The 138,513-nt window shown below is 43.1% G+C and overlaps 1 protein-coding gene and 1 pseudogene across 1 annotated transcript; both read left to right on the plus strand.

Moving 5' to 3' along the window:
- Positions 1-4,985: 4,985 nt before the first annotated feature.
- SUSD6 (sushi domain containing 6) lies at positions 4,986-121,311 on the plus strand. The gene is made up of 6 exons (XM_054025927.1): positions 4,986-5,238; positions 51,830-52,002; positions 108,517-108,714; positions 111,302-111,440; positions 113,254-113,678; positions 115,194-121,311. The coding sequence occupies exons 2-6, from the start codon at positions 51,882-51,884 to the stop codon at positions 115,217-115,219; spliced, it is 909 nt and encodes a 302-aa protein (XP_053881902.1). The 5' UTR covers positions 4,986-5,238; positions 51,830-51,881; the 3' UTR covers positions 115,220-121,311.
- On the plus strand, positions 39,509-39,576 carry LOC128837518 (U5 spliceosomal RNA; annotated as a pseudogene).
- Positions 121,312-138,513: the final 17,202 nt, after the last annotated feature.

Raw genomic sequence — 138,513 nt, forward strand, 5'->3', positions numbered from 1 at the left:
TAGACCTTGCTAGGTTGACAGAAGAATTCTTATAGTTAATTATCTCAATACATGGGTGTCAACACTCTGAAGGCAGAAAACACTGGTAGGTGTCTAAGTGGGGATGAAAAAACCATGAGGCAGCTGCTATTTTCTGCCTTGGTCTGCCATGGAAGTGATTTTTAAAAAATATTATTATTCTGTAATGAAGATCCCCTCAACTCTGGGAATGTACCTTTTGAGTTGGAGTTCTATAAGCTACTTCCTCCCCATGTAGGAAAAGGATGAAAGAGACCAAATGGATGAAAGAGATGGGTCCCTGAACCAAGGAGAGGGAGGATTTCTTGTGATATGTGATGTTTTCCTTAAAGCCTTAGGCCTGGGAATCAAGTGATTGTTTGGGGTTTTTTACATTTAAAAGTATGTTTCTAGCTCTCCTGGTTGCAGAGAAAAACTTAAGTACATGAACTGAGTGTACTGTAATGGTTCAACCCAAAAACATCCAAAATTATTTTTTTAAAAATCTCATGACTTTTAAGCCACTCAAGAGATTTTTTTTAAAGAAGCTTAACTTGTGATTTTTGAATGTGTGGGGGTGGCAATGCTGTGGGACATATACCCGTTTTCCCTAAGCCTAACCCTCTTTAGAATTGTCTAGATTTAAAGCATGGTTCAGGGAGATCTCATGGTTAAAGCACAGGTGTCGGAGTGAGGCAATTTGGGTTCTTTTACCAGTTCTTCCATTGACTTGCTGTGTGATCTTGAACCTGTGCTTCAATTTCTCTAAGATGGAGGTGCCTCAGAGGGTGTTGTGAGCTTTCATTCATTAGTATTTGTACAGTGTGTTGGCAGCTTAGGGTGCTGTACATGTGCAAAATGTGACTATTAAAAAATCTTCTGTGGGTTTACTCTGAAATGGAACCCTTTGCTTCAGTTAGGTGGAATCCAGTGAAACAGAAAGCTAGCACAGTGACGTTCACAAGTTACTGGCAACCTGGTCTTCCTCTGATGCCAGAAACGCCCCATAAATATTTGCCCCAATTCCCATGGGACTTTTTTTAAGTACTGCTGATCCTAGCATAAATGATTCTGGGTTCCAATGAAAGACTCATTGTGAATGGTTGAATGTGGGTTGTCATATCCAGAAAAATATTTTAACCCCTACTTAACACCACAGTCCCTTTAGCCAGTCCTTTCCTCATTACGTTGTGGCAAGGCTTAAATTAGGTGAGTGGATATAAGTTTTTATTTTGCACCCAAATATTATTGAGACATTTCATGCCCAGTAGATCCATCAGAGGTTAACAATGGCTTGTTTATGACCAACTTGGAGATCCTTTGTTTTTACTCTGCTTTACCCTAAAGTGTTAACTCAAACTCCTTTTTGAAGTGAGATTGATAATTGCCTCCAGACCCTAGTACAGAACTCAAATCCCATTCATGGTGGCTCTTGAGTGTAAATAAGCCATAACTGGTAAGTCCTCTGCAGTGTCATATCTGTCAACCCGGGCCCAGGGGCCCTGGAAAAATGAGCGCCCCCGCATCCCAACACTGCTCCCTGGCAGGAGCACTGGATATGTGGAGCGGGCATGCCCTGACCCCACTCCCCGGCAGGAGTGCCGGGAGGAGGGCAGGGGGGACTGCAGGTGGAAGGGGTGGGGAGGGACGCCCATTTGCTCTGGCCCAGGGCCACACAAAACTGTAATCCGCCTCTGGACCAAACACCTGAATTGACAGATGACTGTCTGAGATCTTTAACTGAATGATGTCTACAGGTGATACTTGAATTAGATATAAAAATCATAAGGCAACCTAAGTGTTGCTGAGTGGAATGTTGTAGAAATGAAACACATTGAGATTAATACTACAAATAGCATGAAGATGGAAAAACACTCTTCAGCTGCAGAGAAGAAGGCCAGTAAGGTCCTATACTTCATGAACAGGGGAATTGTAAACAAAACCAGGGGAAACTATTATACCACTAGCTGAGTGTCCATCATGTGATTGGATTTGAACAACTAACCATAGGCTACATAAGGATATTCAGCATATCATGTCATATTTCTACATTTCAGTGCCAAGTTTTTGTTTGTACTTTTCCATCTCTTTAGCACTTATGTAAGTGCTGTTAGAATAACTGAAGAAAAAATAAAATTCTACCTACTTCCACCAAATGAAGACTATAGACTAAGGGAATGAAGAGAGAACATAATTTGTTCCATCTACGACTTTACCTACAACAAAACAAAACAAAACAACCGCCCCAAATAAAATCATAACCCCAAAACTTAATTCAATTGATGGGAATGTCTCAAGTTCTATAGTAGAACCTCAGCGTTATGAACACCTCGGGAATGGAGGTTGTTGGTAACTGAGCAAAACATTATGATTGTTCTTTCAAAGTTTACAAATGAACATTGACTTAACAGGGCTTTGAAACTTTACTATGAAGAAAAATGCTGCTTTCCCTTTATATTTTTAGTAGTTTATGTTTAACAGAGTATTGTGCTGCATTTGCTTTATTTAATTAATTAATTTATTTATTTATTTTGGGTTTCTGCTGCTGCCTGATTACGTACTTCCAGTTCCAAATGAGGTGTGTGGTTTACTGGTCAGTTTGTAACTTTGAGGTTCTACTGTATTTTGAGGGCTTAAGTAGCATTGAAATAATATGTTGGCTTGTGCTGATCCTCAATATAGGAGTGAATTTCATCCCAGATGTATTGTATAAAGTAGACAAATTGCCTTCGCAGTTTAAAAACAAAGAAAAACTCTGAATGAATGGTTTATCACACAAATTGATCACAAATTGGCTGATCATGAACTTTCAATGGACACATGACATGTCCTGATTGATTCAGTAGGGAAAAGCTCCTTCATTGGACTGACGGATAAGTATTTCTTTATAAGGCACGTACAAGGCTATAGAGAAACCCCACCTGGAATAGTGTGTCCAGTTTTGGGTACCAGTCCTTTAAGGGGGTGTAAATTGTGAAGAAGTTTTGGAAAAGAGATACTAAATTGATCAGTTATGTAGGTCATATACCAAGTGAGGCTGAGGAAGTCTAGCTCTTACATTACAGAGAAGGTATAGTTTACAAGAGTGGTCTTCCTCTGATGCCAGAAATGCCCCATAAATATTTGCCCCAATTCCCATGGGACTTTTTTTAAGTACTGCTGATCCTAGCATAAATGATTCTGGGTTCCAATGAAAGACTCATTGTGAGTGGTTGAATGTGGGTTGTCATATCCAGAAAAATATTTTAACCCCTACTTAACACCACAGTCTCTTTAGTCAGTCCTTTCCTCATTACGTTGTGGCAAGGCACTCAGTGTGACCAAACCTATACAGGGATTACAAAGACGAGCGTCAGGATCTATTTGAACTAAGCAGCAACAGGGAAATAACCTAAATTTTGTAAGTACATAGACATGTTCTTATTCATGAATAAAAACAGATAGTTACTCTGACAAGACAAGAATCTTGGTTTAAATTCGCTTGGATTTTTGAAGGGGTAGTAAAAAGAACAGGAGTACTTGTGTCACCTTAGAGACTAACAAATTTATTTGAGCATAAGCTTTCGTGGGTTACAGCCCACTTCATCGGATGCATAGACTGGAACATACAGCAAGAAGATATTTATACATAGAGAACATGAAAAGGTGGAAGTAGCCATACCAACTGTAAGAGGCCAATCAATTGAGATGAAGTGGGCTGTAGTCCACGAAAGCTTATGCTCAAATAAATTTGTTAGTCTCTAAGGTGCCACAAGTACTCCTGTTCTTTTTGCGGATACAGACTAACACGGCTACTGCTCTGAAACCTGAAGGGGTAGTATTATTTCTTTTGATGTAGTGTAGGTCCAGATATAACCTTTTGATTAAAATATTTTTTACCAAATCTTATAAGTATAAATGTTTTTGTATAATTTAGGAAGTAAAAAGTCAAGAGAAAATATTTGTCTTGGTTAGCATTTTAAAATAATACTCTGAAGTGTTTTGAAACTGAAATCCTTCAAGGCTGGGTTACAGCAGGAAGAAGTGAAACTGACTAGAACCAGAAAGTAACTGACCAGTTGTAGTTAGGCTTAAACTAAATGCAAAAAACCCGCCAAACAGCATCCTCCATTTCCACCTGTTTAAAATAGGATTGATGCTGCTTTACAGTAGTGGTGTAAGGCTGAATACAGAGGGTATGTCTATTCTGCATGCTATGCCTGGGCTCTAACTCAGGTTTGAGCCTACACCCCACTTCCGTTCACGCACAAATTAGTCTGATTGGGCTCAGCAAGCACTCAGCCCCAGGGCCTTGGTGCTTGCTAGGGGGATGGGTAACCACCTAAGTCCCTCTGTGACTTGGGTCCAAGCTTTGCCATTTTGCAGCATGGATGCAGCTCAAGCCGTGGACCTGTCAAAGGGATTGTGTAGCGCAGTATGGATATGTTTTCACGGCTGTTAAAGTAAACCCAGGTGCAGCCATTGTAACCCTGGCTTTACGATGCAGTGTGGAGTCTCAAGTGCAGGCTTGGAAACATCCAGTCCACAAGCCCGAGTCCCACAGAGCTGGGTTTGCAATGCAGTGTGGCCATACCCGGCCACTGGGGACAGTAGTAGCCTGCTCCTACACGTGGGTAACCCCTGTGCCGCTCCTGTGTGAAGGCGCTGTGCTAAGTGGAGGTTGGGCAATGGCTGTTGAGCCGGTATCACCCCTCTGAAGCTGGGGTGCGGAACTGCTGCGCTGGGGGGGCGGGGCGGATTCCCACGTGTCCGCCCGCCCACAGGCGCTGCTGGCCCGGCCCGCGCAGTTCCCTGCTCACTCTTGGGCCTGCCTCTCCGCCGTGTGCTGCTGGGGGTGGGAGGACGGGCCAGGCTCTGCCCCTTTAAGGTTCAGCCCCGCCCCCTTTCTCTCTTCTCCCCGGCCGGCGCTCGCGGTGAGCTAGCGCGAGAGCGCAGGCGGAGACACGTGGGCGGCTGCTGCCGGTGGAGAGAGGGCGGGGGCAGTAGGAGCCTCACGCTCTCGGCGGCTCGCGAGACGCTGGTGCAGACGGGACGTTCCTCTGCTACTTTGTATCCGTTTGCGGCCGCGAATGTTCCATTTCCCGAGCCCTGCGACAGGCTCTGCTCCCCGCCTCCCTCCCAGAGCGAGACAGCCAAGGGCACGCGGGCCTTGCCGCAGCCCAGCCTGCCAGCGCCTCGGAGGCGGGGGGGAGCGAGGGGAGCCGGCTGCCTTCGCCCAGTGACCTGCCACGGAGCTGCTGGGTGAGTTGCCTCCGGGGGGGGGGGGGGTTCGGTGCCAACCCCGGACAGGCACGTGCGTGGAGCTGGGGTGAGCTCTGCAATCTCGGGGGCGGGCTAGCTGGCTCCCCGTTGCCCGCACGCCCCTCGGCCTTCTGAGCTCGCAGCACGAAAGCATTTTGTTAGGGATCGGGGTCCTTCCTGGGCGCCGGGACCTGTCACTAGCTACTCGGGACCGCCCTGCTTCCACCCAGTCCCTGCTCTGATGTGCCAGCCTCAGCTGTCATTGAAGAGGGAGTGCTGCTGGCTGGAAGGGCGCCCGGGGAACTGCGGCTTAAATGTGCCAGATCTGCTCCCATGGGTATCAAGGGGTGTAACTAGGAGTTGGGCCAGGTGTGGGGAGAACGTGATAGCGGGATCTCTTCCTGAGTTCATTGCGGTTGCATGACTATAACCGAGGAGCACATTTGCCCCGTTGGCTGTGGGGTAGGCTCTCAGGGAAAATGGGGAAATCCCATTGCCTGAGTCTTTTAAAACTAGCCCGCACAAAGCGTCTGACAGACCAATCCTGCAATGTCCCCTAGGAATGGACTAGATGACCTCATAAATCTTTTTTGTCTCTGACGTCTGTGAAAGAAAAGCTATTTCTTCTATTTTTTACAGCGGAAATTGGTAGAGAGAGACAGAAAAAGCTCTCTGGCAAAACAAACTTTGTAGGTCTCGGTAGGGTTTAGTTCCTTTGTGTCTCCAGCAGTAGACTGCTTGGGTGATATTTCAGAAATGGTGTATTTCCTGCAAAAAGTTGAAACTCTGTCTCATTGCTGTTTCCTTCTTGAAAATTGTCACTTTTAAAAATTGTTTGCCTTTTGACCTATTTGAATTGAATATTCTTGCTAATTAGCCACTTCCTCAAAACAAAACAAATGCTTGTTTGTATTGGTACTAAATATTAAGTTTAGTTCTTTTCTGCCAGTTTCTCTATGTGAGGCTAGATTTAAAATAATTTGTTAAATAGAAAAGGGTGGGAGCAACTAATGAAATGAACAAGTGAGATCAAAAGTTCATTGCTAGAATAAAAGTGCTTGAGTCTCTGCTGCAACAAAACCCCTCTTCCATGAAACTTGACATCAGAATTGTTTGTTAATCATGGAATGCAGACAGCATCTTGATCTTGATTCCTAACAAGTCAGCCTGCTAGTTGCTAGTTAATACAGTCTGTAATTAATTTACCACATACAACAGAAACAACTATGCACTTTCCTTCCCTGCTAAGGGAAACTTAACTGCTGCCTTTGGTTTATCTTCCCTAAAATTTTGGTAGACAGACTTTGGAATGGAGGACTGCAACTAGTGACAGGTTTGAGTAGCAGCCCTGTTAGTCTGTATCCGCAAAAAGAAGAACAGGAGTACTTGTGGCACCTTAGAGACTAACAAATTTATTAGAGCATAAGCTTTTGTGGGCTACAGCCCACTTAATAGAAGAAAATGATTAATGCATTTGTTGACTTTTGATTAGTTCCATTATGTAATGTTTTAAAAATTAGCACAGCTGTGTAAGTTAAGCAATGTAAATAATTAACAATTTTAAGTTTAATTTTCTTACAAGTCAACATCTCTAAAGTTATCCTGTTCAGCCTTTCAGAATCCTTTCTAGTGTGGGGGAGACCTCTTGAATATCTTATCTTGGGCAATAAGATATCGGTACATGTATATAGCAGTTTTAAGTCTCATTTCTGTAAATGGTATTCTGTTTTCTGTAGAGATTATTGATGTGCATTGAGATCTACTGATGGCAAGTGCTGTGGAGGAGCTGAATTATTGATTAATTTAAATGATTTATCTGGTTGAACAGATTTGACAACTTTTACCTCCTTATGTGAAATTTGAGTTCAGTTAGGATGGGCGCCCAATGACTTTCTCTAGTATTTATCTGTATTACAGTAGTGCCTAGAGGCCAGGGCATCATCGTACTAGGCACTATACAAACATAAAGCAGTGTCAGTTTAGGCTTAATGTTTTAGGTGGTGTTTATAACGAATAGGTAACAAGTTTTTAGTTGGTTATAAATATCCCCTAAAGAATTTGTAACAACTATTGCAAGATTGTGTTTGTATATAAGAACCAGTAGGTGGAAAGAAGCTGTGACAAAAGTGAAACTGACTCGTATTCAGTATCCAGAATAAGAGAAATGGAGAAAAGTAAATAACATAAGTAAACAAATGATTGTTATAATATCTCATTATTAGTGACTCCTGGGTTTAAATTTTTTTTTTTTTTGAATGATAGTGTTCCTTTGAATAGGACTCAACAGATATACATAGTTTTGAATGGGTTTATTCTTATGGGAGGCTTAATTATTGTGACTGGGTGGCTTTTATTTATAGTGTAGCTTTTATTTGGTGGTGGCATGGGGTGGGAGGTTTCAGAACATTTTCATTCTACATTTCTGACGTGTTTAGAATTGCAAAGAATGGAGAAACTGAGAGGACTTAGCACTTGTCTCATCGTACTTCCTAGTGGCTTTTTGTGTGTGTTCCCATAAGTGCTATTGTGTAATAGTGCATCTATTGGCAGGAGTCCCTTGTCACAGTAATTCCTTCGTGTGTTTTGTGTTGTTGTGTGTTTTTTTTTTTTTTTTTTTTTGGACAGATGCAGTTTGTTCAGGAGAGTTGCAGTAAGAACAATAGGGAAAAGCTCTCTATTACTAAAGATTTTTTTTTTAACTTTTTTGTTATTTTTCATGCAGTAAGAATAAGCTCAAAATTTCTGGTTCAGTTCTAAGGCATCTTTACTCTCAGTTGTTCAGCTCTTTTATCAGGCTGTGCTAAAGACATCAGACACCAGCTTACTGCTTGCATCCTGCGTCAGAACTGGGAGGATGATTACCTTGTCTCCTCTTTAGTAATAAAACCTTTAATACTTGCTTCCTTTCTCCATTGCTAAAGCAGATGTGAAATGGTTATTCTCAGCCAACTGAGGAATTGCCCAGGCAGTGTATGGAAAGGGGAGGGTTTCTCCCTTCAATCCACATCTGTAGCTGGGACTTGTAGTGTGTCTGTGTGCATCAAGAGGTGACAAAACCACTAAGCAGAAGATGATTTACATATTCAACTTCAATTCTCTAAGGTTAAGGGGCATGTAATACAAGCATAAATGTGGTTTTGTGTTAGCGGTTGATGGCTGATCCTTCAGATGACTAGTTTATAAACAGATTTACAAACAGATTTTTGCCTTTTTTTTTCCCCTTTCTTTCCCTTACCCGCTGTTTCTTCCACTCACATCTATGCAGAGGTAAAAATTCTTTGTGGCATCATAATTTATGGCTATACATGAGATTAAAGGGACACCGGTAACTTAAAAATCACACTTCTGTTATTTTTTTAAACCTGATATTGTTACAATTCACGTCAAAGATTACTGTAACTGAAAGTTTGAGTAAAAAATAACTCTGCACTTGACAGCCAGTTTTTTTCCTGTTGCATTAGCCTCTTACACATCAGTAAGGGAGAGAACAACACTTTTTTTAAAAATTGGAAAATGCAATTTCTAAATCTCCGGAAAATTGTCAGGGGGATTTTTGGGGAAGGAAGTATACCTGAACGCACTTTAAAAATGAGCTACAATTATATAATACTTCCAACTGAAGAAAACCTGGTTTATGACCAGGAAAATGAGACCTTTATTTAAAAGGCCACTGTCAAAATGAACCTACCCTAGAAATACTTTTTATACGAATTTTTTTTTAAGTTAATTCAGTGTTGTTGAAAGGTACTGAGCCAGAAGTTTTCTGACCACAGAACAGTTGCAGCACAAAGTTCCACTGTGACCCCTACCTCCCTTGCATGCTCATCAGTGTGACTCAGCCCTGGCCTGGGGGGTCACTTCTAGGGAGAGTCTCCATGAGCCATTCAGTTCTTTGTCTCTCTGCTGAGACTGACACAGATGTTGTTTAATGTCGGTTGTGGCATGCGATAGTGGCTCAGAACTGGACTAAGACTGATGCCTTATTTCATGTAGGCCATTGAACAGCCAGATAATAGGAACTATTTTGATCACTAGCAGCTTGTCTTGGTTTCAGCATGGTGATCTAGAAGCTCTGTCTCCCATGAGCAATCCAGTCCCAAAGTTTAACTGTTTCCCCTAACACTGAGAATCTTTTCAGCTCTCCAAAAAGTAAGATACTAAGCTATTAATAACCTGTTTCTCAGCTGTGTGATCCACCAACAAACCCAGGGTTCTGTGTGTGTTTGTAGTTGTTGATGTTGCACCATTCCTCCTTAAATCTCTGTCTAGTTATTTATACTATATCCATCACTGTGGCCTCTGTGGTTCTTGTGAGAAGGCAGGTATAGGCCTGTTCCCTAAACCCAGAAAGGACTGACGCCATTGCCACAGTTTGTTTCAGGTCTTTTTCTCAGGGCTTTAGCTTTGTTTCTTCCATATACAATTAGAACAGCACATCAGTGGTCCCTAACCCAGGGTCTGCTGCAGGGGCCTATCTATTCCCTGCAGGTATCTACTCTATGGGCCACTTTCCTGAGAGCAATGGCCTGCCACAGGAGCCAACTTGTTTCCTGTAGCTCTTTCCACTACCCAAGAGTCTACTGCAGGAACTGTCCTACTCCCTCCAGCTTTCTCTCAACTGGCCTACCTGCTGGCTTTTAAATATGTTTCTAGCTGATCAGGCTCAGCTGGGGAAGTAATTGACTGCTCACAGGTGAGGTTGGGTCCAACTCCCCTTAAATGACCAGCCAGCCTGTGACAGCAGGGCATTGACATTTTTAATTTTTTTTTTAAAGTCTATATTTAAAGAAAAGCACACATGTCTCAGTACAGAGAGAAGGGGGAAAAAACAATATGAGCATAATAAAGTGAGGGGGAAAAGCTCTATACGGATTCCCACATCTAGCCAAATAAATGCAGTCTGGGTGCTTCCGGTAAGTCATTTAGGAGATCTTTCACACACTGCAGATCCATTTAAAAACTTATGGGTATTGTCAAGGCTGGCCGAATAAATGTTTGTTGTAAATGTCAAGTTCCACTTTTTAAACATAAAGGGTTAAATTCTAGTCTCAATCGTATTCAAATCTTGAAGTAATTCTGGATATAGATTGAATTACTTTGGATTTATACTAATATAACTGGCAGCTGTACTAGAACTTGTGGTGGGTGAGTAACTCTTAAATATCCCATGTGTTTTTGTTCATTTTTCATTGTGTCTGTTTACGAGGCCTGTAGTATTTGTTCTGATTCTATAGCAACTTCGCAGGTAGAATTCCCTTTGACTTCAGTGGGAGACTTGTGCGCAGAGCAGCTGCGGAATCATTCTTAAGCAGGGAACAGCTTTGTGAAGTTCTCTTCTAGAGGAAGTGGACTCGCCTGTGCAGCAAGAAGTGGAACCTGCTAACTTGGTCGCTGTTGATTGCATAAAAGAGTGAGTAAAAACAGGAAGCCGTTAGTAGTGCTGTTCATCTGCCTTTGTGCTGCACTCCTCAAACAGGATATTTTCACAAACACAAATAGTGCTGTAGTTTCAGAATAAGCTAGCATTGCTAGCAACAAAAATTGGTTGGCAATAACCGTCTAAACATGCTTTGAGTTTTACCTCTTTGCTCCATACCAGACCATGTGTCTTGATGCCCCATGTTGTCTAAGAAGTGTGAGTTTCAAGGAGGGCCAGATGGTAGCGGAAGCCTAGCCTGCTTAGCTGTAATTAATGGGATTTGTTGTGGCAATACAGCAGTATTAATGAAGGGGCTCTCTCTGAAAACACACAGACTCAGAAGTTAGATGTGAAATGGCTCATGTCTCTTTGTCCTCCCCATTTCCTCCTTGCCTGCACCTTTCACTTCACAAGTGTGAAAGATGGGCAGGCTCTGGAAGCAGACAGAGCATGGCACTACACTAAGAACCGTATTCACTGCAGAAAGGATCAGTGTGTCTCATGCCACTTCAATCATTCCCCAAGGGGGATTTCTATCCTGGAAACCAGCCCATCCAGCAGTAAATCGTCTTCCCTAATGCAAGTGTGCATAAGTGGAATGTAGTGGTATTACTTGGTCATCACCTCTTTGACTGTAACCTTGTACGCAAGACAAAGCTGATGGGGCACAGTGAAGTGAAATTTGCTTCTGGAAGCACTTTTACATCAGAGGACATCCACTTCAGTCTCCTCTGTTCAGTCTTAGTTTGTAGTTTACATTATCCTTGGCTGCAAACTTGGTAGAAAAGGGCCACTATTTAAAGAGGCAGTTGGACTTGCAGTGCACCACTTTAATGTAATCCCTAATAAAGGAAGTAGAGACTAACTAGTTTTAGCTCCCCATCTTAAGTTTTATAAAGTCCTAATGTGTTTGAGCATCTATACACTTGCACTGAATCACTTGTTTCTTTCTTGCTTTTGTGTTTTTTAGTTTACAAAACCGCATTTAAACCACTGCAGGAGGACGAGGAAGTGAAATTGAATATAAATAGGAAGCGAGAGTGACCAGATTAGTTTTTGTTTTTGTGTCTCACATATTTTGGGGCTAAGGTAAATAGATGGTGAAAATTTGAACTAGAATATTCTTTCTTTTGCAATAAGTAACATAGATGTAGGGGATGGCTGCATTGCAGCTGGAAGGTGCAATGCCCATCATGGGTGGATGGACTTGCGCTAACTCAGCTGGAGCTAGCGTGCTAAAAATAGTCTTGTGGATGTTGCGACACTGATGGTGGCTTGGGTGGGTCACCCGAGATTGGACCCAGCGGGTCAGGCAGGCGTGGATTTGGGTGAGTAGCCTGAGCCAATGCTGTGACAGCCACAGTGTGATTTTTAGTGCACTAGCTTGAACTGAACCAATGTGAGTATATTTGTTGGGAACCCCACTTCCCAGCTACAGTGAGAAAAACACAGGACAACAACATAAAAAAAATTAAGGCTATCAGGGATGCACATTGAGGTTCCTACTCTAAGTAAGGGTTATGTCTCTTTCAACAAGATAATTTGTGCTTTGTGATGTGACTTTGAAGGGTTTTAAACTGTTTCACACTGGCTTGCCATGAAAGCTGTTACAGTTTGTATGCAGTATTTTAAATGTGCAGATAAATGAAGCGTCGGGGCTTTGATTTTTTTTTCCCCCAAAGTATAGTTTCTGAATTTTTTTCTTTGGTGACTTGCATCTTTGAAAGTCTTTGAAAAATAGGTATTAAATTAAAGCATGCACTAATGCAGTTATAGTGAGAGAGCTGTCAGAATTTCCATTACTGTGGAACCCACTTAAACAAAATACCTCTTTTTTAAAAAAAAGTGATTGTATGTCAGATTAGACAAGCACACCAGTACCCTGAAGCTTGCTTAAATGGAAAAACTGGATAAAGAAATGTGTTAGATGTGGCTGTCCAGTAACCCAAAAGGTAAAAAGCAAAAGAAAATTGACGTGCTATGAAAGATACTTAAACTGGCTAGTTAACAATCCATGCTGCTTCAGGGTATATTGTTTTTTTCAAAGAAGAGAATCTGCCTAAAAATTTAACAGTCTTTCCACACTGTTGCATCACTTCAGGGGAAACTCTTTTATAGACAAAAATACTATTCTTTCTGCAAAGTAGATTGGGATTTTTTTCTTTAAAAGCAGAGAACACAAAGAAATGCCCAAGCACTACTCTGACATTGGATAAATTCCACACTGTTCTATCTGCCAGTGTATAGACCCTCTATGATCAATCTGCCACATATAGGACCTTTTCACAAAAGATATACAACCAAATGAACCTCAAAGCAGCTGTTCTCTTGTGAGAGGTTGGAAAAAGGGCATAGCGCAAGAGATAAAGGAGAAGGCAAGAGCATTCGGGAAACTCTAGGACTGCTGCTTCACGATATTGCTGGAACAGCACTGTGGAAGATCTGCGTTGCCAAAAGTTAATGCCTGTGTAATGAGTACAAGGCTACAATGGAGATTACCTCATGGGCTGTGCGCTAGTTTCACTTCAGCAGAGCCTATTAAAAATTGCACAAGCCTCTTAAGTGACCCGCAAAGGCTTTTGAACAGATATGGGGAAGGGGCTACTTCCTTTGTGCTTGCTCTTGATGAATAAAGGAGACCCTGGTGGCCATAATCTCAGTCACATCAAGTCTGGTGTTCCCCAAATCAGTCCTCAAGCAAAACCAAGCGTCTTGTGTGCTTGAATGTTCCAAAGGCATTGGGGTTAAATATGTAGTATCAAAAAAGTTTTTAAACCGTCTGAGTAAAAATTCTTCTTCTCCATAGCTCATTTTTTCACTATTGTCTCTTATGATATATCTGTTTCAATAGTTTCCTGTTTGCCATCAGATCTTTCAAGGTAGAGAAGACTTATATTTTGAATGCAAGGTTGTTGATTTTTGGTTTTGTGTTGTGCTCTTTGGGCCTTCTTTATCCATCGTAAAGAAATGAAAAAGGCACAAGCCTATTTTTTTTTTTCCTTTTGCAAGTCACTGTTAAACAAATGTCTGTTCCTCTTACTCCTTGTTTTGAAAGAGGTATAGATGGTTTGGTGCTGCATGATTAGAAGTTTTCGAAGGTATTTGGATATTTTTTTCTTCTTTTCCCCTCTTCTTTTTAAAGCAATTGAAATTAATGGAAGTATAGTCCAGCAGTTTTGGGTCAAATTTTCAAGAGCACTTAAGTCCCATTGACTTTTTGGTGGGCCTTAAGTGCTCTTGAAAATTTTACCTTTCAGTGTCTGTTTTGGAGGGAGATTGCAACAGTGTTTGTATCTCAATGATATTTTACAAATCATTAGCCCATAATCTTCCATTTTAATATTTGCTATTTAAATATCTCCATGTACCTCTGGATTTACTCTTTACCCCTTCAGAAAACTTGCTGAGGGAATTTGAAATCGAGGGCTGAATTCTGTGGCACAGGCCTGCATCTAAAATGAACCTCCATAGTTCATGTCCCCCAGTTACTTTATGTAACAATTGCTGCTACTCATTCAGCAATAGGTTCCATTTTATGAAATGTACACTCTTAACCCTTATAAAAACAAGGAGTCCGGTGGCACCTTAAAGGCTAACAGATTTATTTGGGCATAAGCTTTCGTGGGTAAACCCCCCCCTGAATATTGTACTGAATATGAATATATAAATATAATATATTCATGCCTGCATCTGTAACTTTCACTCCATGCATCTGCAGATCCTTCTGCAGATGCATGGAGTGAAAGTTACAGATGCAGGCATAAATATATTGACACATGAAGAGAAGCATTGGCCTGCTAAACCCAGGGTTGTGAGTTCAATCCTTGAGGGGGCCACTTAGGGATCTGGGGCAAAATCAGTACTTGGCCCTGCTAGTGAAAGCAGGGGGCTGGACTCGATGACCTTTCAAGGTCCCTTCCAGTTCTAGGAGATAGGATATCTCCATTTATTTATTTATTTAAGTGAAGAACCAGTGTGACAGGGCCAATTCAATCAGAGTGGATGTGGTCTTTTGAGGGTTTGTTATTTTGCAGGATGTTTAACCCTTTCTGGCCATGAGTCACTGTGACAGCACATTTTCTGAAAAAATTGTTTGTTCTCATTTTTACAATATAATAAAATAACTGGAATATAAATATTGTACTTCAGTTTCAGTGTGTAGTATATTGAGCAGTATAAAAGTCATTGTCTGTTTGAAATTTTAGTTTGTACTGACTTCACTAGTGCTTTTTATGTAGCCCGTTGTAAAATGAGGAAAATACATCCAATCATCTAGATATCTCTAACTTGAGCTTTTAGATCTCTTGTTGGATTCTCCATTGTCTTCTGGTGAGATTTTCAAAAGCACCTATGTGATTTAGGAACACAGATCCCATGGACTGTCAGTGGGACTTGTGCTTCTAGGTCATGCTGATACTTCTGAATTTTTTTAACATAATTTTAAAAAATATTTTGGAGACAGCTATAACTAGAAATGGTTCTCAGGTAAAAGACATGTTAAGTTTAGAATTCAGTATAGTGGTATCTCCTGCTATGTGTTGGAACATGTAACTGAAAAATGCAGGTAGGTGAGTAGATGAAACAAAGTAACTCCCCTCCCTTGTCATCTCCCTCCACCTGCTGCAGCCAGAGTGAACAACAGAAGGTGAGAGTTCTGAACTTTTAATACCCTTTAAAAGACCACACCAACATAACCAGACCTATAGAAGTTTTATTGTAATTCTTGGCTTTACAGAATGGATGTGCACAAATGTGATCAGACACAGATATTTTAACTTGCTGCAATTATTGGGTTTTTTCCTCCCCGCCCCCAAGAGAAAACGCATAGCAGCATTTTGCAGTCAACAGTGGAACCTGAAGCCTAGACATACAATGAGGAACACTTTGAATGTAATTTAACATTTAAAATGAGTCAACTAAACCATCCCTTACCTGTAAGTAAGCCCCTTTGTTTTCAGTTTAAACCAATTTTTTTTATTGAAAAATTCCAGGGTTTTACAAAAAGTATTCTTCATTTTTTTTCTGATTTTTCACCCTAATTTTGTGTCATTCAGATATATAAAAAATAACTTGTTTTATTAGAAGAATACAATATATTTCATGAAATATATATATTACAATAATACATTAGTCTGTGTGTATATGCACAGCTGCCTGTTGAAGTAAGGCTATGTATTAGTCTAAAAGATGCACACAATAAACAGACAGGCATATACGCAAGCGCTGAAGTGCGTGCACATCTGAACGTGGTGATGAATCTCTCACCCACCGCATACATATTTCAAGCTATTAGCAGATAACGGTTTAAAGATTTAACCCACTAAAATGGGAAGAAAACGAAAATCTGTATCCGAGTACGTTTCAGAACGTAAGGAAGTAGTTACAAGTTTAAAAAAAAAAAAAAACAGAAGAAAAGAATGAAGTTGAGTGTATAAGCTGCAGATAGTGTGTTTCAGTTATTAAATATAAATATTTGTAGGCTAATATAGGGTTACCATACGTCCGGTTTTTCCCGGACATGTCCGGGTTTTTGGTAATCAAACCCCCGTCCGGGGGGGAATTTCCAAAAAGCCAAACATGTCCGGGAAAAATACTCCCTGGCTTACCTTAGAGCGGGTGTTGGGGGCTGCTGTGCTCCCTGACTCCTGGGCTCTGTAAGCGCCAAGCTGCCCAAGCGCTATGGGCTTCGGGTAACCCCCATGCCTCTGGACCCTGTGCCCCCGGCCGGGCACTTCCCCTCTGGGGGTGCAGGGTCCGGAGGCATGGCGGTGCCCGAAGCCCGAGCGCTACCGGCTTCACGGTTTGCTGGGCAGCCTCCAGACCCTGCACCCCCGGCTGGGCGCTTCCACTCTCGGGCTCCAGCTGCGCTGGGGAAGCGCCGGCCGGGGGCTCAGGGTCTGGGGGCTGCCTGGCAAACCGTGAAGCCAGTAGCGCTCGGGCAGCCCTTTTCACGTGGCTGGGAGGGAGGAGGGGGAATGCGGGGCGCTCAGGGGAGGGGGCAGAGTTAGGGTGGGGGCTTTGGGGAAGGGGCAGAGTTGGGGCAGAGCTTGGGGTGGGAAAGGGGTGGGGCCAGGGCCCCATGGAGTGTCCTCTTTTTTTATTTTTTAAATATGGTAACCCTACTTAATAGTTCTAAGTGTACAGCAGTAAACTGTTTCTTCAAATGAAAGTTTTATTTGGGGATTAGAGATGTATTGTTTTCTTAAACTCAGAGGTGGCATTGTGTTTTTAGTTCTGCAGCAAACCACATTGATGAATGGAATTCAAAGCATTAATCTACTGAATACTTTCCCCCCGTCTTTCCATCCACCTAAATAAGCCCTGATATTTACCCAGAAAAATTATTACAGTAAAAGCTTTTTTAACTGGCATGCTGTGGGTAGGGGGGTGCTAGTAAATTTTAAAATGCCAGTTAACTGAGAGGGAGGGGTTTGGAGTGTGGGGTGGTGGTGCGAGATAGGACCTGTGGGGCATGGGCTCTGGGAGGGAGTTTGGGTCTGGGAGGGGGCTTGGGGCAGGGGGTTAGGGTGTGGGAGGGGGCTTCGGGTGCCATATGGGGGAGGGCACTCGCCTCCAGCTGCTCCCCGCAAGTGGCTCCCTGTCCTTGCTGCTCCTGGCGGAGGCATGGCCAGGCAGCTCTGCAAGCGGGCACGCTGCCTTTGTCTGCAGGCATCGCCCCTGCAGCTCCCGTTGGCCACGGTCCCCGGCCATTGAGCTGGGAGCCATGTGGTCAGTGCTTGGGGAGGAGGTACAGAGGCAACGTGCCTGCAGAGAGCTGCCTGGCCGTGCTTCCGACTGCAGCGGAAGGGACTGGGAACTGCTGGAGGTGAGCGGCCCCCCATATCCGGCACCCCAAGCCCCCTCCCAGAGTGCACCCCGCAGCCCCTCCCACACCCCAGCCCCCTGCTGGCCCCGCACCAACCGCACTATAAACTGGACTTTCAGTGCAAATCAGAAATGCAGGTTTATAGAGCTTGCTGGTTGGTGAAGTGCCGGATAAAAGAGCTTTTACTGTAATTGTTTTTTGCACTGATTTTTCACCTGTTTTTGTTATAAAACTAGGCAAATATCTAGATGAGAAAAATCTAGTGAAAAATTAAAATAAAATTAAAACTGAGAACAAAGGGCCCTACCTGTAAGCTAAATTCCTGGCTGGGAAGGAAGGGAGAAGACTGAAGACATGCTTAATACAAGGCATTACAATATAGACTGAAATGATCTGATTATTTTCCTCTCCATCTTATCTTTTAATAGCTTTGCCTTGTTTTTATCTGTTTTTATCATTTCTGCAGATGAACTTGTTGAGGAAGGGGTGTAGGTTGTGCAATCAACCCCTTTCTGCCTCTTTTCCCCCCCCCCTTCATATTTTCCAAGGTCAGAAGGGACCATTGGGATCATCTAGTCTGACGTCCTGTGCGACACATGCCAGAGAACTTCCCCACAATAATGCCTAGAGCAGACCTTTTTTAGGAAAACATCTAGTCTTCATTTCATCACTACAACCCTTGGCAAATTGTTCCAATGGTTAATTACTTTGTGTTTAAAAATTAATGCCTTATTTCCAGTCTGAATATATCTAGCTTCACCTTCCAGCCATTGGATCATGTTATACCTTTCTCTGCTAGATTGAAGAGCCCATTATTAAATATTTGTCCCCCATATAGATACTTAAACTGTAATCAAGTCACCCTTTAACTTTCATTTTAAGCCAAATAGATTGCACTCTTTGAGTCTATCACTATAAGGTTGGTTTTCTAATTCTTTGATCAGTCTCATGGCTCTTCCCTGAACCTTCTCCAATTGTGGTCACTAGAACTGGACAGTGTTCAGCAGCAGTTGCACCAGTGCCATATATAAAGGTAAAATCTTTCTACTCCTACTCGAGATTCCCCTGTTTATGCATTCCAAGATAGCATTAGCTCTGTTGGCCACAGCGTCACACTGGCAACTCATGTTCAGCTATTATCCACCACTTCCTCCAAGTTTTTATCCTGGGAAGCAGTGACTCAGAAAGAGTCCCTCATCCCACAAGTATAACCTTTTGTTCCTAAAATATACATTTACTTTTAGCCTTATTAAAAAGTGAATTGTTTGCTTGTGCGCAGTTTACTAAATGACTCATATCTCTGAATCTGTCCTCTTCATTATTTACCATTCCCCCAATCTGTGTGTCATTTGCAATCTTTATTGTTGGTGATTGTATATTTTTTCCCAAGGTCATTAATAATTTTAAATAACATAAAGCTGAGAATCTGTGGTACCCGACTGGAAACACACCTACTGACATGCTCGATGGCAATTACATGTTTACAGTTACATTTGAGACCTATCAGTTAGCCTGCCTTTAATCCATTTAATATGTGCCATGTTAATTTTATATTCTAGTTTTTTAATCAAAACATTGTGTGGTACCGAGTCAAATGTCTTATGGAAATCCAAGTATATTATGTCAACTCTGTTACCTTTATCAACCAAACTTGTAATATCATAAAAAAAGATATGAAGTTAATTTGACAGGATCTATTCTCCTTAAACCCATGTTGGTTTGCATTACTTTCATTACCCTCATTTAATTCTTTATTAATCGAGTCCTGTATCAGTCGCTCCAGTATCTTGGCCGTGATCGATACCAGGCTGAAAGGCCTCTAATTATCCAGGTCATCCCATTTACCCTGTTTTTTTGTTTGTTTGTTTTTAAATTGGTACGACACTAGCTTTCTTCCAGTCTTTTGGAACTTCCCCAGAGTTCCAAGACTTATTGATGATCAATATTAACATCCGATGATGTGGCTGCCACTGCAGAGGTGGTAGGGGTGAGTGGGGAATTCAAGGGCAGTGCTAAACAGGATGGGTAGCTTCCCTCTCACCCCTTTGCCTCAGCTGACACTTAGAAACCTTTGAAAAACACTGGTAATAATGAATTGAGGAGTACTGCATTTAGTGTGGGTTAAATGATTGGCTAGCTTAATGGCCTAGGTGAAGGCAGTTATCCCAGCCTATCATTAAACCCCAGAAAATTCCGAGCCCAGGGTAACCTGAAAATAAAAACTAGTAGATGGATGTGCATGTGTGGATTCTTTTTTATTCTCAACTGGTATGTGCATGGCACTTGTAGAGAAGGCATATCTTGTACTTCAGCTATTTATATTGAGTAATTTTTAACATTCCATTTATCTTTTTTGTAAATTAGAAGCAATTATTCCAAAATGTTACTGCCTTATAGCTATTTCTCTTCCTCTGGGTGTGTTAATTATGAAGGACAATGGTGTTGAAAACTGGATTTTTCATGTGTGAAAGAGTACATCTCCAGCTCTCCCACCTAAAGTTTGAATCTTTGTTAGAAGAGATTCTGAACAATTCCACAACAACTAATTATCTTTCAAATGGAGGATCATGATTTCGAGTAATGGGGAGCAGTTGAACACTTCAGAAAGAAAAAATCCTGTGGGTAATAAGTAAAGAGAAGAGAATACAGGGAAATATGGTACATAAGCAGAAGCATCTCTCAGACTATTCTGTTTGAAGTTTCCTGTAAGGCTCTTTAACCTATGTCTTCAGTAAGTGTTTTATGTCCCAGTAATCTGCTGTAACTATCAGTTTAAAGCAGGAAAATTTACATTATTTTTAGGTCTCTCTCTGTTTTGTGATGTGAAGAAATTGGAGAACCCTATTCTAAATCTGTCTAGATGTTTATTTTCATGGCAACATTCTCTTTTCAAAATGAAGTACTGAGCCATGCAGCACATGAGAGGGAATACCAGTGACTATTTTGGGAAGACTTTTAAAACTAATATAAATTAGTCAAAAGAAATTGCCTGTTTGATGCCCAGGTGAGATTTTACCTGCCTGTTTCCATATGCAAAGACTGACTGGCTGGTTAGATTCTTGGTGTGAGCCCAAAAACCCATAAAAATTCACGTAAATCCCAAGCCAGTCCCTGGTTTGAGGGGGAGGATGTGTGCATATGTAAAGCTGTTTGTTTACTGTATCATGGCCATTGCAGATGTATATACCCAGTGTAATGGAACCAGTGTAATTTTTACTGATTTTAAGCTATTAGATACATTATTCAATGGTTCTGAACGACTTTTATTGTAAAAGGATGTTTTCCCATCGCAAGCAACTTTATGTGAATGAAAGTATTGTGTGCCAGGACTTCTCCTTTCATTAACTGAAACTGTGAGCCTGACACTTCTTTATGTGCTGCAACTTTCCCTTTTTTGCTGTAACAACCAACTAGATTTACCGATAACATGTGCGTGCACGCGCTCGCGCGCTCTCTCTCTCTCTCTCTCTCTCACAACATACACTTGCTGTTCTGGGGAGTGGATGGGTCTAGGCAACTGATAATGGGATATAGTGTTGTAGGTTAGAATCCAGCACACTTTGATAGTGGCAAAGGTATTGCTCTTCGTGACCTTTTACAAAATGTGTTTGTGAGAAGGTGGGAAGTTGGACTGTAGTGGCAACTAGACACTTGCCCACTTGACTGATCTGTCAAACTGGTATGTATTTGTCCATCTTGGAGTGAGTAAGAAGCCCAAGGGTTGAAGGAGTTATGCAGACTGACCTGTTCCTTCGGGTGAAGTTTGAGGCAAATGTGTGGGGAAGCCTGCATTGCCTGCTGTACCTGTTCTGTGATGCTTACATTAGCACTAAATTCACTGAACCTCCCATGTGCCTTTGGCCCCCTCCCCCAACCTGCATTCTGTAGGAAGACCCATTGATTTCAATGGGTTACTCTAGATTTACACCTGTGACTGAGATCAGAATTTGACCCTTAGTTTCCAGTTCATGGAGAGCTGGTGCTGTGATAGATATGTCCTAAATAGAAGATATGCTGATATCCAGTCTTTCAGATGTGTTTTGGAAATTTGCAACTGTCCCAACTTCCTGAGGAATCTGATACTGATAAAATTATTTTGAATGTTAATTGTATAGTGTTAGTGAAAGATGAGACTGACAGCTTTGGAGAGTGAGGTCATCTGTTGGTCTTCAAAAAATGTAGTGTGTGGGCACCACAAATGTAAGCATCATTCCGTGCTGCGCTTATTTCATAATTGCTTTCTATGGCATTCCTTGCACTTTCCTATGGCACATCTAGTGATGGTTGGAGAATACTGGACTAGATGGACTTCTGGTTTGATCCAGTATTGTAATTCATCTTCACTCACGCATGTATACACGCGCTCCACCGATGTGCTTCACCCTGATTTGGAAAGATAGTCTTCAGGGTTGAGAGGGTACTTCAGTTTCCATGGCGCTTTGTTGTTGATTTGTTACGGGAGCACCCACAGTGTGATAAATACTGTCCACAGGAAACGTAAAGTTTCCAATGATAGGCAGGTAATATGAAAGCTAATAGTGGGGAAAGAGAGAGAACATATATTTTTTTAAAATCTTTGTGTACTTACGAACTATCCACACTCCCGTCCTCCTGAGATCATTGTTAGTAAGTAGATGTCATGGCAGGAGTGGATTTTGAGGTGGTATTTGAGGGATGGGAGAGGTAGGGAGTTGCTTTACAGATCAGTTTAGGGAGGGCGCTCCATGTATGTGGGTGGCTGTGGAGGAAGGGGCAAAAATTGTTGAGGGAAGTAGTTAGAGGGCTGGCTAATGCCAGCATCCTTGGTAGAATGGGTAAGAGAAGCAGATATGTAAAGGGCTGTGAGGGTTGATAAACTTCAATTTGATGCGATGGCAAGGGGGTCACTGGTGTAGGGATTTGAAGAGGGGGTGACAGAACAGGCAAAAAGCTGATCTTAGAAGCTGCAGTTTGTTGGGCTGAGGCAGAACTTGCGGGGAAGGTCAGAGAAAAGGAGCTTGCAATAATTGAAGCAGGAGATGACAAAGGCCTGCGCAAGAACTTCAGCAGTGTGTGCAGAAAGTAAAGTTTATATTTTAGAAACATGTGAAGAAAGAAAATTACAAGTAGAGCTGGTCCGAAAATGGCAACTTTTCCTGCACTGGGGCAGCGGGGGTGTGAGATTCACTTGTGCAAAAGCTTTTAATGGAAACTTTTCAGGTTTTTGAAAACATCAGCCATTTCTATTCGCAAGATCTAGACATCTCCTGGATGTGTGGGGTTGGGCAGAGGGTGGGAACAAAAGTGATCCACAGTTTGTATAGACCTGCATGACACAGAATGGTGCAGCTGTCAGCAGTAATGGAAAGCTGTACTGAGATCACCTGATCTAGAAATCTTTTCCTTTGGACAGGTCTGCACTACAAACTTGCACCGATGCAGCTGTGCCACGGTAGCGTTTCTGGTGAAGATGCTCTAAACCGACAGAGATCTCTCCCATCAACTTAATACCTCCACCTCCAGGAGAGGCGGTAGCTATGTTGGTGGGAGAAGCTCTCCTGCCGACATAGTGCTGGATACTGGGGGGCGGGATTAACGTCGGTATAACTATGTCACTCGGGGTGTAGATTTTTCACACCCCAAGTGAAATAGTTATGCTGAAGTAAGTGCGTAGTGTAGGACCTAGCCCTTGAAGCTTAGATCAGGGCCTATGTCTTGCTGTGTTCAGAGTGTGTCAGGGTAGCTTATTTACTGTGGCATCTTTTGTAGAAGACATTTATCAGCAAGTTGAGGGGCTAGAGATTTTGGGAGGCTTAGTTAACTAGTGAGATTTGTTTAATTTGCCTAATGGTAATTTGTTTAAATTTTGTGAGGTGGTGGATGCCATACAAAATTAATTCTATAAAAGGCATGGCCTGTGTGAAACATACATCAGATGGTAACAATTTTCAGTCTACTAAAAATCTTGAGTAAGATTTGAACTGGTGAACTATAGATTAAAGGTAAATTGCAAGGAAATGGATATGTCCCTCCCCCCCCCCATTTTTATTTTGTGGCTGTGACTTTTCAAGAGTCTGAATAGTGATGAGATTTTTAATGTTTGAATTTTTAGCATAAAGAAACCTTATTGTAAATTCTGCAAGTTTTGTATTTGTTCATGGCCTTGTTAGGTGTAGACATAAACGAACAGCCGAACAACTGAGAAGCAAAAGAGTTTTTAGTTGTGGAATGTGGCCAGAATTTGGGCAGAGGTCTAGACTGGCTCTCCAGTGAAATGACATTGGAAATCTTGTGGATAATCCTATAATAAACCATTTTGTAGTAGAAAATTCATGCTTTGAAAGGTAGGGCTAATTGGGAACTTACTTTCAAGCACCCAAGAGTAATCAGCCAGTCAGGAATTAAGTTTACCAAGTGTTTTTATTTGCTTTCGATTCTGTTGGAAGGGAATGTAAGCCTCAAAGTGGTAATAAAAGTTTATGTAATATATGTGGGTGTGTTTTTGCATAGACTAGCTGAGCTGTAACTAGACACAGAACTTCTCAGTTGTTTAAACATCAATCCAAAACAAATGCCACAACAGGAATGCAGTGCTGCTTCTCGGCTTTAAAAATCGTAATTCAGTGCTGCTTGTGAAAGAGACTCTAGGAATACATTAGGAAGAGGAGAGAGACCACTCCCTACCTTTTCATTAATTACAAATTCTGTTCACCCAGTGAAGGCCTCTGGAATGAACCATTTAACTGTAAAGGGTGTTCCAGGCTGTACAGGTACAGAATTTGCTATACCAGATGAAATACAGTCTGTCTGCTTTACCTAAAATACAAGTGTGCAATGATGATTTCCCTGAAACAGAAATTATAGGATAAAAGGATATCTTGTTAGGTGTGGATTCTCTGGTATTCAAGTCAAAGAACAAAGATGTGAAATAACTTCAAATCCAAGGATGAATCTCTTGGCTTTCATAAAAGCCCAGTGTGGAAATTTATTGTCCAAAAATCAGAGAACCAGCCACATCCTCTCAAACGTTCGACTGTGCAGAACAGAATGGTTTCCTCTCATATGGAACATAATTGGACATTAGCAGGAGTGTGTAAATACTTGTATAGTACCTGCTATCCAAGGATTTCAGATCACTTTACAGGCACTCACTACTTAAAACAATAAGGCTCAGACCCGGAGTCCCAACTTGACTCAAGTTTGGATCCTCTGGCCCTGCAGGGTCCTGGGACCGATCCCTGACTTAGCGCAATTGCAATGTAGACAGAATGGGGGTTAGGCAGGTTCAAGCATGGGCTTTTGTGGCAGTGTAGACATACTGATAAAGGTCTCCCATCTAAGTACAGACCTGCTGTGACCTTATTTTGGGTTGAGGCCTGACAAGAATTCAATGCGTGACTGTCTGGATGTGAGGGGGGAAAATGTAAACTGTCGCCCAAAGGATGTGTGAAGGGTATTTGTGAATTCAGGCAAGTTTAAGTGGATTGGTTGCCCCAGATCCCAGACCGTGAAGTGCAGGCTTCCCATTCCTTAACAGCACTCTGCTCCCCAGATGGGAGTCGTGAGGCTCTGTGTCAGTGTGAGCCATGTGCAGGTTAAAATATGATTACAAGCGGAAAAGTGACTGTAGGAATTTGTTGTGGAGTTCCATGTTTAGGCTTACTCAGTGTCTTCCAGCTCAAATGTTCTCTGTTAAAGTTGAGCTGTGACCTTTCTAACTGTGTCAGTACCACAAACTCCTCTCCTTAGGATCTGAAAACACAGCTAAATTCTACCATTGATGCCTTCACCAGTAATAAAGAATCTGCTTGTATGTGAGAGATCTGAATTTGGTATAAGATTTACTTTCCAGAGCACTAGTGATTTTCCTTTCTGTCAGGGAAGCTCCTGTTTAAAGCTAACATGCAGCTGTGCATGTGAACCCAGAGTGGGAGAAGGCAAAAAGACTTCAAGTGGGGACCTCTGGACCAATTTTCAGTTTCCATTGGGCTACTGCCACCTCAATTGTATTTCTGTGAAGGGTGGCCAATTTCTCTCTTCCCCTCCCCTTCTGTCTGGGTCAGCATATGTCTTCTCTAACCGAGCTTGCATTGGTGTGAAACAGAGCTCCCCCCCCCCCAAAAAAAAATGGGGGGGGGGGAACCCTCAACTTGTTTTTCATAAATGTGGTTTGTCATCAAAAGCTTGTTTCTTTAAAGGGTAAAGATGAAGGCCCTGTAATTTCAAAATGAGAATATTGACACCCCCTTCCTCAATAAATACTTTTGTGATGAAGTTCTGATGTCAAATCTTTTTTGCACGTTTGTTTGGGCCCCCCACCCCAAACAGTGTTTGGCTGTGATGCCCCTAATCCTACACAATTGCTGTCTGTCTTCTGTGGGGCAACCCTTCTCACTTCTTGCTGTGCACACACAAGCAGGAACAACCTTGGCAGCATCACAAAACCAAACATCTGGGCAGCACAGAGGAAGGTGGTCCAGATTAAAGTTGCACTCAGTACCCAAGAGTCCTTGTTGATTGTACTCTTCTGTAAGCAAATGCCTGGCATTGCTAAAATAGTTCATTGGTTACTCTTGGTATGGGAACAGCAGGAGGGTTGATCCTTGGACTTTGAAGCATTTGGGCTTCTTGCCTGATCTCTCTTCTGCAAGTATGAAATTAATACAGGGCTAGAAGTTTGTCCTGTGTACAAATCTGTCTTGAACGAATACCAGATATGTTAACTAGTGTAAACTTTAATGGGAAGAGAGAATGTTTTGATTTTTAACTGCAGCTGCTTAAACAGGGGCTCTTATATTGGGGTATGTGAGAGGCATTGGGGAGGGGGTACAATGCTAACAGAGGTTCACTTGGCCAGTCCTCTTCTATTTTACTTACTCTGTCACTTCAGACACCATAGTTGTTCGGAATAGGAATTCCCTCTCTCAGCTTGTGCTGCTGTGAAATCCTACTAATCCTTTTCACCATCATCCTTCTGTCTTGGAAAACCAAATTCACGACTTGAGCACTTCGGTTTCACAGAGCAAGTAGGAATTTAAGCTGGGAAGAAATAAATTGACAAATATGGCAAGAAATGCAGGGGGGATTGTTATGAGAAGTGAATGGATTTGCATGTTAATCTTGATAGTTTTTAGAAGCCTTCATAAGTATGAGGAGACCATCACTAACTGTTGGAGACTCTTCCCTGAGCAAACTGGATTCACTGACATACACTCACATAAAAATAAATATTTAAGACCAGAAAGGATTGTCCAGGAACTTTTATGTCTGCTTCAAGTTCGTATCAAATTCAAGTTCTCTCTCAAGGATGTATCAGTGTTTTGGAATTGGATAGATTCTGCACTGTTGGCTTCCTTTTAATTTATATCAAGTTTGTATCTGAACTCTCATTTCTAGACTTGCTGCACTGGTTTGATTCTGTGCATTGCTGTTTTAGGAATTGGAACTGACTGGAGAGTGAATACGTTTAGGACTTAGCGTTGCAACCATCCAGCTTGTGCCAAACTTTTATTTATTTATTTTGGTGCTGAACAGTTCCACTGTAATTGGCTAGTAGCAAAACTAGTTGTTCAGTGCAGCAGCATTAAGAGCGCTGTGGGTAAAACAAACCTCATGTTAGAGCTAATAAAAATTTCTAAATAAGTATTCTGAGCCCCCGTACTCTGGCATCCTCTCATGAAAAGGGCTCTTAGCTTTACTGCCTTGGCTAGAGGGCTGGCAACATCGGTTCTTCATCAAGCCAGATACTAATTTTGAGGTGGTAGTGCTGGGGTCAGAGGAAAGGGGATTGACATTTCCTTTCATCTTTAGAGAAGTGACCTATTTTGCTTTTAAATTTGAATTAAGTCATCCTCAGAATGTACCATATGGCATTCCTGGTGAAACTAGCAGATGTTTCTCTAACTGTGTATTTTATTTATTTATTTTGCTTTGTTGAATGGCTCTTCTTTGTTTCTTTCCACATGTCCTGTCTGCAGAGGGCTGTCAGCAACAACAGCTCTGGTATTGTAGGTTATTGGCGTGAATTTCTAAATGTGTATATTAAAATTCATGTCAAACTGGATGAAGGAGCTGCTTGGGATGTGGATCTGAAGCATCCTTTTGAGAGAGTGCAGTAACTGGATCGTAGATGCTGCATCCAGGCTCCCAAGCAAAGATGTTCTCCTTTGTGTGACTGTCTCTGTTGGCCTCTGCACACTTGGTTTCTTAATATATATCTGAGTCTTCCACCCTCCCCCTGCTTTTTGTGTGTGGTGAATTTAATCTCTCTTCATAGCTCTGCATCACTTTATATTTTGGAGAAATGTTGTTCTGAGGGGGTGGGGATGTTTTTGCACATAAGCAATTGCTTCTTTTTGTATTCACCCTGCCAGTCTAATTGTTCATTCTGGTATGAACCCATGAGCTGCTGTTCCAGCTTAGTAAGGTAGAGCAGACATATGATGATGATAGACTGCTTTAGATAGGCATTCACATAAGAGCCCAAGTACATACTCCAGCATCATTTAGCAGTCTGCTGTGCAGGAAATAAATGACTGTGACCATAAATTGTTTTGTTTTGTGTGGTTTTTTAAAAGATGCAATATGTAGAGAAAGTGAGGGCAGTGCTCTCTATTAGGAAGGACTCAGCCCTTCATCTTTCTGAGGTACATAAACTGAATTTCATACAGGTTTGAGGAAACCCAGTGGTCCAGGATGTTTTGTTGTTTTCTTAAGCGTGTGTTAGAGCTGTACATGTAGAGCCCTAACGTGTGGTAAATCAGGGATTCTTTTTGAGCATGCACCACACTAATGACTTGTGCACAGTGCATATTGTATATGCAGCTTGGGTATGCACACCTATAATCAACATATGTCACTGTGCTTGGTGGCTATGTACAGACACTGGGGAACCCATGGCACTTCCTGCAAATGTAGGGCTTTGGATGGTATCCTTGGCCAAATCTTCCTCTCTCTGCTACAGCTGTGTTAGTTGATTGCTGCCTCCCCCTATCTCAAGGTGGCTGCATTTCAGTGGTAATGTTTGTACATGGAGGGCGGGGGGGAAGTGTTGCTATTGTACCACTTCATACCTATTAACGTCAGTGGAACCACTCTGCTTTAACAGGTGCTTTTTAAGGTAAAATATTCATGTGCAATAAAGACTGGTTTGATTATTGATTTTAATTATGTCAAAAACCACAGCTATTGCTCATTATACAAATATGTACTAGAGCAATGCAGGAGTTGCACTGAGACCCAGCAGGAACAGGACAAGCATAACATGTTTAAAAAAGAAGAAAAGGAATGTTTACTAATAACTTACCTGATACATACCATTGTGAGGAGGTGCTTCCAAACCAGATCGGTAACTAGACTGGTGGAAAACTTTTATTTCATTTTATTTGATTGACAGTTCATGGCAGAAGCTTCTTATTTTTAATCCAGCATTCACTGTTGGTGTATTTGGAAGCTGCAAGTTTCATTCTTTTTGCTACATTTAGATTGTTTGGAAGAAAAGTTATTTTCAAAATACCAGCTAGTGGGATCATAGAACAATGTGAGACTGGTGGCCTGCAGCCATAATGGAGAAGCACAGCCTGCAGAGTGAGTGTGTGAGTGTGTGCCTTGTGTTTTTTAAATCTAAATGATTTGAGTGCCAGTCCTGGTTAGAACCAACCAAAGTTTAATCCAAAAGTATTAATGTGATTTGGGTAGTATGTCCTCTTCCATAGCGTAACCTTCTCTAAGGAAAAAGTCTAGCCATGTTCAGTGGGAGGAGTGTGTAGAGGAGTTGAAAGAAACACTGGCAGTACTGAGATAATAAAATTTATACCATTTTAGATAATAGCACTGGAATGGGTTACCTAGGGAGGTGGTGGAATCTCCTTCCTTGGAAGTTTTTAAGGTCAGGCTTGACAAAGCCCGGGCTGGGATGATTTAGTTGGGGATTTGGTCCTGCTTTGAGTAGGGGGTTCGACTGGATGGCCCCTTCCAACCCTGATATTCTAGGATTCTATGAATAGGAATCCCATCCAAAACTGGTGTTCAGAGTTCAGTCCTGAAACGCTCCACTATGTTCTTAGCTGCCCCCAAACGCCTTATCCTTCTTTTATTGTGTTAATATTGGGTCTAGAAAAGGTAGCTACTGGGTCTGAATTTGTTTAATGTGATGTGCGTGAAATGGGGTGAATGTGTCTGAGGTTCTATCTGAGGCCATCTAGGTAGACAAGGCTTCAAGTAGTGTTGCAGCATTTGGGAACGTGTACACACAGGAGAGATGATGATGGAATGCTGAAAGAGGGTCTGTTTCCATCTTCCCTGCAGTGAAGAGATGTTGTGAGAGGTCACAGCTGATCACACAGGGCTCCGAGAGAGTAATAGTTTTTTTCTCAAATCATGTTACAGAAGAAAGTTGTAGTATGTTCTTGCCTTACCATCCTTAGTGACCACCCTCCGTCCACCCCCCCATCCCTATGCTAGTTCTGCATGTAAAATTATCTGCTGTCTGTCTTGTCTGTTTAGATTGTAAATTCATTGGGACAGAGACTCTTTCTTTCTAGGTGTTTGTACAGTGCCTAGCCCTTTGAGGCTTCTAGGTGCAATCATGGTACAAAGAAGAATAATCTTGTATGCAGTTTCTTGTACCTAATTCTTGATCAAGCTACTGTAGTTTGTAGCTGGTCCCTAACCCTTACACTAGGCACTTTCCTTGCCTGCCTAATATACTAATCTATGCCATTTTAAATGGAGATTGTGAGATACTGAAAACACACCGGACTCTGGAAGAGAGGTGGGCTTGGATGTCTGAATTAATATCCAAGACTTGACTCTGTTTCAGACAGAGCTAAAATTAAATGCTGTCTTCTGTAGAAGAGGGGAAAGCCACACAACTGAAACATTCAAATAACAGTGTTTAAGGAGCTGTCAGGGGTCCACAGGGGTATGCTACAAACACAGGAGGAAGTGACAGTCTAATCCTTGTGTTGCCCTTCACAACAAGGGAAAAGCTGTACTGGGAATGTTTTGGGTGCAGGGAGTGCCCGGACAACTTTTTATAGACCAAGAACTTGCATCATTTCCTGTTACAGTTACAGTACTTATATTGCGGAAGTTCCCATAGCGAGCTTGGTGCTTTCAAAAGAAATGAACAGAAAGCCCCTTCCCTAGAGAGCTTAAATCTAATTAGATAGGACACACAAGCAGAACTTTTGAGGTCATTCAGATACACAGTACATCTTTAAAATAAGACCAGACTTGCTTCTCATCCCTACATCCTCCACTTCCTCTGTCGAGATGCCCCAGCCAACCTGGTTAGCCGTTGGTGTGTTCAAATGTGCCTTTCTCCCACCCTGCTCACTGAAAGAGCATGTAAAGCTTGAAAATCATGTCCAGTAGAGTGTAAAGGCAGCTCCAGCCAAGATCCTGCCTGTGCAAGAGGTGGTTTGTGTTGATGATCCTATCTCTGGAATTCTGTGTGTATATGGTGGGATGGGCGGGGGGCGGCAAAACAGTGGTCAATCAAAACCCCCTCAGATAGGTAAGTCAATCAGTAATCTTTGAAGGTACTTTTAATGTTGGAGGTGCAGGCACATAGCCATCCTGCCCCAGCTGGATACTAATGTTGCCTACTGTTTCTTTCCCCTGCTGGGGCAGGGACTTCCCATGTGACCAAGTGTGTTTGCTTTGGAAAGCTCCAGAAGATACCATATAACAGAGATTGCAAGCTCCATGCAGAGGAACCAAATACACCCCCACCTCGATATAACGCTGTCCTCGGGAGCCAAAAAATCGTACCGTGTTATATTGAACTTGCTTTGATCCACCGAAGTATGCAGCCCCGCCACCTCAGAGCACTGCTTTACCGTGTTATATCGGGTCACGTTATATTGAGGTAGCGGTGTAAGTCCAAATTAAGTCTCCTTAAATTGTTAGCATAAAATAAGTGGATTGTGTGTGTTCTAAACTAGTAGATATAATTTTCTAGTGCTGGAATTCTGCACAGGATCTTGCAAATTGCAGAAAGCCCCATACCCTGCAAACCTTACCAAGTCCTGTATGATTCATGGGGCAGTTATTCAGTCCTGGGAAGGGTTGGAAACCTTGTGGATGAGCTCAGCTTAGGAAGTGTCATGAAAAATGGATTTTGCAGAAGGATTTGGGGGAGATGAAGGGCTCTTCCTCACATGCAAAGAGTGAAGCAGTATGTGCAGAGATGGGTATTTAAGATAAGGAGGTGAATGGGGTGGGGAAATGTAAGAGGAAGTGAAAGTAAAAATGTAGGCAGAGGTGGAACGTCTGCAAAATATTGAAGGTGAGGACAAAGTGCTGAAAATTGAAGGAGAAGAAAAGCAAGTGAAGGGATTTAGAGGAAAGCGGTTGGGGGCAAGGTCGGTCTCTTTCTCTATCTGTATAAAAAGAATTGAATTAAAATGGGGGGAGGGATAGCTCAGTGGCTAGAGCATTGGCCTGCTAAACCCAGGGTTGTGAGTTCAATCCTTGAGGGGGCCACTTAGGAATCTGGGGTAAAATCAGTACTTGGCCCTGCTAGTGAAGGCAGGGGACTGGACTTGATGACCTTTCAGGGTCCCTTCTAGTTCTATGAGATAGGTATAGCTCCATATATTTATTTATTTTATCAGTGATTCTCATTTCACCAATGAAAAGCTGAGTCAAATATTTACTGAACATTAACCTCAAACTCTGCTTTCTTTAACCTTTTCCTAAGCAGTCTCATGCTATAACTTTTGCCTTTGTTCCAAATACTTTACGTGCTTTGGGGCAGAAAGGGCATACATGTCCAGAGTTTCCTTTCATATTATTTTTTCAGTTCTCTGAATCCATATATTTAAAGTGAAATCTCAATAAGTACTTACACATTTTATTGCATGCTAGGAACTATTTGATGTTTTTGAAAACTAACCTTGTCTTGAACTGGAAGAACCTGCTGAAGTGGGATCAGAGGAAATGGTTACAAATCAGATTATACTTCTGAAATCAGGATCGTTTGCTTGGGTTTTATTTAACTAAGCGCACACTAGTCTTCAGCAAGAGTTCATCCTCTGGCACAAATCCAAGGCTTCCCATATGCATCTCTCCCGTTGTACAGACTTGCATAGCGAATCAGAAAAATTAGTCATAGAAGTATTGACAAGAATATTATGATACGTGTGCCATGGATGGAAAATGTGATAAGAAATGTCATTTCTCCTGAGATGCTTTCATTGGGATGGGGAGGAGGGGAATGGCAGCGGGGGAGACTTGTAGGGTTTTTCTTACACAGCCTGAAGAAAATTCTGTAGCTAAAATGGCATCTGACCTTTATTTCTCCATGTAATAGCCAGCTTGTTCAGTGTAATGCAGACAAAGAAATCTTGCTGAAAGGAGTGGCCTTGGTTCCTCCAAGTTAATATACCTCAGTGGCCACATGTAAGCTAATAGGGCTAATCAACCAGCGATGGTGTACACCTACCTTTTTTATTGCCAATATTATACTTCTGGTGAACCCTCTAAAACTCAACATGTGTGAAATTGCAGATTTGCATAAAAACCTATTCGCTGCTTGTGGGGGAGGATGGAAAATCTGGGCACTGCTGCACACAGAATTAGGATTTTTCCAAGCTGTGATGTTACCAGTTTAAAGACAAACATGAAACCACTTCAGAAATGACTTCCCTAGAAGTCTGCAGTGACCTCTGTGGCTAGATTACCGAAATAGGGACTATGGTAATTTATCAACATGTAGTTGCGATGCACTTTTGAAACCACATCTTAACTATATTAACAGCTCTTTTGTTGTACTAGGTGATACCATTCTTACATAGATATCTGTATCAGACTAAATAGTTAACATTAAGCTTATCAAACTTCAGAAAAGGGGCTCTTTCCAAAATATTCCTTTACATAGATCTAGTGTTAATCATCTGCCTCTTCTGAGACTTTGCTGTGGCTTGTCCAGCAGGTTTGGGATAGAATTGTCATTCCCTAATGGCTATATTTTACCATTTATACTTGAATATGTCTGAGTAGAAGATTACAGGCTCTTAATCTTTGAGAAGGCTTTCTTGATTCTTGTGCTGCCCTTTTCCCCAATTCTGGGTTGCTGGCGTGAGTCTGAAAGCAGGATTATTGTGTTTTCTTTTTAGAAGGTGGGGTTTTTTTTTGGTATTGCCACAGTCATCAGGCTATTCCTTTATAGAATCATAAAAATGTAGGACTTGGAAGGCTCTTTGAGAGGTCACCAAATCCAGCCCTCTGCACGGAAGCAGAACCAAGTAAACCTTGAGCATCCCTTCTGTATGTTTGTCCAATCTATTCTTAAAAACCTCCAATGGTGGGGTTCCACAACCTCCCTTGAAAGCCTGTTCCAGAGTTTAGCTACCCTTATAGTTAGAAAGCTTTCCTAATATCTAACCTAAATCTCCCTTGCTGCAGATTAAACCCATTATTACTTGCCCTTGTCTTCAGTAGACAGAGAACAAATTGATCACAGACCTCTTTATAACAACCCTTAACATATTTAAAGACTGTTATCTGATCCCCCTCAGTCGTCTTTTCTCAAGAGTAACATGGCCAGTTTTTTAAGCTCTCCTCAAACCTTTTATCATTTTTGTTGCTCTCCTCTGGCCTTTCTTCAATTTGTCCATATCTTTCCTAAAGTGTGGCGCTTAGAAATGGATGCAGTATTCCAGCTGAGGCCTCACCAGTGCTGAGCAGAGCAGGACAGTTACCTCTTGTCTTACACCCGACACTCCTGTTAATACACACCAGAATGTTAGTCTTTTTTGCAACTGCATCACATTGTTGACTCCTGTTCAGTTTGTGATCCACTGTAGCCCCCAGATCCCTTTCAGCAGTATTATCACCTAGTCAATTATTCCCTATTTTGTAGTTGTGCATTTGCCTTTTTCCTTCCAAAATGGTGGTGTACTTTACATTTGTCTGTATTGAATTTCATCTTATTGAATTCAGGCCAGTTCTCCAATTTGTCACGGTCACTTTGAATTCTAATCCTGTCTTCCGAAGTGCTTGCAACTCCTCGTGGCTTGGTGTCATCTGTAAATTTTATAGTCATTCTCTGTACTCCATTATCCAAGTCATTAATGAAAATATTGACTCGTACCAGACCCATGACTGACCCCTCCAGGATCCCACCAGATACACTTGCCCAGTTTGACAACAAACCATTAATAACTATTCTTTGAGTATGGTCTTTCAACTAGTTGTGCACCCACCTTATAGTAATTTCATCTAGACCACATTTCCCTAGTTTTCTTATGAGACTGTCAAAAGCCTTACAAACAATAAGTTCTATCACATCTACAGCTTCCTCCTATTCACTAGGGCAGTAACCTTGTCACTGTCATGAAAATTTTCTGGTTCAGCAGAAGCTTCCTGGGTCAAGTTTTGCCCCCTATTCCAGTATATAGTTAAATCAAATTAAAGGGCACAGCAGTGGCCCGACATACTGGTGTGGAACAGAGCAGCTCCGACCTACTGACACCTTCAGGGAACATCTGAAAGTCTTTTTGGATAGTAGCTGTCCTTGCGTATTTACTACGGTATTCCCCCTACTATGGTAATCCGCTAGCACCAGTGTTTAGTGACTAGTGAATTCTGTCTTTCCCCGCTACTGTGTATGTCTGCATAAAGGCAGGCTAGGCTCTGTGTTTTAAGAATTTGTTTGCTACCATAAGTCAAATCTTTCTGCTTCCAGACTAATTGTGAAGTTTGACATAAGATTGCAAGGGCAGGTGGGAATACACGCAAGAACAGACTAGCTCATCCCCAAGAACCTCAGCTCACTCTTACCAAGAGGGAAGAGAAACAGAAGCCATATTCTCCCATCCCCACTGTCATTATGAAGGCACTGTGGGTCTGTCTTTAGCGTTTCTTTAACCCCATTCTGTTAACACTGGCTCTTTGCAGGTTAGACTCTCCCCATCCCACTACCCCCAAAAAGGGGGAAAACCCTATCATGTTGTTGTGATAATGCTCTAAATTCCACCCTCCATTCCAGCTGCAAGCTCCAGCACTGGAACATTGTTAGCATGCCCTGATTCTTAGCCATCTTAGTCCTTTGCTGTGTCCACTAGTTTGTTGCATATTCTCTAGATACGTTCTCTTCCCCTCAGAAAATATCTCTTGTTTCAGTAGCCTCAAACCTTTTGTTCAACTCCATTCATTCTTTAATCCAATCTGTTAATTTTAGGTGGAGTCCTGAATTAATGTCTTCTGAGCTGAGACTACCCTGCATTTTGTCAGCTGTAGTATTTGGGCTGTTTGCGCTCCCATGTAAATTGACTGTAACCTGCTATGGTTAGGAGCGATGTGTTGGGGGTTTATTTACTGTATTTATTGTGCTCCAGAGTGACTGGTCCCACAAAGCTGAGAAGTCACTGATTCTTTCTTCTTCCCCTTCACTCTTTTTCCCACTCCCCCTGCCCCCCCATAATTGGGTTCTTATTATGGTATTCCCACATTTTGGTTTTTTGGGATGGTATCCTGGTATCCCATAGTGCACTTACAGAGCTCCATACATCTGGCAAGTTGATTATATGAGTGGTAAAGTGCATAGAAAGCTTCCAGATTTGGAGAATTTGTGCAGCTTGCAGCTGATAGTGCTGGCATTGGGGACATCCAGCCTCTCTTCTTTCCTCATTGCAGATTGGAATGTCTGCACATCAGCAAAGAGGTACAACTAAACACGCTCTTGTTGCTGAAATTAAAAAGGTACCTTTAATTTTAAAGGGTCCGCATCCCAAAGGCCTTTTAAACCAGAAATCTGATTCCTTTGGAATAATACATATTGCATTATTCATTTATTTTTAAGATTGACTGGCTGAATTTTGCTATTCATTAAGCAACAGTAGCCAAGCTTCTTCCAGCTCTGCTGGTGTATATTTCTTCTGACCTATAATGCCCTGTTTCGCTGCAGCAGGATGTGTGGGAGTGCTCTTTGTTGAGTTGCTGCTAAACTGTTGGGCCATCTGCAGCTATAATATTGACAGTGTTTAAACAGTTCTTTACTGAATATGTTAAAAAGACCATGGCTACAGCATGTCTAATTGTTCTCATCAACACAGGCATGACAAGACCATGGTATAACGGTTAGCTGGTTCTCAACACTGTTTAAACATTAATTTCTTGGCGCCTGTCTATGCTGAAATACAATTGCAAGAGTCCCAGTAAGAACACTGTTGTCCCTTGACAAAGTTAAGCATTGTCCTGTTTTGTAGTGTATACAGGACTGGGACTAGGCTAAATCCTTGGACAGCCCTAATTATGCTGCATGGCAAGATGGAACCATGCTTTTATTGGGTCAAACAATAACCATATTCTAACGGGCTTCCTTGACATACATAGTTGCTTGTGAGGTAGTTTTATGAAATGAGCAGCTACACCCTAGAGAGTAGGCTGAGGCCACCAAAGTAGTCTTAATTTCATATCCAAGTGTATGCACTGCAGTTTGTAAATGTGCAGAGCTAGCATGTTAGCTGACTGGCATGTAGAGAATTGTGAATAGACTGCATTAGGTTTTTTAAATACTCTCCATACTTACACCTAATTTTGAAGGGCAAGCTGGATGATTCAAAAGCAATAGAAAATACCAACTCTCCTTCAGTACCGTTTCTCTTGAATTTGTCTCAATGGAGGGGTAAGTGATTGGGGGAGGTATCAGGGCAGAGGTTGCAGAAGTGTATTATTAAAGGCCATGGTATTGCTATGAAAGAAATGGTTGTTAATCAGAGGTGGAGATCTTGTTAAGTGTGTGTGTGTGTGAGAACTATCTCTAGCACAGCTAAATATGCTTTTCTTCATCCCCTTTAGTTTACCTAGTGGGGCTGTTTGTTGTGCAATATTGTCCTAGCTGGGGGGGAACCCAAATCTCTAGTTGAAAGTAAAATACAGAATAAATGACTACTTTTTTCTCTTGAACAACGGGCCTTAAAGTGGGAGGGTCACAAGGGAGGTATGTTGCTATCTGGAGACCACTTCGGCTCAGGTATGAAAGTTAAACAGTAACATCTGTCTGCCAAGAATAAGCATTCTTATCAGTAAAAAGCAACAGAGGGTCCTGTGGCACCTTTGAGACTAACTTGTCTTTCATCTGAAGAAGTGAGGTTCTTACCCACGAAAGCTTATGCTCCCAGTACTTCTGTTAGTCTCAAAGGTGCCACAGGACCCTCTGTTGCTTTTTACAGATTCAGACTAACAAGGCTACTTGACACTCTTATCAGGTAGGCGGGGGAAGTGAATCAAGGTGGTTTGGCTGTATGGTAAACAAAACTTTCCAAAATCCTGCCCCCCTTGAAAGGAACTGTCATTTGAAGACTAGGTGATAACAAATGTTAAGCCCTTTGCCCTTGTTCAAAATGTTTGCCTTTACTGTTGGGTGGCGCATTTTGAATAAGAGCTTTCCAATTGCTGCCTAAACTGCTTTAGAGCTACAGATGGTAGCGGTTCTTCCATATTTGCATCTGTGTATGTTTTTAGTTGACTCTTAGGCGGATGAGGGTAACTTAAGCCAGTAATGCTTTGAATAAAGACTCATGTGGTGTGGCTTTCTGGAGGCTCTGTGTAAGGTTGCCTTCAAATGGTAGGGATAAGAGGCTGAACTTTCTTTTTGTGTGAAAGAAGCCTATGTGCAGCCATTCCTCTCTCCAACAAAAGATAGTTTTTGCTTTGCAATTGTTCCGTTTCTCTTGAGCACCTGACCAAATAGCACTTTAGTGTCACCGATCTGCAGTTACATAAGTCAGTCTGCTGCTGCTTTCTCTTCCTCCCCACCTCAAATATCCGTTATGCTGGGTATATTTTAGGACTTGAGACTGAGGGGCTAGCCATGCAAATGTGTTTGACTGATTAATTCCAGGCCAGTGGCTTTTTCAGAACATATATGAACTAGAAAACTGCCTGTCCATTATGATTCACTTTTAATTGCCTGAACTTGGAAGAAATGCCTATTGGGAACGTTGGAGGATTGAGGAGATTTTAGCAAATGAATTTAATCGTTGTCTTCCAGTAAATCACCTAGTCTAAAGATGCAATAAGTTAGCTGTTTTGGTAAAAGAGGAGGATTTTTGTCTTTAAAAATAAAGCCCTGAGTTGCATATCAAATTCACAAATTGAAGAAAGTAATAATGGAATTGGGTAAGTGCCTTTGAAGAATGGATTCTGTGTTTAAAAACTGGTTTTCATGATGATTGATAACTCCTTTAAGTCATGTAGCATTTCAGCAAACCTTAACTTCCCAAATGGAGTGGAACCTGTTTGTCTTAGTGAATTTTACAGTGCCTTATGACAAACAAAACCAACAAAGTCCACAATCCACTCGCAAGTTCCACAAGAAAATAAAGTGGGCCATTAGACTTATTATCCTGGTCAAAATTTGGTAAATGATGCTGGTTCATATTTTTCAGTATAACTTGTTTGGGTGGTCAGATATTCAGAGCTCATCAGTGTAACATAGGTGGGACAAAACCTACCTCTAGCCTGCCTTTAATATGCCACTCTTGCAATAGTGACCATTGTAATTTGTAACTCCATACTCAGTCTCTCCTAAACATGCTGCTGTTTGGAGTACAGCGTGACCAGCCGGAGATGGGAATGGAAGACCTATTAAAAACAAAATAAATTAGCCTGCTGTGTACAAGTAGTGATCCTATAATTTCAGTAGCCTTTATACAATTAATCATTGCACTGTGAGGAAGGAACCTAGTCTCTAAGGGCATGTTTACATTGCAGCTGGGAGCAAGCCTCCCAGTCCAGACTCTAACTAGCATGCTAATAATAGCTGTGTAGACACTGCAGCTCTGGCAAGCCAGCCAAGGCCAAGCCGCTCGATTCCCTACACTTGAACTTGGGTGTCCAGCCTGAGCCTCCACCAGAGCTGCAGCATCCACACTATGTTTTTTAGCACTCTAGTTCAAGCTCCACTAGCATGAGTCTGTCTGCCCAGCTGGGAAGCTTGCTTCAGCTGCGGTGTAGACATACCCTAGAAGGTAAGAGACTGCTTTAGGATACCTGCCTAAGAAGGGAGCAAGGCATGTGCAGATGCCTTGCTCTGGTTTCTCTTCAGATCATATAAATCTTTCGCCTTTTACTAAAGATTTCCATGGAGAGGAACATTTATACACTTCCCCCCTCCCCCCCCCCCCCCCCAGTTCTTTTTGCCTCTTTAACAGGGATTGCAGGCTTTGTTCACTTCCTATTGAGCTAAGACGGGTCAGCTCTACCTGGTGAAAGTTCTCTTGCTCTTCTGCTTCCTGGTTTCCTCTAAGGTGAGCAGGGGAGTGCTGAGGAGGGGGAGAAGAGATTCTTGATATATAATAGACACACACACACACATTCTGCTAACACTGAGTATGAGAGCTGTTGTGGTGCCATACAGTTTGCAATGGTTTTTGCAGGTCCTGGAAAGCACGCAAACAACTTTCCCCTTTTTGCCAGTATTTCAGGTACTGTATACCTGGAAAGTAACCTGGATGCTTGACAGCCAGCTTCCCAGGGAATTGGAGAGTTGGTGTTGCTGAAGAAATGTGTATTACCATACTACATTACAACTTACAGGAATGCTACCACATTCTGTTGCTGTAGAACATAGCACTATAGAAACGGGGGGAGTACCGGATGGACATGGGACAAGTTTTGCCCAAGTATGGTATGTTGGGCAGCTCTGAAACAGTTAAATGCCCTGCATACGTGAGCAGTACGTTCCACTGAAAAACGTGTCTTGCCATTGAACCAGCTTTTTAGTGTGTGGTGACAGGAAAGCCCCACCTTTAGCTAGCTGCTCTTAACAGTATTCAGGAAGTTTGGCCTATGCTATTCTCATATCTATTGTCTTTGTGTTTTTGCATTAAAAGGGAAATCTAATCTCGTGTAATATTTCTGTGGAGGATCAGGACAGTCTGAGTCAACCTGGCTGTGTGCTCTTAAGCAATCTTGTGAGAAAGCAAAACAGAAATAGGAGCTTCAATAGTCCCTGCTTTCTGAACTCTCATGTCTCTCCCTGAGCTTCTGAAAGATCTCTGGGCCTGAATAATTCAGAGTTCTTGAGCTGCATGCAGAGTAGCCTCTTGTGGCTACGAAAAGGTGAGAGACGTACTCCAGGAATAAGCGGTGCACACTTGATGAATGCACATTTGAAAGAGGGCAGTTGGAAATGTTGCTGTTTCCTGTAATGGTGTTACTACTTGTCTTCCTTTGATGTGACCTTCTTCTAAAATCCTTGCTATGCAATAATATAGTGGGGCACAGAGGAACAAACAAAAAGCGATTGTGTCCGTCTCTTCTCTGGTGTGGCCTGTTTCCTCTCACTCTGTTCTGGGTTTTCCGTCTCCATTTCCTCCCCTGTTTGGAAGGTTAGGGCAGTGAGAATTTGACCCAACTTAAAGGCTGTACCTAGCTTGTAGTGTAGGCGTGAGAGTCCCAGCTCACGTAGATCTACTCATACTAGCTCTCATCTGAGTTTGCATGCTAAAAATAGTCGTGTAGCCAGGATAACCTGGGCAGCGGCAGCATGGGCTGGTTGTCTGAGTTACATACCTACAGGGTTTGTGTCGATTTGTACTCCGGGCAGCTATCCTGTACCACCGCTTGGTGCTGCCCATGCTGCTGCAGCTACAGTACTATTTGTAACGTGCTAGTGCGAGTATGTCTCCGAAAGCTCGGACTCGCACTCCTAACTCCTAGTATAGGGGTAGCCACACTTGCGGGTCTATTTAGAGGAGAGTTTCAGGTAATTGTTTGCAACTTCACAGTGGGTCCTCCCTGATTAGTCACTGACTTTTCATCTTTCTGGAGGAGCTGTACCAGTTTAACAAATTGAGACCTGTGGTGGTTCATCCAGGGCCTCCCGGTCTCCTGTTCAGATCTCTTCTCCAACCTGCAGCGGTGACTGGCCTGCTCTAAAGCACAGCCTCCTCTCTCTGCAAGATCTGTGTTGGGAGCATCTCAGGCCTCAGTCAGTCATGCATGCGCTAATCACCGTGGATTTGGGGCACAACAGGGTCCAGCACAAGGTCTTATCAATAAGGAAGGAAGGGACAGTCCCAGTCACCAAAGCCTGAAGTAGCAGTACAGCTTAGCAAAACAACAGGTAGGAACCACTGGATTAACAAATATTACCAGCCAGTGCACTTCTGGTGCCCGGAGCTCCTTTTAAAATGCTTGCCTAGCTGTTCAGTGTGTGGTTTTTCTTTTTTAAATTGCAGTATGTAGTTTACATAGAAGCCCAACAGTTGGGCATCTTTGTCTGGCTTCAAGAGAGTTGAGGAATAATTTTCCTCCTATGACTCAGACTGCTCTGCAGCTGTGGTGCACACATGGGTTTTTTTTCTTCCTCTTTTAGGTACATACCTTCTTTTTGTGTCTTGTGTTCATTCTGAAGCTCTTCTTCCCACTAGCTTGACAATTACATTTCATAGTGTCTGTGAAGGGATTTTCCTTTTAAACTTCTACATGGCACAATTCTTTAAGCAAGTGAAAGGCAAGATTGAGCATAAAACTGCTGAGAGCTCTTTTCAGATGCAAAATGAAGTTATTGATTAAGGGCTTTTACCTTTTGAACTCCCGGGATGCTCTTGTTCCTCTTTCTGACATGTCTTTTTGGATGTTGGATGGGCAAGGAGAAAGTGAGGGAGTTCCAAGCCTGATCAAAATTAAGCTGATTGTTTGACCTGAGACTAAATGGTGTCTTCTATCCTATCAGCTGAGACCCCTGAGCTGACTGTTCTTCATTTTTGTGTGCCTAGTGCTGGAGGTTCTCTGTGGAAGGCACTGTGACGGGTTGGCTCACAGAAACCCCCTTGGGAGCTGCCACCCGATGTGCAAAGACTACCCCTGCTCCTGTTTTCCCTGCCAGCTCAGGACTCCAGCACCCTGTCTTGCTGAGCCAAACACTCCAGTCCGCTCCAACACAGACCCAGGGTCTGAATCACTTGCCCCAAAGCTGCAAGTTTACCTGAAAACAGCTCACAGAAGTGTGCTTGTCTTTAGCACTCAGATGCCCAACTCCCAATGGGGTCTAAACCCAGATAAATTCGTTTTACCCTGCATAAGGCTTATGCAAGGCAAACGCCATAAATTGTTCGTCCTCTATAACACTGATAGAGAGAGATGCACAGTTGTTTGCTCCCCCAGGTATTAATACATACTCTGAGTAAATTACTAAGTAGAAAGTGATTTTATTAAATACAGAAAATAGAATTTAAGTGGTTCCGAGTAGTAACAGACAGAACAAAGTAAGTCACCAAGCAAAATAAAATAAAATGTGCAAATCTATGCCTCATCAAACTGAATACAGATAATCTCACCCTCAGAGATGCTTCAGTAAGTTTTTTTTCTCAGACTGGACGCCTTCTAGGCCTGGGCACAATTCTTTCCCCTGGTACAGCTCTTGTTGCAGCTCAGGTGATAGCTAGGGGATTCTTCATGATGGCTCCTCTCCCCTTTGTTCTCTTCCACCCCTTTATATATCTTTTGCATGAGGCGGGAACCCTTTGTCCCTCTGGGTTTCCACCCCCCTCACTGGAAAAGCACCAGGTTAAAGATGGATTCCAGTTCAGGTGACATGATCACATGTCACTGCAAGATTTCATTACTCACTTGCCAGCACACACACATACAGGAAGACTCAGAGGTAAACACAACCATCTGCAGACAATGGGAGTCATCAAGATACCAAACCATCATTAATGGCCCAGACTTTACATAATTACAATAGGCCCTCAGAGTTATATTTTATATTTTTAGTTTTAGATACAAGAGTGGTACATTTATACAAATTGGATGATCACACTCAGTAGATTATAAGCTTTGTAATGATACCTTACAAGAGACCTTTTGCATGAAGCATATCCCAGTTACATTATATTCACTTATCATGTTTTTATAAAACCATATAGACTGCACAATGTCACAGGCACTTACCTCTGGAGCTTACTCCCTGCATATCTAACAGATGCACACCTGCCTCAGCAGAATGTTATTGATTGCAGGTAGAAGGGTGTTAAGAGGTTATGGTTTTTTATAGTCTTAGTCACAAATGCCTTGAATGACAATGCAAAGTTCAGTTTTCCCTTTTAAATTGCTACACTGACAAAACAGCAAATTGACTATGTCCAACAAAGCCAAATGTACCAGATAGTGCTATCATCACTCTTTATCACTATGTAGCTTTTATAGAGCTTTGTGCGTGCTAATAAACTGAAATGCATTGAGTCATGAGACATGTATATGTTCTAACAGCAGCAAAGGGAGGACAGTGCCAGGCAGCTAGTTGCAAAATACAAGCCTTCATGAAATACTGTTGTGTTTTTAGGTTTTTGTAAATTTTTTTTTTTTTAATTTCAATGGAAGTTTTTGTTAAAACATTTCCATGCAGTGTTGGAATCCTAAACCAAGCTACATGGTCTCGTGTTTGAGAACCAGAAAGTGAAACTCATTTTCTCTTTTGCAAGTCATTTAACTTGGTCAATAAAACTAGATGGTGAAAAACTGGATGTTTGAAAATTGCTTTTTCTGACTATTGAAGGTGATGGAATTTGAAAGAACTGATTCCTGTGCTAAGAATTTCCCTTTTTAAACTGAGTTTGAAATAATACTTGATTTTTGAACATACTGTGTGAGCCTTCCCTAAAAACAGTCTCTCCTCCATATTAACTTAACTACTCTTTGAAACATTTTCTCTCACCCTTCAAAAAGTGAAGGTGTGGATGTTTTCATGTCTGGAAATTGGAACAGCAGTCCTTAAACTCACTTTGTACTTAAAACTGTTGCATTCAGTTGTACCTTTACTATATCTATAAAGGAGTGCCATCCTCTTTTCTGGGTATGACTGATAACTAGTCAGATGGCAAACTAGTTGTATGGGAAGCTTTGATAACAAAAGGATTTCCCAGTTGGGCACCCTCTTCTAGCTATAATGCTGCAGTACTGTGAAAGGATATTCCAGCCAGATGCATAGCATGTGGATGCTTTTAGCCATCTAAGTTGAAACACAAGTACAAAGTTTAAAGGGTGGGGAAGAGCATATTTAAAAGTTCATCTCATAAAGCCAGCCTTCATTTCACATAGACTTTGTGGTTTCGTTTCCTGAAACTGAAATCAGCACAGCTGTATAAACTGGAAGAGCAGTCTGGGTAGGTGTATGCAAATCAGCAAGCCAATCCAAAATTGCTTCAGAATCCGTTTCCTGTTAGTAAGTACCTTCTCATGCTTGTATAGGCTTTCAAGAGGTTCTGTAGCTTTTCTCATTGGCTTTTCTTCATTTTCCTTCCCTGAAACCCTCTCAGTTAGATTGTGATTTTTTTTGTTGTTGTTTTTAGGTCTTATTATGTTTGGAAAGTGCTCTGGAACATTTTGTGCATATGGCCCTCTGCAAATGTACTGTTGGATTGATTAAGCTGAAAATATGAAACCTAGCCTCTCTGATGCAGTGTGTGTGTGGGGGGGGGGGGGGGGGGAATGCTGAAACAATAGTTTCCAAAGGGAACTTTCTTCAAAATCATGTTTTAAAAGAAATCAACTGGAGAGGACTGCAACAATATTCTGTATTGCTCCTTCTGTCTCTAAATTAAGCCCCCACATGATTTCAAACTTTTACTTACTTTGCTGCTCAATATATTAAATAAGATGATTCTAGGAAACCTTTCTTAATTCTCCAAAAGTTGGCTGCTGTTCATTGGTGGGTATAATGATCCCTTAGTGTAGTGTTCTTGTAATTGTTTTTGTAATTCTGCAGTGATTAAAGGTGTCTTTTTATTAATACAATCCTCTATATCTCTGTATCTATTGCCCATAACTTTTTCCTTCCTCTTATCACTAATACTTGTAAGACCACTCACAACAGGACCCTGTTGGCTGTAATTTGGCACTCAAATCCTGTGAAATTACTCTTGAAGATTAGCTGCTTGTAGTACCAGACAAAGCTTTTCCTTTCTAGTGCAATGCTTTACAAATACTGTCACTATTTTAGTAACTCCATTCAGTGATTAGGGAGGCTGTAGGTATGTCTACAGCCACTGTGCGCTGTAGCACTGTAGTGTAGATGCTTCCAACATGGACAGAAGTGGGTTTTCCTTCGATGTAGGTAATCCACCTCTGAGAGGCGATCGCTAGGTCAATGGAAGAATCCTTCTGTTGACCCAGCCATGACTACTCTGGGGGTTAGGTCAACGTACCTGTGGTGTTTGGGGTGTGACATTTTTCACAGCCCTGAGCAACAATGCCAGATTGACCTAAGTTTTAGGTTTCAGGGTAGCAGCCGTGTTAGTCTGTATCCTCAAAAAGAACAGGAGTACTTGGGGCACCTTAGAGACTAACAAATTTATTAGAGCATAAGCTTTCGTGGGCTACAACCCAAGAAGTGGGTTGTAGCCCACGAAAGCTTATGCTCTAATAAATTTGTTAGTCTCTAAGGTGCCCCAAGTACTCCTGTTCTTTTTAAGTTTTAGGTATAGACCAGGCTTGTGTCTTAATGGGGACCGCCATCTGAATTGAATTAACATTGTAGTTGGTGGTAGGGTAGGAGGCTGTGCCTCATGAAGCAGTTTAGGATTGAGAAAATCCGTGTTCTGTTACAAACTAGTGAAAAATCAAGCTATTTTAAAGCTGTTTTAAGGTAACTATTGGTTTAATTCTTACTGTGGTTAATTGAACAATTTTAAAGCAACTGTTGAATTATCTGAAGAACTTTTAAAAATAGAATTGTTTTAAAAGCTTTCAGTTGCATTAAATTTGCTTAAGCTATTAATTTAACCACAAAAAGTAAACAGATAATTTTATCTTAAGCAGGTTTCCTTCCTCTCTCCCCCTCCCCGCCCAAATCCCCAACACACTCCTAATGGGAGTTGAATTTTTTTTCAGTCACCATCTGCCTCATGAGGATGCTGAGATGACTTGCGTTTTGCTGTTAAATTCTTATTTTGGGTACTTATTTTTAAAATAGCTCGGTTCATGTTCTTTTTAACCACCACATCTTGTTACAACCTTCTGTACCACATTTCAGTTTGCTCTAGGTGTCACCTGCAATGTGGCCATAAGGCAAAAAGGGTCTTTCGGGTTGTTTTTTCCCCATAAGGACTGCTGTGCACACCCAGAATTCATACATCAGAAGCACTCTCCACTATGTGCCTTCAAGATATGATTATGTTGTAAATATTCCTTTGAAGGAGGCTAACTGGTTAAATTAGAGAATTCTGATGTGTGTGAGGATGTTGTTCATTTTATCCATGTGAGTTTCACATGTGGTATTGAAAAGTGGGCATTCCAGACTCACCAAGTGCTTCTCCAATCAAACATTAAGATGGAATTAAGGTTTAAGACTCAGTCCATTTCCAGTGTTCCAAAAACAGTGATGTAGAATATATCCCTATTAGACAGCACAAGCAACCAGGAAGTCTCAAACTCCTCCTGTCCTCAGAGCATCAGAACTACTTGCAACTGCTTGAGTCCTTTTATCATGACCTATGATCACATGGCAATTCAAAGAGCACTTTCCTAAGAGACCCAGGAGTACTGCCTTTGTGAAGTGGTGAGACTAGCAAATGATTCATAGAGGTGGGAAAGCATGTAAAGGGAGATGACTGTTTAGGGAGTGAGGGAGAAGAGTTGGTATCTTCCAAAGCTTTGGAGGAGAAAAGGCATAAGCCCTGAATGAACCAGCAATTATTTCAGAAAAGCTTTTGCCACATGTGGAGTGTACACGCCAATGGAAATAGTTCCTGCTCTTAAAAATTTAAGAAGCTATGTTCTCCCCAGTTTCAGTGGAATTAAGTGCCTACACTAGGGGCTCATTGTAGCAACCACTACTACACTATCAGAGCAGCTGACTCATTTCCATTTCAGTTCATTTAGAAGTGTGTGCATGTATGTGCAGGTGAGATTTTAGTGCTGGCCAATGGGATGCTGCTTGAGACACCAGCATATTCAGTCATGCACTGCGAAAGATCATATGATGGCTGGTATGGAACTATAACCAGGAAGTGGCAGATTTCCCCCCTCCCCCCTTCTGGATGCATAGCATTCCTTGCAAGGGTGTGTAGATGTTGATTTCATAACTGTGGAAGACAGATTCCTATTTTATGGTCCATTTTCTGTAACTGTTTCTCTTTCAAGAGGCATATTAAGAAGCCTATATAAAGAGTTGCTGTATTGTACATTTCAAATTTAAATGGTCTGATTAAAGAGGTACACCCCACAGCTGTACACATTACAGATTTACCGTTTGTTTTTTTTAAAGAACTGGCTAATTGTGAGCCATTTAGAGTTATGTATTTGCTCAACAACCCTGAAATGTTTACTTGATGTTCAGGGTGTGTGGCTTATTTAGAGCCATTGTCTCAGTTTCTGTTTTTTTTTTTTTTTTTTTTTTTCTTACAACTCTCCCTCCACCCCGCAATTAAATTTAACCAACATATTCTTACAGTAAACATCATCCCAATAACCAGATTAGCATACAGTATTCATAAATCAGAGCAGCACCAGATTGTGATGCTTCCTGGAAGTACCCAGGGTTGAGAGACGCCTCACTACCACCTGCCCTTAGTGTGAGGAAGCCTTGTCTGTGTACCTTACAGGACTAGAGGTTGGCTCCCTGACTCCACTAGCCACATGCAACACAAGTACTCCCATCTCAGCCTACACAGGCTCCTTCTGCAGGCAGCAAGAGGCACACCCCAAGCCTTTCCTGCATCTATAGAGTGTCCAGCCCCGGGTCCACTAGACGCTTCCAGAATTCCCAGATTCTCTGCTCCCAGTGAAACACACCCGATCACCATATTCCTCTCAGATCACCACTTTGCACAACACTTAGATTTGTTTGTAGTAGAAACAAGTAGTTTATTTAACAAAGCACCGAGATTCAAGTGATCGCAATAGAAATATTTGAAAACAACTAATTACATGCAAAATAAAATCATAACTAGGACCTAGACTTAGTTAACTTCATTAGACAGGAAAATGTCTTGTTTTGCTCACCCAAAGTTTTTCTTCCAGTCCTTAACAATCAGGTTGGCTGTGACACTCCATTCATAAGACAAGAATGCCGGCAGCTTGTCCCCTAGATCAGGGGTTCTCAAACTTCATTGCACCGCAACCCCCTTCTGACAACAAAAATTACTACTCAGCCCCAGGAGGTAGGGGCTGAAACCGGAGCCCTGTTGCCCAGGGCTGAAGCCCTCAGGCTTCGGCCCCAGTCTCCAGCAAGTCTAAGCCAGCCCTGGCGACCCCAATAAAATGAGGTCATGACCCACTTTGGGGTCCTGACCCACAGTTTGAGAACTGCTGCCCTAGATGAAGTATTCAGGGTGTTTCTCTGCCTCTAGTTACAGGTCCAACACTCCACTGTCTTTATTCCAAAACAGCACACCTCCTGCTGCTTGTTTTTTCATGTGGAAAATCTCCCCTGTAGCTTTCGCAATCTTTTGATTAGCATTTTGCTCCGTTTTGTAAATAAGCAGCCATTGTGAAGCACACAATACTCAATTTACATATAGCCAGACAGATAAGTGTTTTCTTCCTAAAAGCAATTTATTTATCATCTTTTGGAGACCAGCCCCAATTCACAGGCCATAAGAAGGTAGTTTTCAGTGTGTGTGTGTGTGTGTAAATAAATAAATAAATAAATAAATAAATAAAAAATATCCATACATACATTTCACATTGATTATGATCACTGCTGTGACATAGGCTTTCAGCAGAGACCTTACATGCCGCCCTTTGGGGAACTAGTATATAGATCCCAGTAACTCTTATGCACTACTGCGCCCCCCTGCCAGGTGGCACCAAGATGTCCCTGGGTCACACAGATACTTCTTCACATTTTCAGCACTCATATGAGACTTCTCATCAATAAGTGACGACGATAAACTGTAGTGCCTGACGGTGGGAGAAAGCACAATGCTGCATTTATCCTATGTAGCAGCCTGTCACCAGATCAGCAATAGGCAGTAACAAACACATATCCAGGAGTTTTTTTTCTTTTTTCTTTTTTACCATTTTGGAAACACTTGTATAGCTCATCATGCCAGTACAATCTCATTGAGTTGGGAAAAATTGTAATGCCTCATCTTGATGTAAGTAGAAAGGATACTTGGCTCAAGATGAAGCATTGCATGCTGGGGTCTGTAGTTTAGCCCAGAACAATGGCTCATGGAAGAATGAAACTGACCATAGGCCATATGGTAGAGAGTAGCGTATATTTAGGCCTCCTTCTTTAATATAACTCTAAAATCCTGTGCAGTAGATCTGGCTGTGTTGGGGATGAACACATTTGTTGTCTGGTTTCTGTTCTTTGTTTAGTGTGTCTCAGCTTTCTGTCTCAGTAAAGATTTTCACTCTAAATGTGGTCTAGTCTTCACTTTAAAATTTTTTACCGGTAACTGGAAGCAACTATCTTCTTACTTCTTTTTTTTTTTGCACTATGGAAAGAATGAGTTGAGTGAACAAAGCGTCATAAACCCATTCTTATGCTGCAAGTGTGACATGGTGGTTACACCCCCACAGGTTTATTCTCATGGTTCTTATGGCACAGACAAATGTTCTCACGCTAGCAGCCTTCCCTCCAGAGATGCTCCAAGCTCTTTTTAATGTGGTGGTTTAAATGCTGTCTTAAGCCCATGCTTGAGTTATGTGACTGAAAGCTCAACTAATGTCCCTCCAGATTTCTCAAGTGATCCCCAAGTTTATCATTTCCCTTCATTTAACAACTTCTTTGTTGTATTTTGTCTGTGGCAGAATAAAAAACTGAAGACAGGATAAAACAAACTTCAGTTTCTGGAAGTGTTTATTTGCTGTGTTACTAACTTAGTATCACAGATCTTGGAGACAGCCAAATTTATTACCACATGCCTAATGCCAAGTTTTAAAAATCTTATACTTTTCTTTTCTTTCCTCAACCTCAAAACATAAAAAGGATTTTTCCTTTAATGAAGACTAGTCAACCTGAAAAATCCAAATTCTGAAGCTGAGCTGTTTTTGCATAAGCAAAAAAATTCCTACAATGAGAACATCCACTGAACTGAAAAATCATAGCAGAAGAGTTTTTTTTTTTTCCCCCCAAACTTTAAAATTCCTCTGAGTTGAGACCAGGCAAGAATTTATCCCCAAAAGAGAATCTCTCTCTGAAAGTCTTAAGTACGTGGAAGAATAGAGGGGCTATAGTGAGTGTCCGCATAACCTTGATTATAGCATTAGCTACCTGGCAAAAACTGTAAAATATATATTATAATAGTTAAGCAGTAACTGGGATTATAATTCTGACTTCCCTTAAGGGGATTCTGACTTCCCTTAAGGGGATTTTTTTAGAGACTCAAAGAGTGGTGTATTAATAACTCTAAATTTACATAAACTGTAGTAAGAAGAACAGGAGTACTTGTGGCACCTTAGAGACTAACAAATTTATTAGAGCATAAGCTTTCGTGGACTACAGCCCACTTCTTCGGATGCATCCGAAGAAGTGGGCTGTAGTCCACGAAAGCTTATGCTCTAATAAATTTGTTAGTCTCTAAGGTGCCACAAGTACTCCTGTTCTTCTTTTTGCGGATACAGACTAACACGGCTGTTACTCTGAAACTTGTCATAAACTGTAGTAAATCTTGTGATCTCTGCAGTCATGCCTATATAGCCTTTCCTTTCACATAAATGGGGCTTTGACTTGTGCTTCCTCGGTTCCCTACTGATTTTTGCCACCAGGACAGTTCTTGTTAATCTGGTTTATGTTTTGAGTGTGGAAAAAGGTGACAAACTGTTGGCTGAATTCACAGGTATGATGATATCACATCCTTGAGTTTAATTGGCTGCACTCTGTAATCTGCAGGTGTGATGTTTTGACCTCTGTGTCTATTTGACAGTCCTCCTTAAGGTAGTCTTTAGGAGTGTGCATGTGTGTGCACTGTTGCTTGTTAGGCTAGTTCTGTGTCTCCAAGTAGCTAAGGAAGCATTTGATTTATTTATTCTAGCTGTCTAGTAGTCAGACTGCTGTTTCTTTGAGACATTCTTAAAATCAGCGGCTGTCTAGCAAAACTGGTTTATCTGAAATCTGTTTTAAGCAACATCTCCAGATGCTGCAATCAGTCTGGTTATCTTAAAAGAGAGAGAGAAAACGTAAGCACTGTTTTTGTTGCCTCATCTAAAGTATGAGTGGATTAGAGCCAAAAAAAGCTCTGGCTTAGATACACTAGCCTTTTGACACTTCCCATGGAAATCTCTCTGCGATCTCCACCACTACCCCCACTAAAATGTGGATTAATTCACATGATTGGATTCCTAAACATTAAAACAAGCAGCAACTTTTGCTTGTTTCTCTTTGATTCCCTTCTCCTCTAATTGTATAGAGATCCGTCTTCCTCACGTATATTTTTTCTTCTGTTCCTGTGTTGTAGATTGGATCACTCCCAGACGACCAGAACTCTTAAAATATTTTGGGTGGATAAGATGTGCCATGGAATGGTAGCACCAAAGAGCAACACAGCATCACCACTTGCCTTGACAGGTCATGGATTATTTCTTCCGTTAATTATCTTCAGCTCTTTCATCTTGGAGGGATTGACCTCAGGTAAGTAAAACTTTTATAGTACCTACTTACTGTGTGTGAAAGTAGATGCATTTTAAAATACACAAGGGGCAAATTTTCACCTACATAGTGTTAGGCAAAACACAAGAGACCACTTCTCTTAGTATATAGAGATCTTCTTATAGGCTCCATTCCCCCTTCTGTTTGTGATTGTGCTTTTTTCACTATCATAGATAATCATATAACACCTGTGTGGCAGCTACAGCAACTGCTTACATGGAAAAATACTACTGGGAAGAGCCTTAATTTATTTTTAGTGCTGCAAATGTGATTTTAAAATCTGGAAACAAAATAGAGAGCCAGCACTAAATGACCAGGAAATGCTTTACAGACCGTAGTTTCGGATCTCTTGTTTGGTAACTTCTGACATGTCACTTGACCTGCTGTTAACCACTTTCCAGCTTTCTCCCATTCATCTCCTCTCTCTTCTTGTGTCTTGTTACTTCTTGATGCTCTTCTGACAGAAGAGTGTGGTGAGAGGTGCAAACGTGGACAGAACTGGTTGATGGAGAAAGTGCCAAATAATGCATCACTTCCTACACTTGAGGGTAGAATTTGTGTAGGAAATGCACAAATAAAACACACACACAGACCTTTAAATGTTTAACCTTAAACACATATACACGTACATACACACAGCAGCGCTCACTGATCAATTACCATTGTATTACATTTACATATATATTTATAAAGTGCATGTTGAAAGCTAATAACCTCTCTCTATTACTAGCCTTCTTGAGATGCTTTTTGATATGCACCACAGTGTACATCTGCAGTGGTGACCACTAGAATGAGAAATATTGGGAAAGGGGGAGAGGAGGGCGTTCTTCTTCCTGCACAGTGATCTTAAATAAGACTTATTACAAAAAAAGAAAATGTGTTGACTTCTAGTAATTGCTGCTGTGTACGGCAGTAACTTACTGCTGGAAATGAAGTATACATTCCAAATAAGTCTTAAGACTAATTATTATCATTTATATTCTAGTAGCACCCAGTATGTACTAGAAGCCATACATTCCTGCACTGAAAAGGTTACAGTTTTAAAGACTAAAAACCTGGGTTGGGATGTGGGGGAAGGGATGCAGCATACAAGCAAAGTAGTGTAGGTAGTGGCTGGTGCTAGTCTTGTTAGTGGTTCCTGTTTTTAAAAAGAGCGACTATTTGGTTTCTCTAGACTTGGGGAAAGGACATTGTGGAGTAGCGGTCAGCACAAGGAGGGGTTGAAAGTCAAAAGGAGTGGGGAAGGAAGGGAAGAAGGGAGCAAGGAGGGTGAAGGAGGTCTTGAGTTCAGTAGCTGGAGACAGGAGGATATAAGAATTGCAAATAAAAGTTAAAATCAGCAAAATGTGAAGGTTGGAAGCTCAATTCTGGGGCAGGGAGTGTCATTTCCTCTGTCTGTACAGTGTCTAGCACATGGGAAGCTTCTAGGTACTAGAAATGCTAATTATAAGGGATGCTCAGTTGCTTCTGGAGGTGGATTTGGATAGAAAAGCTCATTGATGCCGGGAGCTACTGACAAATGAGGAGCCCCTCTTGTTGGTGCATCTGGCCCTTTCTGGTGGGGAGGGAGCTGCTGGGATCGAGAGAGAGAAACAGGAGTGGTTGACCACTATCTAAGTTAAAATCTGCAGTTGGAGATGGAAAAGACCTTTAAAAATCATAATCCAGGGGTAGGCAACATATGGCACACGTGCCAAAGACTGCACGCGAGCTGGCTTTCAGTGGCACTCACACTGCCCAGGTCCTGTCCACCGGTCCGGGGGCTTTGCATTTTAATTTAATTTTAAATGACGCTTCTTAAACATTTTAAAAACCTTATTTACTTGACATACAACAATAGTTTAGTTATATATTATAGACTTATAAAAAGAGACCTTCTAAAAATGTTACAATGTATTACTGGCACGCGAAACCTTCAATTAGAGTGAATAAAAGAAGACTCGGCACACCACTTCTGAAAGGCTGCTGCCCCTTGTCATAATCCATCTCTCTTTCCAGCCCCTCTACTCCCAGTAATAACCCAGCATAGATTCTGTAGCCACCAGCCTGTGATCTGTGACCGAAACTCCACCATCCCTGAAACTCCAATTACATACTGAAACATCTGTAATCGAGACTGTAATCTGTATGTAAATACTACTGCTGTACAGGGCTGTTGAAAGGGAAAAGTCATCCATGACACTGTTAAACTTTTACCGTGTTATTTTTCAGAGATATCTAGTTGTGTGTTACACACAACAGCACTAGAGCATTCAACTGCCATGTCAGAAAAGCCTAGAGTTGTGCTGGATTGTTTCCCTTCTTCCACCCAGTACTCTGGATTAGTCTGCAACAATTACTTTCAGTCCCAGATGGATTCATTTTTGCCCAGGTATGAAATGGGAAGAAAACAAACCGTGAAGAGGTTTTTTTGGTCAAGATAGGTTTGTATTTCCTATGGGAGGAAAAGAATCTTGTGTTTGGGGAGTGAGTGTTTCCAAGTACAGATGCTTTGTTGCAGTAGTTCTTGGTTGAGATCTTGGTGTCAGATTTAAAAGATAGTTGCTAGGTGGAGAAGGCAGTGTGGCACATAACCAAGAGGGTGCACCTGCAGCAGCTTGTCAGTTGAGAGTCACGCTAGTGAGTGAGTCTGCCAAGGAGCTGAGATCCAGAGGTATAAACCGTGAACACCGCCAAATCGGTTGGAAAATCATCTCTTCCTCCCCCCGCCCCTTTTTAAAACTCCTTCTAGTTCACATAAATGCTCTGGAGGGACATGGGTGTGTGTCATGGCATAAGCTCTTGCTTCGTAAAGACTCCTGTGTTAAGACTGTCTTGAATGCAGAGCTAAAGCCACATGTGTCGCAGCTGCCACGAACAGTACAAGAATTGCCTTGGTTGTCTTGTTAGAAATGTAAAAACAATAGGCTTCTTTCTGGTCCGAGAGATAAAAGGTAAAGGCTGTGGCTAGTGCAGTATTAAATGTAATAAATTTATATAGGACTGTGTAATATGTATAATAATGTAGAGATTTGCTTTGTATAAGTTATAACCTATATTACTTCAGCAGCCTGTAGGTTAGATATTCATATCTAGACAAGCACTCATTTTCCTTGCCGTGTGGGTAAATGCAGAGGACAGATCCATTTCCAGTCAGCTGGTGTCTGGTCTCTGCTTTGTGTGTTAAATGGATTTTATTCATATATGGATTTTAAGAAAAATCCTCAGTACTCTGTCTCAAGCAATCTCTCCTAATATCCTTGATGTGCTTCAAGGTGAAGGTGCTAAGTCGCTTAGTGACTGAGGATGTTGCAGTGTTTGGGGAAAGCAGCTTTGAACTTGCAGGGCTTTCAGTCAAGTGAAATTCAACTCCAGCAATACCCTTAATGTATAAAACAGTAGAACTTGGTGCTGGCTGATTGAGCATGCTTCTCCAAATTCACTGGCTTCCAATCTATCAGAAGAGGAGGATAGAGTGGGTCTTCTGATCTTCAGAAATATCTATCATACTTCACAGCTCCATGTCTTTGGCTTTGAGGGAAGAAGAGTGGACTCCTAAGGATACTCTTTGGGATTATAACAGAGAGAGTCTCTCCTTTTCTGCTCTTTTTGTATCTGCTCTCATACTAGCAAGTTCTCAAAGTCTCAGTGAGAGAAGGTGGTGGAGGTTGGAGACAGAAATAGCATTCTGAAAATAGGGGCCAGAAATGTTGCAGTTGAATTCCTGTCCTACCTGATTCCATTTCCTTGTAGGATGCATCTGGAGTGTGGCCAAGATATTCTGTGTGTGTGTCATTGACTAGTCACTAGTGAAATACGCACTGTATAACAAGCTACTTGTTTTTAAGATCACCACTTACGATTGTACGTTCAGGCCCAAACACCTAAGAACTGAGGAGATCCCATTCCTGTACATCGCTTCTGATGCAAACATGACAAATGTGATGTTTGCTGTGCTAAGGCCCATTCAATGCTAAGGTTACTCCATGCAGAGGCTCTTGGATACTGCTGAGTGATGTTTGCATCCCAGGGAACAGCTCGCCCACTATTCCTGATCTGTCTTGAGAACACATCCAAAGCACTGAGGGGTTCTGCTTGCTTTATGTACACTCCAGAGGAATAGCAAGCAGAGGATTGCTTTGCCTCTATAATTATGCTAGATTAAAACATGACGTTCATGCAGGTGTGGGTGAATTATTTAGTGATCGTGATAGCACTGGCTAGACAGACAAGTGATAGGGCTGATTTTGTAGTTACCTAAAATCCAAAGAAGAGGGGATACAGCACCTTGGAAAGAGAAGGAAAATTGGCAATGGGAAAAGAAGCAGAGGAAGAGAGGGTGGTGGGTGGTCCATGGCATGAATAATGAAGGAGAGCACACACATTGGAAATATAGTGCAGAGGATTAGAATGTATAACAATGGATCCACTGATCATGTGCATGATGGTAACAGTGCCAGTGTTTATAGTGGCTTGGTTTATGTGGAAACTGGTCCATATGGAACCAGAACTAGACCACTCAAACATACTTTTGGTGATGAATCAAACAAGATTTTGATTTTATTAAAATGCTGTTAAACTGAACCTGCCACAAAATTTGCTGGATCTTGCAAATTCAAATTGGAAGACTTAATAAAACCATGATAGCAGTCCTTTATTAAACCTCCCTGGGCCCTTTATGGGCTTCACATATGGGAACTGATTTGTAATTCTTGCCCCATTCTAATGAGAAATTAGGAGTGCCTAAGTGCCAAGGTTCCTAACTCGGCCATTGACTTGCTGTACAACCTTGGACAATCACTAACATTCTGTGTCTCAGTTCTAAAATCTGTAAAATGGTGAAAGACCCTCCTTTGCCTAATTTGGGGAGTGAGACCAATTTAGTTTGTTTGTGAAGCACTTTAAGATCTTCAGATGAAAAGTGCTGTCGCAGTACAAATGTTAACTTGTGAGTGACTCAGAATAAATAGTGTATCAGAACACACAGAAATTAGTGGTCTCTAGGGTGGCATGATCCTTTTTACTCTTTTTTTGTACCCAGCATGCTCAGGCTGCTGCAACAGACCTCTGGTGGGAGACCCCTGAAATTGGACTGGCAGCAGCCTGAATTCCTTCCTTAACATCCGTAAACAAGATTGTCCCTTGCTCCTCACATTGCCTGCTCAGGGAAGAGGAGGCAAATGATGTCTCTGAGACAAACGGTCTGTACTTCCCAAGAGTATGTTATGATAACTGTGTGTGTGTATGTATGTGTATATAGCAGAAATTCCGGTTGTCCTGCTGAAGGGTTTTGGGTGGGTTAGTTATATTTATATTTATATTTATATTTATAAAACCCAAAACCCTTCAGCAGGAAAACAAGTTTCACAACTTTTAGAAATTCTGGAACTGTATACGCACAATCTGTGGCAAGACTATGCCAATTAGGAAACCTAATTTAGATTAGTAAAGAGAACTGAAGGATAATAAGGAAATAGATGATAAACCGTAACTATAAATTAGCCTTTAGAATTAAATGTTGAATTCTGACTCACTCTTGAGGAACCTGCCACTGTCTTCTCAATTGGAGTCTTCCTTTTCTGGTCTCCTGAGGCTTTGGCTTTTGCTATATGACCACTATTGCCCTGTTCCAAAATAAAAAATTCTAAATTCAGATGAAACTGTTAGGAACGTTAGTGACAGTATGTCTTGTGTTGTGAACCAGTCCCCTCTGGGGTGTGAGGGGGTGACCTTCACAATGAAGACTTCACTGATTTGTAGCTGATCTTTAAGGACTGTCAGTATGCAGCTGCTTTTGGCAGAAGGGAAAACAATGCAGTGAGGCTGCACAGAAGATGGGGGTATGTGAGTGCTAAGGACAAGCTGAGGCAAAAAACCTTTATTTCCTTTAATCTAAGCAAGAAGCAAAGTGCCAGAGGTGCCAGGTTATGTAGATTAACTGTGGGTTGTTAGTGGTTGTTGCATTTCTTTACTGGGGATCAGAACTGGTCTTTCTGGTTGAACCTTTCCCTCATGCAAATTACAGAAGGTTTATTATTTTGGCAAGTAGAAGACAGATTTTTGACATAATCCCTTTCCCCACCAAACTCTCATTAAAACTTGAGCCACTGTGCCTGAAATTTCTCCTGATTCTTGGTATCTAGGGTCCAAAAAGGTGGTCTTATTGCCCATCCTGCTGTCTTCTTCAGGGAGAAGGAATGGGAAGGAGGGGAACATGGAATGGGTACCTCAAATTCTTAAGTTGGACTTAAAAAGATATTAAAATTCTTGCCCCCAGGGTACTTGAGTCATCAGTGTGCTTAGAATTGGCTCAGCTGGCAATACAAGTGCTGGCTGAGAATCCTGCCTTTCTGTGCTCATTAGCTCAATGATAAATCAGGACCAACTGAGCCAGCCTGTTGGGGCTCATGAAATCTAAAAACTGGTACTTTAGAGGGAGGCATGAAGACTTGCATGTCCATTTTTTGTCCAGGTTTTCTTGTGCGAAGATGGCAAATCAGAATTGCCTTTTCCTTGATGTTCATTGCTGACTAGGTTGAAGACGCACACTCATCTCCCTTGTAAACTTTTTATGCAGAGTAATCCTGGCGCTTGGCCCTGACACTCTCTGTTAATTATTGAGCATTGCAGTTTGAAAACATTCTCAAGTTTGGTTTTGTTTCTGGAACTTGTGGGACCATATTCTGCCAATGAAACTCGAAACAGGGTAATCCAAGTTGGACAAATTTTTACATGTAATTTGGTCACTCCCCTGTCACGTCTCTCCCTTTTGATGCCTGAATTGCCTCTTCTGGCAGCTGAAGTGCTCAGTTTATGATAAAGCTGCTTGCAACAGCAGGGGACTGGACTCCATGACCCAGGAGATTCTTTCCAGTCTTATGTCCTACGTTCCTATGTTTCAAGTAGGATAGATTTTCCAAAATTTTGGCCTCTTTCTTCCCAGTTACCTGACCTATTCTTCCTCTTCCCCACTCCTCCCTCCCTCCCCTGATCTCTTCAAGCCCTCTTAGGGTGGGTTAAGCACTAGCAGCACTTCTAGTTGCTAGTGATCCCCAACTGTACGGTGTGGCTGTCTCAGTTGGGGAGAAACATTTGGGTCACCAGATCAAGACTTAGCCTGTGTCTGCACTAGGAAAATTGAAACCTAATGCTAAAGGCTGTAGTGTAATCAAGGTTCAAGTATTTTTACCATAAATATCAACCAGCCTCTCTCTCTCTCTCTCTCTCCCCCCCCCCGAAAACAAGAAAAACCTGGGTGAGCTTTCAGACTTCCTTTATGATCAGCATTTCCCCTCAGGCAACTGAGCCTCTGGTTCCACAGGGGGCTGGGTTGTAACTGGAGAATGAACGAATTGCAACTTCAAGCACTGAAAGGAATGCTATGGAAGTTTTTGAAAGGGAAGTGAGTCACACACCTGTAGGTACAGCAGCATGTTAGAGCGCTGGGTAGAGTAACTGTAGGGTACACTTCTTGGATCACACTGAAATCTGTTGTATCTAAACAGAAAGAGAATACCTGGGCTGTGCAATCTCCATTTGTTGGAACAGTTAGGTATTGTTAGAATGTTAGGAACCTTTAGGGGAGGGATAGATAATAAGATGAAAAAATATCAGAATGCCATTATACAGTACGCCCTCACCTTGAACACTGTGTGCATTTCTGGTAACCCTATCTCAAAAAAGCTATATTAGACTTGGAAAAAATACAGAGAATGGCAACAAAAATGATTAGAGGTATGGAACACCTTCCATATGAGTGAAATTAAAAAGACTGGTACTATTTAGCTTGGAAAAGAGACCACTAAGGAGGGAGGTGATAGAGGTCTATAAAATCATGGGTGATGTGGAGAAAGTAAATCAGGAAGTGTTACTTACTTCTCCTCATAACACAGGAACCAGGGGTCACCCAATGAAATTAATAGGCAGCAGGTTTAAAACAAACAAAAGGAAGTATTTCTTCACACAACATGCACTCAGTCTGTGAAACTTGATACCAGGGGATGTTGTGAAGACCAAAACTATAACAGGGTTCAGAAAAGAATTAGATCAGTTCTTAGAGGACAGGTCCTTTACCATCTTGGCTAGTAGCCATTGAGGGACACGACCTCGTGCTCCAGGTGTCCCTAAGCCTCTGATTTCCAGAAGCTGGGACTGGATGACAGGGGATAGATCATTCGATTAAATTGCTTTCTGTTTGCTCCTTCTGAAGCATCTTGCACTGTAGGAAGATAGGATACGGGGTTAGATGGACCATTGATCTGACCCAGTATGGCCGTTCTTATGTTCTTTGTGTGAGGGAAGGAGAGGGGTGAGTGTGTTGGAGGCACAGAGCTGAAGAAAGAGAGAGAATGCTTTGTCACAGAGCTAACTCTGCTGCCAGCATTTGAGGAAGCTTTCACTTGTGCCCTTGTGTTTTTTCTATATATGGGAGCTGCCAACAGGAAGTGCTTCAATGCTATGTACTTGCATGACTCCCTTCTTTGCAGTCGAGATGTTCATGGAAGCAAAGGAATGCTGCATTTGTTTGTTTGTGTGGACTGTAGGACAAGGTCTGGAGGGAGTAGAAGCTGGGGAATGAAGCAGTACAGTAACCAAGGAGCCTTCTTTAATCTTTCATGCTTTGTTTCCTATACTTATCCAGGCTTCTTATTTCAGTGGGGCAAATCTTTACTCCCTACTTGAGAGCAGAATCGAGGACTGATCTCTGCAGCATTGCTGCTGCTTATTGATGCTTGTCTTTGTATCTGATCCTGTTTTTGTTTCACCTTTCAAGGAAAAAGGGATCACCACCCTGTTTAGGCCCCAAAATGCCTTTTTATTTTATTTTTTTAAAAAGGAAGATAAGTGCCATTGCTGGAAGATGCCTTTGTGTCATCACAACCCAAAGATAGGGCTGGGAATCTGGTGCTGCTGGCACATATACAAGAGGCCAGACACTGGAAAACCAGGGGCTGCTGCTGTTTCAGTGTGAAGCTGCATTGGCAGGATCCTGTGAAAAAGGTTTGCATGGTGTCTTGCACAGTTCTCATGAAGGCTGTTGTTTTTCATTGGCACCAGTTTCTCTCCTGTCTTCCTCATGCCCCCTTTACCACCTGTGCTAAAGAAACAAATTAAGGTTATAATACGTAGCCACAGTATTGAATCCATTACTTGAACAATTTTGCATTTTTTCCATCAACTTCCACTGGCAAAGGTGTCACATTGCTTTAGCCATGGGTAAAATTTTTCTGGGTTACGTGAAAGCAGATTATTTAAAAGAGGGTCAAAAATAGGACCAAGAATAGATATAGAGATTCACAGCTATAATATGGCTGTAAAATAAGACTGAAGACGCATTTGGAGTTGTAGGGAGAGGAGAGAATGGAATGAAGTTGCAGGAGGGAAACTGGAAAGATAAGATGTTAGGATGGGCAGAAGAAGGGAGGGGGGAGAGGAGTATGTGGAGGTAGAATGTAAAAGAAAGTTTAGATTTAGAGATGCAAAAAGGACCCAGTGGTTTGACAAACTAACTAATGGCTCAAAAGGTGAGTAGTGAAATAAAGGGGGTGTTTAAGTATCCAAGCAGAGGGGTAGAATGGGAGGGATAAGAATAACATGATGCTCTTGGAAGAACTTTAACATTTGGTTCTTTAAGAGTTAGGTAAGGTTGCATTAATATGGGGGAAGAGGGGGAGGATTACTTTGTTACAGCATCATACTTAGGAGAGCTCATGGTCTCTGCTGCAGCTGCAATTACTAACACCTCTCTTGTTAAGAGTATCGTAGGGATTTTAAAAGTTGATTTGAGGCCTGATGGTTCATAGCAAGTTGTGGAATTAAGGGAGACTCCTGAGGGATGGAAGCCTTTTATCAGTAAGCAGCACAGTATGGTGGGAAAACTGATGACTGGAGCATCTGCTGTCAGCTGCCTTTGTAAGTGCCCTGAAATCATTGGTGTAGATCAGATAGGGGGAGGGTTTGAAATGCATGGCTATGAAATGAAGGGGGTGAAGAGGAATTGTGAGTAGACGTTATTGCTACATTTGGAGGGATGCTCTCTACTTTTCCGAGAGGTTTCTAATTTTTTTTCTTGCTCCTATTAAAAGTTTTGAAAATAGCTTTCTGACCTGCTTTTTTGGGTCTCTTTTCCATTTGACCTCTATTTTGGCTTTGTCTGTGTTGGGGAGTTTTTCAAAAGAAATAAGGAAAGAATATAAAATTCCCACTGGTCCAGTAGGAACCTTTAGTGTAGACAAGTTTAAAACTGTCAATGTAATGGTTTGAAAACTCCACCAGCCACTGTAACCTTGTCAAAACTAAGGCTTCTGCTAATGCTAAATTTCCCCAGCAGAGACAAGATCTGTGTGGGTTTGCAGGGGAGAAGGTTCTTTCCTAATACTTTTCCCCTCACCCTATTGCAACACAAACTGTAGCTGACTACTTTCTTGGGCGCCAGCGCCACCAAAGATGTGAGCCAGGAGAATTGTTTTATCTGCTGCAGAGGGAGTTTGGTGTGTTATGCCACAAAGATGGCTGTTGGTTACTCTCTTAGCTGCTCCTAAGAGGAAACTTAACTATAGCTCCAGGAAAACTGTCCACCAGATTGTAAACTTTAAATAGTTCATATTTTAGGCCCAGTGTACATCAAGAAGAAAACTGCTAGTGCTGTTCAGAGGCGGCTTTTGCTGAGCCATGTGCTGACGTATTTCAGACGCTTCTTCCTTCTCTATTTGGGATGGATGTGGAGAGTTTAGACCTGACATTTGACGGTCCCAATGACTAGTGCAATATTTCTTCCTCTTTCTGTTGACACTCTTGCTTCCCTACGGAAAGTAACTCGGCACTTTTTACAAAGCTGTGGAATGTATTTTTCTGTTGGCTGGTTTGGTTTCAGAGTAGCAGCCTTGGGGCACGAGACAGCAATACTGAAATCTGAAGCATATTCCAGCATTCAAAAGTTGGCTTAATGATGATTTTTAAAATGTTGTTTTTTTTTATTTGCCTGGTGGTTTTGGAGTCTAGCATCAGTGTTTTCAAGCTTTTGTCTGTAATCATGAGGGCTAGAAACTTCATTTTAAAAAAAAAAGACAACATGATTCCAGGAGCTTGGGCTTTAAGAAAAACACTAGTGCAAGACTCTCAATGAAGTTGAGAGTTGGCAACACTGATCTCCTATCATTGTCCATGCTTCTGCTGGAGGCTGGTCCTTGCCAATACAGCTCCTTCATACTCTGGGCTAATGGCATTCTTACTGTGCTGTAGATGTACGGACATGATAGCAAAAACCAACACTTCCCTAAGGCTTAAGCCAAGTCTTTGTGCTGGATCCCCTTTTTCTTATTTACAGATGCATCTCTAGTGCTTGCTCCTACTGTCCTCTTGGGATGTTTTGAGTTTTGGAGCTGTACCAGCGGGATGGACTATCCACCTTCAAAAAGTTGGTCTCCATTCCCCACCTCTTCCAAAAGTGAAAAATGCCTAAAGTGCTGTGTATGCAAGGCTCTCTTGGCACTAGGCCAGTAATAAATAGTATCCTAATATTTGGAGCACAAGAAGAGATATTAGTTGGTGTCTGATTTCAGAGTAGCAGCCATGTTAGTCTGTATCCGCAAAAAGAAGAACAGGAGTACTTGTGGCACCTTAGAGACTAACAAATTTATTAGAGCATAAGCTTTCGTGGAGTACAGCCCACTTCTTCGGATGCATATAGAGTGGAACATATATTGAGGAGATATATATACACACGCACATACAGAGAGCATGAACAGGTGGGAGTTCTCTTACCAACTCTGAGAGGCCAATTAAGTAAGAGAAAAAAACTTTTGAAGTGATAATCAAGATAGCCCCGTACAGACAGTTTGATAAGAAGTGTGAGAATACTTACAAGGGGAGATAGATTCAATGTTTGTAATGGCTCAGCCATACCATCAGGGGCTCGTTCACCTGCACATCTACCAATGTGATATATGCCATCATGTGCCAGCAATGCCCCACTGCCATGTACATTGGCCAAACCGGACAGTCTCTCCGCAAAAGAATTAATGGACACAAATCTGACATCAGGAATCATAATACTCAAACCAGTGGGAGAACACTTTAACCTGTCTGGTCATTCAATGACAGACCTGCGGGTGGCTATCTTACAACAGAAAAACTTCAAAAACAGACTCCAACGAGAGACTGCTGAGCTGGAATTGATATGCAAACTAGATACAATCAACTCAGGATTGAACAAGGACTGGGAATGGCTGAGCCATTACAAACATTGAATCTATCTCCCCTTGTAAGTATTCTCACACTTCTTATCAAACTGTCTGTACTGGGCTACCTTGATTATCACTTCAAAAGTTTTTTTCTCTTACTTAATTGGCCTCTCAGAGTTGGTAAGACAACTCCCACCTGTTCATGCTCTCTGTATGTGCGTGTGTATATATATCTCCTCAATATATGTTCCACTCTATATGCATCCGAAGAAGTGGGCTGTAGTCCACGAAAGCTTATGCTCTAATAAATTTGTTAGTCTCTAAGGTGCCACAAGTACTCCTGTTCTTTTTGTGGTTTTTGAATGTTATAATTCTTGACATCTGATTTGTGTCCATTTATTCTTTTATGTAGAGACTGTCCAGTTTGGCCAACGTACATGGCAGAGGGGCATTGCTAGCACATGATGGCATATATCACATTGGTAGATGTGCAGGTGAATGAGCCTCTGATAGTGTGGCTGATGTGATTAGGTCCTATGATGTTATCCCCTGAATAGATATGTGGACAGAGTTGGCAAGAATTATAAAATTCAAAAACCAGGTAAATAGCGGGTCCTCCAAGCTTCTGTGCTGGGACATGTGCTGTTCACTGTTCACTCCCCCTTCCAGATAAGTATTGAACATTTTGAAGTGGCAAAGTCTGCAGATTTTACAGAATAATTCAAGATCGTGAAGTCCAAAGCTGACTGCAAAGAGTTACAGGGGAAATCTCACAAAACTGAATGCTGGGGCAACAAAATGGCAGATGAAATTCTACATTCATAAATGCAAAGTCATGCGCACTGGAAAAAATAATCTGTTACAGATATATAATGATGGGTTCTAAAGTAGTTGTTACCAATCAAGAAGGAGATCTGGAAGACTCTGTGGATAGTTCTCTGAAAACTTCACCTCGCTGTGCAGCAGTAGTCAAAAAGGCTGAGAATGTCAGGAACTATTTGGAAAGGGGTAGAAAAGACAGAAAATTTAATGCCACTATATAAATCCATGATGCATCCAGACCTTGAAACTGTGTCCAGTTCTGCTCACCCCATCTCTAAAAAGACTCAATGAAACTGGAAAAGCTTCGTTGCCTTTTTCTGAAAATGAACAGCAAGCAAAGGGAACAGCATCCCTATGAGGAGAGATTAAAAAGATTAGGGCTGGATCCTCTTAGAAAAGAAACAACGGAGAGGGCAGTATGATGTCAATAAAATCCATGGTCTGGAAAGCGGAGTAGAGAAGTGTTTACCTTTTCCACAATACAAAAAGTCAAGGGTCACCCTGTTAAATTAATAGGCAGCAGGTTTACTAAAACACAAGGAAGTATTTTTTTCACACCACACCTGTGGAACTCATTGCCCTACGATGTTGTGGTGGCCAAAAGTATAACTTTTGCTTAAAAAAAGAACTAGATGAGTTCATGGCAGAGGGTCCATCAGTTCTGTACACTTCCCCTGAAGTTCTGGCACTGGCCACTGTCAGAGACAGGATACTGGGCTAGATGGGCCACTGATCTGGCCCATTATGGCAGTTATGTTCTTCATTATGAGCCAGATCAGCTGGGAGGAAGAACTGAGTCAGAAAAATGTGAATGATAAATGAGTTCCAATTAAGAAAACCTGACTAGATGCCCAAAAAGCATCTTTTTGTTTGAGGAAGAAGGCTGTGCCAGTTAAGAAACCAACCGGTTTAGAGGGGAAATGACAGCAGCCATAATATACATATATATTTTTTTTTTAAATGTAAGAAAGGGGAAGTTGCTAGTAATGAATATAAATCCAGAAGGTAGGAATTTTAGAAAACTGATAGGGGAAGCAAAAGGGAGAAGGGAGAAATCTGTGCTCAGCAGAGTTAAGGACAATGAGAAGGCATTTTAAAAATACATTAGGAACAAAAAGAATCCCGACAATGGTATTGGTCTGTTACTAGATGGAAATGGTAGAATTATCAATAATAATGCAGAAAAAGCAGAAGTGTTCAATAAATATTTCTATTCTGTATTTGGGGGGAGGGGAGGCAAACATGACATTGTCTCATCGTATGGTGATAACTCTTTCCATTCCACTATCATCTCTGGAGGATGTTAAACAGAAGCTACTCAAATTAGATATTTTTAAATCAGCAGGTCCAGATAACTTGCATCCAGAGTTTTGAAGGAGCTGACTGAGGAGTTTGCTGACTCATTAATGGTGACTTTCAGTAAGTCTTGGAACACTGGGGAAGACTGGAAGAAAGCTAATGTTGTGCCAGTTTTTAAAAAGAGTAAGTGGGATGACGGGTAATTATAGCTCTGTCACCCTGAGATCAATCACAGGCAAGATAATGGAACAGCTGATACATGATTCGTTAATGAAGAATTAAAGGAGGGTAATATAATTAATGCAAATCAACATCATTTTATGGAAAATAGATCCTGTCAAGCTAACTTGACATCTTTTTGTGATGAGATTATAAGTGGGGTTGATAAAGGTAATAGTGTTGATGTAATATACTTGGACTTCTGTAAAGCATTTGACTTGATACCATACAACATTTTGATTAAAAAAACAAAAAAAAACCCCTAGAACAAGATAATTAGTATTGCACACATTAAATGAATTAAAGGCTGGCTAACTGATAGGTCTCAGAATGTAATTGTAAACAGGGAATCAAGTTTCCAGTGAGGTCCCGCAGGAATCTCTGCTTGACCCTATGCTATTTAACACTTTTATCTGTGATCTGGAAGAAAACCTAAAATCACCACTGATAAAGTTTGCAGATGACCCAAAAATTAGGGGAGTAGTAAATAATGAAGAGGACAGGGAGCTGATTCAGAGGGAACTGGGTGCAAGCAAACATGCATTTTAATGCAGCTAAATGTAAATGTGTATACCTAAGAACAAAGAAGGCAGGCCATACTTACAGGATGAGGAACTCCATCCCGGAAAGCAGTGACTCTGAAAGAAATTTGGGATTGTGGTGGATAATCCGCTCAACATGGGCTCCCAATGTGGTGGTGTGGCCAAAAGAGCTAATGCGATCCTGGGATGTATTAATGGGAATCGCAAATAGGGGTAGAGAGGTTATTTTAACTCTATATTTGGTATTGGCATGACTGCTGCTGGAATATTGTGTCCAGTTCTTGGGCCCACAATTCAAGAAGGATGTTGATTAATTGGAGAGGGTTCAGAGAAGAGCCATGAGCATAATTAAAGAATTGGAAAACACGCCTTATAGTGACAGATTCAAAGAGCTCAATCTTTTTAGTTTAACAAAAAGAAGGGTAAGGGGTGACTTGATTAGTCTATCTACGTGGGGAACAAATATTTAATGGCTTATTTAATCATGATCCTCTGATATGTGAGGACCAGATCAGAGGCCCAAAGTGGATAAGAGGGATCTTCAAAAGGATGGGTGTGCATCAGCTGTTACGAACTTTTGACCATGGTGTGGCATTACACCCCATATTCTTCATAGTAATATTATCATGATATGATTATGGCATAACTGATGTATTTTGTGTAAGATAGGTCATCAAAAAGGTTATGATTCATTGAATATGATTATCCTATTTATATGCACGTATCATTTTGGTATCTGAAGTTCGAAATATTGTCTATGCATCTATTACAAATGTGTTTACACCTGGGGAAAGCCCACTAGGCAGAATGCAATCAGCCATGATGGCTGTCTGGGAAGGGCCATTAGGGAGGACAGTGGGTCTTAGAAGATGCTAATCTCCCACCAGGGAGCCTTCCTGAGGATGATACAAACAGCCTTATGGCTGCTGTGTCCCTACAGGGACATGTGACCAAGTCACCTGATACTGGACTCCATCTTGGAGTACCGGTTTTTTTTCCACTGACTGGGCGTGGGAACCAGGAGGAGAGACAAAGGGTTCCCACCATATGCAAAAGCTATTTAAGACATGGGAGTGACCTCATCATGGTTCTTCAAGAAGATTGCTGGAAAACACTTGAAGAATAAAGACTGGACTAAAGGAGAAGGGCTGAACCCAGGCTGGAGGGATTTCTAGCCTGTGAAAAGAATACCTGGGGTTTTAAGCTGCAAGCAAGTGCAGCTTGCCCTCAAGAATCTCTGCAAACTGCCTAAAACAATTAGGGTGAGAATTTGCTACTCGTATCCAATCTCTTTAGTATATTAAACTTAGATTGTGTTTTGTTTATTTGCTAGGTAATCTGCTTTGATCTGTTTGCTATCCCTTATCACTTAAAATCGATCTTTTGTAGTTAATAAACTTGTTTTTGTTTTGTCTAAAACCAGTGTGTGGAAAATAACGGGGGGCAGAAAGCTGTTGTGTATATCTCTCTCCACATTGAGGGAGTGGTGAATTTTATGAGCTTATGCTGTACAGTTCCCTGTGCAGCGCATGAGGGTATAATTGTGGGTTTACACTCCAGAGGGGGATGCGTGCCTTAGGAACTGGGAGGTGCTTTTGCAGAGCCTTCCCGTGCAGAGCTGCTCTCTGCCTCTGTGTGTAGTTGCAGCTGGATGTGTCCCTACCTGTGTGTGTGCTGGAAGGGGCTTGAGGGCCTGTAACAGCAGTACAGTGTAAAGGGAGCCCAGGCTGGTGAGTCAGGCGGGCTCAGTGGTACCCAGTTTCAGGTGGCACCCAGCAAGGAACCAGTCACACCTGGAATAAATCCCTTGGTGAGGTTTGAAGGACTGTTCACTGGCCAAAGCCCTTGTTGGAGTCGGGATGATCTCTGGTAAATTTATTAGCATATACATAGGTTCTCTTATTGTTTGTAATGTTTTCTGCAATGCTTTTACCTTAATCTATGTCCTGTGTTTAGAAGGAGCTTTGTGGCAGCCTATAACTGTGGCAATTGCACGGTTTATAGCCTTTGAAGAGTAAGCAAAAGCAGAGCAGGCCGCCTTCGGCAGTCTGTCTTTGCTGGGGAATTCACCTGGAGGTAGGCAGGAGAGATGATGGCTGGGGAGCAGAAAGCTTGGGAGCGAGTGCCCTGGCTGAAGCAGGAGAGGGAAAGCGGTGCAGTTCCCCTGAACTGTGATACATCTTCAACCAAAGGAGACTACACTGTGGCTGGACGTTCTTCCAGATGCTTTCTTCTGCCCAACAGCATCACCTCTGTCTTGCTTGGATTCAGCTTCATCTAGCTGTTGTTCACCCACAAGCTGATTTCCGTACATTGGGTCATCCTGGTGCTAGTGGTACCATCATATGTGGTGAAGGATAGGCAGAGCTGTGTCATCTGCATATTGATGGCACTTGAATCCATGCCATCTTGCCAGTTCACCTAGGCTGCACATAGATGTAGAATAAGATCAGAGAGAGAATTGATCTTTATGGACTCTACTAATTCAGGATCTAGTGGAGTAGGTGCAGTTTCCCATCACAACTTGTTGGGTGCATCCTTCCAGGAAAGACTTAAACCATTTTAGCACTTACGTCAGAACACCTGCCATCTCTTTCAGGTGAGACAGCAGTATCTCAAGATTGGCAGCACTGAATGCTGCAGAGAGATCCAGGCGGAGGAGTGTAGCTGTCTGCCTTCCATCTGCTGACAGCAGGAGAGTGTCCATCAGTGCCACTAAAGTGGTTTTCATCCACTGACGTTTTTAATTAGCTGCTCTCAAATGTAGAAGTTGCATTTCCTGACTCTCCTTAGTGAGTGTAGTTCTGATGGCAGATCCCTGGAGAGTGAAGCTTTTGTTTCTTTACAAAATAAGTAGCCGCAGTTCAGAGCTTCCTGCTAATATCCCATTTTACGTGAATTGCATCTAATGCAGCCTCCTTTTTGTAGGGGCCAGGAGCCTCCCTCTGTACCAATGGTAATACAGAATGGCCTCCTCTATGGCCTTGGCTACACTGGCGCTGTGCAGCGCTGCAACTTGCTGTGTGAAAATTCCCCCCCCCCCCCCCCCGAGCGCAGTGAGTGCAGCGCTGTACAGCGCCAGTGTAATCAGCGCCTGCAGCGCTGCACGCTACTCCCCTCGGCGAGGTGGAGTACGTACAGCACTGCGAGAGAGCTCTCGCAGCACTGGCGGCGCGACTACACTCGTAAGGCCTCTCACTGCATGCTGACACACTGCCTTGCTGAAAGAGTAGGAGTTGAAGGACTCCTCAAGCAGCAAACAATGCTGCAGTGATCAAACTTACATCTAACGTTAAATGGCCCCTTTGTGCGAATCCTCTGTTTACGGCTGCTGCTCCGGCAAAAGGATCTTTTCTTTATCAGTTAGTTAGTTACAGCCAGTCTGCGACAGTGAAGTGGAAAACACTATGAACGCAGCAGTATTCCTGAACTGGATACAGTAGCTTGGACTGTAACGTACTCTTCCAGTTAATGTATGCGTTCACCTGTTTAAATGTGTAAAACCTTAGCCCGGGGTAGGCAATCTATGGCACGTGTGCCGAAGGCGGCACGCAAGCTGATTCTCAGTGGCACTCACACTGCCTGGGTCCTGACTACTGGTCTGGGGGGGCTCTGCATTTTAATTTAATTTTAAATGAAGCTTCTTAAACATTTTAAAAACCTTATTTACTTTACATACAACAATAGTTGAGTTATATATTATAGACTTATATAAAGAGACCTTCTAAAAACGTTAAAATGTATTACTGGCACGCGAAACCTTAAATTAGAGTGAATAAATGAAGACTCGGCACAGCACTTCTGAAAGGTTGCCGACCCCTGCCTTAGCCTGTTGACACTTGAGTGAAGACTGAACTGAGCCATCGTGTGTGCGGTCTCACTTGTTCTGTGAAAATTTTAATTAGATTTTGAGAAATAACTAAGGGGTAAGCAGCTGGAAACATGTTACAGAAAATCTTTAAATGTATTTGGTACAGTGATCACCATTACAAAGTCAGTATTTGCCATCAGTTGCCTCACAGTGGTATCGGGGGGGGGGGGGGGGGGGGGGGGTTGGGGGAACCTAGAACAACCACAACCAAATTCTTGTTTTTTAATCCTTACTCTTCTGTATCTGATTCTCTTATGTTGACTTTTCAAACGACTTGCCACAGTTCTGTAGTTGTATTCTGCTTCCATGTTAGCAAGAGAGGGGAAGCTTTTTTTTGCTTTGTCTTCACAAGCATTGCCCAAACCACACACACTCATTCTGAGTCTATTTGAAAGAACAATACCCATGCCCACCGCTGCCTTTTCCCTAGCTGCTCACCACACATGTATTCATCACCTTGGAAAAAGCCTCTTTCCACCCGCATTTATCAGAAGAGTTGGATAGCAGCTGTCGATCCTGTTGAGTGTGACGCCAGCGAGATGGCTTTGGGGGAAGAGAGGTACAAAAAGCCCTGCTTAAATCATATGTGTTAGGGCACAGCTGGAGCTTCTGTCTCCCAGCTCCTTGCCATTTGTCCTCTGGTGCTGTGGCTGAAATGACATTAGCATTTCAAAAGGGGGATTACCACAGCCCCCAAGTTCTAAGAGGGAGGTGTTTTGGCTGTTATAGAAAACCTGCTTTATGGCGACCAATATTGCTGATTTACATAGGTAGCAGATGTAGAGAGTTGGTGGAGGAGGCCACATCGTATTGAAAACACTCTTTTGTTGAAGTTTTATTTATAGGACTAAAAATTTAAGCACTTAAACATGAAGTTGTCTATTTTATTGTACTGATTTAGAATGCGTGACAATTACCTACTGGAGAAGTTCAATTAAAGGGGCCAAATCCTATTCAAGGGTGGCATCCTTAAATCATGCAAATGTGAATAATTTTGGAGAATTTCAGGTTAATCATTGTATATTTCTTTGTTTTTGCTCCTTAAACAATTAAAGTAGAATGGTTTGGTGTTTTCTGTTTATAGTCTACCGTCCTGTTTATCATGCACTAGCAAAATGGTGTTTGCATCCAAACACATTGTTTCTCCTGACACACTTCAGAATTTCAGGAAAATATTTCTGTTCATCTTGGGTCTTATAACAACCCTGCTTTTAAAAAAAATCACCTGACTCTTGGGGTCTAAAACTACCTGAGCACATCTTACTCTGAATTTTTAATCAGAACTCATTAAGGTCCTTGGTAGGGCACTAGACAGTTTTCCTCTTTTATGACTGAGGAGCCCAAAATGTTTTCTTAATTTCAGCCTTGTATTAGGGACTTGTGCACACTGGGCTCTCTGTCCAGAATTTCTCACAGTTGTTACTAACATTTTGACCCCATCAGTGGTAGCAATAGCCGGAAGCTCTAGAGCATACATAGCTTCAGGGAGCTTCTGATATTCTAACCACTGTGTCGTCTAGCGCTGCTTTGATTGAGCATAGTCGGATGTCATAATGCCGAAGATGCTGTTGGCTGCCACAAGCTGTGTCTGCACTAGTACTGCTACCACTGATGGGTTTGAACGGGTGGTGGCAATGAGGGGAAATTTTAGCAAAATATCCTGATGTCCATACGTCTAAAAACTGTCTGCAGATCTTTCTCCTCTTATGCCCCATAATGCATTTTTTCCTGCTGTGCATATGACCTTGTCCTCTTGTGCAGGCACTAAAGAGGAACTTGCAAGAATCACAGTGTGGTAAAAGTGGAGCTGATTTGTAATAAGGGTTTGATACTGCAGGAGCTGCTATGGAAGCATCTTAGAACGTTGATCTATAACCTAGTTACTGAGAGAGACTGTGTGACTTTTATTGCAATCTATGCTATACACCATAATGCTTGACTTCAGCGTGGGCTGTGGGAAGAACACACAGGGAAGTACTGTAATACAATGGCTTTCCGGAGAAGAACATATAGGCACATACCAGAAAGACAACGGGCAAGCTGTTGGCTTTGAGAATGCTGTCTCCAAAAGATTGCGAAACTTGTGGTGCCCTAGTGAAGAGCCTGGAAATCAAAAGGAAACTAAAGAATAAAAAGTCTTTTGGAGGTGCAGGAGAAGGGGGGGGCTCACTGGTCAGCAGCTTTCTAGGGTGACCGATTGAGGCAGACAGATTCTGTGGAGGAGTCTGAAGTTAATCGAGACTTCCCAAATCCAGGGAATGGTAAGCCCTAGGAAAGAATGAGATACATGTAAGTCTATGTTTATTGCTGTTTTCTCTTAAATTATTTTGTTCTAAGTAACTAATACTCTGCTTTAAGGAGGCTGTTTGATCACTGTATTAAATACTGTCACCACCCAAGAGGGAACAGAATTGCAGGGTCCAGACCTAAGTCAGACCTGCTAAAGTGATCACAGGAGGTACACCGAGGACTGCAACCCAGGGCCCAGTTTGAGAGTGGGAGAACTGTGGGATTCCATCCCAAGGGAAGTGATGGCCTGAAATTTAGAGGGTCAAAGGTGCATTTTGCCTGGTTACTGAGACACCCTGGTGCCTTAAGTGCTAAGTCAGAAATGTGTTCTCAAACATCTCTACTACCTGTATACAAGAATTAAGCAGAAAGCAGAGTTGCAGGAAGGGTGGTGGTATTTGCTAAAAAGGGGTAGAGTAGAACTTCAGATTATGGACCCCTCAGCAATGGAGGTTGTCCGTAACTCTGAACAAGACATTATGAACTTCAGCCACTTGGGGGAGGGTCAGGGCTTCAAGCGGGGAGGCGGGTTAGGGAGGTTAGGGCTTCTGACCACGGGGAGCACCAGGGCTCAGGGCTTTAGATCTGGCGGGAGTGCTGGGGCTCAGGGTTTGAGCCCCGTGACTCGGCTTCCAGTTTCAGGTTTGCAGGGGGGCTCGGGGCTTTAGCCCCATTGTTCCATTCGTGGCTTCTGCCTCGTGGAGGGTGCCGGGGCTCCCCATGGCTCCCCTCCTGGTTTCAGCCGGGGGCGGGGGGGAGAGCACCAGGGCTGAAACCAGCACTCCCCTCCTAGCTAGAGCCCCTGCGCCCCCCACAGGGCTGGAGCCCCAAGCCCCTGTGCTCCCGTGGGTCAGAAGCCCAACAACCGCCCCCCCCAGAGCCCTGACCCTTCCCCCCGCTCACCCTGCGGCTACAGCCCTAACCCTACAGGCTGAAGCCCTGAGCCCCAGGGCTAAAGCCCCCAGGCAGTAAAGTTTGTGTGCGCGCGCAGGGGATTACTTCCAGTCCAGAGGGTGTCTGGTTGACTGGTAAGTCTGTAACTCTGGTGTTCAGAGTTGAGACCATGTCACCTCTCTTGTTGCATCTCTGCACGGGCTACTCCTTCTCTGTTGCATCAAACATAAGCTACTTGTTTTCACAGTCAGAGGTTCTACTGTACATGCTTACCCAGCAGATGATATTGGACTATTTCTACCAATCTTGTGTAAAGGTTCTCATTTGTTTTCTACGAGTCTAATATTGTGACCAGTCACATTTATGTGACTGTAAAAATATTGTGACAGGACAGGGATGGCATCAGCTTCACACCCACAAATTGAACTGGACTGAAGACTGGATTTTCCATGCTATAGATGGGGAAAACCCAGCTGCCTTGGCTTTGGTTCTTGCACACTCAGCTTTCTACAGAGCTGTGATGGATGGAGAGCTCTGGATGCAAAATCTGCATGTCACTATGCTCACATTGTTTGTCCTTTTGTTGATTTGGTTTTGTCTCTTATGCAGCAAGCGTGCCAGCTGAGACTACTATGGAAATTTGGCTGCTGTCTCGCCAAGAAGCTAAGGCTGAAATAGTCTGCTTACCATTGTGCCTGAATAAGGCTTTTGGAAAACAAACAAAATTCACTAGCATTCTTTTTCTTACCTGTCTTTGGTGACAAAGATGGAATGAGGAAATATTAAACTCCACTAGTGGGGAGGAGTGTTGGGGAGATGCTAAAACCATAAACAAGGTGCAACGGACTTGCATTCTTTGCTTCCCAGAATTGAAGAAACAAGAAGCAGCCATTGTGGCTTCTGAGAGATTGCCCAAAGTTGAGTTTTAAAAAATTAATTCATCTTGTTTGGTTGCCTCTTTTTCTACTTTCAGGAAATCGATATACACTTAACGTTGGCGGGGAAGGATAAAGGCAGCAAAAAGTAGAATGAGTTTCCTATCTCTCCACACAGCTAAAACTCTCATTCAGGCCATCGTCCTCTCACATCTCAGTTACTGCAGCATTCTTTCTTTTGGCCTAGACAAATGCAATCTTGTCCCCCCTCATATCTATTCAGAATATGCTGCTGCGAAGATTCCGTGGGCTACTCCTTCTCTGTTGCATCAAACATAAGTTACTTGTCGTCAGTCAGTTTCCCCCTTCTACTTAATATTTCTCATTCGTTATCAGTGTCTGCTCTCACTTCTGATCAGCCCATGATTCCAGCCGCCAGGGCTCACTTGTTAAATTTTCAAACAAGCGCCATCATGCTTTCTCCCTTGCTACCTCTCACACTTGGGAGAAACTCCCTGTAAACAGCTGCAAAACTAATTCATTGTCCTATTTCAAATCCCTCCTTAAAATTCTCCTTTATATGCCTACAAAAAGCGTCGTCAGATGGGTTTTAGCCCACAAAAGCTTATGCCCAAATAAAGCTTACTCTGAAATAAATTTGTGGTTCTCTAAAATGCCACAAGTACTCCTAGTTGTTTTTGCTGATACAGACTAACACGGCTACCCCTCTGAAACCTGTTAAAAATAATAGTTAACACTGGCCAAAAGAGTCAGGGGAATTGAAGGCTTCTATAAAATTGCTGGGGTGAGAGAAAAGGAAAACCACTAGAGAGAAATTTAATTTTCTTCCTCCCTGCTCTTGTAAATTTAATTAATTTAATAACTCAGATATCTGGTACCGAACTCTTTTTTTTTTTTTTTTAAAGAAGAATTTGAACAAGACAAATCAGTTTGAACAGCTATAAAGTAAGGAAGACCCTGAAAAAATAATGGGAAAAATGGGTAAGAGAAAACTTAAACTAATGCACACAATTTGGCTGGTGCAAACTAATTATAAGATATGAAGGGAATTTAATTGTTATGCTACTAATAATACATTTGAAAAATCATGGGCTAGTAGGCACTGACTCAAACTGCAGGAAAGAAATTGTGGTTTTGACTTTCAAACGAGACTTTATACTAGGATCATCCTTCTAGCTTCTGTCGGTGTAAAATAGGAAGACCTATTGAGAGAAAATTGCTAAATGTCTAGAGGGTAGTGAAACCGTTAGTACTAAGCAGCAAGAGTTTATTAGAAGAAAATTGTCAGAACTAAACATATATGATAAAACTTGACAGAGTGCTTGTTTTGATAGAACCACAAAATGTAATCGCATTGGATTCCAATAAATCATTTGATATGTCTCAATTTTACGATACTTCAATTAATTTAAATTGACTTAACACGGCCACATAGATTGAAAGTTGTCTGATTAATCTCACTGCCATTTACCATTATCCTTTATCTACTTCAGTTTAGGAAAGGTGTCCAGTGGAATAGCTGTGATGTCTGGATTTAATTAACATCAAGTAAAATTTGCAAAAGCATCTTGTCTCATTGGAACTAAATGGGATTTAGGCTTCTAAGTCACTCTGGCACTTCTGAAAATGTTACCCATCATCTTTCATGGTCTAAAAGAGCGAGTAAGCATCACATAGAGGAAATGTGCAGGTAATAATGGATTGGGATGAGTTGCAAACACCAGTGAAGGCAGAGAAATAATACAAAAGGACCTGAAGAGTGTAGAAAAATAGACAGAAAATCAAATGACTCAAATGTAAAGAAAATGAAAGCATCTCAGAGGAAGCATAATCCAGACTTCAGGGGAGAAATTTGGAATGCCTTCGTTCTGAAAGAGATTTAAGGATTATCATGGGCTGTGAATGAGCCATGAGTTTGCAATGCAGTAAAGTAGTAGAAAAGGCCAGTGCAATTTTGGTCTAAATGTGGAGGCATCACTTCACGAAACAAGGAAGTGGTGAGAGATGTACCCTATTGCTATGATTCTAATGTAGAGGTCTATCACTGTTCATGTAGTCATGGATCTTCACTAGAAGCATCTGGGTTCCCTTAAATCAGTGGTTCTCAAACTTTAACAGCCCGCAAACCCCTTTCACTAAATTGTGAACTCTCGTGAACCCCCTCCTAAAAATGAATATTTTCAGGGATTTAAGTTTAAATTTCCTCAATGTGATGGATGCCCCAACTGCCCGGCCCAACTCTCCCTGGGGCTCGGGCTGCCAGCCCTGCGTGGAGCGCTGTGATTCAGGCTGGCGTCTCCCCCACTGACGGGGGCAGGGTTCGGGCTGCCAGCCCCAACTGCCCGGCCCCGCTCTCCCTGGGGCTCAGGTGTCTGCCCTGCAACCGGGTCCCACCTGCTGTCTCCAATGCCCAGGGTCCTCTGTCCGCCATTAGTGAAATTTTTCTGGTGACCCCCCTGTAATGTTCTGTGAACCCCCAGGGGTTCGCGAACCCCAGTTTGGGAACCACTGCCTTAAATGTTTCCCTTTATTCCAAAATATCCCAAACTTCTCCTCTCTAAAATCATAATAAAATAGAAGTGGGTGGTCCAGTTAAACAGCTCAAACCGGGGAGGGGTGTGTGTGTGGCTGGGAGAGGTAGAGGTTGGACCAAGCTGCTGGCAGCACAGGGTTATAGGGACTGGAATCTCACCTGGATAGCCAATGTCCCCTCCTGAGGATACAGCTTCTCTAGGATTATACAATTTGATCCATTTCTGAAAGCACTTGCCACTCTCTGGGCAGAATTGCAAGAGGTGCTATAAACCTGTGACTTTCTTGAGCTGCCTGCAGAAGACTTACTCTGATCATTTACATTGTCAAGAGAGAGAGACTGTTTACCCCTCCCAAAGGGAAGAGAATGAAAAAGAGGATGCTGCTGCTTGCCTGGCTGCAGGAGCTCACTTTTCAGGGACCCACATCTTGGCTACCATAACTGCGAATAGTGTAATACGCACTAATCCTTTTTTGATGTCAATGATGCATTTCTCCTTCAGCCTCTAGTACCTAGCTAGTTAACAGTTGCAGTAAGAACAGCGACATGTTTACAAATCTATGGCAATGACTTTTGGAGAGCACTGCATAAGATATTGCAGCATTGGTTGTCTTTGTTCCAGTGACATGATTACAGTTCTCATGGGCACTTCCATTACCAAACCCCCTTTTAATCCTAAATCAAAATACAAAGAAGTGTAAGAGGTTATGGGAGTGAGATGAAATGCTGTTGGTTATTCTCATCCAAGACTTATCAATGGGACAAAATATCCCCAGTATTCTGTTTAATATACTGCAAATCTTGTCGTATTGTGGCTAGTGAAATGAAGATTTAAAAAGCCATGCAACAAGAGTAACTACTAGACCGTGCTCATAGAGCACTTTTTGTACAACCATCCTGTCTGTCAGACACTGAAAGTCAGTTTTCACTATAACAAACCTTTATCTGTGCAGGTATTTAGCACTGCAGTTCCCTTTGCGGTTTTACTTCTAGACAGGAACTTATTTGGGTCGAGCCTTCATTTTTCGTGAGAATTTCCAGGTTACGTTCCCTTTGCCACAAGCCCTTGTTGAGACTGCCTTTATACTACTCACTTGAAGGTATGTTGTAGCAAGGATTAATATGTCCCAGTCCTTCTCCAGTGTGTGTGTTTGGTCCCTCAGAATACAGCACTATGGGAAATGCCTTTTCTGCTTTCTGTGATGTCTAGACTGTAAATCTGTTGTTGGTGACCTAGGTGTGACAGCATGCTGAGATAATAGCTATAGTTCAGAGGTCCCCAGAGTGCATGCTGACAGCCCATGTAGTGCTGGCTGGTCACATGGTGCTGACAGCTCCTCCTCATTTTAGGCTGCTAAATAGCTTTAAAATATACCTAAACATAAATTGCCTTCACTTTTTCCCAAAAGAAGCAATCCTTGTAGTAGCCACTGGTGTTATGGATGGCAAAAAGGAGAGGCTAAGGTCTATGAGATCCATGAGAACTTCTCTTTATTTAAGTGCCTGGGAACTGAAGGCTTTTGATACCTCTGAAAATCAGGCCCTTTATGTTTGGGAGGGGTAGAAGGAATGGAAAAGAAGCGTAATTTCCAGAGCATTGATCATGGAGGAATGAGCATGGTGTATTCAGGAGACTGATTTTATTTTACAGTTACAGGGAGTAATATAGAGAATGAAGAAAAATAACATCCAAATAAAGTGGCTGCAGCAGTACCTCATGCTGCTTTCTGAAGAGGTCTAGGATCCCAGCTCTTCCTGTGTTTGGAAGCATGTCATAGAATGATCCATCTGAGGGACGGCGTAAAGGAGGCAAAGAACTAAAATGGCAGTGGCAGCTTTGGTGTACAATAACTTGTTGGAGTGATTAGCCCTTGAGAATTTGCTTAAGCTCTGCTGCTGCTTTTTGTGGGTAGTAGGTAGGTAGCTCATCTACTTTATATAAAACAACCCCCACACACATCTGTGTTTATTATTATTAAAAAAAAAAAAGCCAACCGATGTACTGACCTCTTTAATAATAATAATTAATAATAATTAATTAATTTTAAAAATCTAGTATCATAATCCCAGTGGCCTTTTCTGGTTCTCTGGAGGTCTTTGTCATCTGTTCTCAAACAGGGTGCCAACAAAAGGGCAAGGAGGAGGGTGATACAGAAGCGTGGGTCCAGCACTTCTCAAAGAACAGGGCTTTTTTGTCTGAAGACTCACTTGTTAATTGCTTAAATGTGGACTGTTTCTCCATTCTCAGTGTGAGTGGCCTTTTTATTTGGTGGGGAGTGGGGAGAGATTATTCAATTAAACTGTTTGCTGCTCTCATTAACCCTTGTACACAAAGATTGGAGCTCTTCTTCAGTCACCCCAACCCTCTCTTGTGGCCCTAGTAGCTCTCCATTAATGGGCAATTTGATAGTTTGCAACAGATGTCTGTAGTCAAACCAGAGTGGTGACAGTAGAACCGTGGAGGACCCTCACAATAGCTCTCCATTTCAAGTTTTAGTAGCCTAGTCGCGGGATGGGGTTCATGGGGGATAAACCACCCGTGTTAACTTGACTACATGCCAAGTTTGTTCTTTACCCGTCCTTACAGAAATACAATAGTTTGTTTGGATTTCCCTCTTTGGCTAATGGTTTGAATTCAATGATAATAATAATTAATAAATAACCTACCAGATATTAAAAAGGGATTATTTCAAAGAAAACATAATTTGCTTATATTTAAATCTCTTCTTGGGTGTCCAGCTTTCTTTCAAGGGAGAGGGGTTTGCATGTTACAGTGAGGTGTGTAAGGGGGGAAGGGTGTCGGTCAGGTGGCTAAAGCTTGGGTTTTGGACTCGGGAAACCTGTTCTGAGGTCTGCCACTGACTTTGACCACAGGCAACTCCCCTTCAGTAAAATAGGGATAATCTACCTCACCGAGGTGCTAAGACCTTAAAATGTGAATTTGCTGCAATACCTCGAAATCCCTGGGTAGGAAGTACAAAGATTTTCAGTTGAGGTTTTGAGGAGGAGTCTTGTATTTTTGATCTCTGAGGAGAGGAGGACCAGATTATAAGAGCCTTAGATCTTTTGTAACCTTTGAAGGCTACTGAAGGTACATGTAGGGAATTTCATCCCAGCTTGAGGATGTAGGATTGAACTTTACTTGGTAGTAACCTAATCAGTGGGCAGTTGCCCAGGACAAACTGGTTGGTTTTAAATTAGGTCCTTGGTATTCTGCTAATACTTTTCATTTCTGTGTTTTTTATCAGAGGGTCTCAAGTTGCTTTGGAAATAAATTCACAGCCTCTCTCATTTATTCACTTTACAGATGGGGGGAACTGGAAACCAGTTAAATGATGCATCTAAGGTTGTGGTGCCAAGAGGAGAACCCAGAAACCCTGATTAGAGCTGAGCTCATCACTTACTTGGTTTGAACCGGGGGTGGGGTTGGGAGGATGGGACTGATTTTTTTTTTTTTTTTTCCCCTCAGTTTTTCTTGTTGAAATGAAAAGCCAAAAATGCTTCATTTGGGTTGAACAAAATGTTTTGAAATTACATTTTGAAACAAAACCAGTTTCTTTTTAAACACGTCAAAGTTGTTCCTTTTGACTTCTTTGGCGGGGGGAACTTCACCTTTTATTTGGCCGAAACTATTCCCCAAATTGGACCCAAATACATAAATAGTTTGTCACCCTGAAACTGCGTTTTTCTTCAAACTAACTATTCAATCAAAAAAATTACTGTAATCCCAACACCTAATTCTGTGTGTCCTTAAAACTTGAGATGGGATTTTTGCTGAATCCAATCACTTTCTTTCTTTCTTTCTTTCTTTCTTTCTTTCTTTCTTTCTTTCTTTCTTTGTTTGTTTGTTTGTTTGTTTGTTTGTTTGTTTGTTTGTTTGTTTGTTTGTTTGTTTGTTTGTTTGTTTGTTTGTTTGTTTGTTTGTTTGTTTGTTTGTTTGTTTGTTTGTTTGTTTGTTTGTTTGTTTGTTTGTTTGTTTGTTTGTTTGTTTGTTTGTTTGTTTGTTTGTTTGTTTGTTTGTTTGTTTGTTTGTTTGTTTGTTTGTTTGTTTGTTTGTTTGTTTGTTTGTTTGTTTGTTTGTTTGTTAAATAGTCTTTGCTACTACAGAGTATGGATGATGTGGCCCCTTCCAAGAGATTTTCTGGTTATGTCTGGGAACAGAAGGAGAGAGGCAGAATAAAAGATGGCCAGCAGCTATCTGATATGATCTCCACTGTAAAACTGACAGTATTGTTCTGTGAATGCTGGCATCAGTTGTAAGAGTTAGTAGTCAGGTACCTGTGACAAAGATGCCAGGAGAAAATTCTAGAAGACTTAGTATTGTAGAGGACATATCTAATGAAGGAGATTGACGCTCTCTTATGAGCAAGTACACTATTGCTGAAATATATAGGAAGCTGTTGCCAGAAACAGGAATGAAAGGATGTGGTATAATTCCTGCTTTTTCTGTTGGTAATCCTGTGTTGTCCCTCCCAAAGAAGACTCCACAGTCTATTGCCTCTTGATGCTTACTAGGCTTCCTATTACTACTGCTTCCCATAAGGGCCTCCAGGTGAGACTCTCACTGTACAGGAACTGAGATTTAAAAAAAAAAAAGTCCGTAAGAGTGAGTAAGAAATCCCCTTTCGTAGAGAGAAGATGCTGCCCATGTCCCTTTTAGGTCATGGTGATTTTGGTACCAGATGAATGAACTGTCTGTTGTTGACCTGCATATCTTCTGGTTTCTTATACTGGTCAGGTCATGTTTGAGACACCACATATTCCCAATGAACTTGACCCATCTCTACAGGTTTAACTAGTAACCTTTGGGCATTAGACTTTGTATCTCTATCTGCATAGCTTCCCCAATAAAACATAAGAACGGCCGTACTGGGTCAGACCAAAGGTCCATCTAGCCCAATATCCTGTCTACCAACAGTGGCCAATGCTAGGTGCCCCAGAGGTAGTGAACATAACAGGTAATGATCAAGTGATCTTTCTCCTGCCATCCATCTCCACCCTCTGACAAACAGAGGCTAGGGACACCATTCCTTACCCATCCTGGCTAATAGCCATTAATGGACTTAACCTCCATGAATTTATCCAGTTCTCTTTTAAATGCTGTTATAGTCCTAGCCTTCACAACCTCCTCAGGCAAGGAGTTCCACAAGTTGATTGTGCTCTTTGTGAAGAACTTCCTTTTATTTGTTAACCTGTTAATCTTTCAGATTATATGTACCTATTCTCTGAGATCAGGTTTATAGGAGTGGTAAAAGGGATTAGTTACAAAGGTTGGTATGACAAATGTTCTCATAGGTTTTCTCTGGGACAGTGGCTTAATGTCAGGAGGTTAACCTCATCGGTGACCATGCGTAGTGCTAACCCTCTTTCAGAAATAGTCTCTGGTCTCATTAGGTGTTAGATACCTATCTATCATGCTATTTAAATGCTGTTCTCAAATAAATTGTATAAGTATTCTATAATGTTTCCATGTGCATTTCCCTGGAGAGCAGTCATTCCACTATTTATAACCTGGTTCCTTTGTGTCTTGCACTTTCATAGCATAAGAAGTTGCAGTAATTGGAATGAGACTCCAAAATGTGTTGAGCAGGGCAAATTGGTCTGGAAAGCACTAGAGAAACCTTCATCCTTCTCTCAGGAAACTGATATGAGATGTGTCAGGGCATTGCTACTGAACCCATCTGATGGATGTTGCTGCCAGGAGCAAAATAGGGACTGCAGTAAGAACATAAGAGCGGCCATACTGCATCAGACCAAAGGTCCATCTAGCCCAGTAGCCTGTCTTCTGACAGTGGCCAATGCCAGGTGCTCCAGAGGGAATGAACAGAACAGGCAATCATCAAGTGAGCCATCCCCTGTCGCCCATTCCCAGCTTCTGGCAAACAGAGGCTAAGGACACTATCCCTAAGGACACCGATCCTCCATGAATTTACCTAGTTCTGGACAAGCAGGGAGATGGAGATGAACCTGAAGAAATAATCTAGTGGGTCTAGATCCAAGCTTAGTAGTTCTAGGCAACATACATCACTAGCCCTACCATGGCCCAGGGCGCATTGCTGTGGCATGTGGCTGGTGGTGGCTAGGAAATGACAAGGGAACATAGTATACAGTCTCCCTTTTTTAAAAGCCTTCTCTAATGGAGACCATTTTACTGGGTGTGGTGGGGAAATCTCTGCAGTTTCAATGCCAGTTTAGTGGATCTTGTGGTAATAAGTGAGAGAACTAGCATACACAAGCCAGGCTCCAGCAGTTGGACCCATTTTTATCACTGTCGATTGGACTTGCTTTCAGAAGACTTAACTGATGTGGTGGTCAAATAGGTCCAGCTGCTGGAGCTAGTCCACATGAAGGCTCCCACTGGTGTTAGCAGTTCTGCTGAACTGACGTTAAAGCTGGTGGGAACTGGGGACTTCCCTTATACACATCAGGGAAATTTACACACACAATGTTTGGGGAGTATTTCCTTTGAAATTCAGGCATACTGATGCTGACTGTTTCTTCCCCAGAGAACATCTGAAATGTGCTGTGCATGAGCAGTTTTTATAGATTGCTTTTTTTTTTTTCCCTTTACACATTTTTGGAAGCTAGCTGTAATTTCATTTGCATAATCAGAACTTGTAATTTCTCTCAAACTCCTGGCTGGTGTTGCTAAACGTTTCCCTTAAAAGTTTGAGTCAGAAAGAGATTATGAAATCTATTGTCTGCTTAAATGAAAGTCAGTGGCTGCAGTATGGAGATGTGCTCATGTGTGTGCTGACTGGGGAGTGGGTGGGAATTACCATGTTCTAGGAAATGGCCAAGCTGGAAAAACAATCCTTTCCTTTTTTAAAATAACATTGTCTCTTAAAGGTCTCCATTCGTCCGTCTCTCTCTTTTTTTTCCTCCACCCTGGTTCTCAGAATACCATAGAATCAGATTTTTATGAAGGCATCTTTCATGCTCAGATGTCCTTGAAAATAATCACATGACCCTGATAGTACTGGCTACCTGCAACTCCCATTTGAAGCTGATCACAGCTGAGAGGGTTCAGCATCTCTCAAGATCAGGCTCTCTGTATTAGTTGTACATTGCCCAGAATGATGTTCTTGCTCTGTTATTTAAAACTGTACTTACATGACTGATGCAGGTCAACCAATGCACAAATAAAGACCTAAACAAGGGACACACAAGGGATCCTGGCAGAGAAAGATATGATAAGCATTAAACAAAATTTAGTGAAATATTACAGCTAGTGTATAAAACCAATTCTTGACCTTGTACAATGGATGCCCTGTATCATGTTAAAACTAGGCCATAGCATTGACAGGTGGTAATCCAGCCAGGCTCACCTCTTCTTCTGATGAAGTTCTGATTATGCAAATGAAAGCTTTAGGTGAGTCCCAGAACTGGAAAAACCAACATAACAGGAATAACAAAATAGAGGAATCATTTTACAGTTATGCTTCCCATTTTTTTGGGGGGGAGGAGGTGGCACACAACACTTAGGTGGCCAAATTAATATCAGGTATTAAATCCATTGATGCCAGTGAAATTAATGTTGTGATTTCAGTCTCTCAGGAATAGGACTAACGCACTGAAACACCAACCGACAGATTGTCAGAGCTTCATAGCAATTTACATTAGCTTAGGTTCTGTCCAGCGCAGGATTCATCGTGCCAGCCACACTCCAAAAGCCACAGGAAAAGAGCAGAAGCAGGCAAACAGTGGCAACTTTCACAGATTGTTAATGTATTTCGGTATCTAATTTGATTTAAAACAAATATATGCATTTCCAAAGGTGCTAAAGAATATATATATTTGACATGCATGCAACACATGCTTGTATTTCTTCTTGTGTAAAAACATTAAGGTAGGGTAGATGAAAACTGAAGCTTAGGATTCTTGCGGGGTTCTGGTTCTTTTCTGTGGATTTTGTTTTGAAAATAGTATACCATGGTGTGTGTGTTTTTGTTTTTGTTTGTTTTTTTTAATAAAATCCCTCTTCCTGATGAACAAAAGGAATGACAATCCATCTCTTGTCACTGTTTCTTGAGATTTAGATGTGATTACAGACAAGTTTCTCTTCCTGCAGGTCAGGTCACGTCACCTCCAACCTTTTTATTATGTACTTTGCAACTAGGTATTTTGACTTTCTTATCTCTGTCTCAAACCAATACTTACAGTAAACATGTCCAAGAGCAAGTGGAGTTTTAAAGAACAATAAAATATTTTTTCACCATATACTTTGAGGTTATTTTTACTGCCAGCCAGAGTCTTGAAACTGGTGGTATAGCTTGGGGTTAACTACCAGCAATGTGCTAAGGTTTTGCAAAATTTGGCCTTTTCACATGTACATTTACTTACCTCAAAAACAACTTAATGTAGAATGAGTCACTTTTTTAAAAATAAGAAGCAAGAAAAACAATCATGGTAATTGTCCCAGTCTTCCCACTATCCGGTAGGAATGCACACCCAAAATGCCCATATCCGTACATGTAATAGGCAGATCTATAGAGCTTTTTTTATTTGAACAAGGCAAAAATATAAAATAAGCTTCTGTGCCAGCAAGCTAATAAATTCACAGCTCGATAGTGAGTTCATGACCCAGCATGATGAACACCTTATAGGTATCCTTTTGGATCCCAAAGTGACCTCCTATCCTTCTTTTATATGGCAAGGGAGGTTATTAGCAATGTTTAGATAACAAAGTCCAGATGAGTGAGCCAGTGAACAGGTTCAGAAGTGGCTTGGTAAAAGTCTGAGATGCCACCAGGAAACGATAGAAGTGGGCACAATTTGCAAGGTGGTCCATCGTTTGCGACTGGTGTCCACAGTCACATTGTGCATTCTTTAATCTTCAAAGTTATAAAACATGGCAGCATCTGCAGTGTGATTTTCTGAAACAGTTCAATGTGGACCATTGTTTCTGGGGTAGGTTGAAGCCTGCAAGTTCTTTAGTGGGTCAGCAATCAGGTGTTTATGTGGGATGTGAGCATTGTCATTTCTGTTGTGCCTCAGGATTGAAAGAGGATGCTTTAAGAGCTTTAGCCTGATTCCAGAAAGGCTTACAAGATTTCAGGCATGTCTTCATAAAATTCTGGAGGTCCTCATGAATTGGTATGCTCAAGGTGGCCATGATTTGATTGAACTCATGAGGGTGGCGCAGGATGTCTCTCCCTCCCTCCCTGGATTTTGGATGGAGGGGTGTGTGCACCGGAGTGGACAACTATTGAATGGGTGTTGATTTTAATGTTCCAGTTAGTGTTCTTGTTGTGGAATTAAGCTCTATGTCCAGAGATTTGGTACGTGATCTATCCACCAGACTGATACCCAGTATTCAGTGGTCAAGTATACCAGTGCTAGAGTCGCTGATCTCACATGAAGAGCTGAAATATTCCATGTTGACAAACTCTGTTCCTCCCCATCCAGATTTGAGCCCTTCAGTGCTTCTGCATATAGCCACACTGTTACATTTGAAAAAAAAAATTCAACAGAAAGATTAGGATTTGAATGATGCAGGTTGAATTTTGAGCAGAAATAGTGGAAGATTATTTACATTTTATTTTTGTTTCAGAAATGGTCTTATTTTTCATGCTAAAAATACATTAGTCATGAACCTTAAATTCTTAGAGTAGTTTAAAGGCTTGGGCCATTATGTAATATTTTGTCCTCTGGGAGAACTGTGGCACAAGACACTGGAGCACAATATCAATTGTATGTCACATTCCTTTTGTATTGCCCGGGACAGCTTGGCATACTGTAGTTGTTCCTGTGAGGATTGCCCTCAACACTAGTAGAGATTAAGTACTTACTGGTTACTGCTAGAAGACATAACTCCGGGAATATTATTAATGACAGGATGCCAAGTAGAACGAGTGACCAAGTGTGTGTGAGATTAACTGCATAAGGATCATTTCAGACAAGACTGAGGTAATGTTGGTAGGGTGGGAGATGTCACTAAAAGTCTGCCATATTATTGCCACCCTTGAGGTGAGGGAAAGAAACTATGGCTAGCCCCCACAGGTTTGCAATTTGAGGTGGTTGTTAGATCCAGGACTGCTCTTGGTTGCTCAGGCAGTAGCTGATTGCCTAACTGTTTCTTTCAGGTGTGAACCTTAGTTTCTTTTGTCAGTTCAAGATTAGATTAGATGTAATCGGATCTACCTGGAGCTCTATATTGAATTTCCAAATGATCTCAAGCTAGCACAAAATGTGGTTGCCCGCTTAAGGAGGAGAGTGCCGCACACAAAACTAGTGCTCTATAATCTCCCACTGTTACCCCCTAATTTGGACCTAAGGCACTCCAATACTAGCTTGCCTGTAACTGTAAATGAACCTCAATTTACTCTGCCCTTTTTTTTTTTTCCTCCAGTTTTTCTCTGCAAGTCTCTATCAAGGTATTTTACGGTTTTTCAAAACAGCTAAAAGCAAAATCTCCCATTACACCACTGGCTGACTTCCAGCTTCCAGGTGGAATCCAAGGGATTGGTTATAACCTAAAGCGCTTAAATGGTTTGGGATCTGGTTACCAGGGTGACTTCTGTCTCCCACTGTGATGATAGCATAATTTTGGTCAGCTGAGAAGTGCCCCACTGAAATGGAGGAGGATGCTGACCTGACTCACCCTGAGGGGTACTTGATTTTGGAACACTCACCTACCTTGGTCTGCCACAGTAAGGATTTGTTAACCACCTGGGCACTTACTTGGAGGAGATGAGCTGAGGGGCTGGAAGGTCACCAGGGGTTTCATGTTCATGATGACGGGCGTTTTTTAAGTGGTGGTTGCAGGTGTTACGTCTTGTCTGAAATATTGTTTGTTCTTAGTTATTTGAACTGCTTGAAGTTATGAGTAGGCACTGGAAAAACAGAAATAAAACAATGTAAAGGAAAATGTAGAATAATGGGGAGCGAATTGTATGTGTATAGCTATAGTTTTTAGAAGAAATCCCTAGAAATAGGGCTCCTTTTATGTACCACATATTTAGGGATTATAAAAAGTTGCTATGTGACCAGTATCCTTGCAGTACTGACACAGTTTAGTCCAACAGCAGACTCGCCTACATCGCTGGTGAGGTAGAGAATCTATTGTGGTTTATAAGACAAAGCAGTAGCAGCATACTCTCCCTTGATTTCTTAATCCTTGTCAGTCACTTCTCAGCCTCTTGCTCCACCAATTGATTACCTTAGTGGGATGTTCTTTGGGTATGTCTACACTGAGATTAAAAAATCCACAGCACCGAGTCTGAACCTGGGTCAATTGACTCAGGCTTGCAGGGGTAAAAATAGCAGTGCAGGCATTCAGGCCTGGATAGAACCTGGGTTCCGAGACCCTCGCTGGGCCTCAGCACCCAGGCCCAAACACCTACCCCGCAGTTTTATGGCTCTGCAAGCTCAAGTGAGCTGACCCGGGCTAGTCGCAGCCATCCCATGGAGCTTTCATTGCGGTGCAGACGTACCCTTTATGGCTGACCTCACTTTTCCCAGCAAAACTCTTCCACCCATTCTAGACCCTAAGTGACTGAAGGAATTCAACATTTTTCACTGAGTTCCTGTTGAATTCTCTATTGGGTTCAAAGTAAACTATGTCAGCACTGATTCTATCTCCCATAAATTTAACCAATTGTTCTTAAAGGGCAAGAGTAAAGTATTGTTACACATGCTTCTAAATCACCCAGCACTGTAATTAGACTTTCTCATGTGTAAGGGCATGTCTACACTTGCCATTTAAAGCACAAAAACCACGGGAACATTTACACTTGCCAATGGCTTTTTGCAGTGAAACTCCGAAGTTTCACTGCAAACAGAAAACCGCCTCCACGAGAGGCATACAGTTCTTACCACTGATCCTTTTGCAGTGATGTGCAAGTGAAGACACGTTCTTCCTGTGTAAACAGCTTTTAGCCTCCTGACGATATCCCACATTGCCTAGGGTGATCTCTCTGACCAGCGGCTCTGCTGCTCTGACACCAGGTAAACAGACGTCTGCCCCTTCCCCTGTAAAGCCCCAGGAACTTTGAAACTCCCTTTCCTGTTTTGTTTGCAAGTGCTCATCTGGCCAAGTGACCATGGCTGCTCCACGGAGCAAACAATCCCCTGTTTGTACCCTGCAGTCATACCCCCTCCCCCTTCCCATAAGACATATCAAAATGGAGAGAACTGCACTGTGAGATAGTTGCCCTCCGTGCACTGCCAGCGATAAGTTTACATTTCCAGCACTTCCATCTGACTCCTGTGGAAGTGAGTGAGTACAGAAACCAGAGCTTTTCTTTCACTGGTTCCCTATCACCGGGTGAAACTGACAGCGCAAACACTCTGCAAGTGTAGACATAGCCTAAGAAACATCGCTGCTGGGAAGCGCATAATTCTCCAACCACTCGTTGTCCTTAACAGCCTCTGACTTGAGAGGCGGACTTCAAGTGGATTCAGCATCACCTTTCCCTTTTGTTAGGAAAATGCCTTTCCAAAAAGCCACATCTTGCAACATAATCTCAAGAGAGTAAGAGTGAGTCACTCTCAGCCTGATCTCTTGTGGGAGCAGATTCACAGGCTCATGCCCGTTACTGAGAATACTTCAGTCTCTAGACTCGGCAGTGTCCCCTGAACTCTTTCTGATGAAGTGACCAGACTGAATGCAGATTCTGTGCCAGACTGCGTAAAGAGGTGGTTTGAATGGTGGGGGTACTCTGAAACCCTTTGGGAAGAGGGCACAGGAGTGAATGGCTATACAGGTCTGTCACATCTTATGTACATATAACATGTGTGAATTCAGCTTTACGTGGTCAGCAAAAAAAAAAAAGGGAGAAAAATAACAATTTAAATACTGTTCCTGTAGTGTGGGTGATTCCGCCCACCATTACACTCAATGTAATTTTGACTATACGTGGTTTTCGCTTTACACGCTGACCGCGGAATGTAACCCCAGCGTAAGATGAGACAGACCTGTAGCAAACTTTGGTTCCAAAAGGTCTGAATTTGTTTGTTAAAAGCAAATGTTCCAGTGGGTTTTAAGGAGTTACTAGTCCTGGTGGTAAATGGTTGAACATTTGAAAGGACATGTCCCCTTACAAGTTTTTTTTTAATAAATAAAGGAAAGAAATCTACCCAGCTGGTAAGCTCAGTCTTGCAATTACTACGAGCTAAGACAAAGATCAGGATATAAGTAGACGGTCTGAATGAATACGGTTTCCACACTGCTGGTAAGTATTACTGGGCTTACTCTGTTTGACTCCTCCCATGGAAGCTGTCATTAAACCAGCTGCAGAAAGAAATTTCTATAATCGGGGCTTTGACTTCTCAGGGTGGCATTTCAGGGTAGATGGAAAATAAAGACACTTGAACAGACTGCGAACTAACTCCATATTGTAAATGCCATTGCTACAACTGGCCCAGACAATTTCCAAATTAGTACTTTTCATGTAGGCTGAGTCAGCGTAGCCAACAGCTGCTGTTGCAGAAGGGATGAAAAATGAATTGGCTCAAACTCTCTGCAAAAGGCCATTAGTAAATGAGAAAATTCTATGATCGGTCTTAAGTCTTCTCGTGCACAAGTATGAAGGGTTCATTTGGTTTCTCTCTGAACTCCGGTGCCCTAAAATACTTAATACACTACATATGTTAATTAATCCACACAACCTCTCTGAGGTAGGTATCACCTTCCTTGTATAGGTGCAGCAACAGAGACCTAGAAATGTTAAGTAACTTGTACAGGGTCACATAGCAAATCCGAGGTAGAGCTGGGATTAGAACCGACGAGTGAGGTGGACTCTCGTATAGCAAGGACTAAGGTCATTTGCTTTATGGTTCAATGGCAACTGCTTGAATTACACTCGGCAGTGAAGAGAGAGATGTTGTAAGTGTCCAACTAGTATAATATTCATACTGCTCTTAATGTTACCAGGCAGGCATTCTGCACCAGCCAAAGCTTGAGTGAGCTTCACAGGTAGCACCATGGTAGAGCTCTGGAGTTCACAAACCCCAGAACAATTGTAGTGAGGTCTGCACTAGAGAGCAATGGTCATTACCACCATACTAAACATAAATGTTGTGTAGGGGGGTCCCTTTTGGACCTCTGACAATCATGAGGAGCCAGGCATCCAAATTGCACATGTCCTTCAGTCAGCCCCACCATCCTCTGAAGATGCTTTCCTTAAGCTGGCCAACCTTACAACTTTTACCTGTACTGAGTCTTGGCCACCTACTGCTCGTCCAAATCCTATCCATTGGGCTCTGGGAAAGTAGATTGGGGTGTCGGTTACAGCAGAAAAGAACCTGGATGACAAGCAGCCATACGGCCTCCAAGTGCGCAGGAGTGGTTACAGATCAGAACCCCATGGAACACCGCATCCTGCAGAAGTGCAGTTGCCCCCACACCAGTTTCTGGAGCTTCCTTAAGCAGAGAGACCAGACCCAGTGGAACAATAGCACTTATTCCAATTGGGATTTAGACTAGTCAACTCAACCTAATGGTCAGCAGTATCAAAATCTGCTGACAGATATAAAAGAATCAGTATGGACACCTGATCTTTCTCCATTGCTAGACTTTCAGCATTCATTATTGTTTCTGCATATTTGTCTTGAACAAGCATCTAGCTTCCTCCGATCAGGGCCCCCTTGTCCATGATGTTAGGCCTGAGGATACTTGGAGTTAAAAAAGGGAATACTGTGTTGTTACTATACTCAGACCGAACATCAGGCTGGAAAAGGATTAAGGGAATGATGTGGCTAACATTCAAGTAATCTCTGAGTTTTGTGTGGGATTCTTCACAGGAGGAGGAGGGGAAAAGCCCCTAGGAAGATATGGAGTTGAAGTTCAAAATCAGTATGGGGGGCAGGAAACAGGACTTTGTTGAAGGGCAAATGCCTTGCTCAGGAATTCCCCACAGAATTGTCCCCACAATTTAGGCCCTGGGAGTTACCAATTCATCTGTGCTCAAAAAATTACCTGCTGTTCATGAAGATGGCAAGTTGTTTCCCCTTATCGCTGCTCAGTTGGTGCTGAAAACAGTGACATTACTAATGCAAAGAGCACAAAACAGTTCAGCACACCTCTTGTAAAGGCAATTCAGAGGCAAAGTTACCCCAGGCCTTAGTCATGCCTTTTGTGACTGTGTGGTCCGCTCTAGCAGCTAAACTATTTACAATACCTACTGGGCAAGGAGTTGGGTGATTTGCTGCCTACAAGTCATTTTCTAGTGTAGCAGATTTTTGGTGTCCAAAGCACCATCTTGCTTTCAGTAGTGTCTTCTAGACTAGAGTGAGTAGCAATAGCTGTGAGCTTCCTTTGCTATATGTAAGGGCTGTGTGTCTAGTAAAGGAAACTGTGAAAACTTGCCCATGAAGCCAAACTCACCTTCTTCCTAGGGGTTGGGGAGACGCGCTGAGCTTGTGTGCTCTTTGAAGACTGTGTAGGGACTACCCATTCATAGTGGCTGGCTATGCACACTTGACAAAGGCAGGTTCTTGTGATAAACTGAAATTGGCAGTTTTGTAGCAGTGGTGCCCACCACATCTTACGCTGTCCTGGTGCTGGAGGCTCGGGGGCCAGTCAGCCTGCCTTGGTCACAGAGCCAGAGCATGTCACATGGTTAGGCCACTGGCTTTCATATCTTTGCACATGATAGTACCTTTCCTCTGAAGATCTCTAAGCCCTTTGCCAGACATTAATGTGACTGAAAACTCCCTGTGAAATAGCCAGGATTATCAGCTCATCTCTGTTGAAAGGCCTCCTGTTTTTTGTTTTATTATTTATATTACTATGGTACCCAGAGGCCCCAATCAGGGTTGCGGCCCTAGGAACTATACAAATACATAGAGGCACAGTCTCTGCCCCACAAATCTTAGTCTAACAATCGTGGCAGTTGCTTGACTTAGGGCCTGTCAACCCAAGCAAGTTGTAACTTTATGGCGGGAATCATGTTAGCATTATAGTATCCTGACCACGTAGGAGCCATGGTCCGGCCATGCCTTTGCATGGCTGTAACAGAGTTTGGAAACCTGATTATAAAACGGTTTGCTCTCCTTTACAGAGACAAGACCAAACAGTACTATGTTACTGCTTGGGTCACTGCTGTATTATAACATGATCCCTCATCATACAGACCTTCCTTTGCAGGCTGGCTCTTATGTCAGGCCTGGAACTCCTGAGTATTCATTTGTGTGAGATTTTTTTCTTTTAATAAAAAGGAGTGGTTTGGGAGCTGTTTGTTTTTACAATATATTATTCCTTCCCATTCCACACGATGGAGTGGGAGGGGGAATTCCCAAAGGCATGCGTAACTCCCATTGACAGTCCAGTGAGCGAGGTGTCCAACTGCCATTTGTCTCTCTAAAAATCTCCCCCATAGTCTGTAAAACTTCATTTTTAAATGAATAAAGTTGTTGTAGCAATCCAGAAGCACAACTAGCCACCTGCCTGTGATTGTTATGCATTTTGACTTCTTAGGAATGGAAATAAAATTCAGCTTTAGAAACAGGAACCTGGGGCCCTACGACTGGCTGAAGCCGATGGTTTTTGTTTTTCTTTCAGCAGAGTAATACACCTCTGGAAAAAATACTTCAAATGGGAAAGAAACAATATTCATAATTATAGTGGCAATAGCAGGCTTCCTCCATGGTTGACTAATCATGGCAGAGTGTTAATAAGCATAGTGGTTTTTTTCTTTTTTTTTTTTTTTTTTTTCCTAGTGTTGCAGCATGTTAATTAAGTTAATTTAGCTCTGTGCTTCTACTGAGTCACCAGCTGGTGACTGCATTGGTGGAAAACTGCAATTAGTCTTTATTTTTTCCCTTTTTTCTTGCTCTTTAAAAATTCTTTGGCATGTATGGAATGTCTGAGAGTGGGTCCATTACTGTACACAGCGTAAGTACTTGTGTCTAATTATATAAATGCACAGCTATATGATTATATATGCAAATCTCCTTTCTTCGGTTTCATCTCATTTGCCCACATTAATGCATGAAAAATTAAGCCTTCTCTTCAAAATGTTTTCTTGGTAGGGAAACTGTAATTTCCCAATAAAGTTTCCAGTCCTGCTTCTATTGATTTTAAGTTGTCATTGACTCCACTAGGAGCAGGACTTGGCTCAAATAAGAACAGAGAGCTGGCTTCCATTGGACTTTGTCTTCCATGCAATTCATTGTAGTCCAAAGGAGGTTACATTTTGGGATTTATTTATTTTTTAAAGGCCCCTCTGTTTTATGGGTAGAGTATGTTGGAACTCTGCGTGTTCACATTTGAGTCCTTTTTGTTTTTGTCATTTGCCTCTTGCAAATAAAATATAAAGAGGTTCTTTAACCCCTGTTGTGGGGACTGGCACTGGTGGTAGCAGCTGTCGTCTTTGACTTGCCCTTCTGGGAGATGAGCCATCTGCTCGTGTACTAGAGAAACCTGAACTGCTGAAGAGAAGATGGCCAGGTGGCCCTTCCCACCCCCCAAAACAAACTTATTGTAATAAATCTGAGGAAGGTTTGGACTTCAGATGATTTCACTGCTACCATTTGAACTCTGGCTTCAACTAAAAGCATTTACATAGCATGCTCAAGCAGCTTGCTGTTGTTGGAAACAAAATGGTCAGTCACCAGGAGCAGGTACCTGATGCAGTTTAATTAACTTCTTAGACATTTCAGATGCTGCTGCCGACTTTCTATTTATTTATTTTAAATAACCTAGGTTAGCAAAGTTGGAGGCAACATATATCGTAAGGGGGGGGAATGAAAGAGAATATACAGTATATTTCATTCTTTCTAGCCAGAGACCGCATTTCATTGGAGACAGATGTGTGTGTTGAGGTTTGCAGGACAGTACAATTTACCACCACCTTATGGAATTGCATGTGTCAGAGCCAACCCTTCTGGGAAAAGAGGATAAACCTGTGTTCTGATGTCACTACTGGAGGAGAACCTTTTGCATGGTGGGCTGTAATCACATCAGCCAAAAATGTGTTTAAAATGTTGGGTGCCAACATGTACACCACCCAAAAGTCAGGTACTTGGTGTCTAACTCTTACCCCTGACATCTTGAGAGACTCGCGAGTCTAAAGTAGGTGAGCCTTTGTTAGTACAGGACTGCTACATGAGTAATCGTAGTTCTCTTTTGAATACTTAACGAGCCATTTCCTAATCTAATATTGGACACTAATCTAGGTATTTGTAATAGTAAGAACGATAGAGCTGACTTGCAGCCCCACCCACCCCCAAAAAGCGGGCTGTAGTAGGAGGCCACCACACTTAAAAACTAGAAGGGCACAGCTGGGCAAATGCCTATTGCTGGGAGTTTCAAGCTATTAGGACCCTAAAAAACAGGCACGGGGCTATATGTGACCTGTGGTGGCCATTTCTATGCCTAACAATTCATGCATCCCCAGCCCTATCCCTTGTCATTGCTTTGAGTCAGGTGGGTGGGAAGGTGATGGGTGCCCATCTGGGTGCCATTTCCCTGCAAGCCAGAAGCATGGGGAATAGTTTTCCCATGGGGCAATGGGGAGTGTATTAGTTTGGTACAGCTGGCATAAAGAGGGCTGTTGATTTCAGACACAACTCCCCACTCAGTCAAACAGCTTCCTGAGGGAGGAATTCCTGAGATGGCAGCTTTGCTTTGCTTTGCTTTTTGTGGGTTGATGGTGGGTTGCAGGTGTGGAGTGAGACATGCAATTGTTTAACACTGAGGACAGATGATGTCTGGTCCTCTTAACTCATAATCTCCCTCTCAGCAAAAGAATTTTGTAACCAAACACAAGTGTTGCCTGAGGAAGGAAGGAAGGAAATGTGTGGGTTATGGAAGGCCCTGTATTGTTTAAGCAGAGTCCTGACTACAAGATCTTTGGAATTTTTGTTGTGTAATCACTGTTTCAGATGGCTTAATTGGGATAGCTGCAATGCTGGCCTTCCCACAGACATGTTTCCAGTCAATGGTATAGCAGAAGGCTTTGACCATAGGAGCCCTTTAAAGGCTTAGTGATATAGTAATTGGCATGTATATCTTTACCAAGACAGTAACAGCTGACTAGCCAAACCCTCTGGGCATGTGATGTTCTCATGAGAAAAGGAGCTAGGCTGGACAATGGATTTCCTGGCGACCAGCTGGGAAGGGTTATATAATAAAAGCTTTCAGTGCTGAAAATGGCATTTGGATTCATTCATTCTGTACCAGTGCTTTAGGTTCCCTTGTTGTGAGCCAGAGCATATTTTAGTGCTGAGTGGGGAGCTTTCCCTTGTGAATGTGGGGTCTAGGCGATCAATTTCTGCAGAATTTAAAATTAAAAAAAAAAAAAAAAAAAATCTAGCCCTTGTGAGAACTTTTCAAATGTCATATCAAATGTAAACTAATACAGTGTTGTCTGACTGCAGACTCAGGGAGACATCTCTGGGGTTTTTGCTGCTGCTCATAGCTTTGCCAAGCAGCACAGAGTGAAATCAATGTTCTGGTCTGTTTTCCTGCTGCTATTCAGAACCCTAAAGGCAGTAGTGACACTGTTAAATGATCATGTGAAGTTTATGCTGCTCTGCTTTGGAAATCTCTGGGTACCAGAGGCAGCCACTGGGATATGTTCAGTAAGGAGTAGGGACCCTAAAAGGAAGCTGAGGTAGGGGTAAACTAGCAAAGTCCTCTTGTTCTCTTACCTGCTCCCAACTACACTCTGAAAACAACCAGGAGGCGAGGAAAGGGGTGTAAGAGGGGAGACCTACCCCGCCTCTTGGACAGAACTGTGGAGGAGTGAGAAAAGACGCATGCTCCTTCTTCCAGCAGCTGAACCGGGGGCAGGATCTCTAAACATATCAGTCACTTGCTAACCATCTGGCTGGTACCTTTTGGGAAATCTTCCAGAGCCTAGAATTTCTACTTTTTTGAAAAAGCTCCTACGTAAAATACATAGGCACAGAATTCTGATTTTTGCCCCTCAGCTTGTGTGAGCCATATCGGGGTCCCTGCCGGCTGCAGACACCATTTTCAGCACCATGTCAATTGGCATGGCAGCATCTCTGCTTGGGCTCTGAACATGACTAACGGTTTAGCTCGGTGGTTCTCAACCTGTTTACCTGCATTATGTGGGCTGCAGGTTGAGAACCACAGCGCTCCCCCTACTCCCCCACCCAGAGACCCCTCCATAGAGGGGGCAAAGAGTGGAGCCAGGCAGCCAAACCAGGGACCCTGTAGCATAGAGCTGGACCCTGCCAGCCAGACCCCGTTGCGCAGGGCCGGGCAGCCAGACCTAGACCCAGACCCTGAGCGTGCAGGGTCTGGCCAAGAGCGGAGCCCCACCTAAAATTTGGGGGTGCTGCAGCACCCCGGCAAACCCCTAGTTTCCAGTGCTCCCCACCTCCTCGCTGCCCAGAGACCCACTCTCCCACCTCCTGTCCCCTTGTAGCGTTCACCAGCCCCATGCTGGCAGGAGTGCTCCTACAGGCTGCTTTACGCTGTCTCCCCCTCAGCCAGCCGCGCCCCCTGCCAGACCAGAGTGGCAAATTTTGAATTTAACACACCTGGGCCTCAGCTGTGTGCTAATTGGCCCGCATGCGGGCCGCGGGTTGAGAAGTGCTGGTCTAGCTGAACCAGTATTAACAATGGTGTGAAACTTCTCTCAAATGTGTTTAGCTTAGAGGAGAAGTGAAATTTTCAAAAATGCTAGGGTACTTGGGGACTTTCAAAAACGTTACTGAAGACCACTGTAGGCTTCCACAGCGTCCTGCTTCATTCAGGTGACCCTGATATGGACAGACTCATTGTCCTGCTTCCTTTTGTTATGAAGGTCAAAAAGCCCCAGGGGCTGAGGACAAGCCTCTGAAAGATGTCCCTAGTTGCTATATTTATCTTGTATAAGTCTTTAGATGTTTTACATTTCTCAGCCAGGGCTGTGGCCAGTAACATAAGCATAAGTGGCCATGTTGCTGGAAAGCAGAGATCCAAGCTGAGCTGCTCCTGGCTACATCAAAATATGCTGGAGGAAAACTCAGGAGAGCAGATGGGCAAAAATAGTGGCTAAGACCTGGGCGGGGGGACCCCAACTAAACCCTACCATGTGCCAGGAGGTGTAAAAGGGAATAGTGACTATATTGCAAGGGTAAACATCCCTCTAGAGACTATTCCACAAGCACTTACAGTAAAAGAGAGCCAGTACAGAAGAAGAATATAAAACGGATCAAGGAGAAATTTCTCCAGAGGTGATGTTTCCAAGAGATCTGTTCACATCACTAAACAGACATGACCCATAGTACACCTTGGTGGTAAACTGTCCTCCTTTTGTAAAGAAATGGCTGCCCACCAGATTGAGCAAATGGGTTAGCATGAGACACGTACTCAGCAGACTCTACCAGAATAATATTAGAGGTCTAGATAATACTTGGTCCTGCCATGAGTGCAGAGGACAGGACTAGATGACCTCTCGAAGTCCCTTCCAGTCCTTTGATTCTGAATACACAGGACTAGCTATTTCTTGTAAAGCAGCACTACTGTATTTTTCATGCTGATAAAGGCAGTTCTTGGGGGCAGATTCAGGGTTTGTCTAAAGTCAGTTGCAGATCCTCTGAATCAGAAGAGGGAACACAGTTCTTGGGGGCAGAGGGCCGCGGTTCCCCATTCCTGGCCAATGGGAGCTTCGCGGGGAGGTGCCTGGAGGTGAGGGCAGCGCACGGAGCCCTCTGCCCCCCCCTCCCCTGACACACCCACCCACCAGCTAAACTGGCATCAGAATTGTATCTGAGTCAGTGACTGATGGAATTGAGTTCTACACCCACTGCTGCAACAAGCAGGCTATAGGATCTATGGACCTGGCCAGCTGAGGAAAGGAAACTTTAGGTTAAGCATGTATAAATTTTCCTAATACACATTGTGAAAGGAACATAAGACTTTGACCTTGGTGCCTTTCTAGCATCACTTATGGCGTCACTATTGGGCAATAAGATAAATGTCTATGGGTTTTGTAATCCTATGACAAGCTGCTAATATTAGCCTTCATCTAGTTATGTGGATTTAAGTGCTTAGTTTGTTCTTTCATCCTGCATGTAAGTGGATTGTGCTACACTCCTTCATTGCCACAGCAGATTCCTTATCTGTTTGTATTGTGACTGAATGGCTAATTGTGGAGGTTTATTTCTGTCAGGTTCAAGTACTCTATTAGTTTTTGGTTATGATCCTAAAACCTATACTTGATGTAAATCCACATTGTGGTAGAGACTCTGCTTGTCTCTATTTGTTCTTTGGTATCTAAGGGCATTGGAGAATCCAATCTTTTGGGAGTCATTCTTCTGTTGTGGAAGTCTGTCTATGTTTTGCTATCCAGTGTGCTTGTGTGGGTTTCTTGGATTGTTTCTAATGGTCTGTGTTGTAATGTGACTTTGCCACTTCGTGGGATGATCTACATTTCATAGCAAAATAAAGAGAAACTGTGCTCCTTACTCCTGTAAGGAATGACTGGGTTTTTAATGCTTTATTCCTTCACTAAGTGGCAACTCCAAGGTCCACTAACCAGACTGAATGTTCAGTTGGGGAAAAAGATATGAAATTCTCTAATTGCCAGTCATAGCTATAATCTCTCTTCTATTACATATAAATCATGCTTCATGATGACGGGGCTCCTAAAATAAGGAAGAATTGCCTCACCCACTGCTGAGAGGTCACTGTGGGGTGGAACAGGGCAGCTGTAGTAGGTATCCCCCCATAACAGAAAGTGCCATGGGATCTTTAATGACCACACATGATCTGGGCTTATCTTTTACAACTCATCACAAACTCTTTACAGCACCATCTTTGATCAGAGTTCAAACTTGAGCATATTCCCAGGCTAGCAAAGGCCAAGGAACACCTATATAACACTTAGGTAACCACACTACCTGACTTTACACATCTTTGATCAGCTCCAGAGGAAGCCACATCTAGCCCCTCTTAGCTGGAAGGATGTCTGGATATGAGTTTGGTGGAAAGAAGTAAATGGAGAAGACAATAGCAGTCTTGCTGGGGGTAGGAATCTAGGAGGCTCATTTTGTGGTAGCTTTTCTTGTCCACATGATAGAAGATTTCCTACTCTTTTGTCCTGTTTACAACTATTTAAAGGACCATTACAAATTTATTCAAAGAACCTTACAACTTTGACATGAAAGTGGTTAGTTCCCTTCTAAGGAGAGCAGAGTTCTCTTGAGAACATCTACTGATAACATGGGGTTAGCAGCAGTTTTCTGTGTCCCATTGGTTATTGAGAAGGGGAAATGTGATATAAAGCAAGGAAAGACTTTTGTCGCTTTTTATTTTACAAAGTGAAACCAAACATCCTACTTGTCTTGCATTTAGAATGACAATGAATAAAGATGTCTGACACCTTTAGAACTGCCCTAGTAGAAATCCTGATACATAGGGCTGGTCTACACTAGGGGGGAGATACGCAACTTCAGCTGTTGACATAACTTAGATCGACTTACCTCCCATCCTCACTGTGCGGGATCGATGGTCGCGGCTCCCCTGTTGACTCCGCTTCCGCCTCTTGCCCTGGTGGAGTTCTGGAGTCGACGGGAAGCGCGTTTGGGGATCGATTTTATCACGTCTAGACGAGATGCGATAAATCGATCCCTGATAGATCGATCGCTAACCGGCGGGTAGTGTGGACGTACCCATAGATTAAACCTGCCCATCAATCTGGAGATGGCAGTTCTCTCCTGCTGGGCTGATTTCAACGATACTCAAATGCTGGGCTTTCTTACCTTGTGATTCTTCCCTCTTTTCTCTCCCTCTCTCCCTTCCCGGCTGAGAACAACCTCTCCGAAGAGCCATGTAAACCTAAATATCTGACCTTGGCCCCTTGCACCAGTAGGCTGTGTTCATAGTTCTTACCCTAATAAGAGAGTCTTAAAAGCAAGCTGTGCAAAGGGGATAGGCATAGCTTTCCAAATAGCTTTTACTCACCCAGGGCTGTAATATCCCCTTGGGAAGCTTGAAATTGCGATTATCTAGATTTATTTTATTTCCCTCCATTGCTTGGCACAATGCTGTAAGTGTCTCATCAACACGGAGCTCTGTGCACTGTTCACACTTCTAGGAACAAGAGTTAAACCATTTTGGAGGGGGATGAGGCAAGAAATACATAGGAATTCTGTTAAGGTTTCAGATGCATAAAAAAGCCAGTGAAAATGTGAGTGCCATTTACCTTGTAGAGCTGGCTACCAGCTCCCCCTGGTTTTAGGTTGCTTAACACTTTCCATTATAAAGAATTCCTGTGACATTTTTGAGACGGTGTGCAGCAGGCCTTTGAAATTTGGCAGGAAGTAAGCCTGAGGGCCAGAGAAGGGCCTTTTCTTTGGCTGATGAAATTCTGCTCAGGTTTGATGGAGAGAAATAACTTTGGAAAATCACCATTTCCCTTCTGTAGTTTGTGTCCATGGGGAACATGTTGGCAACATGCCACATTGAAGGTGAGCATTCTAATGTAAGGCTGGGCCCCCACACTGCACTAAACCCATTAGCGGAGAATGTCTCTCTGGAAAGAGAATTAGGCCAAACTCTTCCTGACCACTGTATTCCAGACACCACACACTGTCTCAGTGGCCCATTCCCCTCTCTGGGGCACTACATGGAGAAGGTATTTCACACACACCCATACACTCTCACATCTACATACCTCCCAGGGAAAGGGGAAGAGAGAGACAAGCTGGGCTCTCCCCTGACTAAGTCTTCCTTCTGGATTCAGCACATAGCCCCAGTGGCCCACCTGGAAACCCACCCCTCTGGTGACACCACATAGGGAAGAAGGTCCCCTAGGTATTCAAGGGAGGAGTGGGGAGAAACTGGGATGGGTTCCCTCAGTCCTGTAGCTCAAGGAGTGCTATGGTGCTGAATGGTCGGGGTTCAGACCTTGCTCCTGATGTACGATGAGGATGGTATTAGTTGCACAAAATCGTTTTTTTTTCCACTCCTTTTTAAGACCTAATGAGTTGCATACAAAAAACTCAAAAATATTATTTAGGGTGCAAAATCAAGCACTCAAAAGCTAGGAAATTCCAGAATTTAGATAAGTCATTAAATGGAAAGCTTGGCTTATAGCCACATGTTCTTCATTTTCTGGGTACCATCTTGAGACACCCAGTGCCTGGTTTGCCGAGGTACTGAGCACTCAGCTGCCATTAAAGTCATTGGGAGCTGTGCATGCTTAACCCCTGTAGCATTAAGGCTGTGTGGACTGGAAGAAGCAGCACAGGGTTGGGAGGTGCTTAGCTCTAATTCTGCCTCTGCTACTGAGTCATCATTTGGCCTTAGGCATGTCTCCCCATGTCTGTTTCCTGGGGTATAAAATCCAGATGGAAATACTCTTACCTCACAGTGGAGATGAATTATTAATATTTGTGAGGCACTCAGATCCCATGGCAATAAGCGCCCTAGAAAAGTCAATGAGGAAATGACTAATTCTATAATCATTGCATTGTATGCAGTAAACAAGGCAGGGATCACTGAATGATGAGGATAACCATATTCAACTGCTTCATTCCGTGAGCATCATCCATCTTTTGCACTGAATGAGGCCACGGGTTTCTGGAGGGAAAACATGTGATCATGTAATTGAAGACTGTTCATTCTGATTCATACACACAAGGGGGCTGAATTAAGGTTGCTTAGGTAACCTAAATTCTGGTATTTGCAAGCTTTCAACTGCTTGAGTGTAACCTAACATTTTTAAAGTAAAGCTTTTTGTATGTAATTTATATAGCATCACTGGTGTACATAGCCCTTTACAATAGAGAGCACACCAAACAAAGAAATGCAACCCTACTCAGTAGGGCTTCTGATATAAAAGGCATGCATGAATACAGTGCAAAAGAATGGAGACTAGAAGAAACTCATAGATGCTTGTGTAGCGAGGGTACCTCTACATTGGAATAAAAGACCCATGGAACGGCTGCGGCTGGCTGGGTCAACTGACTTAGGCTCATGGAGCTCGGGCTCCGAGGCTACAAATTGCACTGTAGACGCTTGGGCTTGGAGCCCGGACTTTGGGACTCTTCCCCCCCCATGGGTTCCTGGAGCTTGGGTTCCAGCCTGAGCCCAAATGTCTACAAAGCAATTTTACAGCCCCTCAACCCAAGCTGGCTGACCAAGAGTTTTTAGTTCCCATGGAGATGTACACTTAGTGCAGGGGTGGACAAACTTCTTGGCCTGAGGGCCACATCTGGGAATAGAAATTGTATGGCGGACCATGAATGCTCACAAATGTGGGGTTGGTGTGCGGGAGGGGGAGGGGGTGAGGGCTCTGGGCTGGGATCAAGGGGTTTGGAGAGCGGGAGGGGGATCGGGGCTGGGGCAGGGGTGCAGGAATGGGTGCAGGCTCTGGCTGGAGGTATGGGCTCTGTGGTGGGGCTGGGGATAAGGGGTTTGGGGTGCAGGAGGGTGCTCTGGGCTGGGATCGAGGGGTTCAGAGGGCAGGAGGGGGATTAGGGTTGGGGCGTGGGGAGAGGTTCAGGGGTGCAGGCTCTGAGTGGCGCTTACCTCAAGTGGCTCCCGGAAGCAGTGTCATGTCCCTTCTCCTGCTCCTCCCTGGAGGCACAGCCAGGCAGCTCTGCACACTACCCCATCCAGACACCACTCCTGCAGCTCCCATTGGAGCACCAGAGGGGGCCATTGGAGCACGTAGGAGCCGGAACAGGGCCATGCGGCTGCTTCTGGGAGCCGCATGGTGTGGGCCCCCCCCCCCCCCCAACCCTGCGCCCCGGCTGGAGCGTTGGAGCGGGGCAAGCCCCAGACCCCACTCCCCAGCGGGAGCTTGTGGGCCGGCTTAAAACAGTTCGCGGGCCAAAGCCGGCCCGTGAGCTGTAGTTTGCCTACCCCTGCCTTAGTGGTTAGAGTCTACATGAAAACTGCTTAACCAGGGGTAGGCAACCTATGGCACGCGTGCCAAAGGCAGCATGCAAGCTGATTTTCAGTGGCACTCACACTGCCCAGGTCCTGGCCACAGGGCTCTGCATTTTAATTTAATTTTAAATGAAGCTTCTTAAACATTTTAAAAATCTTATTTACTTTACATACAACAATAGTTTAGTTATATATTATAGACTTATAGAAAGAGACCTTCTAAAACCGTTAATGTATTACTGGCACGCAAAACCTTAAATTAGAGTGAATAAATGAAGACTCGACACACCACTTCTGAAAGGCTGCTGACCCCTGGCTTAACGATACCTTACTTCCGTCACCCTGGGTTGTATTGAGCTGGTTGCTTCTCAGCAGTATGTTCCAATAGCAGGTTTCTGGACCTATCAGTTTAAACTTTCATTTAAAAGGAGGGGGTGTGGGGGGGGAAATCTTTGTTGGGACACTACTTAGAATGTGACCCACTGCAGTCCCGAGTATGCAGACAGACATGATGAAATAGCTCGTTGGGCTTGATGCTTAAATTGCCTCCCCCTGTAAATGAAGCAGGCCCTAAACTCGGCAGAACCACTGTGATGGTGCTGTGCAGGGGAGGGGTCAGGCCACTTGAGCAGACTCCACATAGAAGAGTCTGGTGTGGCTAGGGCGGTGCAGAGCAGTGGCTGTTTAGCTTGCTACTAAGTGACTCTATACATCCCCTGTGTAGTGGGAGTACAAGTGTTGTGCCGTCTGCTCCCAAATTTCAGGGTTATAGCTATAGCACACCGTACTACTGGACTGGAGGGAGGATTCCTTCTTCCCATACTCCCCCTCTCCTCCTTAGGTCCTCTGTACAAAGCATCTGGTCCTAAGAGAGATGACCTGCCCTCCCTCATCTCACTGTGGAGTGTAAACTGTCACTTTCCAAGTTAAGTCAGGATTAACTATTTCACTGGTGATCATTTTAAGTAATACCATCCAGTTTCCCTGGGATCATGGGTGAAACTATAGCATCATCACTCCTCTGCATGTGTCACAAGATGTGTACATCAGAGATTACAAGAGAGGGTGTGGGTAACCCACTGTGGTAAAAAGTAAAACACTTGAATTTATTCAGGCCCCAAAGTGTTTTATTAAATATGAACCAAGCTTCCTCACTAGGACTGAGATGTTGATCTGAATTTAAAGGGAGAAGTGATGGACTCTTCTCTCCTGCATTCGGTGTTTGAATAATGTAAGAATGTTCGCTTCAGTTTGATGTTTTTCACTGTCCAGGTTACTGGAGGAGGAACACCTTCAGAATAGGACCGGTTCCTCAGTTGATAAGTGGTGGTAGTGGAGAGCCTATCGGAGACTCTGCATGCTGCCAGCAATAACAGCAAGCTGCCAGAGGAGATGAAATCATAAGCAGCAAAGATCCTGTTTTCATGCCAATTTCCTCATTTTCTATTTTTTTCCCCCTTCTGTAGCTATTGATTATACTGGCAGAAATGTAGCAGAACTGTCTTCGGTTTTCCACGAGGCCTTGATATGCATTTGCCACTTCTAAATAGACAAGTTACCGTGTTGTCAGTATGCTGCCCACTATGCACCTCCTTGTGAGGAACAGTGCTTCAACTGCTCGGCCTCAGTTTTCCCCAACAAGGTTTTCAGGGAGCTCTGATAGCTTCCGGCAGAGCCTTCTGGCCAGGTTACTACAAAAACACACACACACAAACACACACTCTCTCTCTTTTAGCAGGGTCCAAAGTCTGTACCAAAACAAACACAAAATAAGAATCTTTCTGCCAGCTGGGCTTAGCTCTGAGGCTATTTCATCTGTCTGCCCTCCTTTCTCTTAGCTGGGCTCAGGTATTAGACCCTGCTTTTCCCCTCAAATGGGGCACCTGTTTTATCTGAGGCAAAGGTCCCCAACCTGGGCATTGCTCATGTCAAATAAGATGTCTTCAAGTCACCAGGGCCTGATGAAATACATCCTAGAATACTCAAGTAGCTGACTGAGGAGATATCTGAGCTATTAGCGACTATTTTCTAAAACTAATGGAAGACGGGAGAGATTCCAGAGGACTGGGAAAGGGCAAATATAGTGCCCATCTATAAAAAGGGAAATAAGGACAACCTGGGGAATTACAGACCAGTCAGTGTAACTTCAGTACCCTGAAAGATAATAGAGCAAATAATTAAGCAATCAGTTTGCAAACACCAAGAAGATAAAGTGATAAGTAACAGCATGGATTTGTCAAAAACAAATCTTGTCAAACCAATCTAATAGCTTTCTTTGATAGGATAACAAACCTGGTGGAGGGGGAAGTGGTAGATATGGTATGATCTTGATTTTAGTAAGGCTTTTGATACGGTCTTGCATGTTATTCTCATAAACTAGGGAAATCCAACCTAGATGGAGCTACTATAGGGTGGATGAATAACTGATGGGAAAACTGTTCTCAGAGAGTAGTTGTCAGTGGTTCACTGTCATGCTGGAAGGGCATAAAGAGTGGGGTCCTGCAGGGATCAGTTATGGGTCTGGTTCTGTTCAATATCTTCCTCCATGATTTAGATAATGGCCTAGAGAGTACACTTATAAAGTTTGCAGAGGGGTTGCAAGTGCTTTGGAGGATAGGATTAAAATTCAAACTGATCTGGATAAACTGGAGAAATGGTCTGAAGTAAATAGGATGAAACTCAATAAGGACAAATGCAAAGTACTCCACTTAGGAAGGAACAATCAGTTGCACGCATACAAAATTGGAAATGACTGCCTAGGAAGAAGTACGGCAGAAAGGGATCTCGGGATCATAGTGCATTACAAGCTAAATGAGTCAATAGTTTTAACACTGTTGCGAAAAAAGCAATCATTCTGGAATGTATTAGCAAGAATACTGTAAGCAAGATAAAAGTAATTCTTCCACTCTACCCTGCACTGATTAGGCCTCAACTGGAGTATTGTGTCCAGTTCTGGGCGTCACATTTCAGGAAAGATGTGGACAAGTTGGAGAAAGTTCAGGGAAGAACAACAAAAATGAATAAAGGTCTAGAAAACATGACTTATGAGAGATGATTGGAAAAAATTGGGTTTGTTTAGTCTGGAGAAGAGAAGACGAGAGAGGACTTGATTAACAGTTGTTGAGGACTTAAAAGGTTGTTATAAAAAGGAGGGGGGAAAATTGTTCTAGTTAACCTTTGAGGATAGGACAAGCAGCAATGGGCTTAAATTGCAGCAAGAGTTGAACATTAGGAAAAACTTGCGAACTGTCAGGGTGGTTAAGCACTGGAATTAATTGCCTAGGGAGGTTGTGGAATCTCCTAAGAGTAGGTTAGACAAACACTTGTCAGGGATGGTCTAATACTTAGTCCTGCCATGAGTGTGGGGGCTGGGCTAAATGATCTTTCGAGGTCTCTTCCAGTCCTATGATTCTAGAATTCATTTGAGTGGAAGGAAACTGTTCTCTCTCCATATCAAGTTGTGCAGGCTGACTAAGCCGCCTAGACCTTAGAGAAGAAATTCAATAATGAAGTTACCGCGTGGGGAGACATAGGATAAGGACTTTATGGGCCTGTCTAGAGAGGTGTCCACACTTGAAGCAATTTACAAGTGGCACTGCTATGGATGTCTCTTAGGGTATGTCTACACTGAAGAGATAGGAAAAAACCCCACGGCAGCGTGACTGCACCCAAATTTCAGTGTACATGTTCCTGCTTGGACTGGAGCCGAGGCTTTGAAACCCAGCAAGGAGGGAGTGGGTCTCAGAGACCAGGCTCCAGCCTGAATGGGAACGTCTACATTTATTTTGGCCTGTAACATGAGCCCTCAGAGCCCAAGTTAGTTGACCCATGGGTTTTTTTGCTGTGTAGACATGCTCTACTTACCTTGGTTTTTTAAGTCTTTCTTTGACCCTTCCTTGACTTGGTGGCTAACTTATAGTATTGGAATAAAACCTAGCATTCAACAACTGCACTAGATTTGGTAGGGGTGAAACCCAGGTAGTGGAGTGTCATTGCTGTATCATGATGTTTCTTCCTATTTCTAGTAACAAAATACTTCTCAGAAGCCAGCAGGAGGAACTACAAGCATGCGCCACATTTTCAGTTGATTTTTGCAGTACTTGCACAATTGGAGTCTTCCTCTATGCAACATCTTCATGATGGGTTCTCTCCTTTCCCCTTTTCCTCCAGTTTGCCCCCGTCCACCGGAGCCTGAGAATGGAGGCTACAAATGCCATCCAACTCCTTGCAGTGACCCTCTGACATCCGACAGCGTCATAGAGTATGTATGTGATGAAGGCTACATGCTAAAGGGAGATTACAAATACTTGACGTGCAAGAATGGAGAATGGAATCCAGCCATGGAAATTAGCTGTAGGCTAAGCCAAGGTGAGTAATGCATTACAGCAAGTAAGGAAGGTAGCTTGCATTTTAGACTGTCTTCTCTATTACTTATTATGTCTTTTAATATTTGATATCTATATTGTGGTAGTGCCTAAAGAATACAAGGTTGGGCCCCTTATGGTAGGTGCTGTACAAACAAAATCAATGGTAATCCCAGCTCACAGTGTAAAAGACACACACCACCTCTCCTACATTCTTCCTGTCAAAGTCCAGCCCATGTCCTTTGAAGATGTGCTTCTGGATGCAGATCTCCATCATGGTTTGAGTGGAGGCTCCCGTATTAGCCTGCTGAGATAACCGATTCCATCTTGCCATATTAGAGATAAGGGGGCAGTAAGCTGCTCTATCGTGTGCACCTTCAGCGCTGCCCCTCTGGCTCCTAGCAAGCTGACAATACATCACCCACCTTGTATCTCTAATATCCTGTGGACCAACAGGGCTACAACAATACTGCAGGCAATACCTTCCTCATCAGAGCAAACTTTGTGCACCTTGGTGTGTGTGTGTGTGTGTGTGTGTGTGTTTCTTCACCAGTGCTTTCTAACACTCATTTTTGGAGGGGCTGATTTATTTGCTTTTGGAGCTTGCAGTCTGCTGCAGAGCTCCCCCGTGCTGTTTGTTTGGCCTGGCCTGATGGATGTTGCTGATAGATGTTTTCTGTTTTCTTTCTTTCCAAATGGAAATTGACAGCTTTTGTTATGTGGGGCTCTCCCAAGCTGGACAGGAATTCCTCTCCCATGACAGGAAAGTAAAGCAGTCTGCAGAAAAATGTTTGTTCTACAGCTGTAATTTTATTTTCCATGGGATTTCTGGTTTTAAAAAGCATGCATACCCAATAAAAGCTGGTGCGGGGAGGAGTCCTTTTGAGCCCATATACTGGTGGAATGACTCAGCAGCAACAGTTGGAGTCAAATCTTTTCCTCAGGGATTAGTGTTTATAACCTATTTTGCTTTCTGGTTTAACTTAATCAGAAAGCAAACAGAAAAGCACCCCTTCTTAGAGTTCACCCGAGCTCTATGGCCACTAGAACCTACTATATTATTCCCAAAGATGCCCTTTTCCCTCCTGGCCACTTTGCAGCCCTTAGTCTGAGTCTCTGTGCCAGGGGAGGGGAAAGTGGAATTCACCTGTGACCAGATAGAACCTGAAAGCGCTCTGAGTTCAGCGTGGGATTGTAAAAATTCCTTTGTTCTTTCCTATCCCACTTCCCCCCCCAGTCCCAGTCCATGAAAGAAAACCCTTCACTGTGGCAACTAGCCATGCTTGGACAGCATTCCTGCGTGATGGCATTTTACCCTCTCTAGGACTGCAAGTAGCAATGCGAATGGCAGTGACTATGTGGCTTTTCTCTAGTATCACTAGGGATGGGTTAATACCACACATGGCCTGGGTTGACCAGAAGCGAAGGGCCTCAAGACACTGGTGGAAGGTAGTGAAAAAGCCAGTGAGAAATTAGGAAACTGTGTTCAGACTATGGGCTTCAAAGCAAATGATCACATCTTAATCCATCTCTGGGTTTCACACCGCTTCACAGAAAATGCAGCCATATAGGAACGTGGTGTGAAGGTCTTGTCTACACTAAGTACCTATTGCTGGGTGTGACCCTAGAGGGCATAGTGAATTGCCGCAAAATGGAAGTTTAGCTTAACTGAGGTTCAGTTAAATGGGGATGTCCTGTATATGAAGCATGTAAGAGCATTGGCCGGTGGACCTACGAGCATTGCGGGGAGGATTAGTATAGAAGACTTTAGTCATCACTTAGATGGGCTAGGGCAGTGTTTCCCAATGGGAGCTGCGGGAAGCGGCGCAGGCCGAGGGACGTACTGGCCGCCGCTTCCCGCAGCTCCCATTGGCCTGGAGCAGCGAACCGCAGCCAGTGGGAGCCGCGATCGGCCGGACCTGCAGATGTGGCAGGTAAACAAACCGGCCTAGCCCACCAGGGGCTTTCCCTACACAAGTGGTGTCCCAAGTCTGGGAAACACTGGGCTAGGGGATAGAAGCAACAGACAGGCAATTACACCATGTAGAGGGGGAGAAGACCTCTTAGGCTGTCTTAGTTCATCTCCCTGCCAGTACAGGATTATTACCTACTACATGTTCGTTAGGTTATGTCAACACTAACGCTTACTGTGGGACTGACTTAAGCGCCAGTGTAGAGAGTGCTATGTTGGCTTCTCCCATCAGCATAGCTACCGCTGCCCAGCTCCCTTGTCACGTTTTACCTGTGCCAAGCCATGGGGGTTCCACTTCTTTCCTTGGGGCAGACTCTTCCATTGGCTAAGAATTCCTATTAACATGGAGCTTTTCCTGCTGTTCAGCCTAAAACACCCTTCTGTTACGCTAAACAATTCTTTTCCTTCCTTATTGTCATCAAGCCTCTTTGTAGTTGTCACTTAATCAAACTAAATGTATGTTTAACTCATTCTCTCCTAAATTCGCCTCCCTCCCCCCCTCTATTGCTCTTCCCTGAGACTCCCTCCATTTTTCAGAGGCCCCTTGTATGTACCTTGTTCGCATGATGCCTGTTCTAAGGCATGAACCATTTAATTTCTGTTTCTTTTGGTTTTGTAGATAAAGATTCGCCCCCGACAATCGGGGTGCCCACCCTCTCCATAGTGGCCTCCACAGCAAGTTCAGTAGCTCTGATCCTTCTCTTAGTTGTACTGTTCGTTTTGCTGCAGCCAAAGCTGAAGTCTTTTCATCACAGCAGGTGAGCTCAGTGGGAGGAAAGTTTCAACAGAGGGCAGGGGCTCGGGGATGTAATATGTATTTACATGTGCAGTCCACAAGGGTGTTGGGTTTGTCTCCCCTTTCTGTCATCTCAACCCCATCACTCTTCTTTCCTTTCTCTGTCCTGTTCTTCTGTTTTTCTCTTATTTCCTTTTTTCATCCTTTTCTGCTTTTCTTCATCGCTCTTTCTTCAAGTTTGTTGCTTTGTTGGTCTGCTGGGTTTCGGTATAATTTCCTCATGTCGTGATGAGCAGGGTCTGGTTTTAATGGCCATAACTTCTCATCCCTTTCCTTTAAATAAATTTACTGCTGGCAAAAGAAGCCATCGGGTTGATGACCCAAGAAAAGACATTCTATTCTCATCTACAGAATAGATTTGCTACTGGCAGTCTTATCGCAAGCTTCCACTGCCTTGCCAATGTACCTCAGCCCTTATCTGAAGAGAGTTTAGTCTCCAGATCTTGTCAGTCTGTGGTCTGTCCACTAAGACTGCCAACAACAGGAGGAATCAGTCAGCACTAATGTGTGCTGTATTTTTTTGTGATGTGAACGTAGTTTATTGGAAGCTGGGCCTAACCTCCGAAAATTCACTTCCCGTAGGATAGCACACTGAATGGAGTTGAGGAAAGGGCTGTCCCCTGTCCTATTTAAACCGTGGGCCTCACAAACTCAGGACATAATGGAACTGTGATTTCACACACACCCCACCCCCATGCACTCATTACTTTTAGCTGCCCCATTTACATGTCTCCAGTGATGAGGCACAGGCAGTATTATGGGTGGGAAGAGTTCTGTGGATGCACAGTGTGTCCATGGGCTTCAGGGAATACAGCATCTGTGCACTGTGAAGCACTGTGCCCAGCACTTGTGAACCACTCCTCTTGGAGATCCCCTGAACTCGGGTACAGCAACGGTATCGGGCGGTGCTCTGCTTTTCATTTTCTGTGGCTACTGTTCTCCCATTCCACCTGATGAGCTATTTGCTATTCTATTTCTTTGCTTCTAAATTTTAAATGTAAGATGTTCTCCAAACCCTATTGGACTGTCCTCTACTTCAGCCTCCTTCCTTTCCCTCTGTTGGATGATTACCTAAGTAAGAGCCTGTGTATTTACGTCTGCCCCTTCCCCTGCCAGTCCCCAGCTCATTCAAGAGATCCCTCAGCTGCTTCTGTGGCTGTGAATTGTGCTGATATCACTAAATAAAGGTACTGACCAGCCAGAGTAAATTGGTTATTCAGGAGCCTCTGATGTATGTGCACATCTCTGATTATCCCTGCGGGGTGGGCGGGGGGGAAATAAAAAAAGGTACAGGACGTTTGCCCTCCTGACCTGGGAAAAGACAGCTGTACATGGAGGTGGGGAGTGTCCCACATTTCAACTTCTCTGTTGCCAGAGGTGTGTACTATGCTATGCTGCCCTTCTTCCAGGTGGCTACAGATTTGTCTTCTGAACCAATCACTGCTGCTCCTTAAACAGCTGGTGGGGTGGCTGTTGAGCAGTAGGGCATTGTCTCATTTGAGGGCAGAGTTCTGGAGCATGCCCATCTCTTCTGCGGTGCCAGCCACTGTAACAGGAGGAGAACTAGTGTGTGGTCACTTGCATGGCAGTACAAGGAGGTAATTGCTTTTAATGGGATGTTGGTAAAATTCAATACTACTCTCCCTAAACAGGTCATTGTTGAGTGGTGGGACTGGGATAAGGAAAGGTTACTTCATGGCTCATTGGCTCAGTGCGGGGCACACAGAGCCATCAGTCTGTGTATATGCTCTAAATTAGCTTTTTCCTCTTTCAAGACGTGATCAAGGTGTATCTGGGGATCAGGTCTCCATGATGGTGGATGGTGTCCAGGTGGCCTTGCCGTCCTACGAAGAAGCAGTCTATGGCAGCGCAGGGAACTGCATTCCACCCTCAGATTCACGGGTACAGATTGTGCTGTCAGAGGGAGCTGGGCAGAGTGGAACAAGTGAGATGCAGCAGCAGCAGGACCAAGGGGCTCGGGACTGCTTTGTTGGAGAGGACGAGGCCCCAGGACGCTCTGGACTGTGTGAAGCCAGTGGCTCTCAACGCTCTGAAACTGTTCTCGTACACCAGGCCACCACCTCTTCCTGGGTAGCTGGCATGGCAAGCAGTAGACCTGTGCACAAAGATGCTCAAGACTCAGAAAGCAGTGATATACAAAGCCTTTTATCACTTACTTCCTCGGAGGAATACACAGACGGTACGTGATATGAACAGGGAAAACTGAATGAGACACTAATGTGAATAAGCATAGTCGCTGCCGTGCAGCTAGCTAGGATGAGAATTACAAGGGCCATTGATTCTTGTGCTTCAGGGCACAAGTTGGTCACCAGCTGAGTGTCAAAGAAATTTCCCTGCCTCCACTGTACAGCGTTACATAATTAGGTGCATTCCGGGGGCTCTACGTCTTCCTCCAAAGCATCCAGCATTGGCCAGCATCAAAGGCAAGATGCCAGACTAGAAGGTCTGTTCTGCTCTGGTGCTTCCTCTGGTCTTTATCAAGTCATTTGCAAAGAACTTTCTCCCCACCCCCAGCAGTGCCATGAAAACGCAGGACAGTCCTATTTAGGCACAACCACTTGTTGGAGGGGGGCACTCTTTTGAAAATGAGCACTTTGCACTTCTGAGGCTCCTCCATTTGGGACACGGTAACTGACAAGGCAAGGGACTGGCTAGCATAGTGCTTAAAACACTACAGACCCAGAGCACAAGTCTAGTTTGAAGTCCTAAGAGGAATGAGTTGTGATGGTCTTGTGCTTCAGTCTCGTAGTGGACAAGAGTCCACATAACACGGACCAGCCCTCTGAGTTCTCTGGACTCTGCAGAAGGAAAGGCCTTACAAGGACAGAGCTGATGTGGAGACTCAACAAAGCTTTGCTTCTGTAGAGGTTAGACCCACTAGGTCAAGAATCGTAGGTGGTTTGTAGAACTTTATTTTCCATTGCGAGCCCTATAACAGTCATCAACATGACTTGGAACCCTACTCAACAATAAAACCCCAAAGGTTATTTCCCCTACAGGGAGAGAAATACCAAAATTCCCAAATATGGGAGGAAAACCTCAAATGTGGGTAGCAGGGTTGAGGGATAGTGTTGCCAAAAGCTGATTCAGTGGGCCTTTCAGACTCTGCAGAAATAGGTGGACAGTCCATGTGTTCTGCAGTGTCTAGCGCTGCTTTTAAATCACTGTTTAAGGCACCTCTTAGCAGGGCAAATTGCTATAAGCCAGAAGCTGGGAATGGACGACGGGATGGATCACTTGATGATTGCCTGTTCTCTTCATTCCCTCTGAAGCACCTGGCATTGGCCACTGTCGGAAGACAGGATACTGGGCTAGATGGACCTTTGGTCTAACCCAGTATGACTGTTCTTTTGTTCTAAGGAAGACTAGCCAAAAGGTTAGCTTACTGTGTCAAGATCATGCTGGAGCTACCTAACTCCCACCTACATGGGAGCTTGCACTGGCTGTAGTTAAAGGTTAACTTGCCACAGGCCTATGTGCAGTCATCTGCTGCTGCTAGAAGGCGTGGGGAGAAGTGATGCCTGGTGTCAGAGGGGGAAAGCTGCACTACTGTTGTAAGAGGTTGTCTGTCTGTATTGGGATGTGGGAGGGGCTGTAACATACCTTGTCTGTGCACTTTGTTGCCACCTGTTAGAAGCTCCGTGGAATGACCCATGTCAGGTCTGACCTTTTTTTTTTTTCTTTTCCCTCCCAGATATTCCATTGTTGAAGGAAGCATGAGGCCTGCTGCACTTGTTTAGCCTTCTCCCTCTTGGTTTCCCCTCTTCTTCCTTGGGATGCAAGCATTCTGTGCAGCCTTCCCCACCTTCACAAGCTGGGCCCTGGATACCTCCAAGCAGAGACCCTTCAGCTGAAGATCCAAAGGATTTCGCCAGGTTGTCTCCTCGATGCGCCATTCGGGTTGGTGCGGTGTCGGCCTTCCCATTCCATCTGCATTAGGGGCTTGAGTAATGTAATGGATTTGAGCTCCTCCCTCTTCTTCCCTCCCTGTGCCAGATGTTTGACTGCAGCCTCTGGAGAGCTGCTATTTACTTGTGCCTTTCTCCTTCTCACACCGGCTTGTCGCAGCTTCTCACAGGCCTCGCTAGCTCTTCAGCAGCCCAGAGAGCAGGGACCAAGAACTGCTTGCTCATTGGGTGCAGATATAGTTTATATAAAGATCTTTCTTCCAGTATCCTCTTGGTGACTAGGGCAGGACAGAACTCTCCAAGAGGGCTGAACCTGGGCTTGGGAAAAGTTCCAATATGGGTAATTTACACTATCCAGCAGTGCTCATAGTTTTTAAAAATAAAGTGGTATGTTCTATAACTTACATGCATATTAACAATTAGGCATCACTGACTATTGTAAAGGCAGAGAAGTCTGAGGTCTTTTACAAGATTTTTGGAAACACCTGACGATTTTTTCTTCCTCCCCTTCATGCCTTCTTTGTTATCCCCGTATCTTCCCCACAAAATATACATACACCCTGGATGTAGCAGAGTAACAGTTTCTCTGCAAGATTCCATTCCAAAAAATTCCACTGTCTCGTTCTTTCATCGACCTCACAATCCATTCAGTTTTTGTGTTTCCTGAAGTCTAGGGCTGTCTCTACTCTGAGAAATTTTACCAGTTCCTTCCAGTGCTGGTCTATCACAGGGGCAGCTCCTGGTGCTAAACTCTAGGAGAATTTCTGCGAAAGGCTAGTTGTAGACAAGGCTGAGAAGCAAAAAAACTTACAGTACAACCCTGATTATCTGATGTCCAGTTAACCAAGCCTATGTTAACTGCAGGTTAGTCACATTCTGCTGTCACGGTGTGCCATGATTGTGGTCCAGTTTATCTAAAGGCCTGTTCTTTTGCAGGTATCGGGTGTCTGACGCTTTTTTAAAATATCAGTTTTCCTGCATAACTGTTTGGGTTTGCCTACCACCAACAACTTTTAACTTGACATGACAGTAAAAATGGAAACGTCATTTAGAAACATTGTCCCTTACTCCGTCAATTTTCCAGGAAACGTAAGGGCTTTTTAATGTGTTATCTGGATTCATTGGCCCTTTTTTATGTTTACAATTTTGTCCGCAGAAATATTAACATTGTCAGCTAATGCTGGGGTTTTTGGTTAGCATCCCCAATTAGCTGGCAGGAGATACCATAACACATGGTACTCAAATACAGCATTCCACTTTCTAAATAGTTGCAGCATGTCTTCATAACCTTAAATGGAAAGAGTTGTGCTGTTGTTTGATCCTAATGGGACCGCTTGGTGCATTTGGAGCTGCTCCCACATGTGGGCCTCTTCTTCACAGGGCGGGGGAACAATGTGTTTGCTAAAACCCCTTCTGAAGAGTGGAGTTGACACAGTTTGGTTGTGTGGCCATTATGGAGACAGCAGAGCAGTTTTTAAACAGTTACCTGGAGCAGGACCCTCCCCAGTCCAGAGCATGAGTTTTAATGACTCTCTTGACAGAGCTGTCTTAAAATAAGCCTAGGAATACATTCCTTGTCCCTGGTGTATGTAGGGCCTGGTGTGACCTACTGGAGGTTGTTACATATATCGTTTCCTGCATGAATGATCCTGCACAAGGGACAGCTATGTCCCATGGCCAAATGCATGTTTGGGGCTGCTTGGTGGATTTAAAGGAGTTAAGCAGGGAGGACAAGGGAACAGTTTCCCTGGAGTTGGTTCCAGCAGCAGTGCTTGGCCCATCAAAAAAAGTCTATGCAGCTCATTAGTTGAACTACGGCAAAAGTTAAACTAAGGCTGGGGATGGAGGTGTGCGTGCTCACCCTAGTACCCTAGTCAGGTGGTCAACCAGCAGTTGCCCTAAAGGGAAGCCGGTAAATTTGTATTTGAAATGGAGGGAACAATGAGATGTGGCTTTACTCAGCAAGCTGTGACTTCTGGGTGAATACCTCAGCCCCCTTCCTCTCCCCTTTATAATTGTACTCCCTACCCAGAGCAGTGATTATATTAGAATACTTAATGTTATATAACACTTTAAAATGGATTATTGCTGCAGTAACTGAGGTTAGGCTCCAGCTGCAGTGGGCAGGGATTGGCTGCAATGTATAGCCAGCAACCTGCCTCCCCTGCTCATTAAATTCCCTAATGCATTTGCCTGTTAATTCCCAGGACAGCTGTAACAGTGGGTGTGTATATGGGGAGCAGCTCTCTTTTCCCCCATCCCGTGTATCTCGTAAATTAAGTTGCAAGAATTGTTTTAAAGAGACACTGTCAAGTTAAAAATAGTATATTTTAAACAAACTTCTTTACCTATTACAACACCCTAGGTTACTGCAAGAATTTGACAAATCCAACTTTCACTATCCTTGGTGGTTTTGTTTCTGTCTCAGTTTGGACAATAAAAAACAAACTTGTTTCATTTCCAGCTCAATGGTGCTGCAGTATTTGGCTTTCAGACAGGGCAGGCCATAAGTATATTAGTTTGTAAATTGTTTCCATTGGAATTTAAAAAAACATCAGCATGGAAATATTTCTACTGTTTTAAAATTGTTCTTCTACAAAATCCCATGTTTGAAGTAAGTGTCCCTATAACCTGGTCTCTCACTTCTTATCAAAGTGCAAACACTGACCTTGTTTTCTTCTCTTCAAACAAATACAAAATAGAATGAATTGCTCTCTAATTAGCTTAAGGTTCCCTGGTAACCAAAGCTGACACCCCGTTGCCTGGGTGCAAAGGCCAGGTGCCACACTTTTCATCTGACAGAAGAGCATTCTCTTAATGGAGCTGGAATTTGATCCCAGGGCCTGACCTTGCTTTGAATGCTGAAACTGACAGTCCTGCATCTAACAAAGCACATAGTGGCTGTGTCCACTAACCCCACTCACAATAGTGTGGTTAGCCACCAGTCTGAGAGAAATAATCAATTGGAGAAAAACAACAGAAGAAGGGGACCTTAATTTTGTTTAGAGTCCCTCAGAGTTTCTTTCCTGGGAGGGAGGGGTGTGGGGAGAGGGAAAAGATGTGGCTGTAATCAGCAGAAATGGACAATCATTGTCTTAGATTTTAAGAGGATAAAACAGCAGCTATTGATACTGGAGATGGCTTTTCATGGGAGGATCTAATTGTACCCTGCTGGCTGGTAATCTCTGATGCCCTTAGATGCCTTGGCGGTTGCAGAAAACCAACATGCCACTTTCTTCTGTGGAAACATCCATGCAGACTAGAGACATTAGATCTGATGCAAGCCGGAACAAGCAGAAACAGCTTTTGGGCTGTTTCACCTTCCCAAGCATTCAGTTTACTTTCATATAAAATGAGATCAAATGAGGAGGGAAAAAAACCTGTTTGAAAACTTATCTGCTGGACTTCTAAAAGAAAAAAACAACCCTTTTTCTTTCTCTTTACTGAGCAATATGTGGACCATTACCTTCATACCTTTAAAGTCTAAGGGAGACTTGAAGGGGCAGGAATCAATTTCTGGGAAGGAAAGAGAGCTAGAAAGATAAGTGAGATGCTGCACACTCAGAACTCCCATTTTAGTCAGTGAAAGCAAGAACTGCAGAATTCAGCCTTAAAGAACCCTTGCTTATGAGCTCTCCCATAACTTGATAGCATTAAGTTGGAGTGAAGAATACGTTTCTTGCTGGAATCATAGACCAGAGTTGTCAAAAGGAGACAGTCCCCCCTATAGCATTCCCAACATGATGCAGTTTTGTGTTGTCTTACACATGCTGTACCCTGAAATGCTTAACAAGAACATTCAAATGATTTAATTATACATGAAAATTAAAAATAACTAGCACTTGTAAGGAGGTACAAAACATAAAGGGACACTGTCGGGAGAAATTTACAAAACACTGCGTGCAAAAGAAATTCTTCCATGATTTCCTTTCTATTCCAATTGAAAAATGTTTTTTCAAACAAGGATATTCCTCTGCCGTGTTTGCAATCCAACTATTACAGTACCAGGCTAGTGAAACTGACTACAAATGAAAGTGAACTGGATTGGTCTCTTCTCAGTGCCCGAATTATAGAGTGCAGGGTGAATTAAAAGCAAATTTTAATCATGTCAGTGTTGGGATAATATAAAGGGATTAGTAACAGGTAAGGGAACGTTGGTGGTTTGTGTTTGTTTTTTGTTTTTTAAAAATAAATAAGGGCCTCACTCCACTGCAGGTGGAAGGAGCAGGGTTCTTCAGCGTTCTTCTCCTTTGTAGGACTGCTGCACAATTAGAGCTCTGTGGCTCTGGGATGGAGGAGAGCCAGAGGATTCCCATCCTTTTAAACCAACAGCAAACTTGCAACATAAATTACACTCTGTGAGCATCCTCTTACGTATTTCCCCTTGGAAGTGAACTCTCTCAGGATTTCCCCATTTAACAATTTGACAACTTAGCAGGATTTTTATGCCTCTGGAGGTGCGACTTGCCCTGACAGCACATGGAGTAATTTGGGAGAGTGAGAAATATTGACATTATTCCAGAAGGAAGTACAAGACTCCCCCAAGAGTGGAGAATTTGGGTTGATTTGAATTGGGACTCAGTGAGCGCAGCAAGTTCTGCTGTAGGACATAAGCTGGGCTGGGAGATCATTGCTGTGAGTACAGAAGACAGAGCACCTAGGGGTGAGCGAGTGAGTAGGAGCTGTTATTAAAAGCTCCAGCAAGCCCTGTAGGTGTCTCAGACTATTGGGTGCAAATGCGTATAATGGCGAGGCCATAAGGAAGGGTTCACTGTGCCTAGATGATCAGATACTAAAAACCAGCGATTCCGCCATGTAAAAATGTGGAGACACAGCAAGATAGAAATGTTCAGATTTCCTTGCTGATCTGTTTACAACATGTCATGTTAGATAATTTGAAAAATTAGTTTTTTATTTTTGGACAGCAATTGTTTTATTAATATTCTTCACTTCACCCAGCCTGGACAGCAGAACTAGTATAATCTGTTTCACTTTCTGGTTCTCAGACACTAGCATAGTAAATTTCATCCTGCAAAGAAGGAACTGCCAATTAAATTTGATGAAAACATTTGTTCACAGAAACTTGTAGTTAAGAAGCTTCAGTTCTCTCTGTAAAAGGCCTTGAAAGCATAGAGAGGCTGCCTAAGCCTGGCTTCATTTGAGGGAGTGTTTTTATATTGGAAATGAATCTTCTGCCAACATTTCAGAACCTTGTGAAAAAAACAAAACAAACCCCAAGAATGATTGTTCTGCTCTCACCCCTCCCAGGACAAAGCATGCAAGTCTCCCAGACCTCTCTTCAGAGAGCTCTGTCCTACATACTGCTTCTAACTTGGCCTTCTGGATAACTTTAAGAGGTTACATGTGATTGCACCAGAGTGGATGTCTGAATTAAATTGATGCACTTCTATTTTAACATATGCTTTTTGCTTCTATCCAAGGGTGAGCCAAGGAGAGGGGCAATCTAATTCTGCTGAAAAGTAATGCTTTATTTTTGATTCTCAACTTTACATAAGAGTTCAAACCAAACACAAAGCTGAACTGTCTGTGGAGCAGACACTGTGTGATGCATTGGGCACACTGCAGGTAGTTACAGATAGGGAAGCTTGGTTGCCTTCAATGCATTAATTTGTTTTCTGGTTTTTATCTGAGTTACACCACTATGGAATTGTTTGCGGAATGGTACTCCTAGATGTGGGATTTTAAAACAAATGAAACGTAATTGTGCAGGATGTCACTCAATCAGTTTTATTTTTGCTTTATTTTATATATATTTTCTGGTCTCCTGTACATTGCAGTGGGTGTGAAGATAGTGTTTTAATATTTGTACAAAGTTTAATTTAATTTTAATTGTTCTATGTATATAACTGCATTTCTAAATTAAAAAAGTTCTTTTGAAGTGAATGTCTAACCTCTTGCGTGTGCTTTTTTTTTTTTTTTAAATGTTATCCTTTGGCCTCATGCTGTTGGGCTGGAGTGGAGAGACCAACCAGCAGGTTATTTGATAATACTCTACACTTCTTTAGCACCTTCCATCTGGGGATGTCAAAGCTTGTTGCAGACAACGAATGAAGCCTTATTGCACCTGGGAGCTAAGGGGGTTCTGTTTCCATATTACATATGAGCAGACTGCACAGTCACCTTTTCCATGCATACAATTAGTAGGGCTCAGTCTTTCCCCTAGGTAATACATAAGGGGTGGAAGGTGAATGGGCAAAGTGACTCTGGAAAGGCGGTGGGTGAAGGAATAGGAGGAAGGAAAATTCCAAGACGGGTGAGGTGTTCATTGAATGGTTGGGCGGACCGGCCAGTGAAACAACTGTTGGTATTGAGTGGACTTGGTTTGGGAGAGATATAATGAAGACTACTGAGCTTGCCTGGTATAAATTAGCTTTAGCCTAAGAACAAGTTGAGATATCTTGATCCCAGTACCGGATTCTCTTAATCTCCTGACAAACTGGCTGGGGCCTAGATTTCCTGAAACAAACTCCAGGGCCATTTTCTGGCGCAGTTCTTGTATATACCCACCCGCCCCGCTCTAGTCCCAGCTGATTTACTAACTTGCTGCATGATCTTGAACAGTGGGTGTCAAACTTTTTTTACTGGCGACCTCTTTCACACAGCAAGCCAATAACCCCCCCCCCCATAAATTAAACACACTTTTTAATATATTTAACACCATTATAAATGTTGGAGGCAAAGAGGGGTTTGGGGTGGAGGCTGACAGCTTGCAACCCCCCATGTAGTAACCTCCTGAACCTCTGGGGGTCCCAACCCCCAGCTCGAGAACCCCGATCTTGAACAAGGCACTTTGCTTCCCTCTGCTATTAATTGCTGTAGCATCATATGTGTTCATGCAATTAACTGCATAGGAACATGGATAGGAGCCTAGTGAGCTTCTATGTCCTAAATTAACAGATCAGAACCCATTAAAAACTGTGGTACAAGAGCAGGCAGCAGTGACAAACCAGCAATGGAGGGAAGACGTTTGATGTGATTGGCTGCCTTTTCCAAAATACAGAGGGCAACACGAAAGGCCCTAATCCACGAATGGGGAAAAGAGAAAAGGGGAGATGAGCAAAGCGCTGTGTGTGAAGTAGGACTAGAAGAAAACCAGGTGAGATGTAAGGTTGGAGCGGGTCAGAGTTTGGGGGATGAGGTGCTTGCACATGGCGTAAGGGGACAAGAAGTACTCGAGGGTGGTGGAGTGTTTCGAGTGGCAGCAGAGTGGTTAATTTTAAAGTGGTTTCTCTAGTGCCTAGCAGGGGAACTAGACCCTCTAGGCACTACTGGAGTGCAAAGAGCAGTAATTGCTGCAAGGTTTCGATAGACTGGAGTGGGGACAGTTGAGAGGAGGGGGTTACAATAAACAAGAAGAGAGACGAAGGGTTAGCAGTTGGGATGGAGGAAAGGGAGGATGTTAGCACCAACGTAGGAAGAGAGGATTTGGAGGGGAAGGATAAAGAAAAGCTGAAGGAACGACAAGGTTGCAAATCTCAGGGTCATGGACAATGGTGGGTTTGGTAGTGAGAAGCAGGAGGGACGAGAGAATTTCTGGAGGAAAGGTAAGCTCATCTGCTGAGATCCTGAATTAGAGATAGCAGTGGGACAACAGGAGGAGGTATTGGAGAGGCATTCTGAAACGAGGCAGAATACTAGGGGATATGCAGATCTGAGTCCCAGAGTAAGGACTGGGAGTGTGACACCCTGTCTTAGGGCATGTTGCCCCTTTAAGACAGGTTGCAGGACCAGTTCTGCCCTGTTCTGGGTAGAAACTAAACTAAGAACAGATGGATTCTGGGACTTGTGGCCCAGAAGGCCCATGAGAGTTGGAGACCATCCAGGAATGCTGGGAAGGAAGCCAGCTGTATATAAGCTCTCTGCCTGCAGTCCAGGCATTTGGGGAAGGAATGGTCTCTCCATCTTGACCTGCACTGAGAGACAGCTAGAGAATGGAAGGCTGGAAAGGGAGTCATTTTGAAACTGTTGGCATGGGGAGCCCCTGAACAGGGTGACTTGAACAACTGGTGCAGGCAATTGCTTGCTTCCTTCAGGGCCACAACTTCAGCACAGGGGGGAGAGAAGCTCTTCTCCACTCCCCTGGACTGAGAAACCAAAAGCCTATGGACCCTCCAGAGATTGGAGTTTTGTGGGCTCCTCTTCCACATGTTTGTCCTTGAAATTTTGTTACCCAAGAGAGGGAGGAGTTTCTGGTTTAGCTGAAGGGGCTACCAGCAAGGGGAAATTGAGGCAGTGAGCACAGTCTCATGGTAATCCAGGTAAGACTCCCTCACAGGTGCTTGGCTGAACTTCCCTGAAATCTCCAAAATGATTCAACCATCCCAAACCAAAAAATGAGACTTGAAACCATACCGGATACATACCCAAGCTGAACTTTGCTGGGCAGTTGTCTGTCTGGCCAGTGGAGTCTCTGTTGGCCAGAGTAACGTTTGGGATTTCTCAATCCTGCAAATATTAATCAAGTTTCCAGGAATCGCAATCCTTGTCTCAGTAACCTATATTATGGGAGTCTGAGGTCTTGCATCCTTTAATCTATGCTAAAATACAAGACAGACGTGAGGAGGGGGGAAACATTCAGAAACCACAAAGAAATGGAGATCATCAAAGGTTTTGGCTTTGTGACATTCCCCAGGGTACAATCTGGACTGTTGAACAGCTGTATCTCCTTAACGCTCTAGCCTGGGGGGGTGCCTTTTATGCTGCTTTGCTGTCAGAACAGCCATTCTTGGCCTGCTCACGCAGCCTTCAGCATGCAAATTCACTCACAGATAAATACATGAGCACTCTGACCAGCCACTCATGAATTACATACAGGGTGACACCTGCAAATTCCTAGTCCCAGTCTTGTCCCCCCAAAATATGCATCTTGTACTGCTCAGTTTTGAACAGTACAAGCTCATACAGTCCATTTCATCAAAGGAAAATGATAATGCACTGACTTTGTTATCCCAAATGGAGTTTCCCACACACTCTAATCCAAACACACTGGCTAAAATAAAATAAAATAATGTAAGTTTATTCACTACAGAGAGAGAGTTTTTAAGTGATGATGCATAAAACTCAGGATTGGTTACAAAAGAAAATAAGAGTAAAACGCAAGCTAATACTTACTTTAACAAGCTACGTGAACGTAAAAGCAAGAGGTTTGGTCTCCACACATGCTGTTGTAAATTTCACAAGCTGGGTCTCCTGTCAGCCCGAGACCCCTCCCCCTTAGTTGAGCCATTCAGGTATTTGTTGATGTCATGAGCAGGAGATGGGAGGAGGAAAGAGGAGTGAAGTCAAGTGTTTTCCTCCCCTCTTTATAATTCAATTTCTTGTGCTAGAAACATACTTGCTGAGTCATGGTGACGCACAGTCCATTGTGGATGTGAGGTTTGAACTGTCCCTGTGATGAAATGTAAATATTTTTGTTTACACCTTCCCGTTGCTGGAGAATGGCCGCTTAAGTGGTGATAGCTCTTTAATACCTGGCTGTGGTGCTACTGTGTCTTTGTCTTTGAAAAACTGGTTTGGGCCTGTTTGTCTTAACCTTGGAGCATGTTATAGTGACACACAGTGTATAATCTTATAACTTCACATGCAATGTTGATACACACATTTTACCAGGGCAATAATGTTCAGCAGATTACGATATTTCAATGATCCCTCACAAGACATACTTTGTAAAAGTGGTGAACAAAATGGTATAGCTTATCACAAGTTTGGGAACTGAAACCTATCTAGCCTGTTGTGGTGGTGCCTTAGGAAAGCTCTATAACCTGCTTATCTTCTCTCCGGTCAATGGGATCCTATTTTCAGAGGGCCATTGGGGTAATTTGTTGCTTTGTACTGACATGGTGGGATGTGGTAACTTTTCTGCTGGGTCTTTGAGTGTGAGGAATTTCCAAGTATGGGGGATTGTTGGCTATATTAGCAGTTATTGTGGGAGGGTTTCACGTGGGCCAATATGTCAGACTCATGGTGCATACTTAAATGCATACTCCAAGGCACCTTTTTTTTAAAGAAAGCTAATCAGTAGCACAACATTCAGGGGAAGAAGATGGGGATTATTTTAGCCAGACCATCTTGTTCAATCCAGACACTAAGACTTTTTCATAATTTTCTATAGAGTGATAACTTTTGTCATGGATTTTTCTGCATCCCAAATTCCAGCATAGGAAAAAGGGTTAAGTGGGAAGAAGCGGTGACATCTCTGCTTATTTACCACAATGCATTTTCCATTCATCCTCAAACATAACTTCCGGACACCACATTGATGCTGTAACACTTGATGTTCTAACATGGAGGATCCTTCCCCCAGTCCCACGGCATCTGTGGGCTTTCCTGTGTCAGACAGGCGGGTGGGATTGATGCCTTCTGGGAACAGGTTTTTATAGCCCTGTGTTTTGCACTGGGCTATGGCTGCTTGCTGCTGGCAGCAGCTCTTGCAGCCAGAAATATGTATCATTTATTCTGCAGCTTTATCTGCTAAATGTATTGGAAACAATTTGTCATTTTGGGTTTGTGCCTGTAGCAAGTGAGAGCCATGTGCAGAAAAGCTTGACTAAGCTGGGCTGCAGCAGGGAGGGAAAAGTCTGCAGTACTAGGCACCTCCAGAGCCAATGCTCAAAGGAGGAGTCCAGTTTGCAGAAGCAGCCAGACAGAAATGCCCCTGCCATGCAACTGGTTTGAGGAAACCTGCTCAAAAGAGGGAACAGACATACACAAACAAGACACCCTCCTAAATTCACCCAGCGTTAAGCCAGGCATTTCAATGTACTGCCCAAACCCTGGGGAGGACGTTCTGGTGTGTGTGGATTATCCATGAATACAAAACCACCAGTACATCAACTCCATCGTAACAGTGCGTGAATCCTGTAACAAATCCACTTGAGCGCAGCAACCCCATTGTGCCTTCCAATAGGATTCCAGCTCCCTCCCACCAGTTTGCCCTCCAATAGGTCACAGTTTTCCCACTCCTTGGCATCTCTTGTGAATCCTTAATTCCCTTGCAGCCTCTGACCCACCTTTGGGGCTTCCCCAGGGTATGAAAACAACCCCCACCCCCATACTGGTATGTTAATTGGGGCTTATGGTTTTGTGTTAGAGGGCGTTGAGCACAGGGCTTGCTTTATGTTAGGAAGAGTGTCTGTTAATGGAAACCTTCCAGGGCAATGCCCTGGGGAGCAGCAGAAGGGATTATCACTAGAGCATGGTGGTGGCGGCTCTATCACTGAAAGGCATCATCACCGACCATTGTTAGCTGGCAATTGTATGCAGCAAAATGTGCTGTCACACATTAATGTGGTCTCTCTCTGCCCGGGGCACCATGCAGGACTCTTCAACTCTGTCCCGCTTCATTCTGGAACAACAGTGACTAGCTCAAGCCATGTTCCTGAGGTTTCAAAAGCCCAAGCCTGACAACACGCCATGAGCCCAAAGAGAGGACAGTGGAGCTAAAGAGCCCAGACAACATCACAGTCTACACAGGAGCCCAGCACAGGGCCCCAGGGCATGAAAGACCAGGCCTTCAGCCACTCTGACAAGTCACCATGAAGAGCCCAGGCTGTCTGTCATCACAAAGCACAGGATCCTCGGAGTTGCAGGCCCAAAGCTGCATTCACAACAAAATCCAGGATCTAAGGGCACAGGTTCCCTCCATCATGGCAATGTGGCACAAAGACTCATGGTTTCCTAGTACTCCCCTGCCTGTACCAATCTGTTGCCGCTTGTCTTCTACGTAGATCATAAGCGCTTTGGGGCATGGACTGTCTTGTTCTATGTTCGTACAGCACGGTTCCCAGGGCTGGCATTCCATCCAGTGTGAAAAGCCTTAACCCCCCTCAAGTTCTCTCCCGCCCTCCCCTGCTGACCCTGTTACGCTGCCTGGTAATCTCTCCTGCACGCTCCCTGGTGGTGGGACGAGGGCCACTGCTGGCGCAGTGCAGAGTGGCCAGGCCAAGCAGGATGGTGAAGGGGAAGCTCACCAGCCTGTTCTGTTCTTCTCAGCCCTGCTTGGCAAGCTGTGTTTCCACGGCAACTGGGAGGACAAGGTTCCCAGCTCATAAATCTGAAGTGACTGTGTGGGTGACCTGCCTGGTGTGAGAGACAAGCTCTTCCTGCCCCTGAGCTGGCCGATGGGAGCCGGGGTGACCATGCAAAGGGAGGGCGCCACGCTGCATAGGCCGTAAATCCAGAGGCCCTGAACGAGGGCAGGTCATTTTGGACAACAATTCAAGCAGCTGCCTGAGAGCCAGGCAGAGCTTGTGCTGGACGAGTGAATCGCCAGCCAGCTGGAAGTGACATGCGAAGGGCAATGGGGCAGTCTCACAGCACCAGCAGGTGAGGAGCCTTGGGAGCAGGTTATGGCTGTGAGGAGGACATGGTGCAAATTGGTGCAGAGCAGTCACTTCATGGGTCACTGGGAGAGGAAGCTCTGCAGCAAAGGAGCTCTCGGCAGCGTTTCACCCGCTGCTGTCACTAACTCTATATGCTGTAATTGGGGTTATATACTATATCACTTCCATTGGAGTCAGTTACCTGTAAATGCACCTTTAGTGTCAGTGTGGGACAGCAAAGGGCTCCAAAGGAAGGATGTGGGGCAAAGGTAAAGGACTGGGTATAATGGGCTGGTTTTCAATGCTTGACTTTCTTTCATGTGTAAATTGCAGTCTGTGAAACTGACTGCATAGCAGGAGCTGGGCTGAGGAGAAGCCAGTGGTTCCAGCAGAGGTGCTCAGTCATGCACAGCCGGCTTTTCCAGTTCCCTTCTGTATGCTTCTTAATCAGGCCGCACACATGGGCTGGGCCTGAAAGGCAGCTCTTCCCTTAAAGGAGCTCAGCTCCCTGCCTATTTTTAGAGCCGTTTGTTTGTGTAAAGTCTTAACGAAATAATACAGGTAAACCTAATCAGAGGTCAGACATGAATGCTCCATGCTCAGGGAAACAAACCTCTGATTTTACAGCCCTCTCAGACAATGGGAGTTTGGTTACTCAGGGTTTGCCTGCCCTAACTAACAACTTGACATGGACCAGAACCAGGACACTTGAATTTGGGAGATGAGAATAAAAGGGGTTAGGGGTGGGGGTGGTTTTCAGTTCTAATTCCTAGAGCTCATCCTGTCCCTGTGGTTTGGGTTTTGTTTTGGTTCTCAAACTGGAGGAATGCACATCTCTGCTGTGGTTCTGGTGTGACAGCAGTCTTGCAAAAAAAAAAAAAAAAAAGTTCAGGGAAGGTCAATGGAGCCTCAGGAAGAGCTGGCGCCTCTAGAGAGCCATCAGGAGAACTGAACCAAACAGCCTGGATCTTCCCACTTGCAGCATTTTGGTAGCAAAATTAAGAGTTTCCCAAAATGGTATAAAATGTAGCAATTGCTGAATGTGGGCATCTGGGCAGTGCCAACACTTGGTGCTAGGACACCAGTATGAATTTTCCCCTCTCCCACTTCAATAAGGATCAAAAGTTCTCATCACTTGTTGACTAGTTGGGGTGTGAGTTTATCATCCTGGTTCCGATGGCCTGGGGTTTACCATACAAAACCCACCACCACAGTTGTCCCCCTTGCTGGCAGTCTTGGCAGAGAGGCCAAGGACTGAATGGGCCACAGTGACTGAACCAATTTCTCCCTTTCTCACGTAGACCTTGTCTTCCCTCCCCGTCCCACGGTTTACCACCTCTTTTGTGCATTGAGAGTCATTTTATGGTGGGGATCTTCATTTGCTTTTGAAGAGGCAAATCAGTCACATCTCACCAATCATAGTTGAAAAATTATGTTCAGATCATGATGCATTACCCCCAGCTATGGTGCACTGTGAGGGGAATGCCAGTATCTGTCGGGATGTTATCCCACTGGATAATATTGAAGGCCAGGGTTACCTCACCTCTAGTGCTAATAATTTATCTTTGTTTTGCATTTCTAGTGATAATTAAAAACCATCACAATAAAAATTTTGATGACTGCAGACAGATCAGCTTCCCCACCACTGTCCTGTGCCTTGGCCACGTCTGCTGTGCTCAACCATGCCCTGGCAAGGGCACCAGGAGGACAAGCAGATTGCAGTAAAGTGCTCATGATAGGGTTAACTGGGCTACCCAGCATAATATGGGATTGATCCATGCTCCACTTCTCCCTTACTACATGTTTAATCAGTGGAAGTTTTCCTGTTGTGATGCAGTTAAAGCAAGTAGTGAGTTATCAGCCTGCAGTCCAGTGCATAGACTTATTTTTGTTGCACTGAGCAGTCCTCTTACAAAAACGATAGTTCAACTTCCAGACCTGTTTGGTCTTTGGCCTCTTTGCTGAGACACACCCACACCCTCCTCCCCAGCTTATTCATTTCCAGATGTTAACTATTGACCTGGGGTGTGTTAACTGTTGGACTGGTGACGGAGAGGTTCTAGCTCATTACCACTCACTTAAATCACCTACTCCTCCTTATCATGCATAATAAATCCAGACCTGAAGGTATATTATCTATTACTACTGTACCGTGAGATGATTACTGAAAACATCTGATCACTGAATGCCTAATTATATTAGCCAAAATGTCTTGTGAAACATGACTCATTAGCCCAAAGGCTTAGGCATCACCACCTATGCTATTCAAGGGAAGGTGGAAGGGCTAGCAAATGTGAAAAAGCAAGGGGTGGAGGCAGCCTAGAGAAGGGTAGATTATTAACCAGAATGTACTTCTTTGGAAATCAGTGCAGGAAAGTTAAAAGCAGGCTGCATAGGACACACTATTACTGAAGAGCAGTGTTACTGGAAGGACTTTCACTTCACTGCCATTCTGAATTAAAGTCATTAAGCCATTCTAATCAGGACCAGGAGTTACCAGCAGATGTTTCTGAGGTCTCCCCAACTTTAACGATGCTAGTAGTCCCCCATTTAGTGATTCTATTTATACTGTGTTGGTTAAGAATAGAAAATCCTCTGACAGAGAAGCCACTGTGATTGAATAGCACCATCTCCTGTTCAAAAGGAATGTTGTCTACAGAAAGTGAGGAATGGGAGGGATTTGTTTACAATTTTGATTGGCAAGTCAGGTGACCAATGATAAGTGCATTTCACAGCTCAGCAGAACAAGAGTTTGGGAGGCCAAAGTGTAGCTTAGGCAAAAGCAGAGCCCACAGAGTAATACAGAACACAACAGTCATGTCCCAGTCTCATTTTAAGTGTGGAGATGGGGTCAATGGAGCTACCAGAACCAGTTTCAGCCTGAAATCCTTAATGTTCACCTAAACTGAAGCAGTGCAAGCTGGCACCGGCAGCCTTGTAGGTCTTGTCTCAGTATTATTAAAGATGAGGGTGGCTGCAAACTGCTCCGCAGGTGAATTTTAGGTAAATTAAGTGCAGCTCCTCTTGGTAAATGGCTGTGGTGGTTTTATGGGGGCAGTGTTTGGGCATCCCTGCTTTTAAGGTTCTGAGATGACCTTGCCCCAAATGGGCTGCACGGGATTATTAATGGCTGGCTGTAAAACAAAACAAAAAAATCTGCTTTGTATGAGAGAACAGATGCAGGAGGGGGACCTAGGTTGCAGCACAGAGCTGTCATCCACGCACACAGCTGATCTGGTGGCTTTATCATAGAGATTTGTGTCAGACATTATAGGAAATGGGGAACAGTGTAACAACACCATGACTTCAGATGACTAGATTATTAGATAAACCATACCCAAGTGGAGAGCTGAGGCAAGAACCCTGTGTCTGCAGTTCCATAGCCTCCGCCTCAACCACGTAATCTAATGAAAAACGTACCTAGTGTTCTTTCACCTGTACGTCTCAAAGAGGAGTCCGCATTAGCCCCCATTAAACTTGGTCTAATAAAGTATAAAGATTTGAAGTCATCTGTATCAAAGCCACAGTGGCTGAGATATGGGTTACACAGGTCAGAGCTCTGTTCCCAGTAGTGCCACAAATTTCACCTTTGCAAATTGCTTAAACACTGTGTTAATCAATTAAAAATGAAACTATGCAAAATCTCCCCTAGACGAAGAAGGCTTTTTGGCAGGGACTGAAGGAGAAATTGTTTGAATACTAAACCAAAGTAACAGACAAATTAAAAAAAAAAAAAAAAGTTCTTCTATTCCTGACAGCTGACTGAGGAGATATCTGAGCCATTAGCGATTATCTTTGAGAAGTCATGGAAGACAGGAGAGATTCCAGAAGCCTGGAAAAGGGCAAATATAGTTCCCATCTATAAAAAGGGAAATACGGACAACCCAGGGAATTACAGACCAGTCTGTACCCAGAAAGATAATGGAACAAATAATTAAGCAATCAATTTGCAAACATCTAGAAGATAAGGCGATAAGTAACAGTCAGCATGGATTTGTCAAAAACAAATCATGTCAAACCTACCTGATAGTTTTCTTTGACAGGGTAACAAGCCTTGTGGATAGGGGGAAGTGGTAGATGTGGTATGATTTTGATTTTAGTAAGGCTTTTGATACTGTCCCGCATGGCCTTACCATAAATAAAGTTGGGAAATGCAACCTAGCTGGAGCTATTATAAGGTGGGGGCAAAACTAGTTGGAAAACCGTTCCTGGAGAATATTTATCAGTGGCTCACAGTCAGGCTGGAAGGGCATAAGGAGTGGAGTCCTGCAGGGATCAGTTCTGGGTCCGGTTCTGTTCAATATCTTCATAAATTATTTAGATAATGGCATACAGAGTACACTTATGAAGTTTGTTGACAATACCAAGCTGGGAGGCATTGCAAGTGCTCTGCAGGATAGGATTAACATTCAAAATGATCTGGACAAACTGGAGAAATGGTCTGAAGCAAATAGGAAGAAATTCAATAAGAACAAATGCAAAGTACTCCATTTAGGAAGGAACAATCAGTTGCACACATACCAAATGGGAAATGACTGCCTAGGAAGGAGCACTGCGGAAAGGGATCTGGGGGTCATAGTGGACCACAAGCTAAATATGAGTCAACAGTGTAATGCTGTTGCAAAAAAAGCAAACATCCTTCTGGAATGTATTAGCAGGAGTGTTGTAAGCAAGACACGAGAAGTAATTCTTCCACTCTACACCATGCTGATTAGGCCTCGACTGGAGTATTGTGTCCAGTTCTGGGTGCCACATTTCAGGAAGGATGTGGACAAATTGGCGAGAGTCCAGAAAAGAGCGACAAAAATGATTAAAGGTCTAGAAAACATGACCTATAAGGGAAGATTGAAAAAATCTTTTGTTTAGTTTAGTCTGGAAAAGAGAAGACTGAGACAGGACACGATAACATTTTTCAAGTATGTAAAATGTTGTTACAAGGAGGAGGAAGAAACATTTTTTCCCCTTAACCTCTGAGAATAGGACTAGAAGCAATGGGCTTAAATTGCAGCAGGGGAGGTTTAGGCTGGACATCAGGAAAAACTTCCTAACTGTCAGGGTGGTTAAGCACTGGAATAAATTGCCCAGGGAGGTTGTGGAATCTCCATCATTGGAGATTGTTTAAGAGAAGGTTAGACAAACACCTGTCCGGAATGGTCTAGATCAGTGGTTCTTAACCTGGGGTGCATGCATCCCCTGGGGGTGTGAGATGCCCTTTCTGGGGGTGCAAGACATGCCAGATTTTTTTAGAAGGTAAATCATTGAAAACACAAATTAAGCACAGCCACATAAGTACAACTACTTTGTTTCATCAAACCTATGTATTTATTATTATACATTTTTAACGATTACTGTAATATACAAACAAAAATATATCTAGGGTTAAGGGGTGTGAGAACATATTTTTTAGGTTTAAGGGGTGCGAGAACATATTTTGAGAACCAAAGGGGTGCAGGCTGCAGTAAAGGTTAAGAACCACTGGTCTAGACTCTGAAACTGGTCTAGATAATTAGTCCTGCCACGAGTGCAGGGGACTGGACTAGATGACCTCACGAGGTTCCTTCCAGTTCTATGATTCTGTCTACACCTATCCCACAGGGTCCTAGACCCTGAGCTCCATCCTGTGCCCGGAAGCCTACATAGCAATGAAACAATCCCGCAGCTGAGCCCCGCAAGCTCAAGTTGGCTAGCACAGACCAGCCGTGTGTGTCTAGTTCCTGTGTAGACATACCCTCCATTGCTATTGTGTGGAGATTTTGCAGGTACTAGCAATGGTGGAAGTACAAGAGTAGAGTCATTAGCTGCTAGTATTTTAACCACTGTGACTTCTAACCCAGTTCAAAGAATTTCTAGAAGACACAATTGTTAAAATATCAGTAGCTAAAGGGTAAACTAGATCTCCCATCTTGACCCCTGCTAAGCTCAGTGGAGCTGTAGTGATGATAGCAACAGTGGGAAATCCTAAGAAAAGCATCCCATGGAAATAAGACTTGTGAAATCCCTTGGGGCATTTGAGCCAACTCATAAAACTTGTTCATCTGGGTTTGGGGAAGGAGATTCTCAGCAGAGAGCCCTCATCTCTGGAACTTGCTTCCTTGCTCAGTCTGACAAGGAGTTGTCTTAGTATTGCTGACTTTTGCTGTGTAGTTGTAGCTGTGTTGATCTCGGGAATTAGAGAGACAAGATGGGTGAGGTAATATATATATATATATATATATATATATATATTTTTTATTGGATTAACTTCTGTTGGTGAAAGCCCTCTTTGAAGAAGAGCTCTGTGAAGCTGGAAAGCTTGTCTCTCTCACCAACAGAAATTGGTCCAAAAAAAGATATTACCTCACCTACCTTGTTATTGACTTTGACAGTTCATCTAGTGCAGGGGTGGGCAAACTTTTTGGCCTGAGGGCCACATCGTGTTTTGTAAATTGTATGGAGGGCTGGTTAGGAGAGGGGGTCATGGCCCCCACCCCCGGGGACTCCTGCCCCATCCAACCCCCCCGTTCCCTGATGGCCTCTCTGGAACCCCTGCCCCATCCACACACCCCTGCTCCCTGTCCCCTGACCACCCCCGGATCCCCGCTGCCCCATCCAACCCCTCCTCTCATTCCTGATGCCTCCCCCCACAGGACCCCTGCCCCATCCAACCATCCCTTTGTGCCTCACAACATGTTAATTGTGAGCTCTTAAAAAAGTAACGTTGCTGAAGCTTTAACAAAAGGACCCTTTACGCATTAGCAATTTAATCTTAATTAGCCATTTAAGTTAAATACATTTAAACAAAACAGAGTCTTAAATAGCTGGATGAAATATATTCCCCTCTCATTAACACAGCTTCCACTCTCTTGGTCCTTATGATGGCCTCATTTCACTTATTCTCCAGTTAGTCTTGCAAGGTAGACCATAGTAAATTTCTTCTCTCTATATATATCCTCCTGCATACTAGATACCATAGTATCTGAGTGCCTTGCAATCACTAATGGATTTTATCCTCACAACACCCAGATCTCTTGAGTCCAAGTTCAATTATTTAACCACAGTACCATCCTCCCTTCCCCGAATGTAAAAATAAACAGGAAAAATCACCCTCCCAACCCAAATCACTCCCCCCCCCCCCTTTACAGGCCACCTTTTAAAGAAATGAAGTAATCCTCTAAAATGCTCCAGCTTACTCACGTTTACTACTGTATGTTAAACGATTAATATGGATTCCCATAGTTTTTTACTAGGGGAAGCTATTCTTCCCCATGTTAAGTAGTGTCCCAGTGTCTAGTGATATAGTACATATTTTTATCTTTATCTTGCAGATGACTGAGGGTAGGGTTCATGAATCTCTAACTAGAGAAGGAGCCCATTTTTATACCTACGTTAGCAGCACAGTACAGACTGGCAGTTTTGTCAGATCTGCCTGGTAACATGTATTCAAAGTTTTCCCTCAAGAAAAGCAGTCAAAGCTGGTAGGCAGTTTACCTGGAGACACAGATGGTGAGAGTGGGGGTGGGACTGAGGGGGACAATATCCATGTGTGATAAATGAAGGAGGGGTAGCTCCCTTTTATGGACAACCAGCCAGCCAGTTAGCTATAAAATCCCTGTTAGTAGCTGTTCTTTACTTGCTTTACCTGTAAAGGATTAAAAAGTCCATAGGTAAAAGGAAGAGAGTGGGCACTTGACCAAAAGAGCCAATGGGAAGGCAGAACTTTTTAAAATTGGGGAAAAAAACTTCACCTTTGTCCGTCTATGGTGTTCTCCCGGAGAGCAGAGTCAGGGCTGGAACTATGCTGTAAAAAGCTTTGGACCAAAATCATCAGATCATACCTAGAAACTACTCATTTGAAACCCCAGATATGTAAGTAGATCAGGAAATATCTAGGAAGACATGATTGGGTTTATTTCTTTTGTTTCTTTATGGCTCGTGGACTCCCCTGTGCTAACCCCAGATGCTTTTGTTTTGCTTGTAACTTTTAAGCTGGACCTCAAGAGAGCCATCTTGATGCTTACTCCTTGTAGTTGTTGTTTTTTTTAAATCTAGCAAAAAGCCTAAGTTCCAAATGTATTTTCTTTCTTTTTGTTTTTAATAAAATTTACTTTTAAGAACAGGATTGGATTTTTGCGTCCTAATAGGTTTGTGCATATGTTGTTTAATTAGCTGGTGGCAACAGCTGATTTCCTGTGTTTTCTTTCTCAGCTCTTCCCCGGAGGGTGGGGCGAAAGGGCTTGAGGATACCCCACAGGAAGGAATTCCCAAGTGCGCCTTCCTGGGTTTTCAAAGGGGTTTTGCACTTGGGTGGTGGCAGCATCTACCCATCCAAGGTCAGGAAAAAGCTGTAACCTTGGGAGTTTAATATAAGCCTGGAGTGGCCAGTTAATTTTTAGAATCCTTGCAGGCCCTCACCTTCTGCACTCGAAGTGCCAGAGTGCGGAATCAGCCTTGGTACCATGTATGCAAAGCAAACTAGTATTTATTTTTGTATATAAATAGCGCTGTACTGTTCTTAAATCTAAAATCCAGACAGACTTGGGGAAGATCATAGAATAACATTATCAGAGGCTGGAGAGACTCACCCTCCTACACCTCAAACTCCTCATCCCCAGCTCCACCCCAGAGCCCGCACCACTAGCAAGAGCCCTCACCCCCTCCCACATCCCAACGCCAATTTTGTGAGCATTCATGGCCCGCCATATAATTTCTATTCCCAGATGTGGCCCTCAGGCCAAAAAGTTTGCCCACACCTGGGCACCTGTATCTGCCCTACACTCAAACACGAAGACTACTCTATAGAAAGACCACCACATCTATTTCATTTTACAACCTGTTCGCATTTATGCACACGATGCCATCTAACACTATACATTCACTTACCATTCATTAATCACACTCATCTCCCACCTAATGGCTGACAATCCCCATGGCAACAAAACCCCTGTACCCTGCTACTGATAATACCTATGCACCAGTTCTGAAATAAGGCATACTGAATCTCTCAGGGTACACATGCACCTTTGCTTTGATCACACACTTGGATGTTAGCCCCCCAGATTGCCTTTCATAGCTCTGCCAAGCTGCTTCACAAATCCCTACACCAGTGGTTCTCAAACTGTGGGTCGGGACCCCAAAGTGGGTTGTGACTGTTTTAATGGGGTTCCCAGGACTGATGTTACACGCTAATGCATTAGATTTGCTGGTCTCAGGGGCAGAGGCTGACGCCCGAGTCCTACCGCCCAAGGACAAAGCCCGAGCCCCACCCTCTGGGGCCAGGGCCGAAGCCCTCATTGGCAAAGCTCAGGTTATAGGCCCCCTGCCTGGGGCTGAAGCTCTTGTTCTTTGGCCCCCCTGCCTGGGGTTGTGTGACTCACGCTTTGCCCCCCTTCACCCCCCCCTGACCCTGGATCATAAGGCTTGGGCAGGCTCAGGCATCTGTTCCCCCTCTTGGGGTCATGTAGTAATTTTTGCTGTCAGAAGGGGGTTGCAGTGCAATGAAGTTTGAGAACCCCTGACACCATTCAGTATAGCTAGACCTAATACAGTGAATTCAGCTGGAATGCATGCAAATAATTCCCTGCGGCATTGCCAGCTTCAGGAGGGCAGATTTAGGGTTGCATGGGTATGTACCATAATTCTTCATTTCTTGGTTTTCAGAAGTTTGAGTTTTGCTGACCTCGACATTCTGGAAAGGCACAAGACACCATTGGGTAACCTTAGCTCTACATTAACAAAGTTTTTTATCAGTGAATAGTTTATTCCTATATATTTACCAAAATAAACATTTCTGATTCTAAACACTTTTATACTAGTATTACTACATCCACATTAAAGGGCTGTATTGTTTTAAATATATCCATTCTAAACCAATGTAGTTATACCAGTCCAAAACTGTGTGTAGACCAACCCTAAGACACAATTCCATGCTGCTCAGACTGTGTAGGAAATTGCATCTTGAATTTTTTTGGAATACAAAACCTTGGGTATTGGAGGTTACAGATAAGACTAGACACCACTCTCTCCCCCAATACGCAAATAATTCTGCTTTGCTAACATTTGTATGGTAACAGTGTTTTATTAGTCCAACTGGTTTAAAAATGGTTCTTGTAATCATAACCACAGTTTAAATACAGTTTGTCTGGGCTGTGTAGCGGAAGCATAATCACTTTAGTACTGTGTTTAACGTTTCTCTAAAATTAGCACACAAAACTACCGACAGTTAAGGTTGTGGCAGGACATACTCTATCCACCCAAAACCTTAAAAGCATGGAATTTAGGGCCTATCTACACTTGAAATGCTACAGTGGTGCAGCTGGAGCTACAGTGCTGTAGCACCTTAGTATAGACACTACCTACATCAATGAGAGGGGTTCTCCCATCAGTGTAGGTAATCCATCCCCCTGAAAGGTGGTAGCTAGGTCAATGGAAAAATTGTTCCATCAACCTAGCGTTCACTGTCTACATTGGATCTTACGTTGGATTTATGATGTCACTCAGGGGTATGGATTTTTCACACCCCTGAAAGACACAGTTAGGTGGATCTAATTTTCTAGTGTAGACTCTAAGTTGTTAAAGGGAAAGATTTACGCATTCCTTTCCACCTTCACTGGTATTAGACCTTTCAGAGTGGTAGCTGTGTTAGTCTGTATCAGCAAAAAGAAAGAGGAGTACTTGTGGCACCTTAGAGACTAACAAATTTATTTGAGCATAAGCATCCGATGAAGTGGGTTTTAGCCCACGAAAGCTTATGCTCAAATAAATTTGTTAGTCTCTAAGGTGCCACAGG

This window comes from Malaclemys terrapin, chromosome 4, assembly GCF_027887155.1.
Source record: "Malaclemys terrapin pileata isolate rMalTer1 chromosome 4, rMalTer1.hap1, whole genome shotgun sequence".
In the NCBI taxonomy this organism is placed as follows: domain Eukaryota; kingdom Metazoa; phylum Chordata; order Testudines; family Emydidae; genus Malaclemys; species Malaclemys terrapin.

Excerpts from the sequence above, each read along its gene's own strand:
- SUSD6 (XM_054025927.1), top strand. The coding sequence starts at position 51,882 with ATGTGCCATGGAATGGTAGCACCAAAGAGCAACACAGCATCACCACTT. Across the intron at positions 111,441-113,253 it reads AAGTCTTTTCATCACAGCAG|ACGTGATCAAGGTGTATCTG; the intron begins GTGAGCTCAGTG and ends TCCTCTTTCAAG. Across the intron at positions 113,679-115,193 it reads CTCGGAGGAATACACAGACG|ATATTCCATTGTTGAAGGAA; the intron begins GTACGTGATATG and ends TTTCCCTCCCAG.